The sequence below is a fragment of the Myodes glareolus genome, chromosome 7 (assembly GCF_982192425.1).
Source record: "Myodes glareolus chromosome 7, mMyoGla1.1, whole genome shotgun sequence".
NCBI lineage: Eukaryota > Metazoa > Chordata > Mammalia > Rodentia > Cricetidae > Myodes > Myodes glareolus.
Window position 1 is genome coordinate 26291186 of NC_142032.1, and position 144179 is coordinate 26435364.

The window sequence follows — 144179 nt, forward strand, 5'->3', positions numbered from 1 at the left end:
TTAATGGTCAAGATGTGGAAACAGTCTACATGTTTAGCTGATGCATAGCTAAGTCGAATTTAGGTTACTTTTCATCGGGAAATGACTTAGGCATAGAACTATTACAAGTCTCAACACTGGAAACATTTTTCAGTGAGAAAGAAACTGGATACCAACGGGCACACACTGCATCGTTCTGTTTATATGAAATGCCTCCAACAGAAAAATTTATAGAGACAGAAAGCTGATCAGTAACAAACTGCTAGGCATTTTAGCAAAGGAACCGGAGAGGGACCGCTGACAGGCGTGGGGATGAGGGTTACGTTAGCATGTGAAGACTACACCTGATGATGGCATTACCGAGAGGCAACAGTTGCACAGCTTGATGAATGTACTGAAAATCACTGAATTGCACACTGTAAAGTAGGTGATATTAGATTATGGGAATTTCTTGTTAATGAAAAAATCATATGCTTGTAGACTGTTAGGACCATTCGGCAGGACCTGTGTGAAAGGGCCTTTCCAAAGATGAAATATTTAAAATCTCATTACAGGGCATCATTAAGAAATGAACATGTCTAATTGCTTTGATGGTAGGAGATCACTAATTTTGAACGCCAATTGAGCAAAATGTTACCCCTCGGAATGAATGATGCTCTTCTCAGTAGTAAATTTATATTACGAACAATTACCCTGTACTATTATACTTTGAATTTCACTTAAAATTTGTGGAAACGTTTTCTCTCTAGCCGTTGAAATGCCAAACAGGCATGATTTCTCATTTTGATCTGGAGAGTCTAAAATATTAGCTGTTTGGCTAGTAGTACGTGTGAATATATCTGTAAAGGTATGTTTGCATTTATGTGTGTCTATGTATATATGGGATATATATGATTATAAAACTTGCTATATAAAAGACCTACTCATTTCAGAAGTATTTATATTTCCCCACAATTCATTTTGGTAAAGAATATGAATCAAACTGAATATTATTTCCAGTTAGAGGACTCAAGGCAGAATTCTATACTATAAATAATAATACATAATAATACTAATTAATGATAGCAAAATGAGAATAAAAGACCCCCGATTAGGGGAGACTCTCACTTGAGCCTTGGGATGACTCGAACCCCCCCAGTAACTCACGAGAGACCGTCCTTGCTGCAATCACACGAGGTTTAATGACAAGACGACAAGACGGGGACCAGTGCACTGGGGCCGAGACTCATAACCCACACAGGGGAAGAGTTCGACCTCGAGTGACCGGGAGAAGTAGTTTTTATAGGAAGAAACCACATAGCCCAGTAATCCGAAAGGGGGGGCAGGGAGGATGTCCGAAAATTCCAGTGATGATTACAAAGGGGCAATTCCCTGCCTCTCAAGATCATTCTCAAAGGTCGTAATCAGCTAGTTCCTATTCCGGTGATAATTACTAGGCGGTGACAATTACTAGGGGGAATCTCTTTGTCTCTCAAGATTACTCTCAAGATTACAATCCACCTTTATCTTCAGCTAGTTCCTGGAACTCTGGAACTGGTTAACCTTAGATTTCTGATTCTTCTCTTCCTGCTAGATTTTTGGCTCTATTTTCCTGTTAGGGGGATCTGGATTTATCCAGGTCTTTCAAGAACACCTGTATGCTTCATTTTGTACTATGATTAAATAGTATGTTTTCCACTTTCAATCAAAGAAATACTGAACTACCTTTATAACTTAGCTAATATTTTATTTCTCACACTATGCATTTTCAGTTTTAATGTAATCTATAGCACGATTCTTTAACTTTTACATAAAAGACATCTGGGGCCAGTTAATCCTATTACAGCATTTGTCTTGAGTTTTTACGCAGTTCTGCAGCTCCTCTCTCTGACGAATAGCATCAGATACTCATAGCATCCCTCCAGTCCTGACAATGGAAGATGTTTCTAGACACTGCTGAAAGTGAACCAGAGGACAAAATCCTTGACTAGTAACTGAACACTTGTGTGAAGCAACGATGGGCCAGTGTGCTGGTGATTCTAAAGATAGAGAGTTATCTCAGGAAGCCAGATGGAAAGGGAAAAGAATTATACCTGACTACAGGAAATACAAAGTAAAAAAAGGCTTCAGGGAAGTATGCAAACTTATAGGAAAGAAAGATGTTCTATGCACCTAACAAAGACATAGCCTTCACCTCTGGTATCCAGTCTAGACAAGACTTACACATTTCTGAAGTATAGAGGAACTGGATAACTGTTTTGTGGGGCTACATGGTCCTAGACAATAATGTAGAACCAAGTAGTTCTCTGGAATATTCTTTGAGCATAGGACTCTAGATCCACTATGCAGCCTGATGTCAGGGTAGACAGAGAGTACACAGGGTACGCTAGAGTCTAGAGAAGTTAGAATAATGTCAGTTAAGTAGGATGTAGACACAGGGTTTACAATGGAACTCTCTTTACATAGAGTAAAACTCAAATTTACTTTGCATCTAAAACAGTTTTCTCTATGGTCTATCCCTTAGAATTCTCTAGGGTCCACTCTTATAATTTCTAGTTCATTTCAACATACACAGATATGACGGATGTTTCATGTGTTCACGATGTTGTTGGCACTGCATTCTCCTCTTCTCCAGTCTTGTACCTTCTTTCTTGAGACAGAATGTTAACTCAATGGATTCTTTTGTCTCTCCAAGGCAGTATTAATGCCGCTTTCCTCTGAGTGCGTGTTTCTTTGGTTTGTACCTATATTAGTATACTTTTCATACTGTACTGTAATTATTTAGCTTGTCTTTCTATGAGGCTGTGAATGTCTGCAAGTCAAGAACTTGCCCTACTTGTCTACCCCAGCACTGACCATAGACTTGGATACAGGCAAGGCTTCCTCCTTCTCTTCTTCCTCCTTTTTTCTCTCCCCCCCACTCGCTTTCCTCCACTTCCCCCTTTCCCTGTTAGTATGTGTTGGGGATAAAATCTAGTACCTTGTACATACTGAACATATGCTGTTCCATGGAACTACACCCTATTGTGAATAAAAATCCCCGAAAAGAAACTGTATCTGACTGCGAATGAAAAATTCCTTGAAGGAGTCTGTGTCTGCAGAGACTGCTGGACTGATTGGAATCTCAGTACTGTGAAGAGACTGGAATTTTGCAGTTTCAGAGGCAAATACCTTGTCTTGGGCTAACTTTAGTCTTCTATAATAACAGTTTCTTGTCCTATGTTGTATTGGAACTAAAATCTTTTGACAATAGATAAGATCTTTTATTACCTATTGACTTGCAGCACACTCACTTCTGTCAATCAAAAAACAAAGAATGTCATCAAGCAGCATTTTAGGACTATATAATAACCCCTCCCCCATCTCACTGTACCTGCCTCTCTGGTATACCCACCAACATATTTTAAATTTGTCTTGATTTATGACTTTTTTGTTTTGTGAAACTATAAAAACCTCATAAAACTGCTTCCATGTTGGAACATAGAACTTGAGGTAACCCAAATCTGTGTTCCCAGACCACAGGTCACTCAGAATGTCTCCAGAATAAACTCTTTTTTTTTTTTTTTTTTTTTTTTTTTCTTGAGACATGGTTTCTCTGTGCAGCTTTGGAGCCTGTTCTGGAACTCGCTCTGTAGACCAAGGTGGCCTCAAACTCACAGAGATCCACCTTCTTCTGCCTCCTCAGTACTGGAATTAAAGGCGTGTGCCACCACCGCCTGGCCCAGAATAAACTCTTATTCCCTTTAAGACGAGAGCTGTGGTTTTTGCATCAGCACCAGCTTGGCAATTTTCATTTCAGCTTTAATTTTTGAAGAATACAAGAGTCCCAACATACTCAAAAAGTTTTGGAAGATATAGTTAAATGTATGCCATACCCCAATTCTTTAGTGAAAGCCCCTCTTTTTTTATTTCCTCTTTACCACACATTCCTGTAGCTTCTGCCTGAAGTGCAGGCTCCTTTGGAGCAAAATCCTGTAAATGCCCCCTGCCACTGTTGCTTTTCCTGTTCCTCCAGCTCCACTGAGATTTCTTGAGTTTTCCTTCTTTGTGGTGGTTTGAATGAGAATGACTCCCACAGGCTCACACATTTGAATACTTGGTGGAGTTGTTTGAGACAGGTTGGGAGGTGTCACCTCTTGAAGGAGCAAATTGTGTCACTAGAAGTTCCAGAGCACTGGTATCATTCCCAGTCTCTCTCAGTCTCTCTCTCTCTCTCTCTCTCTGTCTCTGTCTCTCGCTGTCTTTCCCCCCTCTTCTCTTTTTTATTCTCCACCCACCTTTCTCTGACTAATGATTGTAGATCAATATTTGAACTCTCCGCTGTTTCTTGCTCTGCCACCATGGACTCTAATCTCTTGAAACCGTAAGCAAAGTATATATATATATATATATATATATATATATATATATATCATTGGTCAGAGTGTTTTATCATAGCAGTAGAAAAGTAACTAAGACGTTCTTCTTCGAAGCATAGTCTTTCTCGGACTGTCTCTGGACTATCTCTGTGTCTGGTCTTTTCTGGTTCTCGCTTTATACTCCCCTGCTTCTCTCTACTCCTCTTAGGATATTTTCCCTTGAACTTTTGCCCGCTTACTTGACATCCGCCCTTGAATATCCAAGATAATCTCAAGTTAAACTTTCCCTTTGGCTACTCTCATTTATTATTTTTAATTTCTCTTTTTGTTAGATGTGTCCTATGGAACCTGGTAACACTCTTTGTCCGCGTTTTTCTTCCTTGGCTTTCCTTGGATAGTATCTTTGTAGAATTTCCATTGTTGAATAGAATTCCCACTAGAGGGCGCACAAGTATCACTTTTATGTAAAACACAGGCCTAGTAAAGGAAAATACTGAACAATTAAGTGCTTTTGAATATATCTGTTCTCCGAGTTTCCTTCCTTTCCTCCTTCTCTCCCTTCTTTATTTAATTCTTTCTTTCTGATAAGGTCTCCCTCTGTACTCCACCTGGCCTGAAACTGACTGTGTAGGCCAGACTGTCCTGAACATGTGATGATCCACTCAGCTCCGCATCCGGAGTGTTAATGTTCCAGGCACGGGTTGCCATGCTCACCTATTTCCTGATTTTTTACTCATCTTGACTGGGAGAGTTTATTTTTTATTTTAGGCAGGGACTAATGCAGCACTGACTGGCCTGTAACTCAACATATAGAGCAAGCTGGATTGGAACTCAAAGGGATATCAGAGGTATGTCTGCCTCTGCCTCTGCCTCCTCAGGGCTGGGATTAAAGGCACGTGTCACTATGTCCGTTAGAAGAAAAAAATTAAAGAAAGATTACAGGGGGAGAAAGAAGGGATAAAGGAAAGACTGGAGAGAGCTTGGAGGAGTGGGAGGGTAGAGATGGAGGAACGGCGGACATAGGAGCAGGGAAGAAGATCCACATTAAGGGAGCCATTTTAGGGTTGGCAAGAGACTTGGCTCTAGAGGGGATCCCAGGTGTCCACGGGGATGTCCCCATCTAGGTCCATGGGCAGCAGAGTAGAGGGTGCCTGAACTGGCCTTGGCCCACTATCACGCTGATGATTATATGATTATCTCAAATATCACCATAGAATCTTTATCAGACGACGGATGGAGATAAAGACAGAGACCCTTATCAGAGCAACGGACTGAGCCCCCAAGGTCCAGTTGAAGAGCAGAAGGAAGGAGAAGATGAGCAACGAAGTCTGGACCGCGAGGGGTTGGTCCACCCACTGAGACAGTGTGCCTGTTCTAATGGGAGCTCACCAAATCCAGCTGGACCGGTACTGAATGAGCTTGCGATCAAACCGGATTCTCTGAATGTGGCTGAAAATGGGAGATGACTGAGAAGCCATTGATAAAGACACTGGGACTTGTTTCTACTGCATGTACTGGCTTTTTGGGACCCTAGTCTATTTGGATGCAAAGCTTCCTAGGCCTGGATGTAGTGGGGAGGGTCTTGGACTTCCCACAGGGCAGGGTTCCCTGCCCTTTCTTAAGGAGGGAGGGGGAGGGAGGAGGATGAGTGGGGGAGCGGAAGGAGAATGGGAGGAGGGGAGGAAGTGGAAATATTTGAATGGAAAAATAAATAAAGAAAAAAAAAAGAAAAAAGAAAGACTACAAATGTAAATTTTATTTGTACAGAGCATGATCAGTTAGTTTCTCAATGGAAGTAAGTATATTGTTTAGTATATTAAGATTTAATGCAAATAGAAGTAACATGATTACATGCCTATGTAGTGTCTGGACTAAAATCCCTCTGACCTCTGTGGGTGCCAGGCATGCATGTGGTACACAAACATGCGTTGGAGTGAAGCACTCATGCACATAAAAATAGAAGTAAATGGAAATGTAAGATATAATGCAACAGTAAGTACTACAGCAAAGACACAGGAAAGTCCTAAGAGTGCAGGGAGGAAAGTGGGAGGAACTCTGGTGACAGGATCGTCACAAAAGACGTTTGTGTATTCTGGACTAGCAGGCTTCCATCACAGAGAAGCTTGAGAATGTCTCTGGTGACAGCTTTGCGTCCTATTCTAGAATGAATGTTCTGTTATCTGTTACTGCCGTAGAGTCTTTCTAGCGGCCTCAGGGCAGGTTTTAGATATTTACATACAGAAATCCTGGGGCAGGTTTAGCACCTCTAATATGGAAATCTGAAAACCAAAATGTTCCAAAATCTGAACATTTCTGAGCGCCTGTATGATAGGGAAATTCCACAGTTAAAAAGCAGGTACACTAAAAATATTATATAGAATTACCGCTAGTCTCTGGAGTTAATGCAAAATAGGAGGGAGTTTTATATATTGGCTTGAGACCCATCCCCAAGATATCTCTATTTGCCTAGACAATCAAAATCTGGAGGAATTCGAACCACAAAGGATCACTCCGTCCTCTAGTATTTAGCACAGTGCCTACAAATAGGGAACAGGTACGCGATATGGGAATGGATTCTTACTATATATACAGAAATGCAAAATCTAGAAAAACATCGGAAATGGGAAGTTTTTGGGTCTCAGCCATTTCAGATAAAAGATACCCAACCTAAACTATACCCATTTAACCTATTCTCATCTATTTTTGGGGCCAAAGGACACCCACCTTATTAGTTCATTTGAGTTAGGTAAGGGGCATTAAAAAGAAAGACCAAAAAATTTGGACAAGCCAAAGACTAGCCTTGCACCAAAGAAGTCTGCTGCCTTGGGCCTGGGACCCAATCTTTGGAACCCCAGCAGCCATTCTTGAATGAAAGATAAGTTTCCATGAGCATAGGCAGCTTTAGTCTATGTTTGTTCCTTGAGAAAGGATGGCGAGGTTGTCAGAATGTTCTGATTTATGGGAAAACAACTGTCCCAAGCATATTTCCTTGTGTGGGTCTGCATAGTTATGATGAAGGATGTGCGTTTGGACGAGCCAGATGAATACCTAGAGGACGGAAGGGCACGTAGCAAAGATGAACATTCATGCTGCACAGTGATGCTCTTCCGCACTCCCCCAGAGCAGTTTCCAGAGCAGGAGATGGCCGGCTGGAAACCCCAGAAAGCTGCGTTCTCGGGCTTCCCCACATTGATGATTTCATAAGGATGACTTCACAGGCAATGAGACTGGTTGAAGACTGGTGTGCTTCAAAGCTGTGGTTTCTCTCAATGAAAGAAATAAAGGGGACAAAAGCTGAAGACATGATTTGATTTAGATGCCAACATTTCATTTTCTCCAGGATGAGTGACAGAGGGAGGAGGCAGGAGGCATTGGGAAGGAAACAACACTCTGATGCAATGTTAAACAGGCAGGAGACAAATGAGATGGACAGCAAAGTCACAGGAGTGCCTCTGCATTTTGTAAATGTTTTGTGGATCTAGACCTTTAATTTTCCATTGTAAGAAGAGCATTGAGAAACAGACACAAGATTTTAGCATTTTTATTAGGACACAATTATTGGTTCATGAAGGGCTGGAGGGAAACTGCAAGAACTCCAGATTGTTCTGTCAGAATTTCAGAATAATACAATGATAGATGAAACGTAAAGTCAACATAAACAAGGTGATACGGTGGAAGCCAAGGATCTCAATAACCATGTTCATGCATTGTGACAGCTTATAAATTAAAAATCTAGCAAATCCTAGGAAACAAACCCAGCCGCCACTAGGACTAATGTAATAGAGGTGACTCCTCTATAAAAGGGGGAGCTTGGGCCATGTGCTATATTGACAATGAAAAGGAAAGACATTTTGAAAATCGTATTTCATGATTACTTGGAGTGTCCATATGTCACATAATTTAAAAGTTGTTACAGACTGTACAGATTTTTTTTTCTTATTAAATTCACATGTTGAAATCCTGCTGCCCAGTGTAGTGGCCTTAGAGGGATCCTCTGGAAGGCAATCAGGTCACACTGGATAGGGCCCTAATGGATGGGATTAGTCTCCTCATATAGGAGACTCCCACAGGCCCCCTCACTGCAGTAGGAGGACAAAGCAAGATGGCTGTCTGTGAATCAGGGATTGCTGCCTCATTGAGCACTGAGTCTGTTGGCCTTTGTCTTGTATTCTCTGGCCTCCATAGCTGTGAGAAATTACTCCACCCCTGTAAAAGCTAGTTAGACATTAGCCCACCCCTGTAAAGTCTATGGTGTTTTTCTGTATCAGCTTGAATGAGCTAAAACAAAACAAAGGCGAGAGGCAGAAGTGACTATCAAATATTACTGCACTAGGCAAGTGTGCACCTGAAAGATACATTGGCTATACATGTCTATGGAAAAACTACCGACCTCCAAATCTTTGTATAAGTCCCCATTGTGAAATATTATTTAAAAGCACCAAGGCAGAAGAACGTATATGCTGAATCAACTGGGAGTGGTGGTGCACAAGAATAAAGTGAAGTAGAACTGAGTTCAAATTCAAAGAAGCAAAAGTGTCTCGAGTGATGAACCCCTTCAAGGGTTTTCAGAAGCCAGAGGACAGGTCTAAACTTCAAAAGTGAACGCTGCGGCATTTCGATGTAGCCACACAAACCTGGAGAAACAAACTTCCCAGTCTCTGTTTTGTCCTCTGCACATGGGTGAACGGAAGGTTGCAGAGTTGCCTTCCAGGCACAAATTATTATTTTTCGTTTGAGAGCAATACAGCAATAAGTGAAGATGAAGAAACATCTTTTCCCATCGTCCTCAATGCTAGATAATCGTGTTTTGTGGCCTACGCATTATCCTATGCCGCCTCTCACTCCACTGCATTGCTGTTTTCAGGAGAGGACAGTCCTAGACTGCCGATCCTGCAAAGGTGCTGTGAACATCGGGCCTCTGTTCAGGCCATCAATTTCTGTCTTTTATTTCTTTCAGTGTACAGGGGAAGATTATAGACCTGGTAATTAGCCAAGCCTGAGTTTGAAATACAGTAATTACTAAACCAGTGAATTGCAAAAGTAACTCTTTCCTCATCTGCCAAAATAGGGCTATTTCCTTGAAAAATGAGAGTATTATTCAGCATCCAGATCAATATATTTGAGTTTTTTTTCCTTCTTTCTGTTTTATAAGCCATTGGGGCCTAACTAGAAAAGAAAATATATTTGAATATTTCTGGAGCCCAAAGCTATAGAAATCACTGTGGCTTCCCATAAAACTTTCAAACAAATGGGATGAAGTAAAGTCTCAAATAAATAGTAAAACGCAGCCACCCTGCCAGGGTGTGAATTCTGGAGGGGGTTTTAGGCAAGAGATAGTAAACAAACATTCACCTCCAGGATTACCTCTGCAGAACATTATAACCTGTCATTCTCTGCATGTGTGTGCAAGGCTTCCTGAACGTTAAGAGAAATTGAAACCACTTCTCGGTGTTGTGAATTTGGAAGCCTTAATATGAAGGCGGCCAGGGTCTCCTTTCAAGCCAAGAGGCCTGTCTCTAGCCCTCAAGAAGGTTAGTCAGTGTTGAAGCCCCCAGAAGCCGGTGCCCAGTGCCAGCCTAGCTTCTTCCACCTCCTTTTTTTCTTTTTTCCTTTTTATCGGTGCTCCTGCACCCACCCCATCTGTCTGCTTCTTCTTTTCCATCTTCGCTTTCTCTCATAAGTGGTCAAAATGAGAAACAGAAGTATCTGTTTGTTGCTTGGTGCTCAAAAAAGGCTTTTTTTTTAAAAAAAAAATTATTTGCTTATTTATTTTTTAAAAACAAAAATCTCCAACAAGGTTCTTCACCGGTTCATGCGCTGACCCCCCCAAATCTTCTTGAAAAGCAAACCTCCCCCACTGGCTTGTCATTTGCTACAGTGCTGGAGGAGGAGGGGGGGTGGTCTGCGGCAGGGCGAGCCGGGGCTGGGTATTGGCATCGTGTGGCGCGGCGGGGCTGCCTAGCAGGGAAAGCCCGTCCCGGAGCGCGCGGGGCGCTGGCGGCGGCCGGAGGCGGTGGTTGGGACGCGGCGCGGCTGCCGCAGGGGAGCGGCGGCGGCGGGCGCGAGGGGCGGGGCGCACTCCGCAACTTCGGCCGCGGTCGCCGGGCGGGCGCTCTCGGCCCCGGCGCGCGCCGCTGCGGGGCTGCGGTGCGGTCAGCCTGGCCCGGGCCGGTTCACCACCCCGCGCCTCCCGCGCGCCCGTCGGGGACCGCTGGCGCCTCCCGTGGGGAGTCCTCGCCCACGCGTCACCCGCAGCGGCTGGGGGACCCTGGGACGTGCGGGGTCGCCAGGCCGAGCCGGGCGCCCCCCAGTGGCCAGCGCCGGCCCCCATGGCTGGGCCGCGCAGAGCCGAGCGGGCAAGGTGAATCCAGCCCTGGGGCCGGCAGCCGGAGCGCTTGGGCTGGGGTGCCGGCTCCATGGGCAGCGGCGCTCGGCACGATGATGGACGTTAACAGCAGCGGCCGCCCCGACCTCTACAGCCACCTCCGCTCGCTCATCCTGCCGGAGGTGGGGCGCGGGCTGCAGGACCTCAGCCCCGACGGTGGCGCCCACTCGTTGGTGAGCTCCTGGATGCCACACCTGCTGAGCGGCGTCCCGGAGGTGACGGCTAGCCCCGCGCCCACCTGGGACGCGCCCCCGGACAATGTCTCCGGCTGCGGGGAGCAGATCAACTACGGCAGAGTAGAGAAAGTTGTGATCGGCTCCATCCTGACGCTCATCACGCTGCTGACGATCGCGGGCAACTGCCTGGTGGTGATCTCGGTGTGCTTCGTCAAGAAGCTCCGCCAGCCCTCCAACTACCTGATTGTATCTCTGGCGCTGGCTGACCTCTCGGTGGCTGTGGCGGTCATGCCTTTCGTTAGCGTCACCGACCTCATCGGGGGCAAGTGGATCTTTGGCCACTTCTTCTGCAACGTCTTCATCGCCATGGACGTCATGTGCTGCACGGCCTCGATCATGACCCTATGCGTGATCAGCATCGACAGGTAAGGGTCAGGCGGCCCGGTCCCAGACTCCGCTGGGGATGTGCTGGGCGCTGAGCTCGCGCCAGCCTTTCCTGGGAGGATCAAGCCAGACTTCACCGTGGGATGAAGGGCTGAGCTTAAAATACAACCCCACACCCATTCCCCTACACCAACCAGGCAACTTCAAGCACAGACTAAGCACACCTTGAAAAGAAACCGTGAACAGTTTCTGGTTTAGTATAGTGATGATTCTAAGACCAGAGTTTTTAAAGCACCAACAATTCCACCAGGGGGTTCCTTTGCTTTTTTTTTTAAAATTTTTATTTATTTATTTGTTTTAAAAGAATTTGTTTTGATGCTCTCTAGCTTGACAAACCATTGTTGTGACCCACAAAATATTTTCTCCCTTTAAGAAATCAGTCAAGAGGGGAAAGGCACCGTGCTTCCCAGACTCTGGAGGATGAAGAAGGCCCTTGAATAGCCCTAGCATTAGGTTCTTAAACCCTGCGCTCTTACGAATGCTAATTCTGAATTTTATTCTCGTGAAAGTCTGGTTTCAGTTTCCTGCAAGCTTACCGACGGGAGCCTTACTCCTGTCTTAAAGGTTGGTTCTAGTCTTTTGTCATATTCCTTGGGAATCTAGGACTCTGATCTCGAGAACTCCCCCAGTGGAGCAATGAAGCAGAGGTTGACCATCTTTCGGGGATGCTGGGAAAAGAAAAAAAAAAACAAAAAACAAAAAACAAAAACGCTGCTTTGGGGGGGTGGAGTAGGACCATCCTTGGAGTTTCTTCAGACTCTAAGAATATGGGGCTTTGAGATGGAGCTGCTCTTTGGCCTTAGACATATGCAAATGACAACTTAGAGTATAGTTTCAATACTCTCTCGCCTCAGAACAATTCGGTTTCATTTGTAACTGAAAAATATGAAACCTCAATACCCACAGTTGAATTCTGCTGGTGACTTCAACCCAGCCCAGGACTATACCCTGTTGTGTTTAATGAAACAGAGAACTAGCTGCTTCTTTTCTTAGTGGACCCGCGGAACCTTCAAATGTGCAGCTCTTTCAGCCTGCGGAGAACAATTGATGGCTCTGCATTTGAGATGACAGTGCCTCGGAGGATGCACAGGCGTGTAGCTGAGGTTTCTCCCCCCCTTTCTCCTTGAAAACACTGCTGTGCTTGTGCGTGGTTTGTTGTGTTTGAAATGTCTTGACCAGTGTTTATCATTACTAAAATAAAGGGAACGATAGGAAAGGGGATGTTTGTCAAGGAAAACATCGTAGTTGTATTTAGGTAGTGATTTAGAAAAAAAAAAAAAGATGATCCTGATATTTTTTTGTCATGACAGGGGCTTCTGACAGCAAACAAGAAATTATTTTAAGTCTGGAGCATGAACTGCCTATGTGAGAATGTTGTCACCAAACTTGGCAGCTGAAGTTCTGAATTACTGTAGTTAAAAATGACAAAAGCATATGCATTTACAGTCTGGCTGTGGCAACAGGAGCTCGGTGTGTGCACTCGATATACATAATAAGTACATCCACGAGTGACATGCACAGACACTGACTGCTCAGCCAACCAGAAACAGTTCTCCCATGATTGGAGTTCTTGTAAATGGACCTTAGTGCCTTAAAACAAATATCAGTGCATGCTGCGAGCGATGGCGTGATAAGCCTTTCTTCATCTTGTAATTGGAAAATGATAAACAGTGTGTTGTGCTCACTTGTCCGCTGGTGCTTCTGTGGCTGTGGGCACCTTCAGGTTCAGCTGAGCTCACCCTGTGAGTCCTATACTTGGGCTAAAGGCATCCTTCACTCCGTGCGCCCATGCAATTTGGTGCTATCAGGATACCCTGAAGACAGCATACAGGTTAATTCTTCTAGGCAAGATCTCAGCTTTTCATTAACTATATCCTTGTGACTGTTACAAGTTATGGCAATGTAGGCATATATTTTATCTTTTGTTCCTCCAAGAATTGACTCATTGGTGAATTCCCATCTAAATCGAATTTTAGATCTGCGTATTATTTTTTTAAGATAAAATGAATTGGTGAAATTGGCAGAAATACTGATTTTTTTTCTCCCAAGACTGTCAATGCTAAATGTCGGAAGAATTAAAAATACATTTATAATTAAGGTGAATTATCTCAGAAAAAAGTAGTTTCTTTCGCTCTGCTGTGGGACATGCCAATGACACAGAATGCACTTTCTAAACAATCTAGTCTTCATTCATTCCCTGAGTAACTAGAATAGGTGGCATTGTACTTTACACAGGCAACCAAGGACGAGTAACGCTATTCTTTTTAGCTCACACCATGCTATTATATTTTTTTTTGATATCTGTTGGAGTATAGCTGGCCAAAGTGAAACCTGAAAGTTTTCTTTACCATGTCCTACCATGTTGGACTACTTGCCCAGGGTAGGTGGAGACTACTCATTTGTTTCCCTGGCAGCCCAGACCCAAATAATCACACAGAACCTATATTACTTACAACATTGCTTGGCCAATAACTTAGGCTTCTTATTAACTAACTCTTACATCTTAAACTAACCCATTTCTATTAATTTGTGTACCGCCACGAGGCTGTGGCTTACCGGGTAAGGTTCTGTTCTGGAGTCTTTCTCCTTCTGCAGGTACATGGCATCTCCCTGACTCCGCCCACTCTCTGTCTTTATCTCTGTTCGGGTTTCCCCACCTGTCTTTTCTCTGCTAAGCCATTGGCTGAAACAACTTTATTTATTAACCAATGGTAATAAAACATATTCACATCATACAGAAAGAAATCCCACATCTGCCCAGCTCTTTCTAATGCAAAACCATGCTATTCTCCATAGGCCTGAAAATTCCCATCCTGTACCTCTTTCAGAGAATCACTCATGTTTATTAAAAAAGTAGCACCCATTAGATCAGAAAACTCTCTTTGCATCCTATCCCTCTGTAGTGCGAATTCTAATTGGTCTTAATAATAAAAACTCAGAGTCAGATATGGGGTAAATGATGAAAGAGAAGAGAGAGAGACAAAGGAGCAAGCCATAGGCACTTCTAACCTTGCCAGCTCATCAGCCTGAAAAGGGGGTGAGATCCTGTCTCCTCCTGCCTTATATTCCTCTTCCCACCCAGCCATATCACTTCCTGTTTCCTCCTCCCAAGTACTGGGATCAAAGGCTTGAGATCCCAAGTGAAGGGATTAAAAGTGTGAGCCACTACTGCCTGGTTTCTGTGGTTGACTAGCTGCTAGCTCCACCCTCCGATCTTCAGGCAAGCTTTATTTGTTAGAGCACAAACAAAATATCACCATGTCCCTTCTCAGAGACTTAGCTTTTTATTAATGCTTATACCCTGGTCTGTCTTTTCTTCTCTACGAGGTCAACTTCAGTCTTAAACTCAACTTTCAGATGAATTTAAGAATTCATCATTTTTGTACTTATTTCCTTCTCTGGTTTTTATGCCACTTCATGGTTAAGCTCAAAGAACTGTCAACACCCGTATTTCCTTCTTCACTGTTCAGTGTGTGAGTTCAGTATTACCAGATCTGCTGCAATGTTTGAACTTGTCTCTCTAGTTTCATTTGCCCACCTCCATTCATTTCCTAAGAAAAATCTAGAATGATCTGTTGTTATCATCATCATCATCATCATCATCATCATCATCATCATCATCAGAGCAAACATAGATTTATTAATGAAAAACGCTAAAGAATTCTTGAGAGTGAGAGAGACTGCAGGGAAGGAAAAAAATCATAGTTAAGATAAAGTCAGGTATAATAAAATACACAATTTTTTCCTTTTTATTCTTTTGAAACAAAAGTTTATTATGTAGCTCAGGCTGAACTTGAATTCATAATCCTCTTGCCTCAGCTTTCCAAATGTTGGATTACAGCTATGAAATGACAATTGGCTAATCCATATATCCTAAATGTCCACTACAACCCATGTGATCAACAGCCTAGGAAAGATACAGTTTCGTCATCCTACAAAGCTCCCTGTGCTTTTCTTAGCCAGTTTCTTTTATAAAGTCATATAGACAAGGGTGACCTCAAACTTGCTGTGGAACCCTAGAGTGGCCTTGAACTCTTGCTCCCCTCTGTTTCTGCTTCCCAAGTGCTTGGATTGTAGATAATGTGCCACCATACCTAGTTTCAAATTACCAATATATAGAGTTTTAAAACACATGGAATAAACATTGCTGTTTTTGGAACTTATATAAGAATAGAAGCATAAGTTAGTGCAGAGGTTGACAGACATCTAGCTCAGGAGAGAGATTATCTTGGGTAGGTGCCATCGGGAATCAGCACACATCAACTGTATTGGGATTTTTTAAATGTCTCAGACGTAGATGCAATCTTATTATTATTTGTATAGCTTTTCACACACCTGAAATGTATTTTAAAACTTCCATTTTGAAATACATACAGAACAGTGTACATTCTAAGTGCAGAGCCTGGTAACTAACAGAATCTTATCTTTATAGTCAACAGTATAAGAAAACTAAATGTAACAGTGTCATCCGCACAGAGTCTTGCCCTTTCCTCGTTCTTCACAATGTGCAATGTAACCTCTGTTAGGTGCTCAAGAGAGAATGAATGAAGAGTAAATTGTTTTGTAACTTTTATAAGGAAGCCAATGTCCTGAATTTTAGCATTATAACATAGTTTTCCTTGACTTAGAACTTGTAAAAAGGTAGCACTGGAACTCTATAATATATGTTCTCTTTTGTTTGTGACAGGTATGTAGTCTGGCTGGCACAGTCCTCCTGCTTCAGCTTCTCTAGTGTTGAGATTGTAGGCATATGCTACTATGTCCAGCGTTAACACTCACTCCTTCGAATCCTCCTTCTTAGGCTCATCATAATGTCCATAAGATTCATCGATAGTTTTAACCTATTAATGATTCATTTATTTTTATTTATGAGTTGTATCTCATTGGAAAATGATGTAATCATTTGGTTTGTGTATAATTTAAATTTTTAGTTTCTGCTGTTATGTATAAAGCTGCTCTGAATGTTGATTGCTAATCAAGTCACTTAGTGAATCTAGTATTAGTGACTTTTTTATTGCTGTGGTAAAACACTGTGACCAAGGCAACTTTAAGAAGGAAGACTTGATTTGGGCTTGTGGTTCCAGAGGGATTAGAAACCATCACCATCATGGTAAGGAAACATGGCAGTAGTCAGGCATGGCGGCTGGAACAGCACACTGAGGTCTCATATCCTGAACCACAACAGGAAACAGAAACAGCAAACCTGGAGTGATAGATATAGAAGGAGTGGCGGGCTGCGTTCCCGCCTGGCTCCTGCATGGCTAGCTTTACACCCAGAAATAACAACACACAAACTGTATTCATTTAAACACTGCCTGGCCCATTAGTTTCAGCCTCTTATTGGCTAATTCTCACATCTTGCTTTAATCTATATTTAGTAATCTGTGTAGCACCACGAGGTGGTGAGCTTACCAGGAAAGATCCTAACCTGCGTCTGTCTCTGAGAGGAGAGTCATGGCGACTTCCTCCCAGCATTCTGTTCTGTTTACTCTGCCTACCTGATTTTCTGTCCTATCAAAGGGCCTAGGCAGTTTCTTTATTAACCAATGAAAATAACACATAGACAGATGACCCTCCTCCATCAATGAGAGTCTTTAAATTCTCAAGGCCCACCTCCAGTGACACACTTCCTCCAGCAAAGCCACACTTCCTCCTAAACCTCCCCAAACAGTGCCATCAGATGGGAACCAAACATTCAACTGCCTGAGACTACAAGGAGCATCTCATTCAAACAGATGCAAGGCAGACATATCGAGGAGGTGATTATTTTAATTCAGCTAAGGGATGAGTTCTGTATTATTTTTCTTATTATTGTGACAAAATATCTGATAAGCAACTTAAGGTAGAATAAGTTTGTTTTGGCTTATAGTGTAGGGTGTGGTTCTTCATAATGGGAAAGGCATGGTGGACAGGGCATAAAACAACAGTTCACATGGGTTTCACAGTCAGGAAGTAGAGAAAGATGGATAATGACCTTATTATTTTCTCCTTGTAATTCAGTCTAAGTCACTAGTTCATGATATAGTGTTATCCAGATTAATGGTGAGTCTTCCCTTTTCAGTTAAAACTTTCCAAAAACATTCTTACAGACATGTCCTGAGGTGATACTAAATACAATCAAATTGACAGTGAAGATAACCATCAAATTCATCTTTCTAATTTCAAATCCAAATATATCACTTAAATCCTAACATTCCACTCCTGGCTCCTAAAGTCTAGTTTTTATCTTAATGCAAAATACATTTATTTCATTTGTAAATGTCTTCATAGACTTAACAGTTCCAACACTGCTCAGAAGTCGAAAGTCTATTCTGAAACTCAAAGAAATGTCTTAACTATGATTGTCCAACAACAACAACAACAACAACAACAACAACAACAACAACAACAGCAAGAAACACTGTTTATGCCTTCAATATACAATGGAAGAGAGTAAACATTCACATGCCAAAACGGAGAACTAAGAGGACAGTAAGGAATAGTCAGTCAGATCAGAACAAGACTGAAACCATTAAGGGCAAACACCTAACGCTTTAGCTCCATATCTGCCATCTGGGACTCATGATGGAATCACCTGGGCTCCAACAGCCTAAAGCCGTTTGGCTCCTCCGATTATGCTGCAGATATCACATTCAGACTCTTTTATTGGTTAGGGGAGAGGCGATCATTTCCACTCTGTGATTTTTGCTTTCCCTGGTGGATGTCCCATGTTCCTGGCATCTCTAAAATACTGGAGTCTTCACTTCAACTTAAGCTTTACCTTTTCAGTTTTATGAAATGGTCTCCTAGGCTTTCTGGGAGGAAATCTAACTTTGCTACATATTGTCTGGCCTCGTTTGCTTTCTAGAACCTCAGTGAAAGCCCCATTTCCCTCTTGTATCTGTTCATGCCTGAAAAATCGATACCCTGTATAAGGCAGTGCCTCTTGAGATGTATGTAGCCTGGGATCCTTGGACCATAACTTCAGCAGCTCCTGCACGCCTTTGAGGTTGACCCTGGGAAAACACTTTCCTGGATGGTCATTTTGGAACAGAAAGTCCCTTCACCAGCATTCTCCAATCACTGACCTTTTAAATATATTTGTATTATTGTAACCCGGAGCCTTCAATGGATGGGGTCTTACCCAGAGCACCTTCCTATTAGAGTAGTGTAGTGTGAGAGGTTTCCCTTTATGGCACTAATCACTTCATCAATTACAGCTTATTTCTTGGCACCCTCCTTCTTCATAGTTTTAGGCTCTTTCATGCTCCTTTCTTCACCAAGTTCCATCTTTCATGTCTTTCTGCTTCACCTTTTTTTTTTTTTTCACACTGTAGATCTGGATAAGAGCAGTAACTAATAGCCATGTCTCAGTCTGTTTGTTGCTTTTCCTGTCTTGAAATTTCACCTACCAAACAAATTCATTGATTATTTTAAAACTCATCCTCATTCAAATTCTCAGGGCAGGCATAATGATGTCAGGTTCTTTGCAAGCATATAACATGAATGGCCTCTAACCTAGGTCTTGATAGAATTCCTCTTTCACTCTGAAACCTCACGAACCAATGTGTCCACTTTCCATAGTTCTCTTGGCGTTCTGTTCTTCCAGATTCTTACTGGACTGACCCACTGAGGTCTATTTACAGTTAGGGCTTCTTTAGCTTGAAGTTTCAGGTGCTTCCATTTTACCCTGAAGATTCGTTCTAAATACCTAGGAACTACGTTGTCAGATTTATCACAATGATTGCGCTCCTGCTACCAACTTTCTTGATTAAGTGTATTTCTTGTTGCTGTGGCCAAATACCTGAAGAAATGCAATTTAAAGGAGAGTTGTTTTATTTTGAGACAAGGTTTCTCATTAAACTTGGAGCTCACTAACTGGCTAGGCTGGCTGGCCAGCCTTAGGGATTCAGTGATCTCTGCTTCCTGAGCCACATCTGGCTTTTCTTTTACCTAGGTGCTAGGGGCCGAACTCAGCTCCTTGTACTTGTTGGGCAAACATTTTTCTGGCTGAACCATTTCCCATGCCGTGAGAATGGGTTTAGTTTGAGGGAACATAGTTTACTGTAGTGTGAAAACCATGCTCATAGCAACATGATGCAGCTGATCCCATTATGTTCTCAGTTAGGAAACAGAGAGATGAATCCTGGTCCTCAAGTTACCTGCTCCTTTTCTATTAAATCCAGCATCCTAGACCATGAAATGTTGCTGACTCTATACAAGGGATCTTTCCTTTTCAGTTAAACTTTTCTTGAAACACCTTTTTGATGCAACCGGAAAATATTTCCATGGTGATTTAAAATCTAATGAAGTTGACAATAAAGGTGAACATGGCAAGCTGTCCCCATAACTTGTGCTTTACTGATGAAATGTTACCACAGGCAGATGCCCCTTTCTAGGATGTAGTCTTCCTAGGATTTCAGCTCAGAGACTTGGGTGTTCCCAGTGACTTCTCCCTCTGACTTACTCATATTTTTGTCTCTTGAGAACTGCGAGACTGTCAAAACACCCACTGGAAACTTTTGGTATGGAAGCTTTATCGTTCTTAGCCTCCTGCTCACCTCTATTCCAGAATTCAGCAAATGTCTTGAGTGGAAAGCCAGATTAGTGCCTGCATGGTTTTCTAGTCCTCCCTTCTCACTGGGTTCTTGGCCTCTCAAGTCTTTAATTTTTGTCTCTCTTGTCCCAGAAGATTGCCAAAAGCTTTTCTGGTGTTTTTGACTTTTAAAAACAGTTCCTTGCACACTCCTGCATTGCTGGTGGGAGTGCAAGCTGGTACAGACCCTTTGGATATCAGTGTGATGATTTCTCAGAAAATTAGGAAACAATCTTCCTCAAGACCCAGCAATACCACTTTTGGGTATATACCCAAAGGATGCTCAACTGTGCCACAAGGACATGTGCTCAACTATGTTCATAGCAGCATTGTTTGTCATAACCAGAACCTGGAAACAACCTAAATGCCTCTTGACCGAAAAATGGATAAGGAAAATGGAGTATTACACAGTATTTACACAATGGAGTACTACACATCAGAAAAAATAACAGCATCTTAAAATTTGCAGGCAAATGGATGGAGTTAGAAACATCATTCTGAGTGAGGTAACCCAGACCCAGAAAAGCAATTATCATATATACTCACTCATAAGTGGTTTTCAAACATAAAGCAAAGAAAACCAGCTCACAAATCATAATCCCAGAGAACCTAGACAACAATGAGGACCCTAAGAGAGACTTACATGAATATAATGTACATGGGAAGTAGAAAAAGACAAGATCTCCTGAGTAAATTGGGAGCATGGGGACCTTGGGAGAGGGTTGAAGGGGAGGGAAGAGAAAGTGAGGGGAGTAGAGAAAAATGTAGAGCTCAATAAAAATAATAAAAAAAGCGGTTCCCTGTTTAGGCTCTTTCCTGGATCCTCAGCCCTTTAAGCCTGACCCAGTTTTGGGTAATGACTCAAGGGGATTTGAGCCTACCTTCCTGTCTTCTACAGTGCTTTCAGTCCTGAAGTCCTACTGTTTCACAGCTCTGTGATACCTACAAGAAGGCATGTGTGCACTTTGTATTGTGTCAGACTTTTTGCAGTTTTTTAAGTGGAAACATTGGTCTGAAACATCTGAAAACCTCATTACAGCTAAAAGTGAATGTGCCCGAAATAGTTTAAACATACAAATATAGAAATAGCATCTTGTAAATTTCTTGTTTAAAACCCAACATTGGCTTTTCGTTTCACTCAGGATGAAATTAAAACACTTTAATCTACAAGGACTGTGATTTGTCTCCGCCTTGCTCCTCCACATCTTGTAGAATATTATGTTTTTCTCTCTACACTCTTGATTGTGTATTGTTATATTGATTTTTTGTTATGTTTTGTTATTTTTCCAAGATACTAAATACTTTCTTGTATCAGCCCTACTCCAAGAAAAACCATTAAATAATATCCAGTCATATTCTGCATAACAGCATGTAAAGATGTTATGTTATGTGAATGGGTGTTCTGCCTACATGTGTGACTGTACACCATGTGTGTTGAATCACCTGGGTCTGGAGTTACAGACAGTTGTGAACTGCCATATGGCTGTTTGGAGTTGAACTTAGGTCTTCAGGAAGAGCAACCAATGCCCTTAACCCTTGAACCATCTCTCCAGCCCCCATCACATTTCAATCAGTGATGTGCTGCATGTGTAATTTTAGTCTCATAAAATTATATCACCTTGCGATGTTATAGCCTGTCTTAGGGTTTTCTTGCTGTGAAGAGACACCATGACCATGACAACTCTTATAAAGGAAAAACATTTAATTGGAATGACTTACATTTGCAGAAGTTCAGTCCATTATCATCATGGTGGGACATGGCAGCATGCAGACTGACATGGTGCTGGCTACATCTTGATATACAGGCAACAGGAAGTGGTCTGAGTTACTGGGTGGTATCTTGAGCATATATGAGACCTCAAAGCCTGCCTCCACAGTGACATATTTCATTCAACAAGGCCACACCTTCTGATAGTGCCATTCCCTTTGAGGGTTATTTTCTTTCAAAGCACCACATTCTATTCTCTGACCCTTCAAGGCTTTTAGCATATCATAATGCAAAAATGAATCCAGTCCAACTTCAAAAGTCCCCATAGTCAATAAGTCTCTAACTCATTTAAAAATTTAAAGTTCAAAGTTTCTTCTGAGATTTAAGTAATCTCTTTAACTGCAATCCCCTATAAAATCAAAATCAAAACCAGATCATAAAATTCCAACATATAATAGCATAGAAAATGCATTACTGTCCCACATGTCAAGACTCTTCAGATCACCAGTTTCTTTCAGCTTTATTGGCTGCAGCATTCTTCTTTCTCTTAGGCTGGTTCTACTCCCTGTTAGCACTCTTTTCAGCAGGTATCCATGGCTCTGGCATCTGCAACATCTTGGGGTCCCAAGATATCCAGGTTTCAACTTCTCATCTTCATTCGATGGTCTCTTTAGGCCTCCATTCAAGGACACCCCTGACATATGCCTGACCTCAGCAGCTTTCCTCAGTCACAGAGGAAGGTTCTATAATGCCTTTCTTTCATCATTGCCTCTAAAGCCACTGGCTGAAGCTCTAAGTTCTACTGCTGGTTGGGGGAATATGATCCCCTCATTCAGTTACATCTCATCTTTACTAGCTTTCTGTTTTTCAATTACTAAATTTGGCTGTCCTGAAATTTGCTATGTAGACCAGGCAGGCCTCAAGTTCAGAGATCCACCACCCTCTGCCTTCCAAGTGTTGGGATTATAGGAGTACAGCACTACACTCTGCTCTTTTTCTTTAGTTCTTTTTTACAAATTTGAAACTTAGGTGGGTGGGACCTTTCCCTGAGGTCACCACACTCTTTATTCCATTTCTTAATCTGTTTTCCCTGAAAACAAAATTTAGCCCCATTCCATTTCCTGGTGCTCATTTTCTCCTCAAATATTTTTCTTTGCTCAGATTGCTCCTTTTTATTATATATCTTTATTGGAGTTAGTGCTAGTAACCACAAAACAGAGCCTATACTAGGCTGTTTGGAGATTTCCTTTGCCAAGGGAATTAATTCAAAATTCTTCACTTTATCATCAAGCAAACTTTTTGGACAAGGGCAAAAATCAGACACATTATTCATCAAAATATCACAAGAACAATTCCTAGCCAATATAATAAAATTCTTCTTCTCTGAAACCTCTTGAACCGGTCCCTGGAAGTTTAAATTGTTATCAGCACCTTTGTTTTCCATGCTCCTACTAGTATTACCCATTAAGCAGTGCTTAAAGAAATCCTCTGCATTCTTGACTCAAAGTACCAAAGTCCAAGTCCCTCCAAACAAAAGATATGGTCAGGCCTATCACCACAATACCCTAGTCCTTGGTACCAACTTTTGTCTTAGTTAGGATTTCTATTGCTTTGAAGAGACACCATGACCTTGGCAACTCTTATAAAGAAAATCATTTAATTGTGGTGGTTCACTTACATTTTCAGAGGTTTAGTCCATTATCATCATGGTGGGGTGATGTGGGCTTTCCCTCTGTATGCTGTGATTGGTGCCAATGTGGTGACTAAAATCCACTTAAAACCAGAGAGATCTTGAAAAGGAATTCTAGACACAAAAACACAGCATTTAATACAGCTTCTTGTTGTTTGCTGGTGGCATGCCACAGCTCCTTTAAGAAAGGCCTCCCTGATTCAGTAATAGCAGAAAAAAAGCAGCACTGTTTTAAAAATGCCAGCTTTCTGGGCCGTTTTGCCAGTGTGACCTCTGGCTCTTTTAGGAGACCAAACATTTGAATGGGGTTTGTGAGCAACATGCTATAGCTTGCTTGGCAACATGGACCGGCTGTGTGTCTAGAGATGGTGCACTGTGCATGGCTCTCAGAGGTGACAAACAATTCTGCCATGTTGGACTGGGCAGGGCTAGCAGGCACTGCCATATATGCCCTAGTAGTGCCACAGATTAACTTTTTAAGAAGCGCTTAGCATTTTAAGAGGTGCTTCTGGTCAGAAAAATAATTACAGATATGCAATAAAGAAAAATCCAGAAGACTTCTAAATGGGTCACACTGTTGGATAAATGTATATAGGCTTGGGAGAGAGAAGAAAAAGAGTATAGAGACTTGGAAAAGAAGTAAATGGTTAAAAAAAGGTAAAATCTTTAAAGAGACAGTACATACAGTCATAGATTAAAGGAGTGAAAAAACAATAATCCACATAAAGGTGGAGAATACACAGAGAGTCTGAATTATGTATATTATTGTGTTTTCTTTGAAGTTTTTGATGGTAGAGAGACATTTGATTCTGGGGATTACTAAGCTAAGCCAACATATATATTTTAAAGGTACCTTGAATTCAAAATATGGGTATAAGGATATGTTGCTTTGGAAAAGAGGTTCTTCTTTTGTTTCCACAGATGACGAGAATCTGTGGAATCCTTCCAGACTTATGTGGTTTGATGGGCCAAGATCTTTAAACACCCCTCAAAAAATTACTTCACCCAATAAACAGAAGGAAGAAGTATGGAAAAGAACTATGCCCAAATTCCCAAATATTGTTTATAAATGCTTGCTTACATTTAAAGGGGATATGCTATAGAGATTTGCATTGGTATGGATCTTACTCTATTGATACAAATTTAAGATCAATTTTATTATATATATTTTGTTCTTGATTAAGGTATTGTGTTTGTGCAGCTCACTTAAAAATATAATGTATAATTAAGAAATATAGGTTAATAGATAATCAACTATAATAGTCAGGTGTGTAGTCATATTAGGGTTTCTAGATATATAGAGATATATTTCATTTAGATAGGAATTCTTCAAAACTTCCAAAGACTACAGAATATGACATTTAAAATGTTTAAGAACGTAGGAGTTTTCATGATAATGAGAAACATCTGCTCCTGGCATCACCAATTACTTCAAGAGGAAGATGGGCATCAAAGAGGCTCTTTATGGAGTTGGTTAGCCATTGGGGCAAGAAAGTGCTCTTGCCTGGACTGCTTGATGAACTGGACATACAGGACCCACAGAGAAATGACTGCTGATCTTGCCTAAAGGTGAGATGGTCCTTCAGTGTTTCTGGTACACGAAATAGTCTTCCAGACATTCTGCAGAACACAGAAGAAAGTGACTGACAAACTACCAATATAGGTGGAACTGACTTTGAAATTTCCTGGTTTGTGGAAAAGTCTGCTGGATACCATGGGCCTGTAGGATGAAGATGAATTCCCCAACAATACAGAAGAACTATAGGTGACTGTCCAGGCAACAAGCTAGAGTTTTAGAAATTGCTTACAATGCACTTCTTGTTTACTTAGGCAATATTATATCCTTCTGGAGTCTTTGATGGAGTTGAAGAATTTATAGTTATAGTTTTCCTTAGTTATGATAAAAGATAAAGTAGATATAAATATTGTAACTATAATTATTGCTTGATACCTGCTTTGTTATATGTAGTTTTACTATGTTAAAGTTAAAACTTTCTTTTTTATTTAAACAGAAAAGGGAAAGTGATGTGGGATTCCCTTTTGCATGCTATGAATACAATTGGTCAACAAAGAAACTATCTTGGGCCTGCGCAGGGAATAGAAGTAGGCGGGGAAAACTAAATGGCATGCTGGGAGAAAGGAGGTGGAGTCAGGGAGAAGCCATGTAGTGCTGCCAAACACAGATGTTGGAACTTTATCCAGTAAGCCACTGCCACGAGGTGATGCACAGATTAATAGAAATGGGTTAGATAAGAAGCTAGAGCTAATAGACTAAGCAGTGATTTAATTAATACAGTTTCTGCATGATTATTTTGGGGCTGAGCAGCCAGGAACCAACAAGTGGCCTCCTTACTACAGTGGGACATGGCTGTGTACAGACAGACATGGTGCTGGTGTAGAAGCTGAGAGTCCTACATCTTGAGCAGGCTACAGGAAGTGGTCTGAGTCACTGGGCAATATCCTGAACATATATGTGAAGGGCCCATGTTGGGCTCCAAAATGAAGGGGCGTGGTCAATTGATAATTAACCAGGCCAACTCAATACAAAAAGATTTAGCTTTTAATAAAAGGGGAAAACTTACACGACCAGAGATCCCACAAACACCAGATGAGCAGGGAACCAAAGAAAGGAAGTGGCAAGGCACTTCAATCTTTTATTTGTTTTGTATGGTATATGATTGGCTGAGATTCCCCATCATATATGAGACCCCAAAGTTCGCCTTCACAGTGATGCACTTCCTCCAACAAGGTCACACGAACTTTAGCAGGGCCACACTCCTTAATAGTGCCTCTTCCTTTGGGGACCATTTTCTTTGAAACCACCGCATGGTCATTTTAATTTGGGTAAATAATGTGTTTCCATAATGATGAAACTGATGATACTCCTTGGAATGTGTCTCTGGCCTCTGCTGCTAAGCAATGTTTGACTGTATTTGTGAAGCTGAGTTCATATTTAAAGTTCTGTTAATTAATGGTTGGGTTTTTTTTGGTTCTACTTATTTGTTTCTGAGACAGGATCTTGTAACACAATCTAGTCTGCCGTTGAACTGATAATTTACATGCCTCAGCCTCCTAAGTGCTGAGATTACAGACATGTACTAAATGTTGCACAGTAGTTGACTTTGATCGTAAGTTAGAAAGCTTAAGATGATCCAGATGATCAACATATGAAATGTCTGAAAAAATACTAAATGTTGGCAAGAATGAAGAATAAAGAGAGCTGTCATATGTAGCAGTGGAACTGTAAACTGATGAACCATTTAACATTTTTTACTATTGTCATGTGTTACTGAGGATACATATACACTATAACTTTATTAATCTACTATAAGTATATGTATATATATATATATATAAATAAGAGAGACTGCTGTCTATTAACAGCATTCTATAAAAATGTTCATTGTAGTCACCAATTTAAAATTCCTGAGCTTTAGATGAATAATACACATATGTGTCAATGATAGAATTAGTAAATAAATTGTGGTATTTATAGATAGTTGAAGAAATTGACTGTGAATCAGAACCACTTAGAGAACTTACTTAAAACATACAGCACTGATTAAATCAAATTTTAGATGTCATATCATTTAAACAATGAATATTGCAGAGTCATATACATAATGCTGACCAGAAGAAGCAAAGTACAAAAGAGTAAATGTGTGTGATTCCATGCACAAGAAAAGTAATAAACAATGTCATGTAAGGATGTGCGCTATTGGTAACTTAAATAAGGAGGGTATGTAGCTAAGGAAGACAAGAATAATTGTCATTTCTACCTGGGAAGAGATTGTTATCCAAGTGACATGCTTCCGGGGTAATGCAATGTTTGCTTCTGAACTGGAGTTGGAATTTGAGTTTAAAATTATGATTAAAGCATTCATATACAATTAGGCATTTCTTAGCACAAACAGGTCATTTTGTAGCAAAAGAAACAAAAGTCTTTATTTGATGACAACTTGTGACGTGCATTTGGCTGTCTTTGAGATGTATGATTAATCTGAGCAGATGTAGTTATTGTCTAAGTACTGTCAGCAGCCCCTGGTGTTTAGCTCCCAGTGTAGGGACAGGGGTCATCTTTAGGTTGTTCACAGTTACAGGAAGTCATCTGGTGCTTTTCCAAGAGCCACAGTGTTTAGTTCTGACTGGTGTCTTGGCTGAAGTCTTGCTTCTCTGCCAGGTTCTATGAGTCATTGCCTTCGATGATCTGAGTTTGGCTATTGGCGTTAGTTCTGCTGTGATCAGCAGTGCAGGGGTAGTCTGGCATCTCCAGATTGTCTTTCTTTTTCAACTCTATATTAATTTTCAGCTTGTACATACATTTTAAGAATTGTCGGAATTTTCTTCTAGCTTTGCTAAGGAAAGACGAGAGAGAAGAATCAGAATCCCTTGTTCTTTTGGGAGGTCACACTTCCCACAAGCTACTTGAATTTTCTCTCATGTTAACTAACAGGATTGCTTTTTCTGTTCATAGACTGCTTCCACACACCAAATCTCCTCTAATCCTCCTTGCAGCATTATGAAATGATTGTTCTTATCTCCATGTGCTGTTAGAGGAACCAAAGGTTCAGAGGGCACAGGTGACTTGTCTAAAGGTATACAGTTTATAGAGCTGGAACTACATTCAAACCAATTTAAGCATTATATACTTAGACATTATATATGCATATGTAGCACTTATGTTTTATATGAATATAAATGTTTTATAATTTTATAAATAATTCTAAATAAATATAAAACAGAAATAATATTTGCAGAAAATAACAGGAAAGGTATATTTCACAAATATAATAGAAATTGGGATATGGTCCAATGGTTGGGGTAAATCTTTTCTTATATCACAGTAGAAATGTGGCATTAGTTCGGTGAAAATACCAGAAAGTATCCCAGGCAAATGGAAAGCATATGAGTGAGTTCAGAGAGAAGAGCAGGAAGGCCTTCCAAGTGAGGGGGTGTCAAGGAAGAAACCCAAGTCAATAAGCCTTTACTTCTTGTTGCTGATTCTGCAGTTGCTCACCCTGGTTTCTATCCTCTCCTTCCTCTTTAGTTGTGGAAATACTTCCAGACTCAGGCTAACGCTTTTTAGTCTAAAGGCTTATTTCCTAGCTTCTCTTGCATCTAGGTGTGGTCATGTTACCCTATTTTGACCCAAGAATTGTTAATAGAACTCTTAATATTTTAGATTTCTGATAGCATTCTTCAAGACAATTAGCATGAATCCCTCCTTTTTATTTTGTCCTTTTTCCCTCTTTGTTGTCTAGAATAGGAAACTGGTGACTAGAGGTCTGGCCACTTTGGATGAGGACCATGCTTCAGAAGGAGGAGGATTATGAAGGGTTATTTGGCTTCCAGATTAAGGACTACTGGAGTCCTTAACTTCTTACTGATTAGCAGTTACTGCTATGCTATCTATTACATGGTTCAACTCAATCTGAACCATGGAATTTCACTATCAATTTCTTCCCAACTTGATTTTCCTTCTTACAAATATTTCCACATTTCCTTGAAACTCAGTGTAGATGTGTCATTATAATATAAATATTGTAAGTATTTTGGATATAATCTACCATTTGATGATTATTTTTTATGTTACTTAAGTTTATAGACATATAACAGTAACCTATTATTGAATCTTCCTAGCATCCTTGCAAGTATGTTTATTGAGTATCTGACTTCGAGTATCTCTTCTGATCAAAAGGGAACATGACATGTTCTTAAGACTAATCTGTAGGTGAGGATGCTGAGGAAACCCATGCACATTGCAAATAGCAAGAACTGTCTGAATCCAAAGTTCATTTGGCTCTTTTTCATCATTGTAGGCATTGCCTGTTGTGTGATGTGTTAAGAAGCATTCCTGGAATCCCTATACTTAAATAGTCTCAGATCACTCTGCACTTTTCCTTTCTTGCAGTTACTTCAATTTGTAATTAAAGCTGTGAGAAATTGACTGTAATAGATTCATAATTCATGGGCTCATCTGTACAGTCTGCATGGCAGGAGCTGGACTTGTCTAGCTAGAAATTGCATTTCTAGTTCCCGGCAGAATATTTGGAAAGTAGTAAGTGTTCAATTGTCTTTATGGGTTGGCTGGGGAAAAAGGGAAGTTGGGAGGGAAGAAGGAAGGAATGATGTCTCAGATTCATGAATCCACATTTCTGGGCCTAACTTCTTACTCTCCAACTCCTATAGAACATTCCTCTTGGTGAAGGTGGAGTTTATTTGGGAAACCAAATTAAGATGAAAGAGATTGCATGGTGAGAACAGAAGCAAGGAGTAGGCAGCGATAACACCAAGGAATGGTCCCCCCAAGGCATTGTAAGCTGGTGAGTCACTTAGGGCTCTCCTCACCTGTGGAACACAGACATTAGCAAGTTGCCAGTAATGTGAAAGCCTTAGTGACTGAAAACCAGGGATGGATTTTTTACCATCATTGCTGTAGTCCAGGATAAAATGCAAACAAAATTAAATGAAAATTCCAAAGCTTTTTTTTCAGTGAATCAACAGATTTTCAATTAAACTCGTGAATCTCACAAAGAAAGTCATAGGTGTTAAGTATGAAGGCGGTGCCTGCGCAGAACAGCTGGGCGTAGAAATACCATTTATTGAGAGTGTACTGTATACCAGGCCCAATGACAGATTTACGTGATTCATTTTACTTAATCCCTTTAATGACTTTGATTAGTTTTATACTGAATTCAAACCCTTCTAAGGTGAGGAAGAGAAGTAAACTAATTTAACCATGGTTGCTAAATATTTGTTTTCTAGGGATATGTGGAAAGCAAGAAGCAGTTGCAAGGGGGTGTCTGTGTATGTGCTTTGACACTAGGTCTCTTGACCCTTTCTCAGGCCCTTTGTAATTGGCACTGTGAACACGATCTGTTAACCCTGTCAGCCAGCAGAGCATTTTCTCTTCCATTTCAGAGAAGAGCATGAGGATATCAATAACAACTGTAATTGTAATATTAGCATAATTCATTAATGTTATAGCTGAAATCCTTTGTGCTGGCTGGATGTATTTCAGAGTCCTGAATTCTTGGAGTTTAGAAATGCAACTCAGTGAATGTACATTATAAGGTCTCCGAGACAGTTAATTATGTGTCATCTTAGTTATATTAAGAGATACCCATGTAAATGCTAAAATATTTTTTTTCTGGGCACGTTTGCATTTCTTGGAGAAAACTAAAGATAAAAAATTAGCAATGTCAGTTCACATCATCTTTTACTGCCACATAAGCTTTTACTGCCAACTTAGTAGGGAAAAAATTGGCTTTTCTATGTCCACCTGCGTCCAAATTCCTGGAACCTGAAAATGGAAGACCCTGCATAGTAAAAGGGGAGGTGAATGTAGCAGGTGGAATCAAGGTTTCCAGCCAGTTGACTTTAAGGTTGAGAACCTCTCCTGAATTGTCTGGTTGTCTCCAGTATAATCATAAGGTCTTCAAATGTCGTAGAGGAGGGCAAGAGAGTTAGAAAAGATGACGCCGTGGTGTGGCTGTTCTGGGGGAGGAGGACTCAAGCTACCACTTTGAAAGTGGAATGAACATGCCAAGGGATGGGAGTAGCTTCTGGAAGTCAGAAAAGAGGAGGAGGAAATAAATTTTTTTTTTTTTTGAGTCTGGAAAGGACTACAGGTTTCTAACATCAATATTAGCTAAGGAAGATGCATATCACGTGTATGACCCAAATAACTATTAATTAATACATTCATGTTGTTGTTAGGGGCTAAGTTTGTGGCCATAGGAAATCTGATGCAACCAGTTTAAGGGGGAAGATCTGGTTTCAGAACTTTTTGGCTGCCAGATTTATAGATGAGAATTGTGGGGTTGAAATTAGTTTTAGCAAGCAGTAGGCACTGCTGAATTGGCTTAACCCTTTCTAGAGCCCTGCGTGAAGGTGCCTTTGTTGATTCCTTCTTAAGGTAGAGGAATCAAATTCAGGAGGTTATCAAACATTCCTAAGGTCACACAACTAACAGAGCGAAGCCTGGGACTTGAAGTCATTGGTGTTTTGGTGGGTGGGTGGTGTCAGTGGTAGGGATTTAAGCTAGGTTTTTGTGCTTGCTAGTCTGAACTATATCCCTGCCCTTCTGTGAGATACAAGATACTTATCTATAAAACTGGTGGTATCAAAACTTCACTTTGCAGATTTTGATAGATGTGGATAGTTGCTTACCACAGGCCTGGTTCGTACTGAGTGCTGATATGTTAACCATTGCGATTGTTAGTGTTATTGTGTTAAAGTATGCATTTCTGTTTAACAGGGAGTCTATTGTTGGGCACAAAAGAATTGAATCTCTAAGAAAATATTGAACAGTCCTAGTAAGTTGAAACTTGTAGGATAAAACTAAGGTAACCTGTGCCTCTGTCATCAGGACTCCTTTTTCTGGATGGCTTATACAGTGCTGGGTGCTCAGAATACTTGCATGTCAAAGTTTCTGCATACAAGCTGGAGAAAGTAGTGAGCTCCATTTATTCCAAGCTGAGAATCCTTCACTTGATTACCATGAAAAGCTTCTGGGGCAAGGTTAAGATGAGATTACTATGAGATACCAGACCCACTCCTTCACAGGTTTAAGGTACAATGTAAGTGAGGAGTTTTAGTAGGGATTGTGTGTGTGCATGTGTGTGTGTGTGTGTGAGAGAGAGAGAGAGAGAGAGAGACACAAAGAGAGACAGAGAGAGAGACAGAGAGAGACAGAGAGAAGACAAACAAATAGAGAGAGACACAGAGATACAAGATACTTATCTATAAAACTGCCCTCTTGCATAGAGGGCAGGAAAGGAGAGTTAAAAGATCAATTGAGTAAGCTTGAAATTTATTTAATAAGCAAATTTTCTTTTTTGCTTGTTATACATTTAAGTATTAAAGATGCAAAACTGAATAAAGACACAGACCCATCTTCCAGGGCTATCTAGCAGAGAGTATCAGGATTATTTTATTCAAATATTAGACTTTGGAGCTTGAAAAAGTTCAGTTAAAGATATTGTATGACCATTAATTCCTGTGTGGTCTGACCTTTCCTGAAGGAGCTATGAGTCATTTAGCTTCTAGTTGCAAACAATTGGAATGTTTTTAGCTCTTCTATCAATAAAAACCAGGTACACTGTGATTTGTTTTCAAACAAGCTTTCTGTGGCTGAAGAATTCTTAAGGACAACCATAAAATAATTGTCCTTTAGGCCAGACATGTGATAAGGGTCACTCTTCTGACTGTGGTGAAGCTAAGGATGCCAGTCTTAAGACGAGAAGCTGTGGACTTCTGGGGACATCTGTGGTGCTTCCCTTGGGGAGGGGGCATTCTTTTTTTTTAAGTAATTTTATTAAATTATAAAAGTTTCCATTTACGCCCCTCTTCCCAACACTCTCCCACTCCCCCTTCCCTCTCCTCCTCCCTCTTTGTCCCTAAGGGCAGTCAGGGTTTCCTGCCCTGTGGGAAGTTCAAGTTCCTCCCCTCTCCCTCCAGGTCCAGGAAGGTGAGTATCCAAACAGACTGGATTTGTCCATCCATCCATTTATATTTTAGTTTTCATCGTGGCCTTTGTTCCAACTGAAATTCTGGAGTGTTCTGTGTGCTGAACACTGATACTTTCTATTTTCCGACAGAGAGCTGGATAGACAGATGTCTTCTTTCCAAATGTTTCTTTCATCTGAAATATCAGACAGAACCATACATTAACGGAAGCCATCAATATTTAGTCAGAAATGGGAGATTTGCAGGTCATACCCTAATCCAGCTGTGGTCAATATGGTCCAAATGTCTATATACTGCAGAATTTTATTTCGAGAAATGTATTTTTATATGTTTGGATTTAAAATGTCTTTGCTGTTCTCAGAAAAATTCCTCAAAATTCTCATGAATGAATTTCTTGTGATTTCATTCTTCGTAGTTTTCTAGGTGCTATAGGCTCCTACAATGCTACTGGTTTCCAAAGGTTAAATAAAGTCTTTAAAAGTATCTATTGAAACATTAAGCCACCTATTTATTATAGGAGTTATATGGGACTTATTTATTTACTTCTTCAACATTTATTGATTTCCTAATCTGTGCCATTTACTCTTCCATATTCTAAGTAAGACAGGCACATTATACTCTGGAATCTTACATTTTAATAAAATGAAATGGGCAAGAAACAGAAAGACAAATACTTAGGACTAAGTATGACATGGAAAGTTAAAATAGTGAGGCATGTTAGAATGGGTGACCATGGAAGGTCTTTCTAAGGAGGTAATGTAACCAGAGATGAAAGGGTGGTAAAATGATTCAGCTGTTAAGGACACATTATCCCAAGCCTGGTGACGTGAATTCAGTCTCTTGAATATACATAGTGGAAGGAGAAAACTCCTTCCCACAAGCTGTCTTCTAACCTCCACATGTAGAATCCCCCAACACACACACACACACACCCACCCACACACACACACACACGCACCCTTGCACACATGTGCGAAAATCAAAACAAAAATCCACTGCTCTATAAATGACATGAAGGGTCTGTGCATGTAGTAAGAAGAATGTTCTAGTCAAAGAGAGCACTTGTTGTGAAGACCCTGGGTCAGTGAGTGTGATTGGAGTGGAGAACCCAAAATAAAACCTGAGAGGAGATGAGAGTATCCAAGTAGTCATATATTCTGTTAGGGATTCAGGGCAGGTAAAGAGTTTGAATTTTATTTTAAGTGTGGTAGAGTCATTGGAACATGGGTTAGCAGGCTTGATTTCCATCCTAATAGTTTGTTGTGGCTGTATTTTGGGTAATAACAGAAGAATAAGACTGAAAACTGGGAGGTCTACTGAAAGGCTTTGCAATGGCTCAGGAAAGAGACAGTTGTAGTTTGAAATGGCTTCAGGGTAGTGAGAATGGGGGACAAGAAGAGGTATACCAGATGTATCTTTGAGATGCAGTGGTAGGTCTTGCTTATGGACTAGATATGAGAGATCATTGCTCTTGTGTTTTTGGCTCAAGAAATCCAAGAGACTCTGGTTAGATCACCTCCTCGTTCAGTCCCAGTCCAACTGGCCTTGGTAAACTCTCATTAGATCCATTCCCTTGTATCAGTGGGTGATAGCATCCCTCGCAGTACTGATTTCGTTTTTCATGTTCTTCCTCCTTCTGCTCCTCATTTGGACCTCGGGGGCTCAGTCCGGTGCTCCAATGTGGGTCTCCGACTGTATCGCCGTCCTTCGCCAGATGAAGGATCTATGGTGATAAGCAAAATATACATCAGTATGGTTATGGGCCACGGCCGATTCAGGCACCCTCTCCTCTGTCCAGAGAACAATCTGGGGGATCTCTCCTTCGGAATTTGGCCGGATTCTCTGACTGTGGCTGGCCCGAAGTCTTTCTGAAAAGCCATTGACTATGATACTGGGACCTGTTTCCTCTGCATATACTGGATTTTGGGGATCCAGTCTGTTTGGACACTCACCTTCCTGGACCTGGAGGGAGGGGGAAGGAACTGGAACTTCCCACAGGGCAGGAAACCCTGACTGCCCTAAGGGACGAAGAGGGAGGAGGAGAGGGAGTGGGGGGAGTGGGAGGGTGTTGGGAAGAGGGGCGGAAATGGAAACTTTTATAATTTAATAAAATTTACAAAAAAAAAAGAAAAGAAAAGAAATCCAAGAGACAGTGATGCTATTGACTGTGATGTGAGAGTAGCAGAGTCGGTGGTCAAAGGAAAGAGCTGTATTTTAAATGATAAATTTGGTATCAGCAGACGTTTAGATATAAGAACCTAGAATTCCAGAAAGAAGTCAAGACTAGAGACACAAATTTGGGTGTATGCTGGCTAGTTTTAAAATGCCCCCACCACACTGACCTGTGGGAAAGTCTGTGGTTCAGTTTTCGATTGATGACAGATGTGGGAGGGCCCAGTTCACTGTGAGTGATGCCACATATGGTGGTTTGAAAGGAAATGACACTCAAAGGGAGTAGCACTACTAGGAAGTAAGGCCTTGTTGGAGTATGTAAGGCCTTGTTGGAGGAAGTATGTCACTGTGGGAGTGGGATTTGAGGTTTCATATATGTTCAAGTCACTCCCAGTGACTCAGATCACTTCCCATTGGGATCAAGATGTAGCTCCTTCTCTACTCAGCCTCTTCTCCAGCACCGTGTGTGCCTGCATATCATCAAGTCCTTTCAAGACAGTAATGGACTAAACCTCTGAAACTGTAAGCCACCCAATTAAATGTTTCCTTTATAAGAGTTGCTATGGTCATGGTGTCTCTTCATAGCGATACAAATCCTAAGTAAGATACTACATATGGGCTGATCACCCTGGGTGCTATAAGAAGGCAGGTTGAGCAAGCCATGTGTAGCAATTCAGTGAGCATCCCTCATCCATGGCCTTTGTACCAGTTCCTGTTCCTAGGTTCCTGCCTTGAGTTCCTGTCCTGACTTATCTAAATGATAGACTACAAGCTGTACAATGAAATAAATTCTTTCCTCAAGTTGCTTGTGGTCATGGTGTTTTATCATAGAAATAGAAATCTAACTAAGCTGGTTTCACTGTAATGATATTAAAAAAATAGTGGGAGAGAGAAGACAAGAAAATACTGATGACCATAGTATCAAACCTTTGGGAGATAACATGATTCAAAGTTAAGAGAAGAAAATGAGCCAGCAAAGTTTAGGAAGGGATGGTCGGTGCGTTATGAGAAATGCCTGGGTTGTACTGTGGACATTAAGGGGAGAGTGCTTGGTAAAGATGGAATATAATTAGTTTGTTGACCTGTTAGTCACTAGTGATTGTGGCAAGGGTGGTCCCAGGGAGATGTTGGGAGGTGACTTTGAGTGGAGGAAAGAAATGGAGCAGCAATGGTGGTGGGGCATCTAAAGAAGCAGTAGAACTTCCAAAAAGTTTAGCTGTCAGGCACTCACCAGAGAATTCAAATTCCAGCCCCACATTTGCTGCAAACTGCTATGCACATGTTGTGAATTCCATTAGGATGGGCAAGAACTTTAAGTTCATTATTTGCTTCTACATCTCAAGCCTTACAGAGTTCTGGGCACACAGTAGGTACGTAGTCATTTTAGTTGAATGAACAGATAAGTGACTTTAGGGACACCCTAGTGTAATAGAAGCACTTTAGTCTTGAGACCATGTCTCATAGCTTGAGTCTCACATATGCCAGATGAGATGCAATTGTATTTCTGAATGAGTAAATGAGTCTGATGAATGTGGTTATAGACAGGGAAGTTGCAGGTAGAGGTTCCTGGAGCAATGAGTATGACTCAAGCCTGGTGTCTCAGGCCAAAGAGCTCTATTAAGACAGAAAGGAGATGGTAGTTTGTAGGCTCCTCCAAATGTGACTGATTTCGCAACTGTAACTTTACATGTCACCCCTTAATTCCAAACCTCATTATGTACAATTATAGATCTATCTCCATAAAAGTAGTGTGATGATTTAATGAGACTATATCAATAATAATGTTAGTCAAAGGTCTGGCTCTTATGAAGCATCCACGAATGCTCAGCATTGCCCTGGGACTTACATTCTCCAGCCAATCAGGATATCTGGGATTAGAGAGTTGTTTGGATGGGAGGACTCACTGATGCCCTTGACTCTCCTTCCATTCTAAAAGGGACATGTAAATCAGATTAACTTTATGGAAAGCCTACATGGGATGAGGCTTCAGCAAATTCCATCCTGTCCCTCAGCTATACAAGCTGCTTACTAATATCAGACATGGGAACCAAAATCTGTTCCATGGACAAGGTCAGATGTGCCTGGAGTCAAATCAGGAACTGATATTGCTCCTGGAGAAGGGAGGTTTCATGTTGGACCATCATATTTTAGTTGACTCTTGCCTAATCTCTGTATACTTCCTGGGTGTGACCATGCCTTCCCTTACTTCCATGCCTCAGTACAAACTGTTTCCTCTTCCTGGAATGCCCTCCCAGTGGCTGCTGAATTCTGAAACATTCTTTGAGATTCAGCAGTCATTGGGATTCTGTCCCTGGTTGGGTGTTCCTCCAAAGCTCTACTGTAGTTTGTACAGCAAGCATTATTTTCTACCATCACCATACGATGCTTTATATTTATCTGCTCTTTTCTCTCTTAGTGGCATTTTTTTCATGTCTGTTTTCTCCTAGTTCCTATTGACACTTAGAAGGTGTTTGATACACATTTCTTTTGGATGGATAAATGAATTAATAAGTAAACCAATCAAAGAAGTAGATAATGGCCTTTTACTTTGATCTTGAACATAAATCATGTAGCTGGGGCTAAATGAAAAGAGACATGGAAGCCACACTATTGACAACACAGTTTGGACTCATTGGGCTTGTTTCTTTCCCTTCATTGTAGCTGCCAGCAGCATTTGTTTGTGACTTTGGAAGCACAGTTCTGCTTCATATGATTTATGAAGTCACTGCTGATTTTATTCCCAGGATGCTCTGTCAGTAAGGCTTCACTGCAAGGGCAGTCATTGTGATGGGTTTTCACCTGAGTGGCTCATTACGTGAACATCCCAGAAGCCTTACTGGGTTAATTTCTAAACCTCAGAGTCACAGCTTGACAGTGGGAATAATATGGTGGGAGCCACTATCGCACAGATATTTCCAATATACCTGCACAACATGGGAAATCAGAGGGTGAACTCTGATTCTATCTCCAGAACTTTCCTAAACACATTGCTCACTGTTTATTGCCACACCTTGGCTGAACTTCAGACATTTTTATCTGTGTGCACTAGCTCCTGTCTTGATTCTTCTGTCAGAGAACAGCTTCTACTCTGACAGATTTCTTGGAGACTAGAATACTCTTCTCAGATGTCTCACTTGTATATTGGCTGTATATAGGCTGTGAGAGTGGTCCTAAGTTCTTTCCATTCTGGTACATACAGCCCTTCCTAGCAATCCACAATGATGACCTCAGATAAGACCCTAAGCAATAGTGGAGAGGGTGCCTGAACTAGCCTTCCCCTGTAATGAGGTTGTTGACTATTTTAATTGTCATCACGGAACCTTCACCCAGCAACAGATGGAAGCCAGTGCAGAGATCCACAGTGAAGCACTGGGCTGAGTTTCCAGAGTCCATTTGAAGAGAGGGAGGAGCAATAAAATGAGCAACAGGTTCAAGACCATGATGGAAATGCCCACTGAAACAACTTGCTTGAGCTAATGGGAGCTACTGACTCTGGACTGACAGTGGGGCAACCTGCATAGGACCAGACTAGATCCTCTGAATGTGGGTGACAGCTGTATGGCCGGGGCAGTCTGTGGGGCCACTGGCAGTGGGACCAGGATTTATCCCTACTTCTTGAACTGACTTTTTGGAGCCCATTCTCTTTGGACGGATACTTTGCTCAGTCTAGATATAGTGGGGTAGGGCCTTGGTTCTGCCTCAAAGTGATGTGCTAGACTTTGTTGACTCTCCATGCAACTCTTACCCTCTCTGAGGAGTGGATGATGGATGGGGTGGTGGAGGAAGTTGGAGGGAGTGGGAGGAGGGGAGAGAGTGGGGACTGAGATTGGTATGTAAAATGAGAAAGGATTTTTTTAAAAAATAGATTCAGTAATAAAAAAGTATGACTTTCTTGCCCTTCCACGTGGGCTCTAGGCTGGGCCCTATAAATTGCTTTGGGTAATAGGATTTTGACAAAAATTATATGACTTGAAAGAGTTGCCCATGTCTCCAGTTGCTGCTCTGGGGACCCTGTGATTCTAGGTACCTTGGGAAGAAGGCCAGGTTAAATAGGAGATGTATATCTCATTTCCTTGGCTGCCTGTTGCCCATTACATGAATGAGGTTATCATAAATTATTCAGATACCAGAAGATCTATCACTTGACCAAAGGCATGTAATAAAACCCAGATGAGATGAATCAGACCTGCCTGGACCAAAATGGTGAGTTGAATAAATAGCTGTTGTTGAAGCCACAGATTTCAGAATGGTTTGTTACTCTGCAAGGGCTAATTAATGAATTTACTCTCCTGTCTCCTGAATTCATGTTCCCATATTGATTTGTTCGTATTATGGCACAATGCCCATCACACTCTCCAGATGGGTAAGTTTATGTATGAATATCTCTAGGAGAGCTTGGATGCTCCAATGACAGGATCAGTGCCCTCTGGAGCAAAAAGATTCATCTATATAATGCCAGGCACAAACAACCACTCTGGAAATGTGAATAAATATATGCAGATAAAACACGATAAATAGATGCAGATCAATTAAGTATCTTTTAATCTTGGGTCCTTCGTTACCAGCAGTACCTTTCTATATGTCCTCCCCACTTCCCACTTGGTATTTAGGTTGTTATCATTGTTTTGTATTTTCACATTCTCTTTTGCAATTATGGTCCCTTTTGGCCATCCTCATAACATCTCAGTGTACCCACAGATCAAAGAAAAGTCCCCCAAGTTTTAAAAAAATGGGATTATATAGCCATAAAAGACATGAGCCAGAAATAAAGTCCTTTGATAAAAGCCAAAGTTTCTTTCCTCTAAATTACATTTCTCACATGGCATTATGTGATGATTGATATTTTATTTAGATATTTTCTTTTCAATGCAAAAGACTTGTACTTGCAAAATGAACAATTTTTCTCACTGAAAGCTATTAATTTCATCTTGTCTGAGGTGATAGATCTTCAAACAAATTCATTTAATGTGTTGCTTCGGAATAAATTGCTGATCGGTGTGTAACATTCTGGATAACCCCCGAAGTGAAGCAAAAAAGGTTTCTTCCAAAGTCAGAATGAAGGCAAACGAAGGCAGCCCGGGTCAAAGTTATTAACAGACTTCCAAGAACTGTTAAATAAATGCCCAATGTGGGATTAATAATAAACATTAGCATTTACTAGCCAAATCCTGTGCTGCACGATGAACATCTTATTTAATCTTTGTAACAGCCCCTCACAGTAGGTTCTAATGTTCCCATTTTAGACGAGGAAAGACTTAGGGAGTTCAATCTGGTACCCAGGATGCCTTGGGCTCTGGAACCCAGCACTGTTGTGTCTCGTTTAGACACAATAGTGTCTATTTTAGACCTGATGTCTTAATTAATCCTTGGGTTTCACAGAGAAGGGAATGAAAAAGAAATATTTACTCATGATGAATCATGTATCTTAACATTGCAAATCAAATTAATAATCTAGCCATGGAGACGTATTTAAGAGCATGAAGTCCTTGGCTGGCAGAAACATTTTATTTATCTCCTTTTGAATTGTTTTGATGTTGAGAGGGTAGGAGCTGACCTTGGTGTATATGAAGGTCCACAGCTACTCCTAGTTGCCTACAAGTTCCAGGTTTGCCTACATTAGGTCAAGGGGACCCCAAGAACTATCAACTATTGGAGCATGTAAAACGGGAAAGGCTGCTCTAACTCATGTCTCCACATCTAACATCTAGTTGCCATTCTTCTCCAGTCATTTTTCATCTGAAAACTGACCCATAGTCTGGCTTCTGGTGGATGCTGCAACAGAGATCCTAGGGAGAGTCTGTCAGCGGTGAAGGGAGGGCGTGCTGCCAACTTGTACTTGCTGTGTTTCTTCTTGAAATGTTTTTATTTTGTATTTCCCATTTTCCCTCATTTTTATTAGCTCTTTGAAAATTTTGTTCAATTCATTTTGATCATATTCACTCCTCCTCCATTCCTCCCAGGTTCATACCCATCCAACTTTGTATTTGCTTGCTCGCTCTCTCTCTCTCTCTCTCTCTCTCTCTCTCTCTCTCTCTCTCTCTCTCCCTGTTGTCTTGTTTCTTACCTATTTTAGGCACAGTTTTTACTGCTCATATACTCTTGGATGTGTGGGCTTCAGTGGAGGGTAATCTATGCACTAGAATTTTCACTCAGAGAAAATGGATTCCCCTTCCCCTAGCAGCTGTCAATTTTCAATAGCTCCTTAGGTAGGGCTTCATGCCCACCTTTCCCTCCCCATGCTGTAATTTTGTTTGGCCCGAGCCTGTGCTGGCCTTGTGCATACCATCACAGCTGTTCATATGTGCAACTGCCCTGCTGTATCTACCACCTGTGACTCTAGATGCTTCACCCCTTCTTTTACCATGATCCCCGAACCTGTATGGCTGGCCTTTTGGTTAAAAATCAGTAGGCTCAAAGAGCGTGAACTTATATATGGGTTCTCAGCTCTATTCCACTGATCAGTTTCTCTGTTTTTATTATGCAATTTTATAACTATAGCTATAAAGATTATTTTAAAATCTGGGATGGTAATATATCCAACCATTCTTTATTGTTCAGGGTTGTTTTTGTTACCCAGTATTTTCATATTAAATTCAATGGTTTTTCAATTTCTCTGAAGATATGCATTTGGATTTTAGGAGGACTACATTGAATTCATAAATTGCTTTTGATGGAATGACAATTTGTACAACGTTAAACCAAGAGCATGGGAGATATTTCTATCTTCTGATCCCTTCTACAATTTCCTTCTCAGACTTAAGTTTTCACTGTACAATTCTTTCACTTCCTTGGTTAGAGTTGTTTAAAGATTTTTTTTTTTTTGCGGCTATGGACTTGCTTGCCTGGTGTCTTTCTCAGTGTGCTTATCATTTGTATATAGGAAGGCTACTGATTTGTGTGTGTTAATTTTCTAGACCATTATTTCACTGAATGTGTTTACCAGCTGCAGGGGATTTCTAATGAAGTCAATTAGGATCTTTTATGTATAGAATTACATTTTCTGCAAATAAGGGTACTTGAACTTCATTCTTTCTTATTTGTAGCCTCTTTATTTCGTTCATTTGTCTTATAGTCTCAGAAATACAAAGATGGTTCAGCATATGTAGTCAATAAACATGACCCACCATATAAATAGACTCAAGGAAACAAAACACGCAGTCATCTCATTAGATGAAGAAAGACTGACAAAAGCTAATGCCCCTTTGTGATGAAAGTCCTAAAAGCAGTCTAGGACTACAGGGGATATATCTCAGCATCATAAAGATAGGAAGCCCACAGCCAACATCTTTCTAAGCAAAGAAAAGTCAAAGTCCACTAAAATCAGAAACAAGACAAGGATGTCCACTCTCTACCCTCACCCTACCTTGCATTCAGTTCAACACTGGAAGTCTCATTGTGCTTCTGGACTGTTCCTCCTCTCCAGCCCGCCTTGCTAACTAACCACTACCCCCTGGTACCCCCCTGGCCTGGTTCCCCTTCCTCCCTCCATGTCTCCTGCCATCACCCTCTCCTCTGTGGTTTCCTGTCCAAGCCCACAGCCCTGAAACATTCTCCTGGAATTACCCTGAGTGTGCACTCTCTTTCTCATGGGGACCCTGACTGAGAAGAGAGTTTCAGAGGTTGTACACTTTCCACGAAATGTACACATTTCACGAAAACGAAAAAACCCAAAGCGCAGAGAAGTCAGCATGTGCTATGCCAGATGTTGAGGGGTACAGCCAGGCGTGGAAGTCTCACAGACCTGCCTATTTGTTTTGTTCAATGATATTCTACATAAGGAAAAACCAGCGAGGGTGGATACCTCCTTTATGTCTTTGTAGGCAAGCCCAAACTTTTGACACTGTGGTACCACATTGTCTACAAAGTGATTCTTGAGAACTACACAGACATTTTATTTTAAAGAAATAAATCACAAACATTTTAAGTTTGTTTGCAGTTTTGTTTGGGCGGCATTCATAGCCGTCCTGGGATGCACACATTCTTGTGCAGCAGCCTTCCCATGATGACTTTTAAGCCAGATCATAGCTCATCTGAACTCGAATAGTTTCTCTTGCGGCCTTTGCCTTATCCTCTGTATTCTGGATTGAAAAAATGGACTCTGTGTGTATCTGGTAACAGATTTAAATGTCATATAGGTAGATGATTTGTGTCTGTAGTTCATGTCCCACAGAGTAATCTGCTTTTGTTCTTTAAGAAATGTAAAGTATTTATCCATTTAATAACACCCACAAACCACAATGGCCACAAGTCAAGATCTTTCCATGGGGGACATTTTCATCACAGTTAAATTGAGTCTGTTTAAGCTTGGGTTAGTGATATCAGGCTGTTGCAAGGTACTAACACACTCTAAATGGCCGATAATATTTGTTGCACGAGTGACAAATGTTTATGCTATTGAGGGACTTTAAAGTTAATGGCAGTGTGCAAGCTGCAGGAAACTGTTTCACTTCTGACTTCTGAGATGTTGTCTCTGGCTGACAAAGTCTCATGAAGTTAACTAGAATGTTGCTGATGCCTTGATTATGTTTTAGTCTGTTTTTCGCCCCTGTATAAAACAAAAGCAATACCATGGACTCTGAGAGCCCTGAGTTTAGATATTCCCATGAGACCTCGTTATTTGATGTGATGGTGACCCACACTGTAGAGCTGGATTGATAGCACTTAAAAAAAAACGTGTGTGCAGGAGAGTGTTTTTTGTAAGCTGTCAAGAGGTAATTGCTTTACTCTAGTGTTTAGGTCTCACAATTAGCCTTTGAACTGGCGACCAAGTGGGACTGTCCTGTGGGAATTAGGTTGAAGTGTACTAGTTCCGCTGCTTGGGATCTTGTAATGTCCCCAAAACTCATTTGTAGTTCTTGTGGTTGTCTGAAAGTAGGCAATATAAGAATGTCATCAGAGACCATCTTTTCTTATAGCAGCTATCTCTTCCTGGTAGCCAAGATGTCTGCCAACCTCCAGAACTGGGTACCAAGCAGCAGTGGTGGTCTGGACTCATATTTAGCAACTCTACCAATCAAAGTTTTACTCCCGCAAAATCTCTCTGCAGATTTGAGTCTTTCTTTTCCTTCCTTCCTTCCTTCCCTCCCTCCCTTCCTCCCTTCCTTCCTTCCTTTCTTTCTCCCTCCTTCACCTCCCCTCCCTTCCTTCCTTCCCAGCAATAATGAAAAAAATATAGAAACCAAACAAAGACTCACTACTCTCTTAAACTTCTAGGGAACAACTTAAAAGATCTTTTATTACAATATTTCCTTATGTGGAATTTCTTCAACCTGGAAACTCATCCCCTTGTTATCATACTAACCCAGAACCTTCTACTTCAAAGTCAAGAGACTGTGTCATTCCAAACAAATGAAGGACTTACTTTGAAGCAAATCCTGCATTTCTTTTAGAATACCAAAGTATCTTTCAAATATTTCTTCCTGCTTTGAATAGCAGATTTTTGTATTTGATAAATGCCAACATAGTTATGATGAATAAAATGCAAATTTACTGAACATTTAAGCTATCATAGTAGGGTTTTGTCATTCTGTGCTTTTTCAATCAGCTAATATTAAAGTATAATTACTATTGTGTGTGGGTTTGAAAATATTTAAAAATTTTCAATGTTTTGAGAAGAGTGGAAATTTTTCCTGAGATACTGCCTTAACTCCACCCACCTCAGAGCTAACAGGAAGCCAAATGCTGTCAATTTGAATGAAGTTCTTGGCCTGGGTTCTGGACTAATATTTGGGGTCTTTGTGTCTGCGTTATGTTTTGAGGAAGGACTGAACTAAAACCAGAGGCAGGGTAAAAATGAGCACAAGGAACCAAGAGATACAGGAGTGGTTGGTGCCAAAAGAGAAAATGGGTTCTTAAAGGGAGGCGAGTTGGGCTTCTAACACTACTCATAAATCCGTTAATATTTAGGAGAATGTAAGAGAGAATGGAGTGCTCATCCAAAGTGAAGGTCTCATCTCAGCAGGTTCCTGTAGACTTGAGTTGCAGCTAAGGAGGCAAGAGAAGTGATAGAAGAAGGAATGGGAATGAAAACAATATTTCTACAGTTTTCATCTTTTTTTATTGCTAACAGCTTTAGTAAGATATAATCTGTATGGCACAAATTTACTCCTTGTAAGTATCCTGAAAGAATATAGATTCCTGCTGTTTTTGAGTGAGAGTGTTGTGTCTGTCTATGCAATATTTCATGTTTTCAGTATTCCTCAAGGTTTCCAGTCTATACCTACACCTACTCTTGCTCTCTGGTCTCAACTATACATCTGATTTCTGTCTCTGTAGATTTGCCTTTTCTGGAAATTTCATGTAATAGAACAATACAATATATAATATGCATGTGTGCCTTCTTTCACTTGGCATTACAGTTTTTAGGTTCATCAGTATTGCAGTTTGCATCGATAGTCCTCTTTCTACTGAACAGAATCTATTGTATGAGCATACCCTTTAGGGGTTATTCAGTCAATGACTGGAAGACTATGAAGAACTTCTACTTTTAGCTGTTGTAAATATAGGTAAATTGTCTTAATCCAAAAATCAAAGTCCAGAATACTCCCCAATCCAACCATTCTTTGAGCTATCATATATATTGATAGGCAAACAATTCCATATGCTATCTTATATGACAGTTAAACACTGCGGTAAATACATCTTATAAAATTACCTTCTATGTAAAATATATCAGACATAAACACATTTTCTGTTTAGGGTAGGAGTCATTCTCCAACATATATCATTATGTGGAAGCAAATATGTTAAATATGAGAAAACTATCTGAAATCTAAGTGTTCGTCCGGTTCCATAGATAAGAACAGCTTAGTCTATCATTCTTTCGTGAAGATTCGTGTAGAGGCCTTTGAGGGGACAGCGGCTTTATTTCTCTTAGGCTGAGTCCTGTGAGTAGAATTACTATTATAAATGTTTAGCTTTTCCCAAGGCAGTTGGGTATTTCCACCACCAGTCTTTTATATTTTCAGTCTTTTATATTCGTACCGTGATGGATAATAGGGATTGTCAGCTTCGCAGAATCTAGTGTCATCTAAGAGACCAATCTCTGGCAAGTCTGTCTGTGAGAGTTTCTAGACTGCGTTTATGGATGCTGGAAGACAAAACCTAACTCTGGTTGGCATGATTCCATGGTTTGTTGGATGGCTCAACAGGTAAAAACACTTGGTGCTTGCCACACCAGCCTGAGGACCCGAGTTTAATCTCCAGAATTCATATACACTAGCTAGCACTAGTTTGCTTTTTTTTTTTTGGTCAACTTTACACAAGCTAGGGTCATTTGGAAGAGGAAATATCAATGGGGAAAATTCCCCCATCAGATCAGCTGAAGGTAGTAAGCCTGTGGAAGGGCCCTCCCTGGAAAAGTGTCCTTGAATGTGTAACAGAAGAGGCCGAGAAAGCCACAGAGAGTAATTCACTAAGAAGTATTCCTTCATGGCCTGTGCTTCAGTTCCTGCCTCCAGCAATTCCTGCCCTGCCTTCCCTTCACAATGGGCTGTGACTAGGATACATAAACTGAAACAAACTCTTTCTTCCTCAAGTTGTTTTCAGCCGCTGCGTTTATCACAACAGTAGAGATCCTAGCTAAGACACTTAAAGGTGAAAGGAGAGAATGAGCCGCATAGAGTTGTCTTCTGACCGTGCATGAAGGCTGTGGCACATGTGACCCCATCAGGGATGAGTCGAGCATCGACATCCATCTTCCTGCCTTCTTACTGTGGATGCAGTGAGACTAATTGTCTCCGTCTCTTAACACTGTGGCTTCCCTGGGATGAAGAACGTATCTGTCAACTGTGAAACAAAATAAATCCTTTCATTTGCTTTCAGGAGGTATTTTATCAAAATAACAAGAAATGACAGTAACTAATACAAGCTGGTATGAAAAATAGATCCATGACTGTGTTAAACTCGACTGTTTGGAATTTGGTCTTGGGTCTTTGGAATTGTTTAGGGGAAGAGTTATGGAAGAGTTTGAAACGTGTAGCTAGAAGACCCTAGAATTCTGTAAGAAGATCTTAATGGGTCATGGTTCGCCTGGAGGGTACACAGAGGCTGATGCAACTGTGGTCCAAGGGGGCAGGGACTATATCAAGTTAATAAAAGAACTTGGAAATGCAGTATGTGTCAAACAAGTCTCCCAGGCATGATAGATGTATAACTGAGAGAGTAATAGAGAGGCTTGTCCCAAGGTCCCAGATGGCCACTGAAACCAAGCCATGTGTGACGGGGTTAGATTCCCTGCAAGGAAGCTCTGAGAATTCAGAGTGTGAAGCTGCAAAGATGAAGCCCAAGTTTCTATGGAGACCCTGGGATGTTAGAGATGCCAGGATCACAGGATTTCTGCCCAAGAAAGCTGCATACACAGAGTGGAAGAATGCAAAGTAAGGTGTGTGTTTGTGTGTGAGGCATGGCTGGAGTAGAATGGGACTGAATGATTTGTAGCAAGATGATTCCTTTATGAGCCTCTGATGCTGGACATGAAGCTGCAGGGTTTGTGTTTGCCCTTGTGGGTGTCAGTCTTGTTTTGTCCCTTTCTTTACTTTCTATGCCCCAAGTCTTTTTATTTTCTGGTATAGGAGTGTCTGTGCTGTGCCATTTTATGTTGGAAGCATCTAGCTTTTTTATGTTTTTAAGGCTCACAGTTAAGAGATTGCCTCAGTTTCATAGAGACTCTGCCTTTATACTTCTCAACACCATGGAAACTATGAAGACTGAGGGGACATTTGAAGTTGGAATGAACACATTTTGTGTTTTGAGATGGCCATGAGCTTATGGGGACAAAGAATAGGAAGTTATGGCTCAAGAGGGATTATGTTTGGGTATGAAGTTGACAAGGCAGAGACTGTGATGGTTGATACAACTGATAGAACTTAACAGGTCTAGATTCATGCAGGAGAAAAAAAAAATCTCGGGGCAACTCTATAAGAGATTGTCTAGGTGGGGTTTATTGGTGGTGGTAAGACCAAAGCTTAACTGTGGGGGGCACCGTTTCCTAGGGTCCAGGATGGACTGAAAAGGTGTAAGCGAATTGTTCATCGGCATTCAGATTTCTCCTTCCTGATTATGGGTTCTAGCTCCTGAACGAAGGATTTGCCGCCACTATGATCGACTTTGCTCTCAAACTGTGAACCAAAGTAAACCCTTCACACAGTGGATGCTCTCATAGCGGTGAGAAAAGTAACAAATGCACTCACCAACCCTTGCCCTTGCAGCACTGTTTGATACTAGCCACTGCTGGCTGAGCATTAAAGCCTTTTGATTAGGCATGTTAGTGAAAGAGAAGTAAAACATCATTGTTTAAGGTTCTCCCTACTTGGTAATATTAAGAATCCTAGTAATTTGTGTTCCTGCATTTGTGAAAGAAACATTTGAAATTTATCACCACCTTTTCGTTGGATTATGTAAGCTCGTTACCAGATAATTCTTTATATGTTTTTTTTTCAGAAGTTCTAACCTGTTTTCACCTTTTAAATTCAGGTGTGGTGGGGCAAAGTCTCTAATCACAAGGCTAAGAATAACATGAAAAATATTCAACTACTCTGAATGACCAATTTGAGTCATAAAGAGTCTTGATAGGACCCCTCATAGAGCTTAACTACAGCTTTTTTGTTGGCAAATATGGGACTATTATCACATTTTCCGTAACTAGTACAACTATTCTAGTATGTGAATTTGGTACAAGAGTTCCATTAGGCACCGTCAAGTACTTTGAGAGAATCAGGAATTGAGGAAGAAGGAGTCCCAAAGATGTCAGTGTGGAAACAAAAGAAAACAGCCTGGAGTCTCCCCAGTGGACACTGGGGGCTTCTAGGTGTTGTACGCATGTATGCATATGTGTATCTGTGTGCAGGTGTGCTTAACCACGTGGGCTTGTGTGATGGCCAGAGGTTGAGGTCAGGATGTCTTTTTAGATTGCTTCTTCTGTTAGGAGTTTTAATCTCTGCAGACAGGTGTGGAGGATCACCTTGGATTTGAGGATTTCTCTGAGACATTGAATCCAGCCCAGACTCTTAAGAGAATAGTGTAGGCATCTCTCAAAATGTTCCTATATGTCCTTCCCACAGCCCAGGGGATCTGTTGAAATAAAATAAACTGATAGTCTTTCTAAAAGCCCCTTGGTGATTCTAATGACATCAACTTTTGAGAAAGCTTATAGAGGACACATTGTTGCTTTGAGTATGAGTGTACCCAGTCTGGAATGAGTTGCATATAAGAACGTATTGTGTTAGCTTTGGCAAACATGGGTTCTTCTGGAACAAAAGTAGAAGGAAGACAGTCTCATCTTTGGAACATTCTTTTAAATATGTGATCAGGTTTAATGTCAATTACCCTTTCAGGTAGAGTTCATTCTATTTTTTTTAAGTGAGAAACCAAGACTCAAATTTAGGGAATAGCTCACTGCATCGCATGTAAGAGGAGAGTCCCTCATTCTCAGAGAATTAGCATTCTTCCTGTGAAAGGCTTGAGAGCTTTCCTGTTGCAGGGTGAGCCTTCCCCAACAGGAAGATTGGAAAAGATCCTTCCAAGTCAGCATGGTGTAGGGTCCCAGAGAACATTGAAACTCTTACTCCCAATTCTTCAGATAGTTCCTCATTGAGATACAGTTACTTTTGGTATGATTCTAACAAGGTTGCTTATCTGGCTTCTTGGTTGTCAGGTTAGAAACAGACAATAAAAAAGGAGAGACAAACGGCTCACAGCAGGCATAACACATTAAACCAGCAGAGTTAGAATCCTGGTGGAGAAAGGGACATGACTTCCTCCTCTGAAAACCTACTGAACTAAACCAATTGATCTCCACACGGTCCCTTACAGCTCTAAAATTCAGTGTGTTCAAGAGAAAAGCTATAAAAAGCTGGAGAAAACTATTCAAGAATAAAAAACCGAGAAATACGGGCCTGGTTTGTGGGAAATGTTCCTAGCCTCACTCTTGAGGGTGGGGTTGAGGCACACAGTGTGGTACCTGACTGTTGTGCTCACGATGCTGCGTCATTAGCTGGGTTTGTTTTATGAATGCCCTTTCAGAAGGTGAGAAAGCACACAAGTTACTTTAGAAAGATTGCGCTTAAAAATACCAAATTTTTTGCAGTTTAAACATCATCTGCTTGTAAAAAAAATCCTTTGAAGGACCATTTTCCTGATACAATCTTTATTTTTTCTTTTTTTCCTTTCGACAAGTCTTTGTATTGCTTTCTATTAACTCAAAACACTCGCCATCTCAGATTGCACTTTTTACTTTTGATAAGATTTCTAGTCCTTCTTGCTGTGTATCCTGTTGAACTTGAACTCGGACTTTTAAAACAGTCTTTCTACATGATTTTATGGTTACAGATAAGAGATTGCTGGTTCCTTGGGGACAAGGACTGAGCTGTCTTTTGCTTGGTTTCCATTAAACGTTCCTAAATGAATGGATCTTAGATAAATACTTGAGTTAAGGGATCAGTGAATGAATTAACTGCAAAAAATAAATAATTTATAAAAAGAGATCTCCTTTGCCATCTTCTAAGCCCTGAAGATTTGTCTCTTTTGTATCAGTACTTGTGACTTCTTTATTTCTCCATTCCCATCACCTTAAACCTGTCTCTATCCCTTATACTCAAACAGATTTTCCTAATATTAAACTGCCTTCACCTTCCTCGGATTAACCTCCTTCAGGGGCGTTAGTTTATTTTAAAGTTCTATAAGTTTTGTCACAGATTTTCCACATTTCAACCCCTTAGTTGGCTTTCCTTGACCTTAGCATGATACCCGAGACAGTCAGTTTAGAAAGAGTAAGGTTTATTTTGGGTAACCGTTCTGGGGGTTTCCGTTGCTAGTTGGTTAAATGCACTGCTTTTGGTTTCCTGCATCTTTGGGAGAAGGAGAGCAGAGAAAGCCCTCACCCTGCAGGTGCAAGCTGAAGAGAGAGGAAGGGGATGAACCCACATATAGCCTTCAAGGGCACACCCGCAATGACTTAAGATGTCCCACTAGACTCTATCTTCAGAAGGTTCTGCCTTCCCATAACAGCACCATATGCTGGGAACCAACCATTTAGCACATGTGCCTTTTGGGCACAAAATTACAGGTCATAATAGTACCTATTATAACTAAGTTTTAAATGGTTAAAATGTAAATCCCATGATAGCGAACATATAATCTTTTTCTCTCAATGTGTTAGCATAGTGCTTGGATCACAGTACGCTCCATGTAAACACCAGTGGAAATGAGAGATTATGGACGTGATCTGTAGGTAATTTTGATGATTGGGCCCTGTCTAGAGCTTGATATTAGGGTATAATAGCATCATAAAATGATTGTATAGCTTTTTATCTACTTGTTTAATCTATGCTTCAAGAAAGAAACTTTTTTTTTGAAAGTAATTTTATTAAATTATAAAAGTTTCCATTTACGCCCCTCTTCCCAGCACCCTCCCACTCCCCTCACTCCCTCTCCTCCTCCCTCTTCGTCCCTAAGGGCTGGCCCGGAGTCTTTCTGAAAAGCCATTGACAATGACACTGGGACTTGTTTCCTCTGCATATACTGGATTTTGGGGATCCAGTCTGTTTGGATACTCACCTTCCTGGACCTGGAGGGAGGGGGGAGGAACTTGAACTTCCCACAGGGAGAAAGAAACTTTTAACTTCATTTTTAATTGTGGTAAAAACACATGGTATAAAATTTACCATTTTGAATCTTTTAAGCATCTAATTTATCAGTGTTAGCTGAATTTAAATTGCAGAGTAGATCTTTAGAACTTTTCCAACTTAAGAGCCTGGAGCTCTGCACTTAAAAGTGGCTCTTCACTCCACCTTTCCCCTTCCAGGCTCCTGGCAGCCTGTTCCCTGGTTTGGATTGCTTGAGGAATTTCATAAATATGAACACATACATTATTTGTCTTTTTGTTTGTTGGAGGATTACATCACTTAAATGTATTATACTCAAAGGTCATCTATGCCACAACATGTGGCAGGATCTAGTTCTTTCAGGGCTTAAATGAGTGTTACATTGTAGATATGCTTAAACTTTCTTTAACCATTTGTCAGTGGAGAAAGATTGGGATAACTCTCACTTCTTGGCTGTTCTAAGTAATGTTGAAATGAAACCTAAGAGTGCAGGTATCTCTTCAAGATCCTGCTTTCCTTTCTTTTGGCTGTACCCCATATGTGGGGCTGGCAGATGATACAGCATCACAATTTTAAATATCATGAAGGATGTCCATAGTGTTCTCCATAAACTTCTGTTCTATTTTCTATCTCCACCAACAGTAAACGGTTTCAGATTTCTTTGTAGTTTCCTCCACATTTACTTTATTAGTGGCAATGAATGAATTTTCTCATTTTTATTATGCATTTTATTTGAATGCATGAGTGTACTGTGTACATGTCCATGAGTGTGCATGTATATGAGGAGGTAATCGACATCATGTGTTTTCCTCCATCATTATCTACTTTATTCTTTTAAGTCAGGGTCTCTCAGTGAACCTTCAGTTTTTTGATTGGCTGGATTGGCTTGCCCAGGAGCCCCAGGAGCCCCAGGTGTTGTGTGATCTTTCACAGGTGCTAGAGTTTCAGAGATGATTTGTCATATCTGTCACCTTACCAGCTGAGCCCTCTTTCTGGCTGCTGTGTATCTTCTTTGAAAACATGTCATTTAGTTTGCTCAAATATATATATTATAAAGTTACAAGAGTTCTTTATATATTTTGGGTATTAGGTACTTATCAGGTGGATTATTCACAAGTTTGTTTCATTTATGTTTTATTCCTTCTATTTCATCAATGGCCATTTCACCCTCTTGATTGCTTTGTTTGAGGCATAGGCATAAAGTGATATGTTGTCCTATTTCTCCATCTTACTTCTGTTGCCTGTGCGTTTGGTATCATAAATTGTAGTGATATTTTGTTTGTGCTCTAACAAATAAAACTTGCCTGAAGGTCAGAGGGCAGCACTAGCCACTAGTTAACCATAGAGGTTTGGCGGTCTGTACAGAAAGACAGTAAGTGGTATGGCTGGGTGTACAGAGGAATATGATGCGGGAGGAGACAGGAACATGCTCCTTTTCTCGGTTAAGGAGTTAGCATGGTAAGAATTGGCTGTGGCTTGCTCCTTTGTGTCTCTGATCTTTGAACATCTACCCCAATGTCTGGTTCTGGTTTTTTTTTTTTTATTATCAAGACCAATTGGAACTTGTACAACAATAAATGAAACCATTGCCAAACCCATTGTGTTGAAGCTATCCTCCCATGTTTTTCTGAGACTTTTACAGTCTTAGGTTTTGAGACCATTTTGAATTGATTTTTGCACATGATGTAACAAAAGGATCCCTTTGTTTTTGTTCTATTGCATATAGATATTCAGTTTTCTTAGTGTTGGCTGTTGACGAGACTATCCTTTTGCTGGCAGTTGTGAAAAAAAATCATTTAGCTGTTCGTTAGTGCACAGAGCTTGTTTATAGATTCTGCATTTGCTTCTTTTGGTCCGTAAGCCTGTCTTTCTGCCATTGATATACTATTTTGACTATGGCATCTTTGTAGTTATTTTTGAAACAAGGAAGCATGGAAGCATCCTGTTTTGTTCCTTTTCAATATTAATTTATGTATTTGATATGCACACTAAGACTTGACATGAATGTATTTTTCTGTATCTGCAAAGTACATCAATGAGATTTTGACAGATGTTGCATATAACATGATTATTGCTTTTACAGTATAATTTTAGCAACATTAGCTTTTCCAGTACACGGATATATGGGATGTTCTTTTTATTTATTTGTGTCATTTTTAATTTGTTTCAGTAGTGTTTTGTGGTCTGAAATACACAAGTCTTTTGGCTCCTTGACTAAATTTATTTCAGATTATTTCATTAGTTTTTATTGTCAGTGTAAACAGAGAAGGTTTTGAAATGTACTCCCAGATTGTTCATAAATAGTATATAAAAATGGAAATGATTTTTACATGTTGATTTTGTATTCTGAGACTCTTTTGAATTTATTATCTATAATAGGATTTTATTAAGAGGTAAACTTTCAAGAGCTTCTGAATATAAAATTATGTTGTCTCTAAACAGAGAGAGTTAGACTTTGTTTTCCAACTTGCAATGCTATTTATTTGTTTAGTCTAATTTCTCTGTACAGGACAAATGGAACATCCTGTGTTGAGTAGAAGTGGCCAGACAAGGCATTCTTTCCTTGTTTCTAATCATAGGGAGAAAATAGCTTGCAGTCTTTCAATATTAACCGTCATTATGATGTGACTGTAAGTATCCTTATAGACTCCTGTGTTGAAGATGTTGGCCCAGATGTTGATTCCATTGAGAGGTGATTGGATCTTGAGGGTTCTAGTCTTATCAGTGGATTAATCCCTTGATAAATTATAGCAAAATGGGTTATTAGGAGGTAGGGCTTAGCTGGAGGAAGTTACTGGGGTGTATGTGTGCTTTTAAAGGTGATATCTTGTCCATGGACACTCTCTTTCAAAATCAGTCATTCAGCCAATCTCTCTTTCTTTCCACCTCTCTCTCCTTCCTCACCCACAATCTCTTTTTTATGGTTTCCATGATGTCAGCAAATTGTTCCTGTATGCTCTTCCCCCATGATGCTCTGTCTCATCATGGCTCAGAAACAAGAGAGGGCTCTTGATGGACTGAAGCTATTAATCCAAATAAATCTTTATTTCATTTTATTGTCTTGGACATTTTATATGTGACCTCTTAATATACAACTGAAGGCATAAGTCACAAAACAATCCCACACCAGTTTGGAATTATGATTAATAAAAGAGTTATTTATTTTAGAAGAAAAAAACTTACAGATCACTGTCCCAGACAGCAGCCCTCTGCGTGATCAGGAACGAAGTCTAACAGTAGGAAGCTGGGAGCAAGAGAGAGAGGGCGTGGGCTACTGCTGCTTTTTAAAGCAAAAGAGACCACGCCCAAGTGGGCTGGTATCTTAAAGGCTATTGGCTGAAGGATCGAAAGGAGCTCCCAGCAGCATATGACCTTTATTATATTGTGGGGGTGTCCTTCTACTTTTGTGTGTGTGTGTGTGTGTGTGTGTGTGTGTGTGTGTTTATGTATGTGTATGATCATAAAAAGTTGTTGGATCTGTCAAAAGCCTTTTCTGCACTAAGTAAGAAGATTGTGTGGTGGTTTGGGCCTTTCATATTATTAATGTGCTGTGTTACAGTGATTGATTTTCATAAGTTGAACCATCTTTGCTTTCCAGGAATGAATATTACAGTCCTATTAATATGTTAATTGAATCTAGTTTGTTAGTAATTTGTTGAGATCATCTCATCAATATTCATGAAGGACATAGCGTAAGTATTTTTTCACTTAGCATGTTTTGACAATATGTAAAGATATATCAGTGAAACTATCTTGTTCCAGAGCTTTGAAAAATATTTTCAGTTTATTTCCGTTTTACTCATCTACCTACACAATATACTGATTTGGGGAAATTAATATTTGCTTTATCCATTGCAATTTAGCTGAGTTTTACATTCTTCATCACCTGACATATATATGGTGACCTGTGCAAACTATCAGTGTTTCCCCAGTGAGTGTTCTTTCACTTCTTGTTGGGATGTGTTTTACTTTTAGATACCTATGAGCAACACACAAGAAAACAACTTCAAGGGGGGAAGCTATCCTTTACCTCCCAGTTTCAGAGGATTCAGTCCATGGCGATTTGGTCACTGGTACTTGGGCAGAACATCATGTCAGTGGGAGTATGGTCAGGAGGTTCTTCACTTTATGCTCTACTGAAGACAGAGAGCAAGGAAAGGGGTGGACTAGAGGCCAGGTATAACCTTCAAAGTTATGTCCCCAGGAACCTACTTCCTCCTAGGAGGCCCCACCTACTAAAATTTCCAGAACTTCCCATAGGCTGAGGACTCCTTGCTCAACTCTGTGGTTGACACTTTGCATTCAAAGCACAGCGGGAAAGATGTGTGCTAAGCTTTGAATTCAAGGTTTTGAGCATGCAAAGAAAGCACCTGTCCACCCTTTAATTTCATACCCCTGGCATAGTCTTTAGCTTTTTATGATTTTATATTTGTGTTTATTTCAGTATGCGCCACTGAATATTTAAGAAGACACCCTGAGAGTATTTGTTGGTGGTAGGCTGTTTACTTATGTGATGTTGTCAATGCTCCAAGTTTAATCTTCTCTTTTGTGGAGTGCTCTACTGAAAGGTTAGCCAGGTGCCATTTTGTGACATTTTCTAACACTGAACTTGACCTTTTTGTTTGGATTATTTGTCTTACATTTAGTAGACCTTTTTCATCTCTTGATTTTCTCCCAGATGTTACTTTGATCGATGGTTTCTCCACTGTAAGTTCTTTATGGTCCCCTCTTTCTTTCAGAATAAACTTTAGTGGCTTTTGGAGTTTTCTACCTCTTTCTATACATTCTGTTGTTTCTCATGAAACCCTGACACAAATTAAGTATTCAAGTGGAATTATTTTCTTACAGTCCCTGTCTATTTCCCAAAATTCCTTGTAACATGTATTTATTTTGAAACAAATTTCTAATGCTTTGGCCCATGCTGTCCTTGAATGCCCCTGGGAGCCTAACTGATATTAAACTGATAACTTCCTGTCTTAACTTTCATGATGATAGAACATGCCTATAATCCAGACTCTCTTGCTTTTTATCTTTTTATGTTTGAACTTTGTTTAAATTTTTATTTACATAAAAATATTATTTTCCATATAACAAAATTATACCAATTATCCTTGGCTCAAACTGACCAACTCTTTGGGTCATTCCTTTTTTGTTGTTGCTGTGAATTAGATGATTTTCAACTCTTTCATTACAAAAGATTTATTTATTTTTATGTTATGGTAGTTAGAATGTAATTGGCCCCAATAAACTCATAGGGAATGACAGTATTAGGAAGTGTGGCTCTGTTGAAGTAGGTGTGGTCCTGTTGCACAAAGTGTGTTACTGCAGAGGTGGGCTTTGAAGGCTCACATATTCTCAAGCCGTGCCCAACAACTCAAACCACTTCCTGTTGCCTTCTGACCAAGATGTAACCAAGACCATGTCTGCCTACATGCCGTCATACTCCCTGCCATGATGATAATGGGCTGAACCTCTGAAACTGTAAGCTACCACAATGAAATGTTTTCCTTTATAAAAATTGTCGTGGTCATGATGTCTCTTCACAGCAATAGAAACCCTAACTAAGACCATTTTTTTTTATTATGTGTCTGAGTGTTTTGTCTGTATGTCCATGTACATATGTGCACTGTGTACATACTTAGTATCCAAAGAAGGCCAGAAGAGGGAGTTGATCCTCTGGAAACTATAGTTACAGAGAGCTGTCAGCTGTCATCTGTGTGCTGGGAACTGAACCTGGACCTTCTGGAAGGATCAGTACCTGTTCTTAACCAACGAGCCATCTTTCCAGCCCTGACTCATACCTTAAAATTGCCAGAGGTAGTTTTTCTCCTGCATGAGAGAAGGGCAGGGAGAGGCTGATGCACCAGGGCAAACACAGCTGTATTTTTGTTTTAGGGATGGCTGATTTATTCATGGTGTTTGTTTCAGTATTTTTAAATATAAAGTAAGTAAAAATGTATAAGTAAAATATGGACCCGTGCTGGCAGTGTTTTAAGTCAAGAATTCTAATCAATTCATTCTTGTGCTGTTACAGAGAAACCAAGTCACAAAAGCCCCCATATAAAACAACAAACAAACTTCCAAACAAAGCCAGCAACCCATTTCCATCTTCTCAGGTAGACATCAATGAGCCTCGGCATCAGCCACTGCCTCCAGGTCCCTGTTTGAGTTCCTATGCTGACTTCCTTCAGTGGTGAACAGCAGTGTGGAAGTGTGAGCGGAATTAACCCTTCCTCCCCACCTTGCCTTATGGTCGTGGTGTTTCGTCACAGCAATTGAAACCCTGACTAAGATGCATGCAGACAGAATTTTGTGTCACCTCTTTAATTTCGTCCTTCTAACAGTTACCTGATTTTTTCTGAGAGACGGAGGCTTTTGAAAATGAGAAGTTTGAGCTGCATGACTTTTCAAAGTTCTTTAGTGTCATATGTCTTTATATAGTATGCTGAGAACAGATTCTTAGATTTCCCAGGTAAGTACTAAATAACCACAGGGAACAGCTGCGACAGGGTAATTCAGAGTCAAGGACTCGAAACTCCTAATAATGGAATAAATTTCATGTTCATGAGATACTGCTAAGAGATCAGGAGACAGGGAATCAGAAATTGCAGTGTTTTCTTGAAGGAATGAAACAAAATGAAAAGGGTCCAGGCTTGGTGTTACAAGCCTTTAATTCCAGCACTTGGGAGGCAGAGGCAGGTGACTCTACAGAGCAAGTTCCAGGACAGCCAGGGCTACACAGAGAAACTCAAAATAAGATAGAAGGGGAAAAAAAAGTTGAAAGGGAGAACCGAGTCAATTAGAAGAAAATGTTAGTTCTTGGGCTTATTAGACATAGGCTCATGGGATCAAAACATTATGTGCAGCTTTGTTTTAAGTTAAGACTTGAGGTCTGATGCACACACACACACACACACACACATGCACACATGCATACACATACACACACACACACGCACACGCACACATGAATTTATGTTAGCCTTACATCTTCTTGTACTGTTGTCTTAATTTAGGATCTTTAAGATAGGAAGCACCCATCCTATTAACCCTTGAAGTTATTAGGAGAGACACAAGATGGAAATACTTTATTACTTACAGGCCAACAAGAACATATGGACACCTGCAGGACACACATGGTGGCTGGGGAGTAGAGAGAGAGGGATGTGGGACGTGTGGGCTAATGCATTTAATGGATCCAAAGAGACTTTTTTTTTTTTTAATAAAGGTTCTGTGATGGGGACTCTTCTGCAGTGGATGTATAAAGGTTCCGCTATGCAGGCCGTAACTGCCACATAGGGAAGTGGCCACTGGGAAGCAGATATATGAGGCAGATATCTGGATTGGCTGCATTGAGGAACTGGGAATGTAGTCAAGGGTCACTGGCTTCTGTTACGAGAAAGTCCAGAGTGTTTGGAGTGGTTGACAGGGCAATAGAAAGTTATACGAATTTTCTACAAGGTTCTTCTCCTTTCGGTACACATGAGCAACAGCATTCTGACACATCCAGACCTCTCATCTGTCTTAAACACCCTCTGAGTCATCTCTGGATTTTTCTTTGGTGTTTTTCACTTCTCCCTGAGTTTTATTCAATAAATGTTCAGTGTGCTGCTTAAACAATAAACTGTCCACATAACCTTCCTTTAACACCCAGGTTAGAATCTGTCACTCTCAAATCCAAATCCTCTTCATTCCTTTAGTCATTGTGTGTGTGTTTGTGTTATGTGTGTGTTATAGGTGTGCATGTGTACATATATTATAGATACTCTCTAAAGAGAAGGAGTTGACATAAACCCTTCTGAGCCTCTGTTTTAAGTGCATGGAATGATTAGGGGAATTATTCCACCAGTGCAGACTTATGCGAAAATTTGTGTTGTTTTATTTGTATAGTAATCAAGAGGAGGAGCCAAAGCTGGTTTAAGAAACTTCAAAGGCAATTGATGTGTAAGAAGACATTTGCAGCCACATCCAGCTGTGGCCAGCTTGATTTTCTCTTCCCGTCACGACGCCTATTCCTCGGTGGCATCTATCCCCCTCTTTGCCTGGCATCAAGAAAGCTACACAGACGAATAGTTGAAAATGGCAGCCTTTTAAAACGTGCTTACTTAATTTAGCTGTTAGAGTATTTTTAATAGCTTGTTCCCTAACTGATACAGTAGCTCGGAGAGTTGGAAATGTTTGCTTAAAATTAAAGTCATGACAAGTAAGAGTGCATGCGGTTACTGTTAAGCGTTCAGCTGAAAGAGTCACTTAATGGGCTCCTCAGTCAGTTTAATTTGTCACCATTTGGCAGAAAATACCACACGAATGTATCTTGTCGCTTAATTGAGCGGAACACACAAATGTCACAGGATTGGATTTGGTTGCACAATTTTATTCAAATGGACACGTGCAGGCGTGAGTTTTTTGAAAGTGGAAGAAAAAAAAATAAAGCAAGACCTGCATCTTTTCCTAATCAGTGTCATCTTCCAGGAAGTTCAAATATGCTTCCAGTAAAACATTTGAAAGGCCCCAGAGGAAAAGCACAGTTAATAGACCCTGCAGACGAGTCACTTGGGACCTCTGTGTCAAGAGATGGGGCGGAGGACAGTGAGTGCGGACGCTGTTTCAAGTCAGTTAGGAAAGGAGTCAGGCAGTTTAACAATGCAATTGGGATCTAATGGTTGTAGAAGCCTGGCAGTAGTTTAAATAGCACCTGACCTGCGGCATGACAGAGGCTGGCCTGGGAAAAGCCCATGGAGTCTTACTCTTTCCTTTTTCCAGGTGTGAAACTGTATGTGTAAGTCCCTAGCATTATATCCGTGTGTTCTAAGTCCTTATTGAAGAAGTCAATGGATGAACAAGCTAGAAAAGGAGAATGCCAACTGCACATCTTTTCCGCACGACGGTTTCCTATGTGCTAAAGACGAAGGTGTGCAGAACAAAACCAGGATCTGAATATTGTTCTTCCTATATGATGGGCAAGATAATGGAGGCTTTGGGAGATTCTGCTCATGTTCAAGGTTGCTCAGAGTACAGTACATCAGAGCCTGGATCTGAGTGTGTGTGAGTGTGCGTGTGTGCAAAGGTTTGAAGACAATCTTGAGTGCTCTTTCTCAGATGCCACCCGCATTTCTTTTGTATTTCAGATTTTTTATAAAATATTTTTTGATTTTGTCTTTCCCCAACAACTCCCAAATTCTACCCAACTACCTACCCTCCCAACTTAATGGTTCTCTCTCTCTCAAAACAGAAACAACAACAAAACAAAAACCCAAAATAAAGACATACAAGCAAGAAAATAAGAGAAAAAAAGTCAAAACAAAACAAAAAGCCCACAACGAAGCAAAGTAAGACAAGATACAGAGTTCCTTTTGCATTGGCTAACTACTCCTGGACATGGGGCCAGCCCGGGAGTAAGGCTGATATACACAGTGGTACACCATCGGAAAAAACAGATTTTTCCCTTCACCAGCAGGTGTCACTTGCAAATAGCTTCTTGGTGAGGGGTGAGACCTCGTGTCCACTCACCCTTCTCTGTCCTGGGATTTTGTCAAGTTTGAATCTTTACTAGTTCTATGCTGTGCTGTCACAGCCTCTGTGAGGTCACATGTGTGCAGTCCTGTTGTGTCTGGAAGATGCTGCTGTCTTGGAGTCACCCACCACCTCTGGCTCTTCCCGTCTCTCTGCCTCCTCTTCTGCATAGGTTTCTGTGAGTTGATGGGAGGATGTGATGAAGACATCCCATTTAGGTCTGAGTGCTTGCTGCGATGTCTCTCACCCTTTGTATCTTGTCTTAGTCTCTGTGCTAATTACCATCTGTCTATCACAAGAAGTTTCTGTGATGTGGGCTGAACAAGGCACAGATGTGAAGGTCAGCCTAGTGTGGTCACCAAAGGTTCCTGGTGGAGAGTGGTTCTTCCAGGTCAGATGGGCTAGAAAGAAAGACTGAAAGAGGCAGAGAGAAAAATTCACTTCTCCGTTTTTGAGACAGGATCTCTCCCTGGCCTGGAGTTCATTAACCCACATATCTTTACTTTCCCTGTGCTGGGATTACAAGTGTATGCCACCATGCCTGGCTGTCACACGAATTCTAATTGTTCTTAATAATAAAAACCTGGAGTCAGATACAGGGGTTAAAGCTGAAAGATCAGAGAAGCAGTGCAGACAGCCACTAGAGAGACCTTTTACCTCTACAGAATCCTCAGATGGAAGGGGTGACCCTGTCTCTACGAGTCCTCAGACTGCATGCTCAGACTCAATCCTCAGACTTCATGGGAGCTCCTGTCTCTCCCACCTTAGATTCCTCTCTCTGCCCAGCTCTGTCGTTCCCGTCTCCACCTCCCTAGTGCTGGGATTAAAGGTGTGCGCCACCACTCCCTGGCCTCCATGGCTAGCTAGTGGCTTAGCTGTGTACTCCGATCCTCAGGCAAGATTTATTTGTTAGATCTTAAACAAAATCTCAATATATCTGGTTTTAAAATTTTTCTTTATGTGGTTTCTGGGGGGTGAATTCTGGTCCTCATGCTCCTAAAAAAGCATTTTACCAAGTCCAGTACCATTTCTGGCTCTTTAACCTCCCCAGATCCAAATTTTGAACCTCTAGAGGATACCAACAAAATGTATTTAGCAAGACAGTGTCTTCTCTGCTGATTTATTTTTTTGTTTAGCGGTGGTTGATTTTAGGCAATCATGTCAGGCTGATCTTTCTGTTTCGATTCTCATTTCCATGGAAATGTGATGATTCTTAATCGTCTCTTAACCTTCAGCAGTACATTTGCCATCAGAAACTGAAGAAACAGACCCTGGCTCAGGGCTTGGATTGATGTAGAATCTGATCTTGCCAGCGAGCATTCCCACAGTCCTTGCCTTTCAGGCAGATGCGCTGCCTCCCTCCTGACAGTTTTATCTCTGGCAAAAGAGAAGAGAATAGCATTTAAAACCAAAGCCCCGTCTATTTTTCTTTCTGCTTTACATTTCAATGACTGTTGATTTTGTGGCTTGGGAAGACTATGTTTAAAGAGTCTTTTTTCTTTTAAGGAGAAAAACATCATGAAAGAAGAGGGAATGCAAAGGCCGGGAGGATTGTTGGGTCTCTGTGCTGCCTTCTAGATTTTTCTACATTTTGTTGTAGAACAATGCAAAGCATAGTTTAGGAGAGAAAATGGTATTTGTTTCAGAGATCTTTATTTACCTCTGGTCTCACTAGTCACGTAGCAGACAGATGTGCTGGGAAATTCAAGAAAGGAGAAGGATGAATCAGCACACACACTGGCACTGTTGGGCTATTTGGTTGTTTTACAGAGAGATACATACTGGGAGGACCTGGCTGGAGGTAGGGGTGCAGATTGGAAGGACTGCACACTGAAGGGGACTCTTGAGCAAGGTCTTGAAGGTTGAGTCAGAGTTTCCAGATTATCAAAGAGCAGCAGACTCTGTGATGACCACTCCCCTCTCCCCACACCATTGGTCTGCTTTTGTGTTTCTTGTATTTTCGTATCTCGTTTCTTTCTTCTTCCTTTTATATAAAAGAGAAAAGACATCAGAAGATTAAAACTTCAATAAAATGTCCCCTTATCCTTCTTGTTATTTTTTATTCTCTGCTCTTTGAAAATTTCACATAGGAATACAGTATATCTTGGTTGTATAGACCCCATGCTCTTCTTCCAGCTCCCACAAGGTCTTACCAATGCAAATGCAACCATGTTTTGTTTTGTTTTACTCTGAGTGGAGTACAGACATAGCTTTGTTTAATTTTACACTAGTGTGTCAGTATCACAACCTGTAAATATTTAGTAAAAAAGAGTTTTGTTCCTCGCAGAAAAGACACGAGGAAGTTTTTGGTTTCCTTTAGGTTTTGTATCTGGATGCAATCTGATTCCTGGTCTTCAAATGATTGTTTAATTTGCTTTTCAAGTTAAGTCTACTGCATAATGTTGTGGGATATTAGTTTAAAATGTGTTACATTCATTTATGCATGAAATATTTGTTTAACGATGCAAAGATTTATTGTATCCTTTTATGTTTTATTTGTTTAACTCTATAAAGCTGTGTTACTTTGCCTGCTTAAAACACCTGATTGGTCTAATAAAGAGCTGAAGGGTCAATAGCCAGGCAGGAGAAGGGTAGGTGGGGCCAGACAGAGAGAATAAATAGGAGGCAAAGAGGTGGGGAGAAGTGAGAAAAAGGAGGAGAGGAGGATGGCAGGGGCCAGCCATCTAACAACACAGCCAGACATGGAGTAAGACGTAAAGAAAGATAATAGAATAAAGAAAGGCAAAAGCCCAGAAGCAAAAGGTAGATGTGATAATTTAAGAAAAGCTGACTAGAAACAAGCCAAGCTAAGACCAGGTATTCAATATGTAAGAATAAGTCTCCATGTATTTACATGGGAGCTGGGTGCTGGGTTCCTTAAGAGCAAAGAGTAAAAAAACCAACCACAGCCTACAGCGTCACACCTGGCTGTCTTTTTTTGTGAGACTCTCATGGGTTTCCCCACAGAGCTCCATTATAAACGCTCTGCTTTGCTAATGGTTTAAAACTCTCAGCGTGTGATCTGTTTGGGGTTTGAGATATTGTTTATACATAAGGAACCAGATTTTAACCTCTACGGAGTCTGTTAAATTGAGCCTACCCAGGAATGTCACCCCTTGATTTTGGCTGGTGAGATGGCTCAGCAGGTACATGTATTTGCCACGCAACTCTAACAACCTGAGTTTGGTTCCCAGAACCCACACAAAGGTGGAAAGAGAGAAATGACTCCTGAGAGTGGTCCTGTCCCCTGACTTCCAGACGTGTGCCTGGCACACTTGTACCACCACCCCACTAGTAATATATATTTTAAAAAGAATGCAACTTTGGGTATGCGTGAAGGAGTTGTGAAAGCGACTGCCAGAGGTCTCTAGAGCCATGGCAAAGATCCCTGTGATACCATCTGCCTGGCCTTGGCTGTGCTGTCACCCACTCCAGGGTCTTCTTGCCTGTGTCAGGCGCTGTCCACTAGAGGGAGCTAATTCTTGCCCTTGTAGCTCCAGCCCCAGGTAAATTGATTTCAGTAAAAAACAATTTGTGGAACCGCTGGCAGTCATACCAGTATTTATCCCTATTGCGTGAACTGTTTTTTTTTTTTTATGAGCCCATTCTCTTTGGAGAGACACCTTGCTTAGTCTTGCCTCAAAGTGATGTGGCAGACTTTGTTGACTCCCCATGGGAAGCCTTACCTTCTCTGAGGAGTGGATGGGGAGCAGGGTGGGGGAAGGTAAAGGGGAGCAGGAGGAGGGAAGGGAGTGGGGACTGGATTGCTATGTAAAATGAAAAAGTTTTTTTTTTTTTTAAAAGAACAAAATATACAAACAACCCCCCCCCCAAAAAAAAACAAATCTCAGCTAGTCAAATGTTTAGTGAACACCCATGGACCACGCCTCATGGGGATAAGCCAGGAGGGAGCCTTTGGTGAGCAAGGGAGGGCAGAGAACCTCTCTGTGCACCTGAGCCTGTGACATGTGGAAGCTTGGCCTTAAAGGTCACCCAGAAACTTTCTAGCTTACTCAGTCTTCTAGACTTCTAGACGTCCTTGTCATTCCGAAGAGATAGCTTTGTCCTTAAACAATACCCTTTCCGTAAGAAGTCTTCCTGAGAAAATTCAGTAACGCAAGGGACAGTTTCTCTATGGATCCTGTTAGCTGGGCAGGTGCTCAGTAAGGCCTTTCACAAGGATGCCTTCCCTGGGCTGGCTCTTGGGTGGCTTTCTCTGCTCCTCTTGCGTGTCTCCCTCTGGTGCTTTTTATGTACATCGAACAAACATCTTGAAGGCAAATGTCAAGACTAGGAATAAGAAAGACTCCATTTGTCACATCGAGTACAGCTGTGTGTGGCATTGCAATTTGCATTTTAATGTCCCACTTATTCCAGAAAAGTGGCGTTTTATAGATTTCCTGTATTATTCATGAATTTCAATGCTTTGTAGTTTAAAAATAAAGGTCCAGGTAATCACCAAGCATAAGGGAAGCTAAGCTCTGTCAAGTTTGCTCATTCCTTCCAGTTCTCCTCACCCCTTTGTCTGTTGAGGTCTTGCGTAACCCATCCCTGTGTTCTGTGTTCAGATGTCAGGAAACACATATTTACAGAGAAGTTAAATGATGCACCATATCTGCTTCCTCATTGGCTTCAAATTTACAAGAAATTCTACTTGATTAAAAAAAGTTACTGAACTGCATATAGAAATATGGACATATCTGTCGCAACAGGGAAGTACTGGTTAGAAAGGTGGACACAGCCTCCTGGACAGAGGCCTGCCTGAGGCCTACTGGGATCTACAGTGTGCTAACGGCTTCTGCCGGTTATTCTGATTGTTAGGGTGTGTGGAATTGATCAGGCAGAGTGAAGACCAGGTATGAATCTGCCACTATTTTAATTTATGTGACTATAGACTATTCAGGCCACGGAGAAGCCTGGGCTTATGTGTTGAGGAGGTCCCTCCCCTCTGCAGAAATGCCTGGGATAAGCAGTGTTTAAAATGGGAGCCATGTGGTGTGAAAGCACCCCACAGAAAGGCCACCTCCCTATCCTCACAAGAATCTAGGGGCCAGATGTGCCCTGCCCAGGGCTGTTTGGCAGGCAGCTCAGTGCTTGCTTTCTAGTTGAACTTGCTGTGGGATACAGTCTGGGCTCAGTCCTCAGTAGATGTATAATGCAGTCTGAGGATTAGTAAGAAATGGAAAGTCAAGACTGTTTCAAGGACTATGTTAAAAAAAAAGAACTGTGGAGCTACTGAAAACTGATCACAAAATGGAAATAAAGATGAACCATGGAGATACTGAAAATTGATCACAAAATGGAGGTTGGAGGAGGGTTCTCATGAGTCTTCTGCTGTTATTAGACTGGAATGCTTTCACACAGCCCATGGTGGAAGTGCAGGGTGCCATTCATACAACATTTGTTTAGTGCTAGGTACTGAGTCTTGTGCTGTATGGAGGTCTTGTGTGTGTGTGTGTGTGTGTGTGTGTGTGTGTGTGTGTGTGTGTGCGCGTGTGCGTGTTGGGGGGTGGGACCAACAGACTGGGGGGATTAAAAGTAACAACTGAAGTTATATCTAGGATTTTAAAAGTTCCAAAACTCCATTGACTTTTTCCTGAGAAGACAGAGTTCAAACTGTCACCTTTTTCTTTTTCAAACAAGGTCTCTCTATGCATGTGGATTTGGCTGAGATGTCCCCCATAGGCTTGGATGCTTGAATACTTGGTGTCCAGTTGGTGGCGCTGTTTGTCGAAGTTTTGGCATCACACCCATGCTGGAGAAGTATTTTACTGGGGGCTGACTCTGAGGTTTCAAAAGCTACCTACCACTCCTCATTTACTTGCTCTGTTTCTTACTTGGGTTGGAGATGTGAGTGCTGCTCCCATTCAGTCACCTTGTCTGCTACCTGCTGTCACTCTTCCCTGTCATGATGCTCTCTTCTTCTCTGTAAGCCCACATAAGCTTTCATTCCATAAGAGTGCCCTGGTCATGATGTTTAACTACAGCAGCACAACAGGAACTAATACACTTTATGGATCTCTTGGCTAGCCTGGAACTCCTTAATTAGACCAGAAAAGTCTCAGATTTGCTATGATCCCCCTGCTCCTTGCCTTCCAGTGCTCAGATCACAGGTGCACTAGACTCCTCTATCACTATTTTGATTATGTAAATTCAATATTTGTATCTGTTGGAGTGATCAAACACATTTTGTTTCTGATTGCCTCTAAGTGATGTTTATGGGTCAAAGAAGTCTTTGCTACAGTTCTGTGTATTTCATCAAGTAGGTAATTAATTAATTAATACATGCAACTAGTATTTATTTAATTCCTCTGTCATGCCAGCCATTGTAGTAGGATGTGGACTTTGTGCTGAGCAAGGGAGAACATGGTTTCCACTTTAATGCATCTTACCTTACTCTAGATCCCGATAAACAAGTAAGTTCCTGTAACACAGTACGCTTAATGAGAAGATGTCCGCAGAGTGCAGAAAGGTCAGTCATGAAGACTAGAGTGCCTTTTTGGAGAATCCAAGATGAGATCCTGAAAGGGTAGATCTCAGTCAGAAGAGTGCCCTGCAATGCTCCAGGCAGAGGAACTGTCTGTGCAGTGGTGGGAGCCAGCGTCTTTTCCAGACTGGTTGGCAGAGTGCATGCTGATGAATGGACTGGGAAATGATATAGTGTTGGCGCTGGTACTGTCAAGTCATGTGTGCAGCTGCCACATGGTGTTCTAGATCAAGGCAAAAACTCAGTGGCCTTGCTTATGACTGACTGGGTCTCTCAGAAAAGAAAATGGTCAAGGTTAACACTCATTAACCTTTCTTCCTAATACCTCTTAGCTTCCTGATCCTCCAGTTATTATGACTTAGTTGTAGATCATTTACTAAGTATATAGGACGCCCTTTGTAGTGAGGTTGGGTGCATGCTTTTAAAAAATTTGATAACAATATAATTCTTTATTATAGTTGCCACTCATTGTGTATACTCTCCATACCAAGCTCTGTACCAAGTGTTGTAGGGAGAGGGCCCGTTTATTCTTTCCGGCCACCCGGCTAGCTTAGCCCTGAAATAGCCACACAGAAATTGTATTAAATCACTGCTTGGCCCATTATCTCTAGCCTTTTATTGGCTAACTCTCACATCTTGATTTAACCCATTTCTATTAATTTGTATATTGCCACGTGGCAGTGGCTTACCAGCAAAGATTCAGCATGTCGGACTCTGGCAGCTCCGTGGTGGCTCTCTCCTACTCTGCCTCTCTTCCTCCCAGCATTCAATTCCGTCTTCCCTGCCTACCTAAGTTCTGCCCTATAAACTAGGCCAAGGCAATTCTTTTATTCATTTACCAATGAAAGCAACACACAAACAGAAGGACCTCCTACACCAACCAAGCTCTTTTTTTTAAGAATGGTTTCTGCATTTATTTTTTTTTCTTTTCACAATGTTTTTTATTTTAATTAATTAATTTATTTATTAAAAATTCCACCTCTTCCCCACCTTCCTTTTCCCTCATTGGAGCACTGGACTTAGTTTCCTAGGTCCAAATGAGGAGCAGAAGGAGGGAGAATGTGAGCAAGGAAGTCAGGATCACGAGGGGTGCGTCCACTCACTGAGACGGTGGGACTGATCTAATGGGAGCTCACTAAGGCCAGCTGAACTAGGAGTGATGGAGCATGTGACCAACCAATCTTTTTAAAAACACTATTATTTAAGTTCTGACGTAGTCCCATAAGGAAGGCTCTAGTACTCTGATTGTGTGTGTAGGTGAAGACTAGAGGCTCTGAGCTATGAAGTAATCTGCTTTGGCTTTCAGTAGTGTTGGGATTCATGCCCAGGCTATTTGTTCCAGAAGCAGGTCATAGATTCCAAAAGATCCAAGGTTCAGAGAAAGAATAACATATAGGTATTGCTCATGCAATAAAAGAATTATTAGTGAGATATTTCAGATTAATTTTATTATTAATTTTAATATAATAAAGATAGATAAATGTTGTCTATTGGGTTGGCTGGCATCATGATGATGTATATATTTAAAATGTTTTAGATTTATTTTTATGCATATGAGTGTTTCTGCTACAACACTCATATATGTGCTATGTGGTACTCATGGAGGTCAGAAGGGAGGATTGGATTCCTTGGAACTGGAGTTAGAGATGGTTATAAATCTTGTGGATGCTGGGAACCTAATCTGGGTCCTCTATAAGAGCAACAAGTGCTTTGACTACAGAGCCATTTCTCCAGGATGCATATATGGTGTATTTTATGATAAGGATAACTTATAAAACAGAATACATGTATTTCACAGCATCTAGTCAGTATGACCTGTTTTAGAATGAATAAAATTAATCCTACTCTTTCTTTGTATAATTTTATCATTACCTGTCAAGGATTAAATTTTCTAGAACACTTGCTTGAAGCCACTGAGTACAAATAATAATTATATAGTAACCTTTCTCCTAGGGGCAGACCAGACTAGAATAAATCACAGTAAATAAGTGTATTATAATAGAGTAGAAAAGTCCTGAATAGGGAGATTATTTTGGGCGAGGGCTCTAAAGTGTGGCACCACAGTAACTGAAGCAAGTGACAAGGAGAGGCCGTAGTAAGCCACTCTAGTAATCAAATACATGAAATACTGGGTGCATTTTACCATTAAGATCTCATGACCAGGATGTGAAAGAGAAAGAGGAAGAGGCTACAGTCCCACATCTTCTTTGAGGGCTTGCTGTCAGTGACTGAAAACTTCCCAGCAGGTTCCACCTTTTACCATCACCTTCCAATAGCATGAAGTGCTGAGGCCCTAACCTTTGATCCATGGGTCCTTGGGGCAACATTATAAATCCAAACTATAGCAGCAATTATTCCCCTTTATACCTTTTAAACATATACGGTGTTCCAAGAGCACATAATAAGGAGTTGCTTTAGTATAACTGTGTTATATAAGTTCCATTATTAACCCATGCTAAAATGAGGCAATGAAGCTTTACAGAAATAAAATGGCTCTCAATAGCTTAGAAATTAAAAGTCAGGTCTGAATACAGTCCACCTGACTTCTAAACTCATATTCCTGTGCTTTATTGCTTCTGGAAACTTCTCAGTGCCCTTTTTTGAGAAGCAGAGTCAACTGTGTGGTGTCCAGAGGATGGCAGGACAAACCAAAGGGGTATCTGAATACCTATGTTTACTGTATCACTATTCGCAATAGTGGAGATGGAGAATCAACTGAGATGCCCCCAGTGGATGAAGGGATAAAAAATGTATATACTCACAAGGAATATTTTCAACCCTAATAAATAATTAAACCTTGCAGGCGTTATTGTGAGTGAAATAACCCAAACACAGAAAGATGAAGGATGCATGTTTTCTCTGCTTTGTGGAATTTAAAAACGGTAAAAGTTGACTTGAAAGTAGAATAAAGATTGCTACAGGTCTGGAGGAGGAGGTTGACTTGCTTGGTGCAATGCAGTCATATCACACAGAAGCCATCAGTATGTATAACTAATACATGATAATCTAGAATGAGAAAATGATATGAATTACCTCTTAATTTTCAGAATAGGTCCACAAATTCTATGCATTTTTCTGCCTCCTTTCATCAGTCAAGGCTGTAGAGGATGGGTTATCCAACAGCATATGAGGGGAAATGAGAGGCTATCTTTTGGGCAGATGCTTCACTGTAGGTAGAGAGTCTCTAAAGCACTCTTTCCCTCACACAGAGACAGATGGCCTCTCCCAATCCTGGGCTCAGAGGAGAGGTGGCAAGTGTTAAAATTATGCAATGATTTGGGAGTTGTTTGTGACCCCAAACACAAAAGTACATAATGTACCGATAGAATATTTGAGAAATAAACTGTAGGTAGAGGCAAGGCGTGTCTTGCAGCGAGGTTGGGGCAAACACAGGGACCAGACCAGGGTGGGCCTTGTCTATTGCTGTTTCCTCTATAAGACAAAAGATTAAGTATTCCTCACTACAGATGTTATTTTTACCTGATTTTGAAGGACAGAGTTTTATTTTGTCATTCCTGATGATATTAGTCCCTCATCTTCTGTTTATCCTAACTCCCTTCTTCATTGTTTTATCCTCCAAAGGAAGAAAAAGTTGAAAATTCTTTTAAAAGACCAGGAAGTGATACCCGTTTCCCCAGGGAGTGCTTCTGGCATTGCATAGGGAAACAGAACCATGTAAAATCAAGTCCCTCATTTTCCTCTCTCTGGGTACCTCCCAGTGTTGCCAGCAAGTCAAGGCAGCCATTCTCTTCAGTGTGGTTGACTCCTTCATTCTAGTACACAGTACAGAAATTAAGGGTGCCTGGTCTTCCCTGTTCATAGTGGAGATTAAACACAAGCTCAGAGATCACAGGGAACAAGGCAAAAGTCAGTGTGATTGTGATTCTTTAAACAATAAATGTCCCCCATAGACTCAGACATTTGAATATTTGGTCCACAGTTGGTGATACTGTGGGAGATTGGGGAGGTGTGGCCTTGTTGAAGTAAGTATGACACCATAGCTGAGCTTTGAGGGTTTGAAGACTAGAACCATTTCCAGCTCAGTCTCTCTGAGGTTCAAGATGTGAGCCCTCAACTTGCTGTCCCAGCTACCATGCCTGCGTACTGATATACTTCCCTTGTATGATAGAATATTATCCTTTTGGAACTGTAAGCCAAATAAACCTTTTAATCTATAAGTTGCCTTGGTCATGTTGTTTTGCAAAAGAAAAAGAACTAATCTAATGCCCAAGGCTGGATGGAGAATGTTTTGACGTTGTGTCTGGAGGGGTATAGAATCAAAGTTGAAGGATGAATTCAAGGCTAAGTTGGGAGAAGCAGGTGGAAGAGAGCCGCACGAGAAAAGTATCTGGGTATAGAGCTATGTTTAGATGGTGTACGAGGCAGGGAAGCCTGGTGTGAGAAACAGTAAGTGCAAGTGGGAGGAAGGTTGGATTCACTGCAGAGGCAGAGGATGAGTGCCCAGTTTGTGTTTCTAAGGAAACATTAGTTTGTTAAAGGAGCTGCATTTGAGCAGTCAAAGCAAAAAGCGGGGTTTTCCTTCAGTTCATTACAGGATCTACATTGTAAAGTAACCAAGAGTTTGTATGTAAGGGTTTCTTTTGCTAGACTGCAACGTCCAAGGTGAAGAGGTTCACATCATCCCTCTGTTTCTTGGGAGTGAGAGATCAGCTGATAGAAATCAACTTTGCGGGGAGCAGAAGAGGAAAGAACTGCTGGAAATTTGTCTTTACAAATGTGCAAGAGGAATTTTTCAGCACTGGATAAGGAGGAAGAAATAAAAAGGCATGTGTGAGTCGGGAGCTGAGTGGGGAATGACACTGTGATTCCTTGATATAAATTGTGTTCTCTTACTGGCTCCACGTATTTCTAACTTTCCACCGTCTGTCACAAGACACAGGAACCCAGGAGTCACTTTTGCTTCCATCAGCTGTGCAGTCACTGTCTTGGTACTCAATTCCTGGATACCTTTTCCAAGTCCCCCCTCCTCAGCACCCCCCACCCCCAGTTTTTAGCAAAATCCTACTTTTGTTCAGGATGGCAATCGTTTCCAGTTTAAATATTTCATAGGGCTGGCTATCCTTAAAACTCCTTAAAATTAGACTTGGTTGTCTTTTTTTCTTGCTTTGGCCTAGCTTCTTGACTGGAACGCGGCTGCTGTGAACACCTTCTGCAGAATCTGTGTTAAGGCCACAAAATATGTCTGTTTAAGATGAGTCTTGGGTCTTTTTAAGACTTAGAAGGATCTTGGGTTCCCAATGATCATGGAGATTATTTGAAGAACCTGTCTTCGCCAGCTGTTTCCAGCTCAAAGCATCCCGTATTGTTATGCCCCCAAGAACTCTGCAGAAGACTTGCTTTAATATTCCATGGCAGCACAAATTTTTAACTGACCTCAGCTAAGTAAGACTTTTAATTAATTAGATTTGCTTTCCTTTATGCCTCTGCTCATGGATGATTATTAGAGATTAGCGCTGCTGAGACTGTGCAACTCCTGAAATCAAAGCACATTCTATGAGAGTCAGGAGAATATTCTTATTTAGGTGGAAACATGCATAGTAATAGCTTCAAAAGATTCTTAGAATATGGATCAAAACTATAGCCTCAGAATTCAGTTAATAGGACTAATGTCCCCGAAGTATTCTCGTTAGTCAGTAGTTTCACATCTGAAACTATGAGTAAATATTTATTTTGTAAGATAAGCTCTCAGTATGTAGCTCAGGCTAGTCCTGAACTCCAAACCATCCTACTTCTGCCTCTAGAAGAAGGCTGTGCTACTATACTCAGCCTGGTTCTACATATTTCTTTCCTTTCCTTTCCTTTCCTTTCCTTTCCTTTCCTTTCCTTTCCTTTCCTTTCCTTTCCTTTCCTTTCCTTTCCTTTCCTTTCCTTTCCTTTTCTTTTCTCTTGAGACAGAGTCTCTCTATGTATCTGTGGCTTTTCTGGAACTCTCTATGTAGACCAGGCTGACTTTCAACTTGAAGAGATCTCCTTGCTTCTGCCTCCTGAGTGCTGAGATTAAAGGGATGTTCCTCCATACTTGACTTCATGTTGTGTTTTTATGTTTTAACTTTTTATTCTTTGTGGATTTTGCATCATGCATTCCGATCCCACTCATCTCCCTGTCCCATTGCTTCTGTCCTCTGCCTCTTGCAACCCTCCAACGCCCCCCCCCCCAATTTAAAAGTAAAACCCCCAAACGAGAAACCAAACTGAAACAGAAAACTAAACAAACAAACAAATAAAAAACTCGGTATGGAAACTGTAGTGTGGCCCAGTGAGTCACACACAGTATATACCTTTAGTCCAAACAGCTTTATTTGTAAGTGTTCATTACAGTGAGTCACTGGTTTAGTTTGAGGCTTCTGGTTTCTGGTATACCCTTAATACCGGACACTCACTGGGACTTTTCTTGGACATCCTATTGTGTCAGAGAGATCCTGTAACTTGATCTGCGAGTCTGTTCCCTTCACATCTTCACATGCCCCAGTCGTTCATAGGTTCGGTGGATGTTGGGGTGGGCTATCTTATTTATAGCCCTGGTTCTGGGCGTGGGTGGGTGGGTTTGTCAGTCTGTCAGTCACCACCAGATTAAGTCTGCAGCAACACCCATCCCCTCCCAGCTCACTCAAATGTAGCAGACAGCAAGGAGTGGGACCATTTCTTTTGTTCTCAGGCCCCCAGGTCCGGCTCACCTCCACGCACACCACCAGAACCATCTCTGCTGTTCTGCTCAGGTGACGTGCTGGAACCGCTCTCCAGATTGCTGCCCTTTGGTGAGAGACGGGCCCAGCCCTTCTGTTCTCATGCCCCTGAGGTCATCTCTCCCATCTGTCACAGGTGGCAAGGGGTGGGGAACATATTGCCCTTACCCTTGCCATACCATGGCATGTGAGGGAGGGTGTAGGGACCGTTCTCCTGCTCTCATGTCCACAGGCCTGGCTCGCCTGCATCCCCACTCTCCTGTGTGCTGCAACTGATGAGGGCCAGGGTCAGCTTTCTCGCTCTTGTGTACCTGGGGCCGATTCTTTCACCTTCCGCAGTTGGTAAGGAGTGAGGGGACGTAAGACATTTTCTTCCTCACCCATGCCACCACATGGCAGATTAGGAAGTATGGGGTCAGTCCTCCTGCTCTTCTGCCTCCTGGGCCCACTCACCTGACCCTCTCCCAACAGGGTCAGCTCCATTGTGCTGCCCAGAAGAGGTGGAAGGCCTGCTCTCCTCAGCACTGGCTGCTGCCTGTGTGGACAGTGCCAATTCTCCCTCTCTCATGACCCCAGGTGGTGAAGAGTGGGGGAGGGGGAGGTCATCTCTCCTCACCCATCCCACCATATGGCACATGAAGGGTGGGGCCAGATTACCCATAAGCATTTGCTGCACAGGATCACTTGAGTCTCAGCCAACAGGGTCAGCTCTACTATGCTGCGCTGGCTAGGTACAGGACTCACTCTCCTGAGCGCTGCTGCTGGAGAGGGGTAGGATCAGCTCTCCCGCTCTTGTGACCGGAATCAGCTTTTCTTGCTTGTAGTAGGTGGTGAGGGGTGAGGGAGGAGGACAAGCAGGGTATCTCTCCCTCACCCATGCCACTGTGTGAGAGACCATGGGGCTAGATCTCCTACTCTCCTATCTTCAGGTTGGTTTACCTGCATCCCCCACCCGTTCCTCTACCACCAGCCAACAGGGACATCTCTACTGTGCTGCCCCGTGGAGGTGTAGAGCCGGCTCCCAGAGTGGTGTAGTTGGTGAGGGGTGGGACCAGTTCTTCCTAGTGCTGCAGCCAGTCAGGGCAGGTCCAACTCTACACAACCCCGTCTTCACTGCTTTTGGTGCTAACAGGAGCCACAGACATCAACAGATACAGCTACTACGACAGGGCTATGAATCCAGATATGGTCCCTGGCAGCAGCCCAGGCCCAAACAACACTAAGGCCCTGGGTGGCAGCACAGACTACTCAGATTTGCATGGTCTCAGTACAGGTTCAACCCTCGAACACTAACCTGACCCCTAGGTAGTGACAGAATGATACAGACAGTCTTCACCCAAGAGATCTGAGCTCTGCTGGACATTAGCGTTAGCCATCCCTTTGACAATTAAAATAGTTAATTCAGTAAAGCAGCAAGTACCACAGTCATGAAATAGCACTAAGAATGCGTTAGAAAGAACTAGAAGCAATGGAAAATTGCCTTCTCAAACAGCATGTCCAATATAGTAATCAAGAGCTGTACATGCAGCACTACAAATGAAGTTTGTGAGACTTAGGGTAAGCTGTCAAAATGCAAGCGGCATTTCAAAGACTTCATGCAGAGAACATGGTAAAAGGTCCCACTCGTTTTTATATTGATTATATGTGCAAGTTATATTTAGGATATACTGAGTTGAATAAAGTGCTATCAAAACAAATGTGTGTGTGTGTGTGTGTGTGTGTGTGTGTGTGTGTGTGTGTGTGTGAATGTGTAGGTGCACATGTGTGAGCATGCACTTAGAAGTGTAAGAACAACCAGGGACGTAGTGCCTCAGTATCCACGCACCTTGCCTTTTAAGACAGAATCTCTTGCTAGCCTACTACTCATCAGGTTGCCTAGGCTGACCAGTCAATGAGCTTGGGATCTGCTTTTTCTTCCTTGCTAGCTCATCTGCTACAGGGGCATGCCAGCATGCCTGGTATATTTTTATTTATTTATTTTATGTGGATTCTGGGAACCAAGCTCAGATCCTCATGACAGATGCTTTTCTGCCTGCGATATTTGCCCAATCCTCACCTGTTTGTCACTTGTTTTTCTTTTAAAACTAGGATCTGTAAAATGCATGCCAGGTTCATGTTTGTGGCTCACATTTTATTTCTAGTCTAGATCACATACTTGGAACAGGTTGTCAGAGATCCTGTTGACAGCCAGTGAAGGGGGTTTTAATGTCCAAATTAAAAAGAAGGAAAGGGCTGGGTGGTGGTGGTGCACACCTTTAAATTAATCCCATCACTTGGGAGGGAGAGGCAGGTGGATCTCTGTAAGTCCAGCCTGGCCTACAGAACTAGTTCCAGGACACCTAGGACTGTTACACAGAGAAACTCTGTCTCAAAAAACCAAAAAAAAAAAAGAAAAAAGAAAAAAGAAAGGAAGGAAAGAAGAAGGAGGAAGAAGGAAGAGAAGAGGAAGAGAAGGAAAAGGTGAAGAAGGAGGAAAGGGAAGAGAAAAAGAAATAATAATAGTAATAATAATAATAATAATAATCATAATAATAATCATAATAGACGTGGTTGTGAGAGATTCTTGGAAAACTCAATCCCTAGGGTGGGTTTTTCTCTACAGAGCAATCTGAGTAAGCATACCTACATAAGTCAGGCAGTCCCCGTTGCTCAGCTCTTCATGGGCTTCTCATCACAGTATCACAGAACTGAAGGCCTCCTGACAACCACCTATAGATTCAGTTATCACTCCTAGTGCTAGTCTTGACTTGCATTCCTCCTTCTTGCCTATCTATACTAGCCACTGAGCTCTCTTGGTACTTCTGGCCATGGCCACGTTTGCTCGTGGGTTGGGCCTCTCCTGCCCTGCATCTTCACAGGGCTGACCCTCAGTTTAGGATTTACCCAGGTACCCCTGTCAGCTAGCGCACTACCCCTGCCATACACTGAAAGAACCTTGGATGACAATTTACCTCCTTGCTTTTGCCACCATTCTATCTTCAGTAGAAGAATGTGGTAGGCTATTAACATATAAGTGAATAAATGCTACAATATTAAGTGAGACATCTGAGAAAGGGGAAATTTTAGAAATATATATATTTCTAAATTTCTAAATAATGTGGTCTATTGGTGAGGATCTTTTCTCCTAACAGCATGTATGTTTTTCTTATCTAAATAATCTTATTTGGTTCAGGTGTCGCTGTCCTACATGTCTCAATCAATCACTAGGATCTGTCCCAAACATCTGCCTGTCAATAACTTAAGATTAGACACAGAACATAATAGGGCATATTTTGTGATATTAGGCTATATGGGATGGCTTAAAAAACAATGTTATATTGTTTAATTTTCTCAAAGAAGAAGTTAGATGTTCTTGACAGTTTCTCTCTCTCTCTCTCTCTTTCTCTTTTACACACACACACACAAAACATACACAGACACAGTGTGAAGTGATAGACGTGACCTTATTGGACTGTGGTAATCATTTTACAATATACACTTATATTTTAAAATGTGATAACATTAAAGTAGAAGCAATTTAATAAATAAATATATTTAGAAAATAAGGACTGTCCAGATGACTCAGAGTGTGTGATGGCTAGTTTTCATTGCTGACTTGACCTAACCCAGATTTGTTAGGCCAAGGAATCTCAATGAGAGACTGTCTGGTGGGTCGTCTGTGGAGGATTATCTTGATTATATTAATTGAGATGGGAAAACCCACCCACTGTGGATGGCACCATGCCCTAGGAAGAGGATTCTGAACTGTGGAAGCATGTGAAGTGAACTGAGCACTGGCATACATGCACTAATTCATGGCTCTCTGCTCTTCTCTTGGATGTAATGTGATGAGCTACTTCAAGTCTCCGCTGTCCTGGCAGGATGGACTGTTACCTGGTACTATGACCCAAGTAGACGACCCCTTCTCTCTGAAGTTGTTTCTTGTTAAAGTACTTTATCACAACAGGAAGTGAAGCTAAGGAAGAGGGTAACAGAGCTTGCTCAGAAGCCTGATGACCTTAGTTTGATCTCTGGAACCCACAATGGAAGAAGACAGCCCACTCCTGAAAGTTGTCATCCGAAATACCATGGCATGAATTTGCCTGTGTGCACGCACATGTGTCCTCATACACAGTCTATGCACATACGCATACTAACAGTAAATAGTATAAGATAAAAATAAAAATAGCTTCTCACTGTTTGGGTGATGATTTATTTTCTTTGGTTATATATACTAATTGTAAAAGTCAGGAAATTATAGGAAGTATAGGAAGGAAAGTAAAAAAGTCATCTAAACTCTTTGTTTAGGTAGAGAAAGTGAACGCTGACACTTGGGGAGTAGCATTTTAGGTGTTCCTTCATGCTTATGTCCAGCCAGAAGATGAACTTGCTGGCTGGTTGGCATTGTATGTAGACAGGAAGTTTGCAGTTTAAAAATAATAAGAATAAAATCATATGCTTAACAAATATTAAATTATTTTATTAATTATCACATATAATTGATAAAAATATAATTTTATTCCATGATTATTGTATATATTAACAAAGTATTGAAACTAGTTTAGCTCACTTTATTATATTTATTTTAAATGAAATACATTTATGTATTGTATTACTTCATTGTTATTTGTGTATGTGTATGTGTGCTTGTGCAGGGACACACATGCACCATTGTGATGTGGAGAGCAGAGGGCAGATCGCAATAGTTGATTTTCTCCTTCCACCGTTAATCCTGGGGATCAAAACTCAGGTCTTGAGGTTTGACCATGAACATACTGATAGGCTGAGTCCCAGTGGCCCTTGCTTCACTTTAAAAAAACAAATGAAGAACTTGAAATAAAGGGTATTAATATTTGCTTGTAAAAGTTTATATGAAAATTAAGTAGAAAATGTGAAAGATGGCAAGAGTTTCTTCCTTGAAATTTAGGCAGAATCAGTTCATCTGTGCATGGAAGTTGAAGAGGTGAGTGCTCTAACACATTACTTGTGGCTTATTATGATTCTTATGGCTTATAATGTCTTCATTTTGTAAAAATTAATTTTTTTGGCAAATGCAATTCCTATGTGTTAGTTCAGTAGTTAAGCAGATTCTATAGTTGCTATGATCTTTCTGGTTTTAAATTATTTGTTTGTTTCACCATTTGATAGATAAATTTTATTCCTCCTCCAGAGTTTATGGATATTATATTCCTTGAGGTCTTTAGTGTTTGATAATGTCTACTTATTAACTTTCTAGTCTTAGACAACAGGCACAATGTTATTTCATGTTTTTACACACTTGGATCTTTTAAAAGAGTTTTCTAGCATTTTCTAGTACAAAATGGTGGTGTTGAGAGCTAGCTTGATTTCTTTTTCACCTTACGTATTTCTTGTCATTATTATTATTATTTTAAATACCAAATACCTCTAGAGGTCTTCCTCATTTCTTAAAGCTCAGTCACTTTACCAGGGTAGGTATCATGGATAATTGTTCTGTATACTTTTTGCTGGTTGTGTTATTCATTCTTTGATCTTAAAAGTCATTGTGTCTTTCATTGGAAAACACATCTGTCCACCTGACTTCTGTTTACCTCCATACTTTTTGTTGCATTTTCTTGGGTCCATTCTTTCGTCAGCTATTATTATCCTTGCTATTATAGTCACTCTTGCTATCCTGTGCTCTCTCCTTAGCTACCATCTCTGCTCTGATTGTCTGAATAAATTCTCTGCACATGTTCATGATCGCCTCAAGCCTTTACTTCACACAAATGGTCTGCTTTTAGCTCTGTCTGTTCTATCGTGGCTACTTCTAACTCACCAATAGATCTACACTTGTGGTGTTTTGGCCTCAATTTATTTCCCAGACTCAATAATTTCTTTTTCCATCTCATTCTGCTCTTTCAGAATCTTTATGCCTCTGCTCCAGTGACTGCAGATACTTGCTAATGTTCCTTACAGTGAAAGAAATTCTGTTACAAAGTGTGTTTTCTTTCTGAGTCCATCCTTCTGGACTATTGCACATGCTCTTTACCGGTTCCTTTTCTTGTTGTAACTATTGCACCAGATTGTACTGTGGCACACACAGAAACCTTTGCTGTAAGAATTCTTTCGGATATTTTGCTCATTCCTCAATTATTGTTTTTACTTACTGTTTGTTCCCACACAGAATGATTGAAAACTTCCAGTTACTCGTCCCTGTTTAATATCACTTATTTCTGTTCGTTGCAGTCCGTACTTATTGTATGTGCTTTCTGAAGCCCGAGTAGGGTTGGGAGAAGGGAGTGGAATTTACTGCAAGTGAGCCTTTATTCTGTACTTTTATTAATGGTCCTGGCTCGGCACATATTCCACTAGGCAGAAGATGTGTCTGTTTCCTAGGAACTTGGCATATCTTTCTGTGCAGTCCTGAGAGATGACAAAAGCTAGTGGCTGTCCTCAATTCTGCTGAGGTATATTAGGACTTCTGTTTTTCATTGGTTGTCATTTACTTTCTATTTGCTGACTTCTTGTGCCTCTGTCTGATCTCTGTAGACACTCTTGAAACACTTTAACAAATTTTAGACACAGGAGTGGAAAGAGGAGAGGAGAGGGGAGGGAGGGAGAGAGAATATGAGATAGTCACAGTGTGAGTGGGGGCCAGAGGATAGCTTTGCTGAGTGGGTGGCCTCCTGCCTTCATGTAGCTACTGGAGGTTAAATTCAGGTCACCAGGCTTGCGTAGCAAGTGCTTTTATCTACTGAGCCACCTTGCCACCTTGCGGTCCCTATTAACCAAATTTTAAGGAATTTATTCTCTTACCTTCTTTTAACAGTACTGTCTCTCTGGATAAGGTGGGTTTAGGAGCCTCACTATCATAATCCAGAATTGTTTCTTCTTCCCTAACACCTTTCCTAAAACATTTAAGCAAAGTTCCTGACACTCATCTGTTTTGTTATTTGTTGTAAATGTTTTGGCTTTCCAGTTGTGTTTTCTCTGAGGAATTAAAGGCCACATTTAGGAGGTGGGGAAATTCAGTTAATTGTAAGCAATAACCCAATTAAGATGATTAACATAATACAGGGGTGGCTGTTAATCGTCTCTACTACTTTTCATTCTCAGGACTTTCTTCAGTGGCCTGAAATTCTTTTGAAAGCTTTCATATACATAAAGAGGAATATAAAATTGAACAGAAAGTGCAGCAAAAGTAACACCCTCACATAAAGCACAGTAAAAATCCCTGTCTCTTATTGATTAGGTGGCAAGTAGCTTTTGGTTTAAGTACGTCAATAGAAAACTGTGTCCTTAGCTTCCATTATTGTACAGGATAGAAGTTCAAGCTAGCTTCAGTTTTCTCCATCCGCAGCCCACATTCTTGGTCCAGTTCTTTCCCCTTGAATGTTGGTGGACATGATCTACCCAGATGAGCTCCATTTCCAGAGAGATCTGAAGGCCAGAGAGATTCAGAGTTCTTGTGTAGCCTTGGAGATATATGTTCCATGAGTTGTACAAACTGCAAGGAGGTGAACTGTCAGCAATTATGGGTTCTTGGTGGAGGACGCTGAGCCTTGCGGTCCTGGCCAGCATGATTGAGCCTGATGAGACCTGGGATAGAGCCTTTCAGGACTGTCAGATGTTCTGCAGTGTTTAAGTCCCTAAACAGTAGTAATGCGTTATGAAGCAACAATAAACTGATGCCATCTATAAATCTTAAAAGTGTTTGTGGAATTAAGTGATTTGATTTGTTTTAACTTAGTCTGAGCATCTCCATAAGGATAAGTTCTTATTTGTTATTCTGTAATAGTTTATTTTCAGGAGGGTTTTGCTATTCTATTTTCATACTTGGTTGGATTTTTCACTTTTTCCTTTCTTTTGCCTGCTTCTCTTCTTCAATATTGTGCTTGAGGAAGAAATTTAGAGTCTTTGCTGCTCTAAATCATAATCACAACTTGGAAATGGGGTAGAATGGCTTTACAGAACAGTGGGATACCATTCCATAATGGTTTTATAGAACAGATCTCAATGCAGGTTAATGTCAAATGGTAGGGTTAGTGTATTTTAAAAAAATAATTTCAAATATAAGATTATTTACATGCATTTATTGAGATCACTGCACACATCATAGCTGAACAGTCTGTTTAATTTTTTAAAAAGTGAACAGATGTATGTGCTAGTCCTAGTTAAAGGGATATGACTTTCCAGACTGCTGCTTTTTATCTAATTCTTCCCCATTCATAAATCCCTTTCCTCCAGCTAGTCACTGTTTATGTCTCCTTAACAGTTTATGTCTCCTTAGACTAGCTTTGTCTGCTTTTAAAGTGTGGATTTTCTTTTGTTTTGGGCTGCTATAAGCTCAACACTGTTTGTGGGAGGCAAACATTGATGGCCAGGCTGTAGATGGTTCATCCTCATTGTTTCATAGACTCCCACCCTGTCAGCATGCTGCATCTATAGCTCCGCTGTATTCATGGGACCGTGCTCACTTCAGTTTTGTAGAATATGATGTCTTCATTTGAGGCCTTTACCAATGTATTTCTATGAACATTCTTGTACATGGCATTTGATAATTTGGATTAGTGTCATTCCTTATCCAGAAGAATTGCTGGGTCATAGAATGCATATTATTATTAAGTTTGTAGGCGGTATAATCAGAAAAGTCCATCAACAGTTTTGCAAAGTTAACTGCATTTTGACCTCCTACCAGTGGTGTATGAACACTGTAGCTGCTTCATAACAGAACATTTTGAATTTTAATCATCATAGTCATTATCTTTAATTCTTTTGATGTGTATTTCCCTCCTGATGTGTGATGGTGAACATCTTTCCATATATTTATTGAACACTATCACTTTTCTAAATTTGTGCCATTTCATTATTGGCTTATGAGGTCAATATTGGCCATTAAGACCAACATTTAAGAGCTGAGGATATAGCTCAACAGTAGAGCACTTGCTCTCATGTGCAAGATTCTTGATTGATCCCAATCACTGCAAATAGAAGAAAAAGAATCAGCATTTAAAATGCCCTAGACAGGGATTGGGGAATGCTGTAGTTGGTAAAGTCCTGGTGTGCAGACACGAGGACCTGATCTCCAGCATCCGGGTAACAAAGTCGGGCAAGACCACAAGTGCTGATGAGGCTGAGGGAGGCAGATTCCTGCAGTGTTGCTGGCTAGCACAGGCAACCATTTGGTGAATACCAGGTTCAGTGAGAGAGCCTGCCTCAAAAAGATAAGGTGGATAACTGGAGTCAGCCTGTGGCCTCCACATGCGCATGGGCACATGTGCACACACACAGACACACACACAGACACACACCACACACAGAGATTCAGACAGCCACAGGCACACACCCACAGACATGCCCTCACACAGTCACACCCACATAGAGACTCAGGCCCACACACAGACTCTCTCACACACAGACACACACCACACAAAGACTCGGACACACCCACATATAGACACACACGCATACACTCACATAGACACACAGATACACACCCCCACAGTCACACCCACACAGAGACTCACACCCACACAGAGTCACACACACACACAATCAGCTACACACTAAAAAGTCTGAAACAAAATAAGATGAAACAGAAGCTAGAAGAGAGTAATTATAATAGAAGATATTTTTGGAGAATTTTATTTCAATTTCGTATGTGCATATAAGCATAATAATTTTAATTTATATGCATAAATGTGTTGACTGATGTTTCTGCCCCACCAGGTCCCACAGCTGTTTATTCCCAAATAAACACACAGAGGTCTACATGAATTATAAACTGATTGACCTAGAATCTCAGGCTTCTTATTAACTCTTATAACTTATATTAGCCCATGATACTTGTCTGTGTTAGACAAGTGGCTTGGTACCTTTTTCACCAACGTAGTCACATCTTGCTTGCTCTGTGTCTGGCTTCCTCCCTTTCTGGGTGACAACTATAGACTGACTTTTTCTCTTCCCAGAATTCTTCTGTTCTCACTGTCCTGCCTCTACTTCCTGCCTGCCTATTGGCCAATCAGAATTTATTTAAAATACAAGTGACAGGGTACAGACCATTGTCCCACAACATGTATCTGTTTTATCTCTTGATGTGAACGGTGGCAGGAAGGTTTCTAAAACCTTGTTCGATATTACATACCCCAAACCTCTCTAACTTGAGTAAGACATAAAAGCTAAGACTATCTCAGTTAGCTCAGTTCTCGGACAGAACTAAAAACATGAGACAAGAAACGTGTTTCGTTGTGGCTTCATCAGGCCACACTGGCAGCTAAGACAGCACATAGGAAATAGAGGTAAAAACTGACAGATGGAGACACCAGCCAGTGTCTGTAGTGAAGACACCAGTAGTACATGGGGTTGTAGTCAACCCCATGTACACAGACGTTCCTGGGCCTCCAAACCTTCTGGGAAGAGAAAGGCGGTTTTAGAATCCCACGTTTCAGAAGTTGTTCAGGCTGCTGACCAGTTTGGGGGACCTCTCCCATGGCTGGAGTTTTCTTCCCACGAGGGAGCACGTCTGTGGAAGAGGCTTTCTGAGTGTGTGAAAGTCCTTCTTTCAGCTGTGCCCTCTTAAGAACCACTGTCCTTTAGAATAGTTCTACCCATTTCTTTTACCCTTGGTATGATTCTTCAGCAGTGAAACGTGGGAAAAGCCATTTAATTAAGGGCCATTATCTACATTTCTATACAGCTAGAACAGGAGGCAAGCCGCAGAGTTCGCTTGTTTCCAATCCCTCTCTATGTGAATTATAGCGCCTTAATCCTCTTTCCTTCAATCTCCTACTTCAGTCAGACCCCTATCGTGAGCTTACATTTCTCAATTATGTATTACTTTGGCATCTTTGTCTCTGAGACGTACTGTATTTTAACATTTATACGTATTTTAAAGTTCATTTCTAAAGGCTTCATGAGGACCTTGATTTCTAATTAAATGTCAGTGTGATAAATATTAACTGTGCATAATTGAGGAATATTCAAAATTAATCTATGATTTTTCCCCCTTTTTTCATTCTCCATGTTGAAGGTAAATTTTATCCTATACAAGGTTTGGGGAGAATGAATGTATGATTTGAATAAATACTTCCCTGAATAGCAATATTACTTTATATAGTTAATTATAGAACTTTAAATACTCTTGAGTTCCATTGTGCAAATCTGTGAATGTAATAAAACACTTTTGACATGCTAATCAAATAAAACAATATAAGATTTAATTATCCACTTTTAAAGGATTTTATGTGCTATATTGTCTCTGTTAGAATCCTTCGGGCAATTTAGTAATGTTAGAATGCTCTTAAACATTTTATTTTGTTCTTAAAGTGAAAATAACATTTTCATATGCTCACTTTAAAAAACCTTCAAGGGTGAACACTGTAAATAGAAATTTTAAACCACTGAAGTCTGTACATCTCAGATAAAATTTCTATTGACATTTTGCTGTGCAATTTTGTGGACATGTCATTATATATGCATGTAAATAAACATATATCTAAATATACATGAAAAGCTAACGTATAATATAATAATCCCTTGCTTTTCTCTGAGGGCTGGCATCACATCCTAGAGTATGAGACACACTGTGATTTGTCTATCTCTTGTCACAGTGTTAAATGGCATGTTCCCCCCTCTGTCTTGTTACCAGCTTTATAAATTGGTCATTTTGGTTTTGCACAACTATCTCAAGACAAATTCTCCAAGTCTGGCTTCTGAGCCAAAATGATGCGTGTCAATTGACAAACTGTCCTCCATCCTTTCATCTCAGTCCCCTCTTGTAGAAGAGTAATGGAGTGCCTGCTTCCCTGCTTTCTCAGATGGATTTTGTCTTTCACCTTGTGAATGGTCAGACTATGTGCAATATGTCAATTTGATTTGTATATTTGGCCACTTGTGTTTTCTTCTTTGGTCAATTAATTCAATGATTTCATTGGGACGATTGTCTTTTTATTCTAAGAATAAATAAATAAGAGTTCTAAGAATAGTTCAATTTGGATCCCACTTTTTTGTTTGACTGTTATTATTTTTAAAACTGTTTTTAATTCTGTGAGAATTTCACACTGTTTTGAATTTATTCACCCTCAGCTCCTCCCCTTAACTATTTCCATATTGATCCTTGTGATAGTTTGAAAGTAAATTGACCCCCAATAATCTCATGGTGGAGCACTACTTGGAGGTGTGGCATTGTTAGAGTGGGTAGGCCTTGTTGGAGGAAGTGTGTCACTGTGGGGGTGGCCTTTGATGTTTCCTATGCTCAGGATGCAACTGAGTGTCTCTGTTGACTTCTTGTTGCCTATAAGATGTAGGATTCTCAGATGTCTGTCCAGTACTGTGTTCCCTGTGTTCTACCATGCTCCTTGCCACGATGATAATGGGATGAATCTCTGAAACTGTAAATGAGCCACCTCAATGAAATGTTTTCTTTTAAGAGTTGCCATAGTCCTGGTGTCTCTTCACGGCAATGAAAATTCTAACCAAGACAACTCCCATCCCCCTATCTTGAAACTTCCTGTTCACTTGAAAAGTATTTAGTAACCCATAAAGTCCAATCTGTGCTCTTCATATTCTTCTGAGTGTAGGACCATCATTCACTGAAACATGTTCTACATACCAGGACCTATATCCTCAAAGAAAACTCGCTTTTTCTTCCCCAGAAACCATTAGCTGCCCAGAGCTCTTTAGTTAGTGGTGGAGACTCATGAACCCCTTCCTGCTCTATGCTTGGGTGTTGTCTGGCTTAATCTTGTTTAGGTCTTGTGCAGGCAACAAGAGGTGCTGTGACCTCACAAGTAGTGGTTCTGACATGTCCAGAATGTACTGGTTTGTTCTAGTTCTTCCTGACTTCTGGCTCTCACAACCTATCCACCTCTCTTCCATGATGGTTCCTTAGCTTTGGGGAGGGTGTGATACAGATGTTTGAGGCTATAAATCTCCAGTCATTTATTTCTGTACCTTGACCAGATCTGTATGAACTGCTGTCCACTGCACAAAGAAACTCCTCTGGTGAGGTCTGAGAGCTGCCTTAACCCTGGTGCAGGACTAGTCTGTCCCCTGGGTCTGTAGCCAGTGCTGGACCTGCTGGGAGATGTTTGTTATTTGAGTTTTAATTGTTCATGTAGTGATTTTAAAATTTAAATAAATGCTATCTGCTAATTTTTCAAGGTTTATTTTTATTTGTGTGATGTATGTATTGTGATGTGTGTATTGCACATGTACATGCAGGTGCCCATGGAGACCAGAAGAGGGCGTGATATCCCCTGTAGGTGGGTTATAGGTAGTTGTGAGCCACCTGATCTAAGTGCTAGAAACCAAATTTGGGTCCTGTGCAAGAGCAGCAAATGCTCTTAGTTTCTGAGTCATCTCTCCAGTCATCATCATCATCATCATTATTCTTATTATTTTAAATAAAGATTATAAATGTTTTAATTTTTTGACATGATAATATTTGACCCATCTGGGATTTATATTTAAGAAGGTAAAAGTGTTGTTTTAACCGTGTTTACTTGTAAGTTGACAGAATGCAAAGCTCTCGAACCTTTTCTTACTGATTTAAAGTGGCCCATTTAACATTATCCCCCATATAGTTGAACTGATTTATAAGACATATCACACCTCCTCTTAGTCATGGAGTCCAAGAAGTCGTGATTAATAGGATTATTGTGTTGTAGCTTTCAGTTTCTGTGGTGTTGGGAATTGAGTTCAGGGCCTTGAGGATGCTAAACAAGAGCTCCATCATCGAGCCACGGCTCAGCACCTCGCCTGTGCTTCTTTTCATAAGAACAATTTATTTCTGTTACTTCTCTACTGGCTTCAGCAAGATAACTATCACTTCGCAATTCCTTTTCAGAGTATGTGTCCATTTTTTACACATTGACTTAAGCTGTGACGTCATCTGGTCAACCTAACAGAAGTCTTGGAATGTTATCCAACTGGGCCTGTATGATATTTTAAGGATTATAAGTATTAAAGGATTGGCACTTTCATAGTACTAGATACTCTTCTTAAAGACAAAAACCATTTTTTCTTCATGGATTTAAGTGTTTTTTTTATATATATATTTCAATAACATTTTAAGTTTCTTTATGTAGGTCCCGATTATTTTTAAAGCTTTCAAAGTAATATTTAAAGTCTTTTGTTGTTGAAGAGCTTACTCTTTATAATATTTATATTTAAATTATCCAAAAATATGCTATTGGTTTTGTTTATTTATTTTATATCCAGACACTTTAGGGGACACTTGGGTGTGTGTATGTTATCTGTCAGTTGATTTTAACTTTCTAAAGTCTCACAGAATGCAGTCTGACCTGGGGACCTCTTTTTGTAGGGTGTGACAAGGATACAAAGCATGACAGTGTTTATGGAACATAATTTGTACACTGTAGCTAGTCTTTCTCTGTTCCATTAGCCAGCTCCCAAATCATAACACAAAGATGTATTATGAAAGCTTGGCCAATAGCTTAGGCTTGTTTCTAACCAGCTCTTATAACTTAGATTAATATCCCCCCCTTTTGAAAATCTATGTTCTTTAATGTGGTGTGGTTACCTTTACTTTGTAATGACTATGCTGCTTGTTTTGTGTCCTCTGGTGTCTCCCCTTCTGCTTCCCCCCAGCATCCTTTCTACCCCCACAAATCCTGCCTAGCTATTGGGTGCTCAGCTTTTTTTAAACTAACACGAATGGCACACACTCACAGTGTACAAAAAGATTATTCCACAACAGCACACTGAGGGCATTCTAACTATGTTCTGGCTCCCACTCCTGAAATATGTTAGTTAAATGTGCTAACATGTGTGGGCAGGCGCTCCTGTGAGATTGTCTGGTATTCTGAGATATTATTTAGTACACCATTGGTTAATCTCTGATGACAAATATTTGTAAAATCTGTATTATTTATGTAAACAGCAGAAAGGCTGAATTTTCGTTTGAGCTTGAAGCATCCTTGTTCTGGCAAGGGGCTTGTGAAGGAAACAGAGGAACACTTGAATCGCCTTTAAATAGATGCTTGCTTACTTTTTGCTTTGCAGCCATCCAAATAAAATATAACTTACTGCCCTGAGCAATTCTACTGGCTCTTTGGAATTTGCACCTGTTTTATCCCCCAACTCAACCCCCTGCCCCCTTCATAGGAGTAAGGTGGTGTGTCAGTGCCACCTGGTGGTCACCTGGGGAACCATGTGCTCTCTGCTCAGTTCTCTAGATCTCTGTGAACCTTGGCTTTTGGGTTGTACTGGTTGGTCAAGTTAAAGGCAGGGCCATAGACACAGTTAGTGGAGCAACAGCATTCAGCCTTGAGGCAAAATCAGCTTAATCATGAGGCTCCTATCAATGCCAAGGTCTTTTAGTTTTTGCACGGGGGGGTCACTTTTATTTAAAATTTTTTACAGATTTTATTTCTGTAGCTTGTAGCTGACAATTCTACATAAAACAAATAAACCTTACCTCCTATTTCCTTTTCCTTTGTATTTTTCTTTCCCCCGATTCCTTCTTCCTGGCTCACTTCCCTTTCTCCTTTCCTCTCTACATTTACTCGTCTAGTATTTTTCCCCAAGGGTGAAGTATTTTATTACAGCTCTTTATTTTCCTCTACAACTGTTGCATAGTTCTTGTAATCTAAATGCAGAAACAAACTAGAACCAGAAACATTTTCTATGGAGACTATCTGATAGGTAAGTACACATATATATAACTACACAAAGGAACAATGGGAATGAGAATATATGAAATAGATTTTCATAAAAATATTCCTTTCCCATAAAACTGCTCAGTTGCTGTTTGGTAACTACATTCTTTTTTATTTTATTATTTTTTTGGTAACTACATTCTTAAAGTGATAAATTAGACAGTATATGCCTGCAAGTAGCAACGAGACAATCAGCTATGGCATGGTGTGTCTGTCATTCATGTTTGACCATCAGAGAAGAGAAGAGAAGAGAAGAGACAATACATAGGAGACTCACTTAAAGTTGACTGTCACATAAACGTTACAGTTTGGATATGAAATGTCCCCCACAGGCTCATGTGTTGAGTACTTATTTCCCGGGAGGTGTAAACGGAGACTACTCACATGTTTTCTGGCTGGCTGCCCAGACCCAAATAATCACACAGAAACTATATTAATTACAACACTGTTTGACCTATTAGTTCAAGCTTTTTATTAAGTAACTATTACATCTTAAGTTAGACCATTTCTATTATTCTGTGTATTGCCACGAGGCTGTGGCTTACCCAGTAAGGTTCCAGCATCTGGCTCCTACGGCAGCTACATGGTGTCTCCTTGACTCTGCCTTCTCTCTCTCTCTATATATATCCCTTCCATCATGACTATTTTCTGCCCTGCTATAGGCCAAATCAACTTTATTCATTAACAAATAAAAGCAACACGTATACAGAAGGGCCTCCCACATCAAGATGGTGGCAGTATTTCAAGAAGTTCTTGAAATTTTGCAAGGTGGGACCTTGTTGGAGGAATTAGATCACTGGGCTCATGCTTTTGAAGGTTGTCCCTAGTCTTCTGTCATTTCCCCTTGCTCTTCTTTGCTCTTGTGAAGGGAATAGCTCCCGCTTCTGTTGTGCATATCTTTTAAAGTTAGTTCCTTAAGAATTTCATACAACATATTTTCATCGTATTCACCCCCTTACCCAACTCCTTCTAGATCTACCCATTTCCCTCCCACTCAACATGTTTTGTTTAACCCATGTACTCCAAATTGTCCTGCCTATATATTCTTGTGTATGTGGCCTTCCTCTCTGTCATGGTTGATCTATTAGGTAGATATACTTAGAAAACTGACTCTTCCTCTCTCAATGGTTGTCAATTGCCAACAGCTCTTCAGCTAGGGGTGGGGCTCTGTGAACACCCCCTCCATCCTCAGTGAGAATTTGCTTTGCTGGAGCTTACACAGATCATGCATGCTGTCAACGGCTGCTATGAACCCATATGTGCAACACCCTTCCTGTTCCAGAAGACACACCTTCCCTGTGTTACCTACCACAAATGGCTCTTCAAATCTTTCTGTTCCCTTTTCTGTAATGATCCCTGATCCTTGAGAAGAGTGCGTGTGAACTAGATGTCCCATTTGCAGTTGAGCGTCCAGTCTTTTGTTCCCTGCACCCTGACTGAGGGTGGCTCTCTGTGTCAATCATCATCTATTGCAGGAAGAAGCTGCTTTGGTGAAGGCTGAGAAATGCACCCGTCTATGGGTATAAAGATCAGCTTCCTACTGTCTCATTTAGCAGAGTAATAGTAATAGACACTCTGCTAAGGCCAATGATGTATCTAGCCATAGGTTCCTTGCCCTAAAAATTGTGCCAGGAGTGGCTGTTAACTTGTGGAACTAGCATTGAATACAATCAGAAGGTGGTTGGTTACTCCCATGACATTCATGCCACCGTATGTTTTTCCATGCTGGGCATTAGCATAGTTTTTGAAAGAGCACAGATGGGTATGGCTGATGATTATTCCCCCTCTGGTAGTGTACATAATGCCTTCCAACACTGTGACAGCTCGCCAGTAGGGATGAGGCTTTCACACAAGCACCTGCTTGATTTATCCACATGGTCATGATTCTTGATTTCTTAGAAAAACATCCTTGGTCTTTTTTTATACTATTGGGAGCCCAAAAAAAAAATGGTTCTAACTTCAGTTGATAAGCCCGTGGTTATGGACAATTCTTGCCATGAAGTAGGAAGGCAAAACTTGTGAAATGAAGAAATTATGCAATGACCACCTAAGTGGAAGGCACAGAAAAATCCCTTTTTACTAACTGTGCTATAGCTCTTCCCTATTTTCTTCATAATTTTACTTGGTGATGCTTTCAAAAGATTTTTATCTCTTTGATTTATTACTATATACTAAACATTTTAGACAGTGCATGGCATATAGAAACAGTTCCTTTAATACGGTCAAACCTTTGTATTGTGATTTCTTTATCAGTATATGCAGTCAATCATAGGTTACATGCCAAGTGGTTAGGCCTATGACAATTCTATCTGTCCTGAATACGTACAGACTCACCTTCTTCTTGCCAGGATTCCCAATACTCTATGGCAACTTTCTACATAGTGTTTCTATCTGTCTAGGTGTTATATGTCATCTAGACATGATTTGAGTCAAGAATTGTGTGTGTGTGTGTTTGTAAATAGGTTATGCAATATTCACATAAGGGATTTGAACAACTTTGGGATCTTGGGACCTTAGCGCCAATTTCAGAAACACTCACACTTATTGAAGGAATGAATATCTATTCATGGTGAATAAGCAAATCTGACTTGTTAATTTTTACTGTATCTCTGTTTTGTAAATGATGTAGAAATGCTAATTTTCATCAAAAAAGAAGCATGATTTTGAACTTCTGTGAGATATCTTAAGCATCTGGGATGTTATCAGGTTTTTTTTTTTTTCCGTCTTCTACCATTTGAAAGTTTGCAGGAAAAGAGCTGCTGGTTGGTAAGCTGGAACCTTGCTCTACGTGCTTCAATAGTGGATCTTCCGCATGCATAAGGGGAGCAAAACCCCGCCAGAAAGACAAGCTTTTCTCAAGACCATTAAATACACAAAGAGAAATTCCAAACATTTACAAACATTGAGCCTTTAGTCAAACATCTCACAGTGTATGTTTTTGTCTGTCTGCCTTGTCCCTTTGGCATTGTAAACCTCTGATAAAAGAAATGCAGACCTATTCGTTCTCTAGATGCTCACAGAGGGATGAAAGTGCATTTGCCTACTCTTTATGAGTGCTGTCCCTTTCCTGTGGACCCTCTCAGAACTGGAGCGCAAGGCAGGCTGCTTTTAATGTCAAAGAATGTTCCTCCGATGTTACTGTTTTGTGAGAATTTTATGGAAATAAAAAAATACTTATTTCCTACTCCTGTTTCCATTTCCAAATCCTAAGAGTCCTCAAATAGCTCACAAATCAGTGACCTTCCAAGCTCTACTGCCAGGGGGACATTGGACGGAATTAAAAGCTGGCCAGAACTAAGACCGTGCAGATGAGGGGGACATATAACATCAGCGTGACAGACCTTCACTAAGCTGTGAAGATGTTTGCCCACAAGGAGTGATGTCTTAACCCTGTTTTGAATGGTGGTGGTCATGAGAGGATGCAGGCCGTTCACCTTTACCTCCTTGGCTGCCTTGGTTGCCAGAATCTACAAGGTGTAAGTAAAACATGGTTAACTTGACCAAAGGGCATGACCTGGAGTAGAGAGGTAAAACACGAGAGCCCCAGTTTACCTTCCTGCAAAATGGAAGCAATGGTCCTACTGTTGTGAGAATTGCTGCCAGAGCCTGGCGGGTAGCATTTCGTGGGTGTCCAGTGATGACTGTATTCAGTTCTTATCTTTCCATCTCTCCGCTAGGTACCTTGGGATCACGAGACCCCTCACATACCCTGTGAGGCAGAATGGGAGGTGCATGGCCAAAATGATTCTGTCGGTCTGGCTTCTCTCGGCCTCCATCACCTTACCACCGCTCTTCGGATGGGCTCAGAATGTGAACGATGACAAAGTGTGCTTGATTAGCCAGGACTTTGGCTACACCATCTACTCCACCGCCGTGGCGTTTTATATCCCCATGTCGGTCATGCTGTTCATGTACTATCAGATTTACAAGGCCGCCAGGAAGAGCGCGGCCAAACACAAGTTCCCAGGCTTCCCGCGCGTGCAACCGGAGAGCATCATCTCCTTGAATGGTGTGGTGAAGCTCCAGAAGGAGGTGGAAGAGTGTGCAAATCTTTCGAGACTGCTCAAACACGAAAGGAAAAACATCTCCATCTTCAAGAGGGAACAGAAAGCAGCCACCACCTTGGGGATCATCGTGGGAGCCTTCACAGTGTGCTGGCTGCCGTTTTTCCTCTTGTCCACAGCAAGGCCCTTTATCTGTGGCACCTCCTGCAGCTGCATTCCGCTGTGGGTGGAGAGGACATGTCTGTGGCTGGGCTATGCAAACTCTCTCATTAACCCTTTTATATATGCCTTCTTCAACCGGGACCTGAGGACCACCTACCGCAGCCTGCTCCAGTGCCAATACCGGAATATCAATCGGAAGCTCTCTGCGGCAGGCATGCACGAGGCCCTGAAACTTGCTGAGAGGCCCGAGAGAGTCGAGTTTATGCTGTAAGGTTACTTATCATTGTCACCCTTTTATGCCTCACCCCCTTTCATGCAGCTTCTTTAATGTTGGGGAGAGCTCCCTGAATCAGTGGCTAACGTATGTTCTCCCAGACGTCAGGTGTGAGTTCAGAATACTTCCACTCACTCGTATTGAGGTTAAAAACTCACTCATAGGTGGTTTCTAAACATAAAGCAAAGAAAGCCAGCCTACAAACCACAATCCCAGAGAACCTAGACAACAATGAGGACACTAAGAGAGACTTACATAGGTCTAATCTACATGGGAAGTAGAAAGTAGAAAAAGATAAGATCTCCTGACTAAATTGGGAACATGGGAACCTTGGGGGAGGGTTTAAGCGGGGAGGGGAGAGGCAGGGAGGGGAGCAGAGAAAAATGTAGAGCTCAATAAAAATCAATAAAAAAAACAAACAGAAAACAAAACAAAACAACAAAACCCAGGATATTTAGGTATTTGAAAGGGAAGAAGAAACTGGTTTTCTGATGAATTTCAGTTCATATGACCGGTGGCATGGAAGGTGATATTCTCCATTTCTTTCATCATAAACAGCATCTTTATCTGAATTCCTATGACCTTACCATTTTCATTGCTTTTGTACTTCCATGTGACGAACCTTTCTTGGTGATCTCATAGTTTCCAGAGAAGTGCCCTTTTTGAGAAAGAAATGACTTTTTATTTTTTACTTTATCTATTGTTTTTATTTTTCTGGTATGGAACTTCATCCATATAGGAGATGGCATGCTGGTACAAGGCCCTAGCCACTAAGCTGTCAAGCAATGCGTCCTGTCTTGGTATCCAGGAACTGATTCCTGCTGGAGTTGTCAAGTTTTTGGCACTGTCTGAGAGATGTTTCTGATATTCTAGGGACCAATGGGAGTTGAGATCTGAAAACGTGCTACAAAGAGCTGATGCTAGTAAGGACTTGAGAGTTTCACAAATAACTCACATATTAACAAATTTGGCATTGTTACAGAGGTGAGAGGCAAGATGGTAGTGTGGTTAGCAGGTAAAATGAAGACTTTTTCATATTAAAGAAAGTTATATAGAGGAGATTTGACCATTGAGAGAGAAAAGGAACTTGGGATGAGATCACAAAAGGTTCTGGTGGAGAATATATTCCTGTGTTATGAGGAATGGGAATAGGAAAGAACAGAGCAGAGAGGTTTGAGGGCTTTAGTTCAGAGGGACCTTCCCTGTTAGTTTGCCTGGGCAAGTGACATGTCTCACAATTAGGTGTCAGCTAAGGTTAGATCCCACATAACCTCCGCCCTAGGACTGCAAGTCTTCTAAATACTAGAGTGCATTTGTCTTAGAATGGGAAGTTGTTAGAGTATAACTGTTCTGCTTCTTAAGCTGGGGCTAACATCACAGCATTCATTTCTACTTCTAGTGTGTGCACACTGCTGTGCATATGAAATCATTCACAACACAGAAGGCAGGACTTAAAAATTTAGCCTGTGATGTCAGGTTCTAGAACACTCATTATAAGCAACCTCCAAGGACTTTTCCAATCTAGATGATCCCACGAAATGAGCATTTGCCCCCCAGACTTGGAAATTCTCAGGGAAGAAGCTATGCTTTCTATTTCTGTTTATGTAATCTATGCCAGTGATTGACAGCGGTAGAATGCCATTGGCAGTAGCTACCATGCTACTGTTCTCAGGGGATTAACTTGTGGCTCAGGGTAATTGATATAGGATAATTGACTTGTGATCAGAGAGATGTGGAATGAATCATCCCAGTGCCTGTGCCCTTAATCGTCACGTAATTCCACTTGTCAGATAAATTTAGTCGGAGGCAGCGAAGAGCTACTGAATGCTGGAGCTAGGAGCAGTGGACACCCACTTGCTAGGAAGGCAGCTAGGCTGCTGTGCTTACTCTAAGTGAACTGTGTTTGTTAGACATGCTATACGGTTGGAGGGTCCCATCTGGACAGAATCCTGGCCACTTCTCAAATACAGGAAATAAACCCAGGCCATTGATAAGAGTTCTAGAGCTTGGACCGGGTGGTGTTAAGGTGAGCTGATGACAGCTATAGATTTCTTGATCAAATAGCCTTGCATTTGTTATCAGGGGAAAGTGAGGGAGTGGACGAGTAACTCATTTTGGTGGTGTGCTTCTGTCTCCCCTGGAAAGAGCTATTTCTTGGTACAAGTAGTAAGGTTATTTTGCCTGGCACTGGGATTGTTAGGCCAGAAGGAGGAGCGTGTGTTGGTTTTATTTTTTAGGAGAAACACAATTTGGAATGTGTTGAGGAGAGTCTTTGGAAATGGTGTGGGAGACAGACAGCATGAGGCAGGTGGCAGGAGGCGCCCTTCAGCAGCCAGTGTGCGAACTAGGAGAGGGGACTTGATGTCCTAATCGTCTCTCTATTTTCAGGCCTCTGACGGCTCAAGGATAATTTCACGGATTGGTTTATCTAATACATTCACTGATAATTCAGGTATAAGAATAGCAATTTTAAAAACGTGACCCAAACGTGTTTCCCTGTTTGAAATAATAGCTCACAGTGATTGAGGATTCATCCTCAGCCACTACGCTGAGAACTCTGTGGGAATAATACCACTGAAACTTCAAAACTTTATGACGGGCTACTTTTCTCCATTTTCACTTTGGATATGATAAAACAAGGGCTTGGCGAGGTCAAGTCATTTCCCCACAGTCCTTCAGATTAGATTGATAGAGCTGGATTTCAGCCCAGGAAGCCTGTGTTCAGAAGTGCTTTTAGTTTCATGCTACTGTACCCTTTGTAAAAATAAATCAGTTCAAATATAACACAAATATGCTCGCCCATCTGTCCTTAGCTAGTGCGGAGGCTTGGGTGTGGTTTCCTGTTAGTCCCAGGCAAGGGTCAGCGGACTTATATGGTGAGGGCCCATAGAACTAATATTTTAAGTTTTTGAAAACCATATGGTTCTGTTGAAACTACTCATCTTTGCCACTGTCACCCACTTCAGTAAACAAGAGGACGCGGGTACCAACAAAAGTTAGTTTAGAGACGAGATGGCCAGCTGGATTTGGCTCACCGGCAATAGTCTGTTGTCCCTTGATTTAAGAGAGAATTACTGTGCCTAATTACATCTCTCTCAGTTTGAATTTATAAATAATGCAAATCGGTTAAGATGATTGGCTTAAAAATATCTGTCAGCTTTAGGATGCATTTACTGTGAGAACTATTGTGTAGAGGTCATACGACAGCCGTTTTTGAACGCTGTGCCAGGAGGTTTTGTCGTTGGCACCACTGTTAGAATACTCGCTTTCAGTTTCTTTTTGTATGACTGGTGCGCACTATAGAGGGTACATAAAGTGTGGCACCACTTTTGCTGTTGTTCATATATTTCTCTGTATTTGAAATCCAGAAGCTTATGCTTTGGTGATCATATAGAAACAGAGAAACATACTTTTGTGTTCCCCCTAAATTTATATGTTGAAATATAGATTCTAATATAGCAGTATCCAAAGGTGGGGACCCTATGAAGTGACTGGGTCAGGTGGGCCCTTGTAAAAGGGAACAGAGGGAACTGGCTTATGAAGGAGACAGAGAGCCTCACAGATACCAAATTTACTGCCTCGTCAATTACGGACTTTCTAGTCTCTAGAAATGAAGAGCAGTCTCATAAACTTTATGATATTTTGCTATAATGGCCTGAATCCAGCACAGCACAGGGACACTCAGCTTTGTTTCGTTATGATGAAAGTCACAGACAGAAAGCCGTGTCAATCAACGGAGAAGAAAATGACTTAGCTTGTCCTTCCACGAACGCTATCAGAGGAGACTTCCTGAAAGGTTCATCTTTGAGGCTAAAGCATTTATCATTAACAGCGAACCGAGAAGCGTTCCAGGTAAAAGTGACATTCGTGTAGGGCCATCAAGGTAGGAGCTAATGCAGAGGGCGGACCAGCCAGAGCTGATCTAGACTACTTTCTAGAGTGAGGAAACAGCTGGAGATCGGAGTAGAAATGAATAGATAGTGATACAAATGATCCATGCAGCCCCAAGAATTTGGACTTTAAGTGTAGGCCACAGTTTCTCAATTCAGAGGAATTGTTGCCTCTTCTCCTGGGGATGGTTGGCAATGTCTGAAGATACTATTGATTGTCATTACTGGAGTGTGCGTGGATGTTAAATGCCATCTACTAGGTGTAGGTCAGAGAGGCTGCCAGCTGTCCTATGATGCACACAAGAGCCTCCCGCAGAAAAGACTTAACCTGTAAGGAAAGGTTTGGAAACTCTGGTGTAGATGATGGTAAATCATCCATGTCTTCTGTAGCTAGTGGATGGAGCCATCAAAGTAAGGGCACTGGTTTCGTGACAGTGTATGGAAGACTCCGAAGATGGAGGCTGGCTGTAGAGTCCTTTCATGGATATTACTAGAAACACCAGATGGCTTTATGTGCATGATCTAAAGCACCAGGCACGACAGGGGTACATAGAGGATTGCACAACAGTCTTCATCTCTGGGAGTTCTCACTCCTGTGGGTTTTGTGCTGTTGAGGTTAGTGATACTTGATCATCATTTTCAGTCAGAGTTAGAGCCTGTGTGGTCCACACTGCAGAGCTATGTTCGAGCAAACACTAACTGGACTTGACATACGTTGCTTTTAAGTCTCATGTTTTGCTAACTTGTTTTTTGAAATTATAAGGGTGGGTGACATTTGGGGTTATACTCTACGAGTCTAAATGATAGTGCAGTTAGTCACTGTGGTCTCTAGAAGAGTGACCAAAGACATGTACTCCACAGCTCAAACAGAACAAAGGAGAAATCTTAGACTCCTCCTACTTTTCCACTTCCCTCACACATCTGGAGGCTACCCTAAGGATTCTGGGAAACTCCCTATTACTTCTTCTGCCTTTTTCTTCCTCTCTGATTGTTTGGGATTGGGTCTGTGTTATTTTACTTTTTGCTTGGCCTTCTTGACTCCATTGTTTTTTCCGCTACACCTCAGTCTCCTTTCTCTCTGTGAACAGTCTAGACTGTGTGTTGTCACTTCCAAATATTCACCCATTTCCTCATTTTCTTAATCAGCATAACCAGAGCCCCAGGAGCCCAGCAGGCACTCGAGGACTTTCCTTGGGGTAACGGAGTGAATGCAGGGAAAAAAAGTCCTGAATACTGTTGCACTGGTAATTTTGATTCACTACTATCAATTTGAATCTTTTTACTATTCCACAAGTGTGTAAATAAAGGCAATGACAAATTGTAACAATGGGACATGAGCAAGGATCCTGTCTTTCTCTTTAGTCGAGCGATCTTCCTCACGGACTTGAACTGCCACAGATTGCTTTTAAGTATTGTGTCACAAGGACTTGTTGTTTGGAATCGTTTATGAGCAGTTCTGAAGAGCAGTTTCTCAAATACTTTGCTATAGAAGAGGATAATGGAATTGTTTTGAAGCAGCTCTTCCTTACCGTCTCCCCTCTTCTCCTTGGCGACTGCATTGTCTTTCTCTTCAAAGAACCTCTTAGAATCCCCGTCAGCTGCAGTGGTGCTTAGCAGTGACTCATCGCAGAATAACCTTGGGTTTCTGCCATGAATTCTGTCAATTTTTTGCTCCAAGCTTTAGACTGCAGCTTTGGAATTCGACCTGATTGCACGCTTTCTTTGTGGAAAGGGGTAGTTTAGAAGAAAGGAAGTAAAGTTCATCCCAGGGGAAACTGGGAAGAAACATCGAGGCCCCTTGCAATCCTGGATGTCTGTGATGGGCCCCTACCTCGGTGATAGAAGCAAAAAGAAGAGTTTGCTATTCCCTGGACATGTATCTCTCAGTAACATTTTCTTTACTGATATGTCCTTCACAGTGATCTCTTCTTCATCATTAATTGCCTGAAGTTCAAGTTCAGTGCTTTGCCTTTATTAAATAATCAACTAGTAATGACAACAGGTTCTTCGCTCCATGCAATGCAGTTCCCCAGAGTTTAAGTATCTTAAAGTAGGGAGGGCATTGGTCTATGCGGTGTTTTATGTAATGCTGAAGATCAAAGTCAGGAACCTCACACACGCTACAAACTCCCACTGAGCCTCAGCCCTTGCCCTGTCCTCTTCTACCACCTTCTTGTGTTTTTGTTTTTCTTTAGTTTTTTAAAAAATACAGGTAACACAATGTATAATCAAACAGTACAGAAAAGTACACAATAAAAATAAGGCTTGGGGGTGTCCTTAGGGAAATAATTTACATGGTAAAATCATTAAAGACGTGATATCGAGGTAGTAGGATTTAATAAGAAGAGATGTGGGGGGCTTAGGGTAGGGGTTTCTCGGTGCTTAAGGACAGTCCAGTCCAGTGACAGCTGTTGACAGAGGTGGCCAGTGGACCTGGAACATGTCTTCAGTGATACCAGGAAGTTGAATAGGTTGGAGTTAGTCCAGGGAGTCAGGTAGGTTATTGACAGGAGTGATACTAGGCTATAGTGGGCATGCTGGATTGAGAGCCTACCAATAGTAGGAGTGTGTGCTATAAAGCTGATGTAGATGTGAGGTCTCTGCCTGGGAGACTGTTCTAGGAAGATGGTATTGACACGAGGAGAGAGGCTAATACTATCTAAGTAGTCTGGGACCTGGAACCCTTAAATCGTCACTGTGTCTAGTAGGTGGGTGGTAAGAAAAGGTGGGCTCTGGAGATGGTGCTGACTGAAGCCTTCAGGAATTCGTAGAGTTTAGGAACCGGTGTGAGCAAAGCTGTGTTAGAGGATGTTAGGTGTCTTCCTTCCTCTTGGTGGGAAGAGCCAACGGTCCCAGGCTAGAATTGTCTCCGGAGTTCCTTAGTTGAGGAGACAACTTACTTCCTGTCTTCACTCTAGTCTGTGGAACTGGGACTTGGTTGAAATACAGCAGTTATTCTCAGGCACTATTGTGTGAGGTTGAGGGTTGAAGCCAGAGATTGTGTCTTATGGAGAAGAGTATTCTATCAGCTGGAAAATTCAGTTGTTAAGGACTGGGCTGAGAAGGGAACTTCAGGTAAATGGATTCAGATATAGGGACAGTGTGAGTGAGGCAGGGAGTCTAACCTGGAAACCTGGTCCTGGGCTTGCGACTTCCTAAACCAGCTCCTAAACTTAGTGCTTGTGTGGTAAGCCAAGGCCTGTGAAAATATGGCATTGTGAGGATGTAGTTCTATACCAGGTAAATGGATATTTTCTTAGCTGTTGGCTTAAATTTTACTATGGTTCAAGGCTTACACTTCTGTGAGTCTAGAAGACAGACCTGAAGGGAAACAGGATTCTAGATTTTGTGTAGGTGAGTTACTAGGCCATGTGATTCTCAGTGGTTTCATGTGTTTGTGCATGTGTGAGTGTGTATGAGAGAGAGAGAGAGAGAGAGAGAGAGAGAGAGAGAGAGAGATTATTTTTATCATATAGTCTTTATTCCCTTTATTCCCTTATTCTTTCTTACCACTCTTTGGCCAAATACATTATTCTTTTAAGTCCTCCACCCACCCACTTTCATGTTTGTTTTGTATGAGAGACCCACTGTATTTAATTAGTTATTGAACATTGGTGAAGGGTTATCTTCTTTAGAAAGGGTAACTTTCCAGTGACTCTACAAAGTCCTCCCCCAACAACCACGAAACCTCATGAGTCCCTCCTCACTCCTGATGGGACATTAATGGACCCAGACTTGTGCAGCTGACTACCGTGTCTGTGAGTTTATGAATCCAGTAGTCATGCCATGTCCAGAGGATGTGTTCCATCACCCTTTCCTTATTTCATCTTCCTGCTTTGATATTCCCTCTTTCTCCTCTTCTTTCCTGTTCCCTGAACTTGGCAAGAGTGATGTAGGTGTGCCACTTAAGGCTGAACATTCAGTGTTCAGTTATTCCCAGTACTTTAACTGATTGAGTCTCTGCATTAACTGACAACAGAAACTTTTTTGACCCAGACTGAGAGTAGCATTAATCTATGGACATAAACATAAGTATTTAAAAGGCAGTTTGAAATCTTTTAAATTAGTAATAATAATGATAGTAGTAGTAGTAGCTCGATACTATGATCTCCCAAGCCATGAGTCTTTGATCAGGTTTATAGGAATGAATTACATCCTGTAGAGCAAGTCTAAACAGAAGGTCATTGGTTATTCCCATAACCACCATGCCACTATATCACCCATTGGCACATCTTGTTTGCCAGGTAGCTACTGCAGAATGAAGGATTCATAACTGGATAAGACTGCTGATGACTTTTCTTTGCCAGCAGACTGTGTGGTATCTTCTGGCAGTATGAAAGTTAGCCATCAGAGAGGAATTTTTCAGGTCAGTTCCTGTTTGATTTCAACCAAAGTGTGTGGTGTTTTCAGCATGCTCTTATCACCTAGCCTGGTAAAACAGCTGTGGAAATGGCAGTAGTCTGTATTTCTTTGGTGCTTCCCAAGCTTCCCACAAAAAACTTCACAGGAATGTAACCTACCCTGGAACTAGGGTGTTCATTTAATAACTTACACCTTCTTGGAGCAGCAATCTACACCCATGAAGGATATCTTTCTTCAGACTCCCCTTTTTTTAAAAAAAAATTCATTTTGATTAGCTTATAAACTAGATTTTCTGTATGGCTTTTAATCCATCTTTAGTTTTGGTTTAGCCTTTCTATTTCCCTTCCTCTCTCCCCCTGCACCTCATTCTTGCTTTAATCTTTCCAACCTTGATATTGCCCCCCCCCCCCCTATTTTTCAGACTGTCATTATTCTTTTAACAGTCATTATTTTCAAGTAAGGAAAAGGTTATACTATTTTGTAAAGATTTTAAGTACTTTTGAGAGCAAAGCCAATTTTGGATACATCTGTATGATAAAAGATTTCTACGTGGATCATTTGGGTCTCATTCTCAAGTATATTGCTACGGGCTTGGTAACTTACAGAACCTTTGACATTTATGAAAAGAGCCATATTACATTTTCTTCTCCATTAGAGATGCTCGTGAAACCTTATAAGTCACCAAAGATTGAAATCACTGACTGCCATAAAAAAGAAATAATCCACCCACCACAAAGTGAAAACCCAAACTTATGGTCTGGCTAATTTTCTTGTCTTTCTCTCTTTTATAGACAAAACTCTGACCACTGTAGAAAAAAAGGTCATGATACATGATCCAGAGTGGAACACTGGAGGCGAATAGTGCAAAGCAGGTGGAAACTACGAAATCATTGGCTGAGACTTCAAAATGGAACGTGGCTTCTGTCTTCTTGGCATGGCTGGAATGTAACCCGGGGGTGATCTGTTGTACAAAGTGTATTTTGGGGGATGATGGCGACCTCTCCCTTTTTTTCCCTGTGGATCAGTGATATTGTGTTTAAATGAAAATAGCTGTCAATGTCAGACAGCCATCTCAGCAGTAAGCACACTAACAGAGCTGGGTTCTGGGAGGGAAGCAGTTTCTGGTGCTTTCCACAAGTCCACATCCATGTGAGTGGGGGGAAATCCTAACGCACAACTCTCATGCTTCCAGGCTAGGCTTCATGGTAGCTCTTCAGGCATCATCCATGAGACAGAGTACATACACTCCGTGGTCGGCCGGAAGGGGTCTTTCTAAGCAAACTGCAGTGAGTGTAGTGTTGAATGTGTTGCATGTCCATGTTAGAAAACAGAAATCTGTCATCAGCAAATACAAATGATTCCCCAGGGCAGTGTCTGTCCAAAGCTTTTGTCAAATACTTTGGCTTTTCTGCAAGGTCCTTGTGACTTCCCACAAGTGTACGTCTGCTGTTAAACCCCCTATCATTGTGGTGTAACTCAGGAACAGATCTCAGGACGGAGAGAGGCAGAAAACCCGAATAAAGCTTTTCCCTGCCCTCGCACTCCTGAAGGCTCTGAGAGGACGGTCACTGGAGAAGAGTGAGTGCCACCTGACTGCATTGTATATTAACATGATTCTCGGCATGTCGTTTTCTCTCATCTTCTACGAGGGTGCAAGGAGCCCACAGGGCTGCTCTATAACTGTGTGTCATGAGGAAGGAGTGTGGCGATAGCATATCCATGAATGGTTGCGGTGCTTCTGGAGACTGCATAAACTTGTTCATCCAGCTAGGCTGTGGGGATTGGAGGTCACGTGGACCCCTGTTGTGAATACTCCAGAACGCCATCCTGTTTCATGTAGAGAATGTGTCTCTGTGTTCGTTCTCTGTATCTTAAATCAAATGTGTGCCTGATGAATTCTGTCCTCTAAGCCTTCTCCCCAATAATAATGGTCAGCATTAAGGACAGGTAAGGAGACAGAAAGGGTTCTTTTGTGGATAGCGTCCTTTAAATGGTACTATGTGGGTGAAGGAGATGGAAGGGCATAGATCAGAAGAGGACCCATGACCACACAGGGGAAATGAATGCAAACTTTTATTTGATAAAAGAGAACTGAAAGAGATGTTATTTTCCTACAATGAAGGAAGCTGCCCTCTCACCGGATAAAACGAGTTCCAACAAGGGTTATGGACTTCTTCTAGTCGTCACTGACATTGCTTACTATGAGACACAGGGAAGGGCCCCTTCTCGTGAAGGGGAGCTAGGCACTGTCCTTCCAAAGTGTGTACAAATTCCCGAGATGCAGATTTGCTAGAGTGACCGTATATACTTATATTCATAATTTAAATACCAATTATGTCAGATACATGTTGTTAAATTTGAAAATGTTTTATTACATTACATCAAATAAAGGTTATTTGTAGCTGTAATAAAGCAACCTAAGTAATTGTTTTGATAAAAGGTCTGGTGTCGTGCATGTTACTCTACAAAGGATGGTAGGAGCATCCTCTGTGCTGTGTCTGCTAAAACCCTACCAGGTTGCTGGGAACAGTGGTGCATGCCTGTCATCTTAACACCCAGAAAGCAGAAGCAGGAGGATCTCTGGTCTGAAGACAGTCTGAGTTTAGATCTGAAGACGCTGTCTAAAAATAACAACAGCAACAAGACCTAATGAATAATTGACAGTTTTGTAGAAATTGCCTTCCAATGTAGGGATTTATCCACCTAGTGTCTCTAAAATTTTAAATCAAAGGGTGTTTGTTTCTTCATTTGATAAACCCTGGGCTCTTGCTGTGGTCAGGATTGGCAGTGCTGAGAGGGCAAAGATAGGAGTAGTGTAGCCCTTACTTTTGAGGAATTTGTCATCAGGATCCCAGCCGCTGTGTGTTAGGTCATCATTGCAGAACAGAACACGGTAGCAGGTTGCCGAAAGGGACGGGTTTTTTTCTTACAGCACAAGGTAGGACATTATGGCTAGTTACTGGGATTAATTTAGACTTCGTATTTGTTTATTTTATTTTATTTTTTATTATGACCTTCACTATTCAAATCAGCTTCGCATCCTGCCTGATATGCCCGAGTGTCACACTCTGCCTCACTGTAGCTGCAGGGGCTGGATCCCATGTGTGCACTGCACTTTAGATGCATGGCAGGCAAATGGAAGGAAAAGGTAGCAACCTAATTTTCAGGGAGAAAATGTCCAATAATTAATCTTTCCTGCATGACGTAACTTATCTCTGCCAATGGTACAGTTTTGTTTTAACTAAGAGCTGGGAGAAATCATTGAGGTAAACATTTTCCATAGAGTACATGACTGTTTGAGTACGAATGAGTGATGACTAATCTCCTTTCTGACTTTCGGGGATCAGTTGTCGTCTTCTGGCAAGGCTGAGCATTGGGAAGCCATGCTTGGGAAGGGAAGTGGCAAGGCTGAGCATTGGGAAGCCATGCTTGGGAAGGGAAGTGGCAAGGCTGAGCATTGGGAAGCCATGCTTGGGAAGGGAAGTGGCAAGGCTGAGCACTGGGAAGCCATTCTTGGGAAGGGAAGTGGCAAGGCTGAGCACTAGGAAGCCATTGAGCATTGGGAAGCCATGTTTGAGAAGGGAAGTTCTTGTAAGAGATAGAGTCACCGTTTCCTCTTTGTTTAGCTTTATGCAGTAAATAACAAGTATGGCACTCAGGGTTTTTCTGGGCTTGTAGGGAAGCTGGATCAATCATAAGTCTCCAAGCACTTACATAGTGTCTTGTCCATGAGATACCCATGTATGTATTTGATAGTCATATTTTTATATAGTTTTATGAGACTGTGGGCATGACTGCATCTATCTGAGTTAAAAATTTGTATCATCTTTTTAAAATAGCTTTTGTAAATATAATAATTGCTTGAATTCCCACCTGCAGATGGAAGAACTCTTTCTTTCAGCATTTTGACTATCAAGTAAGTTCTCAGTGGAATGGATACAAATGTTTGCAAGCCTTGATTTATTTTAAACAGCCGATTTTATGTCTCAGAACTTATGCTTTCTCTCCCCCTCTGCCCAGGGTGTTCTTCCCATTTTCCATTATTCACTTGTCATGTGTCTTCAGCTTCGTTTTTATCATCAGTGTGTTGGTTCAAATGAAAAGGGCCCCCACAAGCTCATAGGGAGTGATACCATTAGGAAGTGTGGCCTTGTTGGGGAAGGTGTGGCCTTGTTGGAGCAATAGTGTCACTGGGGGATGGGCCTTGAGGTCTCATTTGCTCAAAAGATGCCCAGTGTCTCTCTCCCTGAAGCCTGCTGATCTGGCTGTGAAACTCTCAACTCCTTTCCAGCACCATGTCTGCCTGTGTGCTGCAATGCTTCCTGTTAATGACGATAATGGACTAAATCTCTGAACTGTAAGCCAGTCCCAATCAAATATTTTCCTTTATAAGAGTTGCTGTGATCATGGTGTCTTTTCACAGTGATAGAACACTGACTAAGACAACCCTTTTATTGTGCAACGTGGTGGGAGCATGTATGCAGTAGGTATGAAATACGTAGTTCTTAATGGGAAGGAAGGAGAGAAGAAAGGAGGGCAGGAGGAAGTGGGAAAGAAAGAGAAGAGGACTAGAGTCGATTTGGCACTTTTAAATAGTTTTACAAGAAGAAATGAAGAGATTTTCAATGTTGTGGCCTGCCTGGTGAGGAGCAGGGAAGGAACTGCCCTTCAGTGTTCTGTGTGAATCTCACGGCAGGCCTCCGCTGCCCAGTGCTGCTCGCTTTTCATGACTTACTCATATCAAAGGGAGAGTGACCTTTTCTCAATTTTCTGCACTGGCGGAGCAGAGCTGTGTATGTGCTATGGCCCATATGTTGAAACTTGTTGATTCACAGCCAGCCAGATGGTCTTTAGCGGTATATATAGAAGCCATTTGGAAACTTCCAATGAGTCAGCACATTCTGAAGACACCCCAGTAATGCGTAATGTGATTCGCTACTTGCTCTAAGCTTGACGTGAGAAATTCCTTGTTCAACATTATGTGTAAACATTCAGCCTTTGAGAGTTAGCTCAGGGCATTAAGTTTCCATAAACTGGAGTTTCTGTGGCTGCTACCTCTTTAAATTGGAATTGTCTACATGCTAGAGAGAAAAGAGTAGGCTTGTTTGCTTGTTCCTTTCCTTTGCTCATTCTTTCCTGGGGTTCTGGGGAGTGAATTCAGTATCTTTTACATACTAGAAAAGCATGAACCTTTCTCTAAATGTCCACCCCTTAAAACAATTTCTGGGAGAGATAGCTCGGTGTCTGAGAGAGCTGACTGCTCTTGGGGAGGACCCAGATTCCATTTCTAGCACCTTCATGACAGCTTACAGCATTCTTTAACTACAGTTCTAGGGGGTTTGATGCCGTCCTCTGACCTCTGAGGGCACTGCATGAATGTGATGCACATACATAATACACATATACATACATGCAGACATAAATACATACATACAAAAACTCACACATACACATAAAATAAAAAAAGCAAATCTTCAGATAGAATCAATCCATAAATAGCATGGGAAAACTTGGATAAAGTTCCAGTCGGGTTACAATTTTTAAAACATGCTGTGTAGCATCTGCTAAGATGTGATGTGATCATCTGTAAAAACATGAATGAAACGAGTAGTATGTCTGGTGAGAACTGGAAGGAGAGAGAGGTCGGCAGGTGTCAGAAGTAGGTTATGCTGTAAAGGAATCACACTTGCACTGTGGAGGCAAACAGCGAGTGATAAGGAAATATCTTTGATGTGTGTTATGGAATACTTTTGGTACCCAATTTTTCTTCTTAATTATATCTTGATTAAGCTATTATTGAAATACCCTTTATCCTACCAACCTGCACTGTTTCACAGTAGGAAAGGAAGCCAGCTGTACATCTATATATTTTGGATTATTCACCAAAGTGAATTATACACCTGTAGAAAAACTAGATGCTACAAGAACCCTAGAGAATCACAGAGCTGAAGACTCTGCTGGTTGGTCCAATTCCACTTGTACTGTGTTGTAGGTGAGAGATCACTCCCCAAGAGCTGTGCTATGTCTGAGTTTGTTTAAAGGAGAATGACATATACCATCACTTTGCAAACCGTCTTTGATGAAGTATGGCATAGCTTTTAGGTTGAAGAATAAAACTGAATTCTAGGAAAACTGAAGCAAAAAATATAATATAATCATTTGATGTTTAAATTAGGTTCAACAGGCAAAAACACATTCAGCAGATTTGGTCAAAACAAACATTATGTAGAGAGAAAGAAAGGAGTCACAAAAATTGACCATTGTTTTCACTGTAAGCGAACAGTGACTGGATTGGGATGGCTGAGCAGCTTCCCCTGTGCAGAGATTACGGTAGTATAATCATATCTTGTACATGATACTAACTTTGTAAGGCATTCTATTATGAGGCCATATTAACAGGGAAGGCTCAACTCAGCAATATGGACAGAGAAACTCCTTTTTCCAACCATGCTGGAAGCATTCTTGAGTCAGCCTGTCAACAACCGTAATCTCCCTGTATGTTGTTGTTGTTATTATTATTTTATTTTTATTTTTTCTTACCCACAGTTAAGTTGAATCCACAATGTTGCCTGCAAAGCACTGAAAAGTATTAGTATTTAATTTTTAGAATGAACACATTTGCTAAATCACTCCCAAAGGAAAGAACCTACATTTTGAATATCACCAGGAGATTTTGAAGGTGCAAGGTCATATTATTAGAAAGGTGACCATGGTACTTTATATCTCAAATTCAAATTTTCTGAACTTCATTTTCAATAAGAGCAATCTAGGGATTTTTGCACTGTGGTTCTGGAAATTGAATGCAGCCTTTTATGCATTAGATCCACCTCCCTAACAAGGGAGCCTGCTGACATGAAGATTCTTTGACACTGGTGGCTTTGGGAAAGGGAGAATCAGTTTTCTTGAAGAGTGTGGTCCCAAGCAGATTGACCATGCTTTAGTGTATGGTCCCACACCTGTGAATATTTGGGTGGCACAGATTGAAATCCATGTTCTATAAAGTAAGAAAAGAGGAGAGGAATTTTGGAGAGGAGGGTCTGGGAAGAGTAGGGAAATGAGGCTGGGGTGAATATGATCAGAATGTATTATATGAATGAATGAAAATCCCAAAGCATTAATAAAATATTATGTTAATTTTTTAAAATGTGACTATTTCTGGGGCCCATTTCAAGACTCTGATACGTTGTGTTCTGGATGAGATGTGGCATGAAGAGGGCCTGTAACTAGACTACAAGGTGATTTTGATGAAGCTTTTCTGAATTCCCTAAACACTGAAAATTAACATTCCCACGCATGCTGGCTGATTGAATTATCTAGCTAATTGTGTGAACCAGTAATCAAATCACTTGTGAACAGTTATAGAATCTTCAGCAGAGAGTTTCACAAGCTTCCAAATATCCTCTCGTTCTCAGGGATACTGAAACCTCACAAGCTTGTAGAAGGAAACAGTCCACAAAGTAATTTAGATAACTGTCTTAGTTACTTTTCTATTGCTTAATTATAAGCATTTATTGGGACTTACAGTTCAGAGGGTAAAAGTCCATGACCATCATGGTAGGGAGAATAAGAGCAAGCAGGCAATCATAGCTTAGAGCTCACATTTTGAGACAATAACCATGAGGCAGGGGGGATGGGAGGAGACCACAAGAGAGAGTGTGAGGGCAAGCACTAACTAGGAACGGCCTTCACTTTTGAAACCTCAAAGCCTGTCTTGTAGTGTGGAGCTGCAGACAGGCCTGCTCTTCATCCCGCCTGGCTCCCTCATGGCTAGCTTAGCCCCAGAAATAACAACACACAAATTATATTCATTTAAACACTGCCTGACCCATTAACTCTAGAGAGTTAGTTACTGGCTAACTTTCACATCTTGATTAAGTCATTTCTGATAATCTGTGTAGCACCACAAGGTGGTGGCTTACCGGGAAAGATTCAGCATGTCTGACCTGGTGGCTGGCTCCATGGCGTCTGCCTCATTGCCTTCTTCCCAGCATTCTGTTCTGTTTACTCCGCCTACCTAATTTTCTGTCTTATCAAAGGGCCAAGGCAGTCTCTTTACTAACCAATGAAAACAACACATAGACAGAAGGCCCACCTACATCACTGTCTCCCGTGACACACCTTTTCCCACAAGGCCACATCTACTGATCCTTTCCAGACAGTTCCAATTGGGCACAGTATTCAAATATATGAGGCTGGGGGGACCATTCTGATTCAAACCACCACAATAATTCACAAACACTGAACTTAAAGACATGCAGATGCTTAAGTTTAAGTGATTTCTATTATAGTCTTCTTCTAACTTAATTTTTAAGTCTTTCTGTCAGGTGTGTCTCTCTGAGAGTTTGACTATGGGAAAGTTAGGTTCAGATGTTTCTGTCAGGTAAGACACAATGAAGAAGTGAGAACAGGTTGCTGCTTGCAGTTACCAGAGAGGCCAGGATGCTGATGTGGGGCCATTGGGAAGCCTGGAAAGGACATTGAGGATAGCCAGTGAGTGGGGAGCTTGACAGAGAGACTCCAAAGGACTATGTCGTAATTAAGATCCATGGACATTATTTTGTAGAATTCCTTCACAGACTGTCATGGATTAGCTGGTTTAATGAATGCCTGTGATTATTGGAATGGCCCTAGTGTGGACTGTTAAATCTTATGTGGCCAACAAATGTGGGATGTGGTGTTGGGTTTTGGGTCAGAGAGATGAAGAACAGGTGATTTGACACTAAGAAAGGGAACCACATAGGGAAGGGAAACTTTAGTTAAAGGAAGGGGCTATATATGAATGCCAGGGTAACATCTTTCTTTAATTCACAACAGGAAGAGATGGTAAATTCCCACAGCATTGAGTGATTACTTGCATCAGATACTGAATATTAACATTAGATATGGAGTCAGTTAAAAGATAGATGCATCACATTTCTGTTTCCATAGCAAAGCAACTGACCAATGTCTGTCATTGAAACGATCAGTTCTTTGTGAAACAGGCAATGAATATTATCATGGAATATGGAATGATGACATTGTGTAAGGTGCACACTTTCAGTTTTATGTGTATTGTATATTTTATGACAATGACTAATGGCTTTGGGTTCAGTGTTTATTTCTCATCAGTTATTCTAATAATCCTCAAAAGAATTCTAAGAAATTATCATTGTCTGTGTATCAGGGATGAGATAACTGAGACTAAGAGAGCACAAGGATGTTAGTTTATATTTAGAAACACTAATCTCTCAGCTGGGGGGTATTTTTCATTATGACTTCTCTTCTATGACTGACCGTATTTTGGTTACTGCCTGTTTGCTGGACTTCAACTGCTGTGGTAAATATCTGAAACAACCCAACAGGAGGAAAAATGTGTTTGCCTCATGCTTGCACAGAATTCAATCTATGGTCTATGTGCACCACTATTTAAGGCCCAAGGTGATGCTGAATAGGAGAACATGAAAAGGCATAGATGCTTGCCTTGTGACTGCCAGGAAAATGAGAGCAAAAGAGAGAGAGAGAAAGAGAGAGAGAGAGAGAGAGAGAGAGAGAGAGAGAGAGAGAGAGAAAGTCAGGGACAGAGAGAGAGACAGACAGACAGACAGAAAGAGAGAAAGAGACAGAGAAAGAGAGACAGAAAATGAGAGCAAGAGACAGAGAGACAGCATGTGCAATTATCAGCCGTCTTCCTTATTCCCTTTTACTCCATCTGGACCTCCAGCCTATTGGACATTTTACATAGTGGTAAAATCTACATTCCTGGCAGCTATTCGGAAAAATTCATCTTTCCTTTACTAGTCTCTGTTGGAAGGCCTTGCTGGCTGCTGAGAGGTTGCCGATATCGTGGCCTGACAGCTTTTTCCAAAAACTTGACGACAAGAGACTCCCTCCCTTCCCAGTGAAACTTCCTGCTACCTGCCCTTATCTGGAGAATGTTCCTGGGCCTGGAGACTGACCTAATCTGAAAGCTGTCTCTGAGCCAGGTGCCTGACTTATCTTTAGCTTGATCCTGGATGCAGATTCCTGTTAGAAGCCTCCCTTACTGCACATATGATAACTAAGACGTGTGCTAGGAACCTTATGATAGGACTGTGCCACTTGATGCAAATTAGGGTTTGCCCCCAGGCTCCCCAATCCTATATATTCCTTATACTCTGGAATAAAGTTGAGCTGATTCACCGAAGTCTGTCTCCCAGGGGGCTCTCTCCATTACACCCACAGCAGCGGAACCTTGTTCCTGGCTTCTGCTCCCTCCACCCTCGTGGATCAATGCAACCGATGATCCCAGGGAAGAAGCAGAGCCATAGATCTAGGTTTCTTCTATTCCAACCAGATGGACAGTTACACTGATTTTGTGAGCCTGAAACTTGGCAGGTGAACTCTGACAGAATTTACTTTTGAGCCTCCAAATACCTCTCACCATGTGAAGTGCTGTTGCACCCCCAGCTCAGTTTCTAACCATCGATCATTCTAAAGGTGTGAAGGTTCTGATTGTTGCTTCTTCTTCCCAGTCTTCAATGTCTCTGTTTCCGGCACCTGGTGTCCTAATGTTTTCTCTTGGTTAAATCTCTACTGTAGTCTGTGTGGGATGCTTAACTGTTAAGTGTCACCCTAGACAATCTGGGCATAGACGTTTGTTTTGGAGTATGTTTGTGACGGTCTTCTCAAGGCTAGTATGTGAAAGGTACTCTGCACGTAAGTGGGCTCCAGCCAAGTACTGAGGGACTAATTAACCAGAGAAGGAAGGGAAAAGGGATTTGCTGTCTTCCTGACTTTGTCAATTAGCGTATTCTTTACATCTGGTTCAGGCCTTTAATCTCCTAGTGAACTATACCACTAACTTGTCCAGCTTTGCATGTTGCAGATCATGGGACTTCCCACTCTCTATATCACATGGGTAAATTCTTCATCATAAATCTCTCAACTACCCGCCCCTCTCCCATCCTTCTCCATAGATCTGCCTCCCTATTGGCTCTGCTCCCTAGAAGGATATTAGTTATGGTTGCTATAATAGGTAACTTTCTCTGTTTTTGCCGTTAAAACTGACCTGTCCTGTGTCCCATTTTCTCACCTCCAGATGATCCTTTCTTCTTACAAGGCGCATAGTTATAGTGTGCTAAAGCCATTTCCCGGATCAATACTAGAACCTGAAAATCTTTGATGGATGTTTCAGATCGTGTGACTGCAGGCTGTTGAGTAGGGATCTGTAAACCTTACGGTTGTTTGGCCACAGATTCTACCAGATATTCCCAAAGCTCAAAGTGAATTCTTGTCCAAATCATCTATGAGACTCGAGCCAGGTCCCTTTTCTGATATCATTAGGGCAGAGAACCGAGGGAATCCCCCAGCTTATTAGAACAGAAATGAATGAGGGTAATTAGGTAATAGCTGAGACTTGTCAGGGCCATTTGGCCGGCTGCCCTCAGCTCCTTGTCTTTGGGGAGTTCAGTGAGTCTGTGAGGCAGCTTGGGCTGTGCTGCTGGCTCAAGACAGCAGCTCTACTGAAGAAAGCTCAAAGCCATTTCTTTATTCCATCAACTTCCTCGTGGATGGTTTTGTTCGAAATGTTTGACTGTATTTTGGAATTGGAGATAAAATTAACACCTGAGACTATTTCTAGGTGTGTGAATCAGAGATTCCTCTTCACACTGCTCATTCTCTTGGCTCCTAAAAGTTAAGTTGCAGTAAGCTTTAAGTATTGGCAAAAAGAATAGATTTACTAAATTGAATCAGTTTAAGAAAAATTTGGCCTAATTCCCATCCATCCATTTGAATCATTTAAAGCACAGATTTTTGGATGGAACAGTTAGAAAATTATTATCATGTGGGTTCTATTGGGTTTTAAGAAAAATATGCCTAGTAGAAACAGAGATATGCTTTTATTCCTATTTCATCATGGAAAATGTATACATATGTTACCTATTGTTGACGAAGAAAAGTGGGGAACACAGGTTTCCTTAAAGGAGGTCATAGCCAGAATTTCAGATTGGTGTTATTAGACAAATTTGAACTTTTAAAAAGAGTGGAGCAAAACTTATAAATTTGACATTTTAAACAAATGGAAGAGGGTACATTGTAATAAAACCCATTCATTTGTTGAGACATCATTTTGTCTCGTTAACTTCTTTCTTTCTTAATAAAAGGACCTTTTCTAAAGTCTTCGTAAGAGATGGGTGGCTCAGGAATGTTGCCTCTTCCCTTTGATCTTTAATTGCTTTACCTGCAAAGGGGAGACAAAGCTGAGTGGTCCTCACCGTCCTCACAGGGATGGGGAGTGGAGTGCATGAGTATACCTGTTAAGGTCTGAGAATAGAGCCTCCTACACTGATACTCACTAGGTGTCTGCTACCTGTGTGCTTATTCTCCTCTTCAGTCTCATTTTCCTTCTTCCTTCTCTTAGAAGCTGGTATGTTCCTGAACATTTTTTTTTGTAATTACCACTTAGAGATTTTTACCATAAAATATTTGTCTTAAAAATTTACACAAGCATACATTTTTTAAAACAATCTTATTGATATTTATTGAGCTCTACCTTTTTCTCTGCTCCCCTCCCTGCCTCTCCCCTCCCCTTAAACCCTCCCCCAAGGTTCCCATGCTCACAATTTACTTAGGAGATCTTGTCTTTTTCTACTTCCCATGTCAAGTAGATCTATGTAAGTCTCTCTTAGGGCCCTCATTGTTGTCTAAGTTCTCTGGAATTGTGATTTGTATGCTTTTCTTTCTTTATGTTTAAAAACTATTTGTAAGTGAGTACATGTGATAATGTGTCTGGGTTACCTCACTCAAAATGATGTTTTCTAGCTCCATCCATTTGCCTGCCAAATTCAAGATGTTGTTATATTTTTCTGCTGTGTAGTACTCTATTGTGTAAATGTACCACATTTTGCTTATCCATTCTTCAGTCAAGGGTTTTTAGCTTGTTTCCAAGTTCTGGCTATGACAAACAATGCTGCTATGGACATAGATGAGCACATGCCCTTGTGGCATTGTTGAACATCCTTTGGATATATACTCAAAAGTGGTATTACTGAGTCTTGAGGAAGTTTGTTTCCTAAATTTCTGGGAAATCGCCACACTGACATTCAAAGGGGCTATACCAGCTTGCACTCCCACCAGCAATGCAGGAGTGTTCTCTTTACCCCACAGCCTCCCTAGCATAAGTTGTTATCAGATTTTTTTGATCTTGGTCATGCTTACAGGCATAAGATAGAATCTCGGAGCTGTTTTGATTTCAAGCATACATTTTATATACACTACTATATTGTGTGCATCCATCTGCAACATGCCTTTTACTTTCTTTGTAATTTTGGTGTGTTGGGGTATTTTGTCTGCATGTATATCTGGGAACCATATGTGTCTCAGGTACCTGCAGAGGCTAGAAGTGGGTGTCAGATAACCTGGAACTGAAGTTACAGATGGTTGTGAGCCACCATGAGGGTGCTGGAAATAAAATCAGGTCCTCTGGAAAGGAGCCAGTGTGCTCTCTTTCTCTCTCTCAAGTTGTGTTAGTTTATTTATATTGAGTTGCTTGCATTACTTGTATTTTTAGACAAAATCATGTTTCTTTTTGATTTTTATTTCTTCTTTCATATACTATATCCCAACTACAATCTATACTTCCTCCACTCTTCCTAGTACCTTCCCCCTACCTCCTCTCTCCCCCATATTCTCCATTCCTCCATTTCCCTTCAGAAAAGAACAGGCCTCCCAGGGATTTCAACCAAACACACCACAAGTTACAGTAAGACTAGGTATATACTCTCATATCAAGGCTGGATGAGGCTATCTAGTAGGAGGAAAAGGGTCCCAAGGGTAGGCACAAGAGTCAGAGACAGTCCATGCTTCCGTTGTTAGGAGCCTCACAAGAAGACCAAGAGACACAACTGAAACATATGTTTAAAAGACATAAACCGACACATACAGGGTCTTCATTTGCTGCTTCAGTTTCTGAGAGGTCCTCTGAGCCTTTCTTAGTTGATTCTGTGGGCTGTGTTCTTGTGGTGTCCTTGACTCCTCTGGCTCCTACAATCCTTCTTTGCCCCCTTCCCCAGAATTCCCGAGCTCTGCCTAATCTTTTACTGTGAGTCTCTAAATCTCCTCCCTTCAGTTGCTGAATGAAACCTCTCTGATGGTGATTGGGTTAGGCTCTGGTCTATGAATATAGCAAAATGTCATTATGAATCATTTTCTTGACATTTTTTTCTTCCAGTTGTGTTTCGTTCTATACCAGGTCTCTGGGCTGTCTGGTTCCTGGCTACCCAGGCAGTGTCAGATGTGGGCTTCCAACTTGTGTGTGCCTCAGGGTGGATCAGGAATTGGTTGTCCACTCCCACAAGTTATGCACCACTGTTACTCCAGCACATCTTTTAAGCTGAGCCACCTCATCAGCTCTTTTTTCATAGCTAGGTTTCTGAGATCTCTTTATATTGGGAAACATGGGTCAAGTTCATCCATTTTAATTCCACTATAATATTTGCCTAATTGAATACTTTGCAATTTTGTCTTTGCTCTCATGTATATTTCTTTTTTTTATTATAATTTTTTTAACTTATTTACACAATGAAGAATTACTTGGCTGTAAAAGAATGGATATTTCATTTAGTGCAAGGTTCTTGTCATATAAAGAATACTGCTGTAAGCAAATATGGATGTGCCTCTCCATGTATATGAATGTAAGTGAGAGTTACTTCCATAAAGGACTTGCCAATGATTTTCATTTGATTTACCAGTCTCTCCCATAATACTCAGTCCTTGATGTGGCTGCCCTAAAGGCTGAAGAAGTCAATATGCTTATCCACTTTGTGCAGACCTGCTGGGAAGGTCTGCTTCAGGGCTTTGAACTTCAAATGAGAACAAATGCAATTAGCCCTTCTTACATTATTTACATGTACATACACACATGAACAATTACCTACTACACATGTTCACATGCACACCCAGGCATGAAGTGTTTGAAAGTGGGTGATTTAAAGTAATCAGCATCCAAATTCTAAGACTGATATTCCGAGAATCACATGTACCTTTGAAGTAGAATATGTTGGAAAACACCAATTATTAGACATTGATTTATTGACTTATTTAATCATTTACTTAAAGCACTGCTTATACTGCTTATTGCCAAGCATGACATCATCTTGCTACCTGGAACAGAATGACCTGGAGAAATTGCTAAAACAATAGGTCGTTGCCCTTAGCAATTGGACCACAAAAGCTTACACCTGTCAACTGTCACATCATATGCCTCTGAAAAGCGGAAAGCTAACTGTCACATAAGATTCCAAGAAGTCCCACTTGCTTTTCTGCTCTCCCCCACCTGTGGTTTTAGAGTATAAAATGATGATGCAAACTGGATTCAGGACCGAAGCCTTTCCGTAGCTATCCAGGCTTCAGTTCACAGATGACATCTTCTCTTTTTCTCTCTTATTAGTGTTGGAGTGTTTAGTCCAGAGAGAATCTACTTCCTCACTTCCTCACCATCTTCTATACCGATAGCCAAAATGTATTTGTTACTAGGCAAAATCGTTCACTATTGTAATTACAGCCCTTGAAAGAATAAAGTCAGAGAATTGCGATTTGAGATCGGTTGGGTTTCATTGCAAGACCTCATTTCAAAAACAAAAACAAATAGCACAAATGTATAGAGTTTTTGGTGAAAATTGCATTTAGCTCTCACTCTCTGCCCTTAGAATATGGGTATGAAAATACACGCGCGCGCATACACACACACACACACACACACACACACACACACACACACACACTCGCTAAGTCTGGTGATCCTAATAGAATTTGAAGTGGCATGTTGACTCATGAATGATTTAAATTAACATATTTTGTAGAATGAATAGCATGACTTTTTTTTAGTGATCTATTTTATCTCCATTTGTCAAAGAACAACACTTTTGAGTCCTGTGAGAGATAAACACTCAAGAAGCATGAAGCAGCTTTGGAGGATACCGGTATCATATTTCATCTAAGCAAGAAACTCATAACGATGTCTTGGTCTTTGCTCATTGAAGAAGGTTTTGTAAGAAAATACAATGGAAAATGCCTGACATTGCAGAATAGAAGCCTACTCTCATTTACTAGGTTCTTGTCTTGCCTTGCTTGTGTTATTTTCAGTTTTATATAGACAGATGGAGACATCGATGTTTACTTCCTACAGATCGACATTATGCTTTTGAATAAGAGAAATATATATTGGAAGTAAACTTATGTTCAGTTTTCTCTTGAACATTTATTCCAGTTTATAGAGAAAACATTTTTTGTTACATTGAGAAAAGATTATTGGATATTATAAATTCATATACTTTTTATTTGGATTCAGGTCTGGTTGTGGTCAATCCTTTTTCAGTTCATTTGTTCATGATCACCGTGTACTTATTTGATTTATATAAACAGGTGTGTATGTTAGAGTTTGCTATTTAAAAATATTAATATACTATGGATAAGGCTTGTATACTATCTACCTTCCCTTTTTCTGCTGCTAATTTGTAGTGAACACTGTTTTATTTCAGAAGAAAAAGCATTAATTATCACTGAGTCTATAAGCTGAATAGAAATACCAGCTGACTTACTTTTTACTAAAATATTAATTTCTGACAAAATTATGCATTTAATAATTACTTATTACAGTTTGTAATGCATTTAATTTCTGATAAATAGTAATTTAGTGATCAGGATCAGTGACATTTTATTTGCCACTTTAAAAATTAATAACATTTTAAATAGAGAAAATCAATCTTGACAATTTCAGTTACAAGAAAACAAAATTTTATAAATTTTAGTATGTGCAAATCTTTATAACAGAGATGTAATAGAATAATAAATAAAAGACATTCAAATATAAATATGTAAAGTGCAACATTGAAAAGATGATTTGGGTTTTAAAAAATAAATGGTAAATGGTCATTCCTGAAAACACATACAAGCAGCTTTATATGGACTGAGCAGATGCCATTTAGAAATCTTTCTCTCTCTTTTTCTCTCCCCCCCCACATGCCTGTAGCAACAATCCACAAAAGAAGAGGCCATGAATTTGAAAGAGAACCAAAAGGAGAGATGTGTGGGAGGACTTGGAGAGAGGAAATGGAAGAGTAAATGCTTATATTAAAATATCGGAAATAAAAAAATAGATACAGTTTATTTTTGAAGGGAAAATAGATGGCAATAGTTCCCTGATAAAATTTTGAGTAATTTTTTAAGTAAAAAATGACATCACAGTTTCATTTTCTAAAGCAGCAGAACAGGCAGTCCTCCGTATCTGTGAGTTCTCTGTCCATGGAGTTAAACAACATCAGCTTGAAAATAATTGAGAAAAAAGTTGTATCAGCTGTGAATGTACCTTTTCTCTCATCATTGCCTCCTAACCAAGGCAGTATGCCGTTGATTCACACAACACTTGCATTGTGCTAGATATTACAAATGATATAGACTTTATTTAAAGGGCATGGGAAGATATGTCCAGGTTATATGCAAACACTGGACCGTTTAGACAGAGAACTTGAGTATCTGCAGATTTTGATGTCCCTATAAGTTCCTGGAAGCAGTTCTCTGAGAATACTAAGACATGATTGTTCTTACAATAACTCAAAATGACATGTTTTCAAGAATTTCCATTTATAACTTGTTTTAAAATTTTAAGCTACATAGTTCCCCAAATTATTCCATGAACAACATGTACAAGAAAACTTAGATGTGTGACAGTCTTATAGCATGCCAAAGTGGAATTCCTAGGTGGGGGATGGACAACCTTAAGTGGGTTTTTTGCTGATTCTAATGGACTCTTCTACCTCACTCTCTCACAACAGTGGGAGAAGCAGTTCTCTTATTTTCTCCAATACTTCCCATGGTCAGTTTTTATGATTTTGTTCTTCTGAAGAGTTTAAGTTTGTGCTTCCCTGGTGGTTGTGGAGGCTGAATGCTTTGTGTAGTTGTCATTCATCTTTATTTTCTCCTTTGAAAGTTGTCTGCTCACTGCTTCGCGCTAGCTTTTGTTGATTAATATTGATATATATTAGCTGTAGTTTCTGTTGATTAATATTGATATATGTTTACTATAGTTTCTGTTGATTAATATTGATATATGTTTATAGCAGCAATATTTGTGATATCCAGAACCTGGAAACAACATAGATGCCCCTCAACCAAAGAATGGATATGAGTGTGGTACTTTACACATTAGAGTACCACTCAGTGGTAAAAAACAATGACATCTTGAATTTTGCATGCAAATGGATGGAATTAGAAAACACTATCCTGAGTGAGGTAATCCCCAGATGCAAAAAGATAAATATGGTATGAACTCACTCAGAAGTGGATAATAGCTATAAACAAAGGACATTGAGCCTATAGTTCATGATCCTGGAGAAGCTAAGTAATAAGGTAAACCCAAAGAAAAATATATATAGACCCACCTGGAAACTGAAAATGAACAGGATTGATTGACAGGGTTGGGAGCATGGGGGTGGGGGAAGAGGGGAGGGTAGGAGAAGAAGAGGGGAGAGGGGCAGGTTAGAGAAGAACTTGAGGGAATGGGATGGTTGAGATGGAGGAAGGACAGAGATGAGAGCAAGGACAGAGATATCTTGATTGCGGGAGCCATTATAGGGTTAGCAGAAACCTGGTTTGAGAGAAATTCCCAGGAATCCAAAAATGACCCCACCTCCAACCCTAGGCAATAGAGAGGAGTGGGCCTGATCTTGACTTGTCCTGTAGTCAGACTGGTGATTATCTTAACTATCACCGTACAGCAACTTATAGAGGCAGAGGCAGAGACCCACATCGGAGCATGGGACTGAGCTCCCAAAGTCCAGCTGAAGAGTGGAAGGAATGAGAATATGAACAAGCAGGTCAAGACCCTGATGGATTCACCCACTGAAACAGTCTACCTGAGCTAATGAGAGTTCACCAACTCCAGCCAGACTGGGAAGTAACAAACATAGGACCAAGCTAGTCCCTCTGAATGTGGTTGACAGTTGCATGACTGGGGCAGACTGGGGAGGGGGCACTGGCAGTGGCACCAGGATTTAACCTTACTGCATGTACTGGCTTTTTGGAATCCTATTCTCTTTGGATGGGTATCTTGCTCAGCCTAGATATAGTAGGGAGGGCCTTGGACATTCCCCAGGGCAATGTGCCTTACCCTCTTTGAGGATTAGATAGGGGTGGGGTGGGATGGTGTGTGGAAGGAATGGGAGGAGGGGAGAGAGTGGGAACTTAGATTGGTATTTTTTAAAAATCTAATAAATTAAGAAAACAAAACCCCCCAAAGTTGATATATGTTTGTTATAGTTTCTGTTAATATTGATATATGTTTGCTATAGTTCTTGGTGATTATATTGATATATGTTTACTGTAGTTTTTGTTGATTAATATTGATATATATTTACCATAGTTTCTATTGATTAATATTGATATATGTTTGCTATAGTTTCTATTGATTAATATTGATATATGTTTGCTATAGTTTCTGTTGACTAATATTGGTATATGTTTACTATAGTTTCTGTAAATTAATATTGATATATGTTTACTATAGGGTCTTAACTTTTAGGGCATGTTGACATTTGCAGCTTCTTTGGGGAATGTTTTTCTTTTTCTTCTGCTGTTTCTTCTAATTCTCAATCTAGTTCTCAACTGAAGTTATTTTCTTTGACCAAGTCTTCCCACATCTGGTTTATTGTGAGGGTTGACTGCTGACCTTCCTTTCTCTGTAAGATGCGGCACCATTCATAGACTTCTGACTACAGGATGAGAACTACATATTTCTTCACAGCAAGATATGAGCAAATCAACACCAATTAATAAAAATATAAGACAAAAATCAATTTGCTAACCCCTAAAAACCTGGGGCCATGTTGATTATTCAATTTCATTTACTTCTGCTAAGTCTGAAATTCTTTAGAAAGATGCCCTCTTGAGGTATTCCTCAAGGCCAATCAAAATGCAGTGCAGGTGACCCTGGTCTGCTGAGTGGCTTGACTAGGGAGACAAGCATAAGGTGAACCACTGAAGTGGAACCGGCTTATAAAATGCACTGACCACAGTGCAACAGAGCAGAGAATGTCCCAATGCTCTTCCTTCTCTCCTTCTTTTCACTCTGCTCATTCAATCTCCTTTCCTGGTCCCTGGATGTCAAACTAGGTGCAAACTTTCCAGTTGCTTTCAGAGTTAAGAAGATCTCTGTTCCATGACTGATTTGTTTTAAAATATAAAAATATCAAAGGTCATCGTATGAGTTACTTTTCTTGATGCTGTGAATATATGTAATAAGAGGCAAATTGAGAAGGGGAAGATTCATCTTGCGTGACAGTTTGAGAAGATATAGTCCATCGTGATAGAGAAGGCGTGGCCACAGCAGCATGAGATGATTGGTCTCATTGTGTACTCAGAAAGCAGAGAAATGGATGCTTGTGTTCAACTCACCTTTTCCTTTGCATGGAGACTCCACCACAGCCCATGAGATGATGCTTCTACATTCAGAGTGGGCTTTTCTTTTTTCACTGAAGCCTTTCTGGTAACTCTCATAGACCTACATAAAGGTGAGTTTCTATGTGATTCTAAATCCAACCAAGATGACCATGGAGATCAATCATCACAGTCCTCTAGGTGAAAGCTTCCCATCCCCAAACTCTTCTCCTCTTCCAGCTCAGTTCTAATATAAGGTTGTAACTCAGAGATCGTCTGCAGAAAGGGTGGTGTCGCTTGCTTCACACATTCTACTCCAGTTATTTTTCTGATCAGAAAAGTAGGGTGGGGAGGAGAATTAGAGCAAAAGGAGAAAGATAAGGGGATAGGGAACAAGGGCATTTTTCACTTAGCTGGTGTTGTTTATGTTTATCTGTTACAGTAGTGGGCTAGCATCTCCATCTCTGAATCTTGACAGTGGCAGAAAGCTCACCCGTGCTTTGTGCTGGTAAAACAGCCTATAGTCAAGCATCCTGTCTGTTACTGTTGTCAGCTTTTTTACTCTGCTTGTATTGAACATCATCAGCCCAAGTGAAGACAAATTACTTTATCAGTTTATTTGTGTAAAATAAACTGCCAAAATCACAGTTCAAAGGAAAACCAGAGCACACAAGTAAGAAACAACGTATAACAAATCAGCCACCTCAATGCCTTTGGAAGTTTACAGCTCCATAATAGCTGAAAACAAAATGATTGAGATGCTGAAAAGAGATTTCCAAATATTCTAGGAAGCATCAGTGATCACACAGAGGACTCAAGCAGCAGAGTGAAGTAAGAAAATCTGCACAGCATCTAGATGAAAAAGTTAGCAAAGTACATAAAAGGGTCAATGACATGGGAGGGGAAGTGAAAATTATAGAACAATTCAGCAAGGGAGTTGAGATCATGTACAAAAACAAAACAGAAATGAATGGATTATATATAAAAAAGCAACCTACAGTGCATCATTAATACCTAAGAGAAAGCACGAGGAAAGATGTTATTATTGGAAGATGAGGCAGAAATTATATCATTTTGTAATCAATAAGGATAAAAGAATTGACAAGAACTTTGGGGATACAACCAAGAGAGAAAATAAACCCCAGAATTCACAGAAAAGAAGAAGGAATCAGGATAAGAGCTGAAGTCACAGAGAATCTATTCAATGAAATTATTGAAAAAAATTCCCAAGTGTTAGATAAAGAAAAAGATCCCTAAATCTAAGATATATTTTAGAAGCCCATAATTATGATCAGAGAACTTATAATTGTCAAACTGTCAAGCATATAAAACAAAGAAAGAGGTATAGAAGCTAAAAGTTAAAAACTCCAGGTGACCTACAAAAGGCAAACATCAGATTTTTGCATCAGAAGAGCACAGAATGACAAAGTATAAATCTATAAGTAAAAATCTGGCAATCAAGATTGCTTTATTCATCAAAACTATCTTTTTAAAATCAATGTAGAAATAAGGGCATTTCAGAACAAGCATAAGCTATGACAGTTCATGACCATAAAGCCATCAGTGCAGGGATGTAAATGAATACAGTGAAGAGATGTAACTGAATACAGTACAGAGATGTAAGTGAATACTGTACACAGAGGAAGAAGAAAGGCAATGGCAATCATGAGAGCCCAACAGAGAATAACTTTTATAAGGACTTGCTGGAAAACAAAGAGGTAATTGAGAATCTTCACCAGAACATAGAAAATCTTAAAACCCCTACTAGTAATACAAAAAAAAGAAAAAAAATCTTCAACTTGCCAGAAGATAAATAAAAATAATAAAATTATTGGAATGATTGACTTCTCCCAATAATGACATTAAGTGTGAATAGGCCCATCTCACCGCTAATATGATGCAGAATAGTTCACTGGATTAAAGAATTATGTGAGTTGTGTGTTGTCTTCACAGAATGAAGGGGAAGTTTATCAAGCAAATAGTAGCTGACAAAAGCTAGAATAGTTGTTCTGATACTAGATCAGGAATATGTTAAATCAAAATTAGTTAGAAGAGATACAGAAGGCCATTATATATTAATAAAGAGAATAATTCTTTAAAATTTATATGTGTATATATGTATACTGAATCACAAGGGGGACAAATTTCATAAAACTAATAATGACCACAAATTGTCAAACAGGTCTTGGTGATAATGGTGGCTTATGTACTCAATTCGCATGTTTACATAGTCCATCTAAAGTAATAAACTACAGCCAATATTTGTCAGTTGTATCATAGATCAAATGGGTTTACTAGAGATCTGCAGAATAGTCATTCCAATAGTCTGGGTTCTTTGAGGGTTCTAATGGAATCCCTTTGTCCAACAATTCAATTAGATATAATTTAGTCTGGAAGCATCATTTGGTGATAAGATGTCCAATTGTGGCTCTGGATTCCCCATTAGATAGTGATTTCATTTAGACTTCCTTTATACATGTGTATATTTTAGGAAACGTCTACTTGTATTAGTTTTCTGTACTACCCTCAAATTTTATCTTAATTTTATCTCTCTCTTCCTGCATTTTCTCCCTCATTCACCTGTTAGTTCTCCTTCCACAATTGATCCTTCAGTTCCTGATTCGCTCTCCACATATCCATAACTACCTATTCTACTTTCTCTTTTTTTTAATTAAAAATTTCCACCTCCTCCCCTCCTCCCACTTCCCTCCCCTCCCCTTCCCCCACTACTCCTCCCCCTCCTTCTCCAGGCCAAAGAGCAGTCAGGGTTCCCTAACCTATGGGAAGTCCAAGGTCCTCCCCTTTCCCCCAGGTCCAGGAAGGTGAGCATCCAAACAATCAAGGCTCTCTGCTTCCTCTTTTAAGGGCAATCTATCTGTCCCTTACTCCTAACTTCTGTGGTTCTATATATTATATCTTGCTTATCATTGATTTATCACCTAATATCTACATATAAACAGACACATGCATTTGCTTTTCTGGGTCTGTGTTACCTCATTCAGTATGATTTTTTTCTAGTTCAAATGTAATGATTTCACCTTTCTAATGGTTGAGTAATGTTCCATTGTGTAAATGTAACACATTTTCTTTATCTGTTCATCTGTTGAGGTACTGGTTTTTTCCTATTTCTGTCTATTCTGAATAGAGAAGCAATGAACATGGTTGAGCAAGTGTCTTTGTGATAGGATGAAGCATAATTTGAGTATATGCCCAAGAGTGATATAGCTGGATCTTGAGGTAGATTGATTACCATTTTCCTGAGGAAATACCACAGTGATTTACATCTTGGCTGTTCAAATTTTTACTTCCTCTGGCAATGAATCAATGTCTCCTTACTCTACATACTCATCAGAATGAGCTGTCATTTGGTTTATTGATCTTTGCCATTCTGACCAGTGTAAAATAAATTTCAAATTAGTTTTGATTTGCATTCCTCTGATAACTAAGAATGTTGAACATTTTTCAGTCATTTGAGTTTTCTCTTTTGAGAATTCTCTGTAGAGGTTTGTACCCCCATTTTTAATTAGGTTATTTGTTTTCTTGATATCTAGTTTCCTAGGTTCTTTATATGTTTTGTATATTAGCCCTCTATTGGGCATGAAATTGGTAAAAATCTTTTCTCATTATGTAGGCTGTTACTTTGTCTGAATGATGGGTCCTTTGCTGTGCAGAAGTTTTTCAGTTTCACGAGGTCCCATTTATTATTTATCTTAGTGCCTGTGTTAAAGGTATTCTGGTCAAAAAGTCTTCTGTGCCAGTGAGTTCAAGACTATTCCATACTTTCTCTTCTATCAGGTTCAGTGTGTCTGACTTTATGTCAAGGTCTTTTATCCATTTAACACTGAGTTTTGTGCAGGGTGATAAAAATGGATCTATTTGAATTCTTCAATAGGCAGCCATCCAGTTTGACTAGACCCATTTGTTGAAGATGCTGTCTTTTTTTCAAGGATGTATTTATGGCTTCTTTATAAAAAAAAAATCAGGTGCCTATTGCTGTGTGGATTTATGTTTGGGTCTTCAGTTCAATTCCATTGACAAATGTATTTGTTTTTGTTCCAATACCATGCTGTTATTATTACTCTCTCTCCCTTCCTCTGTCTCTCCCTCCCTTTCCCCCTCTCTTTTATGTGTGTATGTGTTTCCATATGAAGCTGAAAATTGTACTTTCAAGATCTGTGAAGAATTCTATTAAAATTTTGATGAAGATTGCATGAATCTGTAGATTGCTTTTGGTAGGTTGGTTGGTCATTTTTACTATATTAATCCTACTGATCAATCAGCTGGGAGATCTATCCATCTTCTGACATCTTTGATGTCTTTCTTGAGTATCTTAAAGTTCTTATGCAAGTCTTTTATTCACTTGGTTAGAGTTATCCCAAGATATTTTATATTATTGGAGGCTATTGTGAAGGTGTTGTTTCCTTGATTTTTTTTCTTAGTCTGTGTGTCATTTGTATGTAGGAGAGTTACTGATTTTGTGAGTTAATTTTGAACCTTGATATTGTGAAGATGTGTTTTTAGCTGTAGAAGTCTCCTTGTGGATTTTTTGGGATCACTTATGTTTACTATCATCATCTGTGACTGAAGATACTTTGACTTTTTCGTTTCCAATTTGTATCCTCTTGGTTTCCTTAAGTTGTCTTATTGCTCTAAGACTTCAAACACTGTATTGAATAGGTAGGGAGAGTGTGGACAAACTTCTCTTGTTCCTGAATTTAGTAGAATTGGTTTGAATATCTCACCATTTAAATTGATGTTAGTGATGGCTTTACTATAAACTGCCTTTATTATGCTGAAGTATGCCCCTTTTATCTCTGATGCCTCCAAGACTTTCATCATGAAGTTATGTTAAATTTTGTCAAAGGTCTTTTTTTCATCTAATGAAATAATCATGTGGTCTCATAAAACAAATTGGGCAATGCTCTTGCTGTTTCTATTTTGTGGGATAATTTGAGGAGTACTGGCATTAACTTTTCTTTAAAACCTGCTAGAATTCTGTGCTAAAACCATCTGACCCTGACTTTTTTTGGTTGGTAGTCATTTTTTAATTTTCAAAATTATTTATATAATTTTAAAGAATCAAATAATTACATATTTTTTATTAATTATAAATAAAATTATATATAATATCTATCAATCTATCATCCTATCTATCTATCTATCTATCTATCTATCTATCTATCTATCTATCTATCTATTCTAAAGGTCATTTGCATGTATATTATTGCTCCAGTTTAGTGTTTTTATTGGGTTTCTGAGTGTACAAACGAGTGAGTCTCTGTGTCTGTATCTGTTTATTGTGTATTTTTTGGTTCTTTTCTGTTTATTTTGTCCTATTCTAGTGTTTTAGTTTCTGTTTAATCTTCTATATTTTATTTTATTATTATCCCACAGAAACCTGTCTGTTTTATAGTGAGAGACTGAAAGAAATTGGATCTGAATAGCAGGTGATGTGGAGAAGACCTGGCAGGAGTAGAGGCAGGGGAAATCATAGTCAGGATATGAGAAAAAATTTTCAAGAAAGAATAAAAAACAAAAAAAAATAACAAAAAGCATAAGTTACATAAAAGAGACAACATGCATGTGTTTATAATGCCTATTCTTGAAGCTCAAAGTTACATTTTATTATCTTTTTAAATATTATTTTTACATTTTTACTTCATAAAATTAATTAGCATTTTCTGACTTTTCTATTTTATGACATTTAGTAGTTACATATGATAAGGTATATGAATCTTAGCAGTTTTATTGTTATGATTAGTTATTGGATTAACCTTCATATATGTGTGGAGTCATATGACAACCAATGCAATCATGACTCTATGGCTATAACAAGGGAGCCATTGTTCCACAAGATTAGGAAAAAGGTTATTATTTCTGAATTTGTATCTAACTCATTGGATAAAGCAGTTAGTCCCTGAAGATCATTTGCAACTGTCCCATTAAAACTTTTATTGGAAATAAAAATGTAACATTATTTACTTAGCATAAAAATAAATAAAATAAAAGGTGTGAGTTTTCATACATCTTTGTACACACAGTCACATGTTCTAGATGCACTAATAGTGAGCTTTGGGGGAAACCCTTCCTCCTACTTGCACAGATATGATTCTGAGTGCCACATGTTTGGTCAGAAGATAGTCTTATTAGGTGGTATTTAAAAATTAAATGCTTCAGGTAACTTTTGTTTTGATTTTTTTAGTGGCGTACTCTTAGTATTTGGTAAAGTACATGCTCTTTGTATTCGGTAAAGTACATGCATCTTATGGAAAGCCTGAAGTTTTACATGTGAGCATGCCCATATAAAAGTCACCACATTATTGAACATTTCCATCACCCCAACAGAACTCCTATATTTCCACCACTCAATAACCCCCCTCCCTAAGTTACCAACATTTGTATCCCTATTCACATAGATTAGGATTGCCTATTTTAAAACCCCACATAGGTGGAATCATGTAATGTGCTCTTTATAACAATCTGGCTTCTTTCACTTAGTATTTGTTCGAGATTTACCCATGTTGTGCGATGTATCACTAGGTTTACTTTCTCAAAATTGTGTGTATTCCAATGTACAGATAAGCCATAGTCTATCCATTTGAGGACTGTACTCCATATACACACCTTTTTGTGAACATAAGCCATCAGTTCTTGTGGGAATGCACCTGAAGCAGAACTGCTGGACCTTAAACTAACATGAATATTTAGCTTTAGAAAATCTCACCTAATAGATCAATTATATTCCAATGAGCAAGGCATTAGTGTCTTCCCCAAATCTTTTCTTTGTCTTCAAAATTAGGCCATGTGATACTTCTAATTTGATGTTAATGAGTTTCTCTTTAACTTCTCTGAATAACAAATACTGTTGAATATGAAGCTTTCATGGTGATTCTTGCGAAAGTTGAAGTTGTCAGCTGCCTGTGGAGAGCGAATTCAGGAGTTGAAAGAACTCCAATATCTAAGATGACTGTGGAGCTCACAGGCTGCTTCCCACAGAGGTCTTCCAGTAAATCTCACATGTTTGTTTAAGTTAGCTCAAGATGGCGTTTTGAGAGTAACCACTAAAGTAATTCTGCCTTAACAAGATCCTGTGCTGGAAGGAACATTTGAGAAGTAAGCTCTCTGGGTTTTCTGTTTCTAATATTACAAAGTTCACAGTTATAAGAGTGAATATTTTGTTTCATCCACCACATTGCATGACACTTTCCACTTCTCTGCCTTCTAATTATGACATGGAGTGTGGTGTCTCATACATTGAGCAGGTGAGAAATTGTGAGAAATTGGAATTCCTGGGAACTTCGCCTAAGTTGTTGCTAAAGTTTTGTTTTCTATATTTTTTTTACAAAACTTTTATTGATCATTGTTATTAACGTGTGTGAATGCATTCGTGTGTGTGTGTGTGTGTGTGTGTGTGTGTGTGTGTGTGTGTGCCTGTGTGTATGATATGGGTGCATATGTAGAGGACATAGAACAACTTTCAGGAGTTGGTTCTCTGTTGTGGGATAATGCTCTTGCTCCCTCTAAAGATTTGTCACTCGTATTGGTTTAATAAAACTCGGATTGGCCAGTAGCAAGGCAGGAAATATAGGCAGGGCAACCAGATTAGGATAATTCTGGGAAGAGGAAAGGCTCAGTCTGCAGTCGTCACCCAGATGCAGAGGAAGCAAGATGAAAATGCTGCACTGAGAAAAGGTGCCAAGCCATGTGACTAAACATAGACAAGAATTATGGGTTAATTTAAGTTGTAAGACCTAGTGAATAATAAGCCTGAGCTAATAGGCAAAACAGTTTATAATTAATATAAGCCTCTGTGTGTTTCTTTGGGACTGAATGGCTGTGGGACCAGGCAGGAGAGAAACTTCTGTCTACAGTTCTGTCCTCCAAGGGATCCAACTGATGTTGTTAGGCTTATATGGCAAGTACCTTTACCCACTAAGTCACTTCTTTGGCCCTTGGTAAGATTTTCTAGACCTGCCGGAATTCTATGTCTAGAACCCCGACTAACCACAATTCCAGAGAAGCTCATATTAAAGGGAGGTGAACGTTTCTGGCAGTGTGGATATTTATGTGAAACAAGGCAAATACCAGTTATGAGTGTGAAATTACAGAGTCCACTTGGAAGAATTTCTTATGCTTTGCAGCAGAATGGAAGAGGATCCAGAAGAAGGCTGTGAAAACGCTTCCAGAATGGGATCCCATGTTGCAGAGATCATTTTCAATCTGTTTCTCCTGGACATATCTCAATAACCAGGATTATTATAATTAATATAATTGATTTTTGTTGAAATTAATTTGGCAATCATTCCTCAAATCATGCTTTGATTTTAAATGGATAACTGAATTTCTGTACAGCTGTTTCCCACAGTCAATCACATTCTACATGTTCTTTTTTCAGCTCCTGGCAAAAAGAAAAAAAAAATCAGCCATTCATTAGAAAAAAACAAAACAAAACAAGGAAAGTTTCTCTTCACTTTTTCTTGCCTGCACAGGCTGTGCTTAGTTTTCAATCCCACAAATGTCTTATCTCACTGGCTGTATGACAGTCACCACAACCGTTACACCTTCCTTAAGACCCAGCAATACCACTTTTGGGTATATACCGAAAGGATGCTCAATTGTACCACAAGGACATGTGCTCAGTTATGTTCATAACAGCATTGTTATGAACAATAGCTGGAACCTGGAAACAACCTAAATGCCCCTCGACCTGAGGAATGGATAAGGAAAATGTGCTACATTTACACAATGGAGTAGTACACAGCAGAAAAAAATAATGACATCTTGAAATGTGCAGGCAAATGGATTTATCTAGAAAACATCTTATTGAGGGAGGTAACCAAGACGCAGAATGATAATTATCACAAGTACTCACTCATAAATGGCTTTTAGACATAAAGTAAAGAAAACTAGCCTGCAATTCACAATCCCAGAGAACCTAGACATCAATGAGGATCCTAAGAGAGACATACATGGATCTAATCTACATGGGAAGTAGAAAAAGACAAGATCTCTTGAGTAAATTGGGAGTGTGGGGACCATGGGAAAGAGTTGAAGGGAAGGGGAGAAGCAGGAAGGGGAGCAGAGAAAAAAAATATAGAGCTCAATAAAATTGATAATAATAAAAAGACTGCAAGATGACTGACACTTCTGGTTTCCCCCCCAAATTAAAATGCACAATGCAGTTAATATTGAGCTTAAGCAAGCAATTCACCTCTGTAAGTTTAAAATGGTCTAAAACCCAGGTTTCCCGTGTTCAGGAGTCCTCCTTTAACTTTTGACACTGAGGTGAGAGGCTGAGGTCCTGATTATTTTTATTCTATCCTTTCCAGGTTTCTGAGATACCACCATGAAATCATTTCTATCCACGTTCCATTCCACTTGATAGCACCTTAGCTGACGCGTTATGTATCCATATCATCTTCCTTTGCAGGTCCTCATTGATGAGCGGTAACTGGATTCCTCCTCTGGCTGCCCCTCTAGTTTTGCTGCGCAATAGGGGTAGATCTGGAACAAATATCTTCAAACCAACCTTGGTGCTGAGCCAACATCCCTGAAGTTGTGTTTGGAGCACAAGTGAGGTATAAGCAGCAAATATTACAGTGGCTCCCCCCTCCCCAGGGTCAGATGACCTCGTAAACATCAGGTGTTTGTCTCTAAATGTAGAACAGACCCACAGGGGAACATGTGGTGTGTGTGTGGGACCCAGCCTGGGCAGCTGTCAACATCCGACCTCAGAAGAACTCAGGGAGGGACATATTATAGACACCTGGAAGGAGGAGAGCTGTCTGTTGCCTGAGCCAGGCAGACTCACACAGAGGAAGGACGGAGTTAATGTTCCAAACTCCTCTTCCTTCACTGGGCCCACAGGTCTGCTCACCACTCCAGCTCATCCTGAAGTCGGAGGGCACAGGAGAGTGCCCACACACTGGAGGTCAGCCCCTCAAGGACAGTGGGCAGGGAAAGGCGAGTGAAGACATCTCTTCTATAGTCACTAAGAAGGGAGAAATTTCTGTTGATGAAACTGGAGATGATGTTTCTTTATTACTGAGAATTATTATTTTGAATGTATTGAAAGAGCATTCTTAAACAGATAAGAATTCAATTATTTTTCTTATCAGATAGTACCTTCCTGGATTAAAAATGGCTTTACATTTCAGTGCTAAACAGTGGTGTAATCTTTTATAAAACAGTTTGTGTGAGATTTTCCTACACTCTTGCTAGCAAAAACATGGAACGAAGCTTCTAGAACCTTACTCCTCATTAAGGCTGGAAGCCTGATTTCTTCCCACACTGCACTTCAGTTTGTTTGGGGTTTGTCTATAAGCAAAAGTCAGCAGGAAGGTGCTGCATGGCTTCTGAAGACAGATCTGAGAAAATGATACAGCTGGTGACTGACTTGCTGGAAAGTACATCAGAGCCCTGAGACTCTATGGTAACAGTTTGAGTCCTCCCGCCTCCCGATGCCCCTGTGACCATATGCTGTGAAGAAACCAGGCTAGCTGGACTCCCAGAGAGTCATATGGAAAAGTCCTGAGACAATGTGGAAGCCCATGTTTCCTCATCCTGTTCAGGAGCTCTGGACAAGAGCAATTCTTCCCCTTTGGTCATGTTCAGGTTTTGCTATTTACGTGATGAGTTTTGTGGTTTGAAATGATTTGCTTTACATTGCTTGTGTTTGCTTCTCAGCAAGCAATGAAACTGAACCTCTTTATACTTTTGTACATTTTATGAATTGACTCTTGATTGTCCCTGGCCATCTTTCTTTTCATAAGCAGTTTGTGGGAGCACTTGTGTAATAGTTGTAATTCTTTATGCATTGTCTTGCTTTTTTTCCTGCCTTTCAAACATTATCATTGTGGAATTTTGGTTTTGTTTCCCAGAAATTCTATGTGAATTGATTTTACTCTAGTTTCTGGCTTTGACAACAAAAAATTCTTGTTCCAATTTGTTGTGTTAAAAGCATTTGCTCAAATCTATATTCATATTTTACAGCATTAATTTTAATATACTCATAGTTTATAAAATTTAACTTCTGTAATGAGGACAGTTGTTCATATCATTTGGTGAATAATCTCTTTTTTCTCCAGTTATTGGAAATGATACATTTATCATATACTAAATCCTCTTATGTATGCGTCTGTGTTTGAGATTCTTTGTGAAACTGCTTCTGTTTTATTCTCCATGCTAACACAGTCGATGCTATTGTTCCTATGACTTCAAAATACAAGGGGTTGTTCTCTAGAAATGAAAGTGCATGCTCCTTCCTCATTTTTCTTGAATGATTTTTGTTATGTTCTTTAGAGATGAATTTTAAAGTAATTGTTAAATTCTGAAATAGAGAAGATGGTGTTGTGAATAGGAATCACCCTGTGTAAGCATGAGTACCCATATTTGGATCCCCAGAACTCAAGTAAAAAGTCAAGAGTAGTTACACTAGTGTCTGTAACCCCAGTGCTGCAGTGGCAGAGGCAGAAGCATTGATGGAACTCTCTAACTGACATCCTAGCCTCGAGTTCAGTGAGAGACCCTGCCTCAAAGGTATAAGCTGGAGTGTGATGGAACTGGGCATTGAATGTTCCTCTCTGGTCTCTGTGCACACAGACATATACCATACACACATAATCACACATATACATATGCATACATATTTCACACAGACATTCATACAAATCAAAAACTCTCAATCGTGCCACAAGGACATGTGCTCAACTATGTTCATAGGAGCTTTGTTTTCCATAGCCAGAACCTGGAAACAACCTAAATGCCCCTCAACCGAAGAATGGATAAGGAAAATGTGTTACATTTACACAATGGAGTACTACACAGCAGAAAAAAGTAACGACATCTTGAATTTTGTAGGAAAATGGATGGAGCTAGAAAACATCATTTTGAGTGTGGTAATCCACACCCAGAAAGACAATTAATTATCACATGTACTCACTCATAGGTGGTTTTTAAACATAAAGCAAAGAAATCCAGCCTACAAACCACAATCTCAGAGATCTTAGACGACAACGCGGACACTAAGAGAGACTTACATAAATCTAATCTACATGGGAAGTAGAAAGTAGAAAAAGACAAGATTTCTTGAGTAAATTGGGAGCATGGGGACTTTGGGGGAGAGTTGAAGAGAGAGGGGAGAGTCAAGGAGGAGAGCAGAGAAAAATGTAGAGCTCAGTCAATATCAATTAAAAATTTTAATACTGTGGTGATTTTATTTGGGATTTATTGTCTATGTTTGAGAGAACTGCCTCTTTTACAGGGTCATGTTTTCATTTAGCCAATTAATATCTATTTCTCTGTATGATTTTTAATAATTTCTAGTAGTACATTTTTTTTTGTTTTTCTGTCATTTTTGTTACCTGTTGCAATTGTGAAGGCTGCAGTTCTCTGTAGTTGTTTTTCTTTCTTTTGGTTACTCTTTGCTCTTGGGGGTTACCAGTTCCCAAATAAAAACATGGAGACATTTTTTTTTGAATGCCTGGCCTTAGCTTGGCTTATTTCTAGCCGGATTTTCTTAGCTTAAATTACCCCAACTACCTTTGCTTCTGGGCTCTTATCTTTCTCTATTCTATATGCCTTCATTTACTGTGTAGCTGGGTGCTGACCCCTGCTGTCCTCCCTCTTTTTCTTTCTCTCACAACTCATCTTCTCTTCCCAGGTTTCTCCTCCTATTTATTCTCTCTGCCTGCCAATCCTGCCTATCCTTTCTCTTGTCTAGCTATTGGTTGTTCAGCTTTTGACTAGACCAACCAGGTTTTTTAGAAAGGCAAGTAACACAGCTTCACAGAGTTAAAAAATGCAACATTCAACACATTTTTGCATCATTAAACAAATGTTTCACAGCGTAAACTAATGTGATACATTTTCAACTAATATTCCACAACAGCTCTCTCTCTGATTTTAACTGATACCTGAAAAGAGTAATTGGCGTTTTGTGTTAATTTGAAAGTTGTTGCCTTATTAATTTTCCTTTTTTCTTTTCTTTTCTCTTCTCTTCTTTTTCTCTCTCTTTCTTTCTTTCTTTCTTTCTTTCTTTCTTTCTTTCTTTCTTTCTTTCTTTCTTTTTTTTTTGAGACATGTTTCTCTATGTGTTCTTGGCTGTCCTGGAACTAACTCTGTAGACCAGGCTGGCCTCAAACTCACGGAGATCCATGTTTTTGCCTCTTGAATGCTGGGAATAAAGGTGGGCAACAACACTGTCTAGCTAATTATTTTCTTAATAGTTCTAAAACTTTTTCATTTTTCCTATGGGAGTTTTCAGGAAATTATAAATTAGAAAAGTTATGCAGATTTAATTGACTGGAAATACTGATATTTTTGCACTCATCCATAGCTATTTATAGTTCATTTAATTTTCTTAATTTATTGCATTGGCTTGAATGTTCAGAACAGTGTTAGATGATTGCAGTTGTCTTCTTTTGACTTTATTGGAAATATTTTTATTATTTCCCCACTAAGTGTCATGCTGTACTTAGATTTGCAATGAATTTTACAACTGTATTCAATCACCATCCAAATTTATGCTATAGTTTGCTTTTGAAAAGCAGAACAGATGTGAAATGAAATAAACATTGGGCAGCTAAGAAACTATGTCATATCACTGTATTTACTAATATTGAATTATTCTTAAAGAATAAAATGGCATTAATATACTATCTTACATACTCGGGAGAGATTTAATTCTATTTTCTAATATCTGTTTAGGATTTTTTGGGTGAAATTGGCCAGCTGATTTTTTTGTCTGATATGATTTGCAATAGTTTCATGTTGTTTATAATATTCATTTGGAATATTTCCTCTTTCTCTAGAAACTTTCCCAGGTCTTAGTGAAGAACCTTATTCAGGTAAATGAATAGCATTTACTTATAAGTAAAATGAGTTGGCCAGTTGCTGTCTTTTGCTTACTTGTGTTTTAGCAAGTGGCTTTAAAAAACATATGTTTATTTACTTACAGCTGTGGCGTTGTAGCAAAAGGCTTTCCAGAACATGTTTTACTCATAGTTTACTCAAGCAAGATGTTGTAGCTCATACCTGCAATGTCTGCAGCACTTGGAATGTAGGGGAAGGAGAATTGCTGTGATTTTGAATCGAATGTGGGCTACATACCAAGAACTCAAAATAACAAAAATTTCCCAGAGGTGTCTCCTCACGCTTTTGTTTTATTCATCGAAGCTTTCCTCCGCTGAATAACACTGTGCATATGTTCTTTTAATTACACAGCCATTTCCGGGTTCTCACAAGGGACTGCTTGGTACCAAATGCAGATGCTCAAGTCCCTTCAGTAACATGGCACAGGTTTTGCATGCAGCCTGCGCATATCTGCTTGTATATTTTAGATAATTCCTGGATTACTTACAAAACCTAACACAATGTAAATTCTTTGTGGACATGCATTTTCTGTGTCATGCTTTGTTGTTGGGGTGCAATGACACAGGAAAACAAAAGTCAATATGTGTTCAGTACCGGTACAACATAATTTCCAGAATATTTGCAACTTGAAATATGGAACTCCCAGATGTGGAGATCTGACTGTATATTCTATTTTAGTTTTATGTATTAATTGTAATGGTAATATTTTCAGTAAAGAAAAGGTGTTTTTTTCCAAACAGTAAAATAAACCAAACATCAGCAAAAAAACACTTGACAGAGTTGGCTGTCTTTGGCAAAGTATAAAAGATGGCAGCAACTACAATTGAGTAGCAGAAGACACTACTGTGTGAGAATTACGAGGCACTCAGGCTAATGAGAATTTTCATTAGCCCTACATTTTGTTTCTTTTCCATAGCCATGAAGATGAAAATGAGCAAATCATTTCTTTAAAAAAAAAGTGTCACTATGTGACAGAAAGGTCCACCGGCAATACCATAAAGTCCTGACTGACTATTAATGTCTTGGTGATTTAAAAAGCTCACAGACAGTGTGGTGTCAAGAAGAAACCAGCATAGGAGAGGTGGCAGGCTAGGGATGTGGCCTCTGATCAAACTCAGATCTGAGTTGAAACCAAAAAGCAGAAGCTGCAGCAAAAATTCCTCACTCCTTTCTCCTCCTGAGGCTGAGGGCAGCCATGTCTGAATAGTTCACAGTAGGAAGGGTTTGTTCATACATGACGGGATTCATCTACCTTAATTTAACATTAATCCTAGGGCAGGATTAATGATTTCTTCTGTTGGCTACACACAATGGGGAAAATTTTGTTTTCTGAAGCTAAAATGAAATGCTTATCATACGAAGAGATTTTGTGCTGGAGTTTAAATAGCTGAAATGCATGATTACTATAACATTGTCTTAAAAGATAAATTTGATCTAGGCATATTATCTAAGAAATGAGTGAAGAACTGTTGGACCCTAGAGTTCAATCACCGAGGAGGAGTTGTCCCCCAGAGACTGTCTCTCACACCACAGCTGATATAAAAGCATGAGGATTTTATTAATTCTGCTATGACAGGGTTTTCCAGCATTCAGGAGACTAGAAAGACCCTGAATGGCTGGTACAGGCTATTTTTAAAGGGAAAAACCACAGAAGGAAGGGGTGTCTGGGGGCTGTTCTTTAACTATTATGATTGGCTTATTCAAAAGGGCGTTACCAATAATTGGCTGGAGAGTGGCTGCCAGATCAGATGAGGTAAGGGAAAACATCTGAGGGTCACTTTGCCCCTTTCCCAGGTCCTAAGTCAAAACATCAGTAACTGAGTCAACACCTAAGGGTTATCTTGCCCCTATTCAGTAACTGAGTTCTATTTGGAGAACATTCACAAGGATTCAGGGAGATGATGGGAAGTTCCCAACATTTCAGTACATGTGCGGGCAATTGTTAGGTCCTTGGTTCCCAGGGGGAAGAGGGGGGGAGCATTACTGCCGAGACTGAGAGGGCTCAGAGTTGTCATAAATGGCTTCATAATTGTCTTAAAGTTTTACAGAACCAGTATAGACATTTATATACAGATCAATTTATCTTAATATATTTGTGTAAACCATCTCCATAAGTGGTGCTGTGAGCAGAGAGATACAGACTAATTACAGTCAAAACCAAACATAACTTCAACGTAATTTATCTTCTGCATTAAATAGGAACTTTTGGCAATAAAGAAAAAAATATCATGTGACTACTGTAAGCTAAAAAAATGTGGGTGGCTCATAGGCATGGCAAAAAACCTGAATAGTTCCTGTGAAAGATGTGTTCAGATTATGTGAATAAGTGGGGGAACTTCTACAGGGCATGGCTATCAGGATAAATTAACTCCAATTCTGGCCTTCTGTTAGACACTTTAGTCAAATTCAAGATTCATTCACCTAGGAATGTTATTGCAAAGTAGTTTTATCTGTGCCTTATGTTTGTTATTTACCCTAATCAAAAATACCATATAATCACTAGAATAGTGAATGACTGCAGAAGCTGGCTGTTTTGGGGCCAGCCACAATGAACAATGTATTTGATTTTCCTTGCAGCTAGTTATGTAAACTGTGACCCAGTTTTGGGTCAGTACGTGGACACAAGGTGAGATACAAACTTTAATGATTTGAAGTCATTGAGATCTAGGGCTTCTTTATTTCAGAAGTTAAGCTGCCTCAGTGCATAAGGATCTATATTGGTAGATATATCTCCCATCAAACTTGATGCAAAAATCATCAATAAAATTCTTGCAAACTAAATCCAAGAACACATTACAAAGATCAGCCACCCTAATCAACTAGACTTCATCCTAGAGATACAGGGTTGGCTCAATATATGTAAATCAATAAGTATAATCCACTACATAAATAAACTGAAAGACAAGAATTATATGATCATCAAATTAGATAAAGAAAAGGCTGTAGACAAAAATCCAGTACCCCTTCATAATAAAAGTTATGGAGACATTAGGGATACAAGGTACATACCTCAACATAATAAAGGCAACTTATAGCAAGCCCAAAGCCAACATAATTTTAAATAGAGAGAAATTCAAACCAATTCAACTAAATTCAGGAAAAGACAAGGTTGTTCATTCTCTCCATACCTATTCAATATAGTACTTGAAGTCTTAGCTAGAGCAATTTTAGTGGTATTTCAAATGTATTTTAATAAATAAAGACTGCCTGAAAATCAGAGTAAAACAGTCCCACTGGTCAGTCATACAGACCAGATTATGGTAACACACACCTTTAATCTCATTAACCATAATGACATACACCTTTAATCCAAGTAGCCTCACTAGTTGCCATAGAAATTGGGTGGTGCATGCCTTTAATCCTAGTAGTGTACGCTTTTGATCCCAGCCTTAGAGAGGAATAAAAGACAGGGTGAAACAGCTCTCAGAGGCGGTCTCCTTCTGAGATTCCAGGAGGCAGGATCGCCATTTCAGACTGAGGTCGAGGTAAGAACCAGAAACTGGCTGTTTTGCTTTTTGGATCTTCAGGTTGAACACCAATTTCTGACTCTGAGTTTTTATTAATTGTGCTTCAAGCAATAAGACAACTGAAGGAGATCAAGGGGTTGCAAATTGGAAAGGGAGAAGTCAAAGTGTCTTCATCTTAAAATGAAATGATAGTTTACATATCTGACCCTAAAATTACACCAGGAAACTTTGATAAAGACTTTCATCAAAATAGCAAGATACAAAATTAACTCACAAAAACAGTGACTCTCATATATACAAATGACACACAGACTGAAAAAGAAATCATTGAAGCAATCCCTTTCACAAGAGCTCAAATAATATAAAATATCTTGGGAGTAACTCTAACCCCAAGGAAGACTTGTATAATAACTTTAAGACACTGAAGAGATATATTGAAGATATCAGAAAATGGAAAGATCTTCAATGCTCATGGGTCAGTAGGATTAATATAGTACCAATGACCGATATATCAAAAGCAATCTCCAGATTTAATGGAATCCTCATGAAAATTCCAACAGAATTCTTCACAGATCTTGAGAGAACAACTTTTTCAGCCTCATGTGGAAACACGAAAAAAACCCAGGGTAGCTAAAATGGTCCTGATAATAAGAAAACTGCTGGAGACATCACCATTATCTACTCCAAATAAACTGCAGAGCTATACTGATAAAAACAGCATGGTATTGTCACAAAAGCAAATACCTTGATAACATCAGTGTCTGAATGAAGCATTTTTAACTTAGTGAAGGGGTTACATATACAATGCTTTCATCCTGTCTTATTCTCTCACACAGCTACTTTCACAGTGTATCCTCTGAAGTTCTCAGGACCCCCCTCCCCTGTCCCAGGTCACTCACATCTTCTGCTTGAGCTTCTTCTTTCTTTGTCTGCATTACAAAATTTCAAAGAATTAGCAGGTAAAATGGAACTTTTTCAGAGAGTGGGAGAAAGACAGAAACTCAACAAGTATCAGAGGAAGAGAAAAGTCTGAAAAAATTCGTACTTTTGATAGTAATATAATATTTGTGGCAGTTGAAAGACACTTGAATATGAAACAAGAGAAAACTGGTTAGATTTTCATGGTTGTTGCTGGGTACATGCCCAAGACTGATGTAATCTCTATGATCCTGGAATATATAGTCTAAAAGGAGAAATATTTTATAGACATCAATAAAAATGTTTACAGAAATACGGTAAAGAAAAATGATACCATAGTTTTGTCTCTTGGATGTGAGCTTCAACATTTAAGAGCTGAGCTATCTCTCCAATACACATGCAATAGTTATTATCGGGGAACTTAGCTATAAGTAAGCAATAGTGTGGTGGGGATCTAAGAATGGGAGTAGAGAGGAACATCTGAGCCTCACACCCATCTCCTCTCTGCTCTCTTTGCCTAGCTCGCATGGCCTGTCCACCCCATCCATCATCCCACCAGCCAGCGCTCAGAACACCTTCCACCATGGCTACCTCAGTAAGTTCCCACTTGAACAAAAGCATTAAGCAAATGCATAAAAGTCCCTGCCCCAGGGTGAGAAAGTCCAGGCCATGTATATCTGGGTTGATGTACCAAAGAAGGACTGCACCACAAGATCTGCACGCTGGACCATGAGCCCAAGTGTGTAGAAGAGTTACCTGAGTGGAAGTTTGATAGTCTAGTACCTTTCGGTCTCCAACAGTGACATGCATCTCATCCCTGTTGCCATGTTTCTGGACCCCTTTTGCAAAGAGCCCAACAAGTTGGTTTTCTGTGGAGTTTTCAAGTATAACCAGAAGCCTGCGGAGACCAATTTAAGGCACATCTGTAAGTGGATAATGGACATGGTGAGCAGCCAGCACCCCTGTTTAGGAATGGAACAGGAATATACTCTCATGGGAATAGATGGACACCCTTTTGATTGGCCTTCCAATGGCTTCCCTGGGCCCCAAATTCTTTATTACTGTGGTGTGGGTGTAGGCAAAGCCTATGGCAGGAATATTTTGGAGGCTCACTACTGAGCCTGCTTATATGCTAGAGTCAAGATTACAGAATAAATGCTGAAGTCATGCCTGCCCAGTGGAAATTCCAAACAGGATCTTGTGAAGGAATCTGCATGGAAGATCATCTCTGGGTGGCCCATTTCATTTTTGCATCATGTTTGTGAAGGCTTTGAGATGATAACAACCTTTGATCACAAGCCCATTCCTGGGAACTGGAATGGTGCAGGCCGCCATACCAACTTTATCACCAAGGCCATGCGGGTGCAGAATGGTCTGAAGTACATTGAGGAGGCCATTGAGAAACTAAGTAAGCAACACCAGCACCACATTTGGGCCTACGATCCCAAGGGGGGCCTGGACAGTGCCTGGCATCTGACTGAATTCCAAACATCAATGACTTTTCTGCTGGCATTGCCAACCGCATTGCCAACATCCACATTCCCTGGACTGTCGGTCAGGAGAAGGATTACTTTAAAGACCGTTAGTGATAGGGATGGGTGGGTTATTATTTTTTGGTGGGACTGGCATGCCACTAAAGCAGGCCTTTTGATATATTAAATTTTTTTAAAAAAAACAAATTCAACTTTTAGTCAACTTTGTAGTGTTTCTTACTTTGCAGAACTGCCTGTTTGTGTCAGTGTCTTCTTCCACTTTGCTCTGGGAGGAACTGAGGACAGGCCTGAAGTTAAAACATTTGTCATTTTGTGTCCTAGTATCTTCTCTCCCAGCAGAATATTCTTTTCCTCCTTAGGAATCCTATGAAGTTTTTTTAAATAATAAACATGTCCCACCTTATTAAAAAACAAATAGTGTGGTGGCATAAATGCAATTTAAAACCTTTTATGTGTATCTGTTGTTGTAAATGTATAGGACTGGTAAGAATGGTTATCTCTGGATATTGATAGACAGGGGTTTATAGAAGAGTCTTTTTAGACTCTTCTATAGTTTGAAAATATTAGTAAGAATATGTTCAACAGTAAGGGAGGGTGACAGACTCCCTCACTGCAGGGAACAAGTAAAATCCTGAGTCAATGTGTATTTTTGACTTGGGTATGGCCATGCCAAAGACCCCAGTGCTTCAGATTTGTGGCAGTAGCAAGGTCCTCCCCAGAGCAGCTCACAGGGATGGCTATGCCTTCCTTAGGTCTGAGCACAAATGTTGATAATATGTGGAAAGAAGGTTCACTGTCCTTTTTCCTCCTAGATGTTTACAGCCTGAAGGCTGGTCCCTCACAGAGAACACTTCTACTGAGTTTAGTTCAGCCTGCTTTCATATTCAGTTGTCTATACTAACCTTACTTCCTTGTTAACCCACATGTAATAAGCCTCCCTATTCAGCTTTATATAGTAACCCTGCCTTCCTGTTCAACTGTCTATAATAAACACACAAAGCATTTGTGGTGTTGTGACTACTCCACCAGAGAGTTCACATCATTTCCAGATTTTCTTTGTAAACTATATCTGTCATTTCTCCATTGCCCTCACTGCCCCAGTGAGGTCAATGCCTGGAGTCATAAAAGATATGGCATGTTCTCTTTCTTTATTATTCTCACACTTTATAGATGTCAGTAGATGACTAATGTGGTATAGGAGGTCCTTCTGTCTTTGGGTTACTTTCATTGGTTAATAAAGAAACTGCATTGGGCCTGTTGATAGGGTCGAACTTAGGTAGGTAGGGAAAACTAAATGGCATGCTAGGAAAAGGAAGCAAAGTCAGAGATGCCATGGATCTGCTGAAGTCAGATGCTGGGAATTTTACCTGGTAAATCACTGCCACATGGCGATACACAGATTAATAGAAGTGGGTTAAATTAATATGTAAGAGCTAGCCAATAAGAAGTTAGAGCTAATGGGCCAAGCAGTGATTTAATTAATACAA

At 40.4% G+C, this 144179-nt stretch overlaps 1 protein-coding gene and 1 pseudogene across 1 annotated transcript; both read left to right on the plus strand.

The window, feature by feature from the left end:
- The first annotated feature begins 10449 nt into the window (after window positions 1-10449).
- Htr7 (5-hydroxytryptamine receptor 7) lies at window positions 10450-104966 on the plus strand. Its single transcript, XM_048438905.3, has 3 exons — window positions 10450-11302; window positions 93540-94295; window positions 103346-104966. The coding sequence occupies exons 1-3, from the start codon at window positions 10755-10757 to the stop codon at window positions 103386-103388; spliced, it is 1347 nt and encodes a 448-aa protein (XP_048294862.1). The 5' UTR covers window positions 10450-10754; the 3' UTR covers window positions 103389-104966.
- A 36810-nt stretch (window positions 104967-141776) lies between these two features.
- Window positions 141777-142785, plus strand: LOC125403384 (glutamine synthetase-like; annotated as a pseudogene).
- Window positions 142786-144179: the final 1394 nt, after the last annotated feature.

What these genes read in the sequence shown, in the direction of transcription:
- Htr7 (XM_048438905.3), top strand. Translation starts at nt 10,755, where the DNA reads ATGATGGACGTTAACAGCAGCGGCCGCCCCGACCTCTACAGCCACCTC. An exon ending in TGCGTGATCAGCATCGACAG is followed by an intron (nt 11,303 to 93,539) that starts GTAAGGGTCAGG and finishes TCTCTCCGCTAG; the next exon opens with GTACCTTGGGATCACGAGAC. An exon ending in GAGAGAGTCGAGTTTATGCT is followed by an intron (nt 94,296 to 103,345) that starts GTAAGGTTACTT and finishes TCTCTTTTATAG; the next exon opens with ACAAAACTCTGACCACTGTA.